The following is a 144179-nucleotide window of genomic DNA, read 5'->3' on the forward strand; positions in this document are numbered from 1 at the left end:
TCAAAGCTAAACAAAAGATAATAGAGTAAAATTCTTTAATCGAATAAATGTTTTATTGAATAAAATTGTGCATTGCATGCTTGAGAGTGGAAGCACGATGAGTATGGGTTTGATGGAGAAAGAATCACACTCTTGCTTTTCTTCGATGTTTATTTACAGAAGAGTAGTTTCCACAGACATCTTGAGAGTCGCTGTGAGAGTTTTGACATTTTCAACACAGTGGAAATATTTCTACAAACCACGAGTTCTACCTGTACCGTGACTAAGCAATGTTATATCGTGAATCATGGCCACAGCCGCAATGACTAACACTGAGTACTCCATCTGTCGGTTTACAGACTAAGAAAATTGCACTTCTATGAATGTAAAGATGACAGCCCACAGTTGCTCACGGCCCAAGAAGAAGTGCTAATCTATTACTTGCTCCTACAGTAGTGTCTGACATGAAGGAGGTGTTGTTTGGCACACAACATTGATTACAAAGGTATCTGAGTAGCTGCAGAGCGCCTGCTGGTGGCACACGACTGCAGAGTCCTATGAGTCTGTGTGTACACATTCTGAGAAGCACAGCTGGGCTGGTAACACACAAAACCAGAGGGAAAGAGACGTACAAAAAAAGCACAACAGTGTGACATCACCGGACAAAGCAGCTCACCACAAAGCACCAGAATGTACAGAGAAGAGCAAGAGAGACAGAAAATACACTGAGCGATTTGTACAAAACAAAAATATCATCTGTGCATAAGAGTTTCCTTGATTTGCTTTTCCAAAAAGGACAAAATGAGGCTTTGTTTGACGACAAATGACATGTATCTGAGTCAGATATGCTGGCATGATGCTCTACAAAGATGGGGCACCTGAGTTGAGAAGAGACAATTATTTCTAAATGGCTGCACTGAGAGGTATGATCTGCTTGGCGAGGACGTCCCTTTAGCCCTTCTCCCTGCTTCGTACTTCAGTCCCTTGGGTTGTGTTAAAGTTGTAAAATGGACTTTAAGCCTGTTACTCAGGTGAATTCTTGTTTCTTTCCTTCCGATTTTTATTTAAAACACGAGTTCCAATTTATTCGAACCAGAATTACAATGTAAAGGTCAGTTTTGATTACTTCCACTGACCCCTCCTCCTACCCTCATTTGTTTTACAACTTCACCACTGGATCCAGACCACTGTAATGAGTAGAGACTCACACTGAGGTAAAACAAGACGCTCTATCCTGTTTTCTATGAAAACACTTGGCAAAAAAAAACTGAAATATGTACCTACTCATTATAAAATGTGCAGAATCAGGAAACCAAACAGAATCAAATCAATTTACCGACATGAGGTATAATGTTTTAATCAAACCCTTACAAAAGAGGATGAAATAAACATAACGATTGAAGTAATTATCATCTCTGTGAAATAAAAGCATGAGGAAAATAAAAAGACAGACAAAAGGAAAAAAGGTATTAAAGAGACAGTGGTTTCAAGAGTTAAAACAGCTCCTATAAGGAGAGCATACATCCTCTGTGCTGGAGGCAGGCTTTATGAGAACTCTCCTCTCAGCTTCGCCCACCATAATAACCCACTACTGCATCAGGACTGATAACACAGGCAAAACGACACGATTTAAATGAATCTGTGGGAAAACTGCAAGAAATCCGTAATTTTAAATTTTGTATTCTACTAAAGAAATTTTAACAGAATAGAATATGTAATATTAGATAATGGCAGCTATAAACCTGCATCACAGATGTGATAGTGTTTTTGTTACAACCAAAAACTGCAACTCGCTGGCACTAATCAACCAATTTCCAAATGTGTTGAACGTCCATTAGAGCAAATGGGTGCACTGGCGTAGAGAATTTACTCATTCAGCTTTTACTGCAGACAGAGGAGAGAATCATCAGCAGAATATGTGCTGTCTAAATCTTCTGAAGTGCCAAATGGCTGTGGTCTGTATGCACCGAATCTTCCATGGTGGAAAAATAAAAAAACAGCTGCTATGTGCAAAGCAATGTTTGCTTTTGGTTGTTTAAAAAAATTAAATACATTAAAAATAAAATCTACAAACTTAATGTATTATTTATTATTAGCAATAATTTGTAATAATAATTTTACAATCTTGGATGTGAGACTTCACAAAAGACAATACTATGTGAAAAGCCTCTAAAGCGTTGCCTCAACTGCCCTCTTCAGTGATTGTTATACAGTGTTTTCCACTTGACAGCAAACACTGACGTTTTGGCTCCACTATCTGCTGATCTTGATGTGAATGGAGGAGCTGAACCGTGTTCCTGAGCGGCAGGAACACGGTCTGGGGCGTTTCGGCACTTCTCTTAAGGTAGCATGGCTAATCAAGGCTGACCCACCTGGACTGAGAGAGAGGTATGTTTAAGATATCAAACTGGAATGTTTTTGAGAATATTATGCTTCCTTCTGGACTCAGGACGTACAAGCGTCTGATGATGATGATGATGATGAGAGATAGATATTGATATAGAACAGCATCAATAAAGAGCCTGGGTCATTAAACAGACATAGTTTCGGTGGTTTGCTCAGAGCAAGTGACAATCAAACCACACCACACTGCTCTGCATCCATTTAAACAGTCACCAGAATCAATGATGCCTCAACAGGTGCTTCACTTTCACAGTGATGGAAACCTGAAGTGACATCACTGATTGGTCCGGGGCCACAAATAAAACATGATGCCACTTCAGATTGGTGACTCGAGTGGTGCAGCAGCAGTTTGCTTCCTCGTGTGAGCCTGCTCTTTACATACCTTTTTAAGTGTGGCTTACCAAATAGAGCAGTGCGCTGACTGCTGTACATATCAAATATCGAATCACAAAACAATGTGATGAACATTTCTGTAAGTGACTCACGTCAGCCTCCTGTCCCTGTATGGCTGCTACTGCAGTGAAAGAACGTAATAACCTTTCCTGTTAAACACTATACATGCAGGGCCAAGAAAACGTCTCTTTGAGGTACCATACATGCATTTTTGTTTGGTAGACCAAGAACAATAAAGGCTGCAAAGCAAACACAATCACGAAGATCTTGAGATGTCATACATGTGACGAGGAAGCGTTTACATTCCTGTTTGCTGATGTGTTGAGTTAAGCTGGTGAGACTTTTGACAGTTGCATGGCCATGGGTAGAAAGTACAGGCAGGATGGAAGGGGTTCGTCCTGCCCTTTGCACTGATGGATGACTAGAAGAGAACCACCTGAGAGATGAGACATCATATACGACAGGGCTTGACTCCATGCTCGAATTAGTTGTGTGTGTATACACTCATAAGAGAAACACTTGTCTTTGCTTTCCATCATAAGTGAAACTAGTTAATAGTATTAGCATCCTTAAAATAGTCTTTGATGTGAACCAGCTTGTAACTAACTGCCAGTTTTAGTGTTGAAGCTGCCGTAATTTGAACACATGTGCCACCTGCAGGTCAAGAGAGTTATGTTTGCTTGTTGACATGAGATAGGTCCGTGACATACGCTGCCTTCAAATGGAACTTGTGAGCTTGTGGTTACAAAGTGGGAAATGTGCTTGACGTTGAAGTGTTAAAGGGGACATAGCATGCCCATTTTACCACAAGTTGATATGGTTCCTTGGGGTCTTAATGAAATGTCTGTAACATACTTTGGTCAAAATACCACAAGGATCATTTAAAACAGCACCCTTTTTACCCTGTATAAAACAGCCCTCCACAGAGCGACCTGTTTTGAGTGCCTGTTCCTTTAAATGCTAATGAGCCAGCTCCCCCCTCCCCATGATTTTAAACGATATAAATTACATATTTTATATGATATAAATTATCAAATATGCATCCCATACTTTGTATTCCCCTTCTGTTGTCCTGGAGTTTTAATTTTCCCAATCACATAATTAAATGTCCCCCTCTGCCCATCCACTACAAGCACACAAGCAGACAGACAGAGAGAGAAAGAGAGGTGGGGGGCTATGAAGACTATCATTTACCCGAACCCCGACATTCAACGGGTACAACAACAAGCGGAGAAAGCAGAATCGCGGGCTGACCTTATATGTACAGTCTATGGGGCTGACCAGCGGAGAAATGCTCGTCCCGTGTGAACAGCCAGGCGGCTGCGCGCTGGAGAACGGCGCTGCGCTGCCTCGCGGCGCTTCGCGTCGGTGTACCCGGCGTAACTACTGTAACCCGGCGTAACTACTGTAACCCGCGTACAGTAGAGCTGAACACTGCGGAAGTCTTCCACACAGCTGGCAGTGTGGAAGACCGCTGCGAGGCAGCGCAGCGCCGTTCTCAAGCGCGCAGCCGCCTGGCTGTTCACACGGGACGAGCATTTCTCCGCGCTGGTCAGCCCCATAGACTGTGTATATATAAGGTCAGCCCGCGATTCTGCTTTCTCCGCTTGTTGTTGTACCCGTTGAATGTCGGGGTTCACATGGCCAAGACCATGTAGGGAGACTTCCAGTTCCTTGTTACGACACAATACCCAGGAAGCGCAATCGAGTCGCTCAAGCATGACGTTTCTGACTTAGAGGAACTATAACAAAACGCGCGAGTGTTTTTTCCCCAGAGTTTTTGGGTTGGTAGACATGCCAGATACCCACATTAACCTGTAGAAGCACTAACAAAGTGGAATTTGCATGCTATGTCCCCTTTAAGTCATGAGAACAGGGATCCGAGGTAACGGATTCCTGGATGCTAATGTTAACAGCACTGTTGGTGTTTAGAAGCCAGAGGCTAATGATAGCTATCCATTATTCATTAAACTTAATGCAGTAAATGCACAGACGGACAGGATGAGGTATTTGGGAATAACAACATTTTCCTCAGATGTATAATCAAATCTTAAAGGAAAACTCTATATACGACAAAAATTTGAATATATTCAATTATTCCAATGACCTTCCGTGGTCCAAAGTCGTGAACGCCACACGAGGGGGGCGTTGATATGGACACATCTGGTGAAATCAGTAGACACAACCCCATTTGAAGGCAGCAACAGTGAATGCCTGCAAGGCTACTTGTTGAACCGATTTAGGAAGATGATGGCATGGTGCGTCTCACGCTGTGTTTGTTTTCCTTGTCCAAGCATGGACAGTCAGAACTGTTGGATCAAATATTATAGCTTGCAATAGTTTTGCCTTTAATCTCACTTTGATGTTTGTGAAGTTGTCGGACTCACACATTCAGCAGGAAAAAACCCTGGAAATAAGAGAGAAGAGCTGGTCCACAAAGACCCTGGGGACACTGTATATATGTAGAAATATTCTGTCTGTGATTTGCTTTCCTTTTTGCATCTCCCATACTGATGGTTGTATAGATCCCTCCTAAAGCCGGGTCTACAGCTGATTCTTAGCATCTTTCTGTCCATGTTATGGAGATTTAAAACAGCCATTTCATTTTGGTATTGCAATATTTCCTGTCACCTTAAGAAAAGCATTGTGTGGGTATAGAGAGCACATTTTAAGCTACCAGGGGTGAAAAATACTCGAACAGTGTTTTTGTGTTATTTCATGGGTGTTTCTTACTGTAGTGAGAGCTCCCTTTGGGGAATCGGACCATAACGCTGTTTTTCTCATTCCCAAGTAGTGTCAGAGCCTGTAAGCCATGAAACCCTGCAGGATAGGACGGCCCCTCCCTGAGTGATGGATATTCTGAGACATGTTTCAACTGACTGGACATTGAAGGAGTCAAATAATGATCTGGCAAGAGTCCATGGACTCTGGACTTTTTAAGACATCTATAAAAAATGTGGCATATCCAGAAATGGCAGGCTGCAGTTTTATAGAGCAGCAATGGAGGGAATCCTAACTTAAGCAATAACTGAGTGGTTTGGCAACATGACAGCCGAGGACAGCAAACAGCTGGACAAAGTTGTGCGTACTGCATCCAGAGCTAGTGGACATGATCTCCAACCCCTAGCAGAAATCAATAGGTTATAAAGCACCCATCACACCCGACTAACAACCTTTTCAATTTCCTCCCTTCTCACAGAAGACTAAAAACCATTAAATTCCAGAGTAGCACAAATCCCTGAGGGCCTCCTTAACACTCTAAACTCTACAGGCCACTCGGCAGGTTTAAATTGTGCAATAAGGCAGATGCTTTAAATGCACTTGACACACTTAATCTAGTGGGGTGTTAGATGCCCCTACAGGTGACAGGCCCAGGTTTCAACTGTAGGATTTTTACCTCTGCCACTGAAGTTATGTTTTTTTATCAGCGTTGTTTAATTGTTAGTTAGCAGGATTACACAAAAATGACTAAAACAATTTCCAGGATTTTTTTTTTTGATAAATAGGTGAATCCAGACTTTTTTTTTTTTACTTTCATCAACATGGCGATATTGGGCGTTTAGCTTGGCGGAGGTATGCACTCTCCAAGGTGCCCTTCTCGTATTGAATTTAGTTTAATATATCTTTTACATAAGTGAGTGGTTGTATTTGTTTCTCTTTCTTTCCTTGTTTAAGCTTACTGTTTATTGGTGCGAGCTGATTGGCCATTCAAGCCAAAGTCAGTTCCCTCAGCTTCTCTCTCTATCTTTTTGTTTAATATTGCACAATACATTGTTCCTTGCGTTGCTAAGGAGACAATAAGGTCACTCAGTTTATTCAAAAGACGTATTTAGACCATAAACTTCAGTTTTATAGCTGTCATCAAACCACTGCTCTGTTTTTTACTCTTGACAGAGGAGGTCAAATAAAAGTTAATGGGGCAAAACAGCTAATAAGTGATAATAGCTTCCTCTCCGTCCTGACAGGCCCACACTGCCGAGAAAGCTTGCCATCAGTCATCTGTGTAAAAGTTCACCCGAGATGAACTCTGTAAAGAACATTTGGGGATGGAATTTACTGCTTTTGCCACCAAAAGGTTTAAATGCTGCTGTGAGCAGAAATTGTATTCTTTGTTGTTGCTCTTTTCTCTGTGGTTTTGCATTTTATGTATATTCCATAAAACATCCATTAATCCATTAGGGCGCACAAGTGGCACATGTGTCGAATGGCAGGAGCTTTTTATTTCCTTGTCTGTTGTTGGCGTCAGTGTTACAGCAAATGCAACTGGATGAAATCGGCTCCAACTAGTTTCACAGGACGTTGCATGTTCTCTGAATGGGTTCGACCATAACATAATACTGAGTGAGACACTCTTTCAATCTGACAAGAGGCTGCGATGCACAAAGCGACATGATATCCTGTTGAACGCAACACGAGAACATTACAGTCAGTGTATAGACGAGTTTTTCTGCGAGGAGGAAAGGCTGTCAAATCAGACAAATTAGGAAAAAAAGATCTTAAAAAGGTGCTAATTACATTAACACTAATAAAACCACACTGGAAAGCATCCTGAAAAGAAATGAGGTAGTGCTGTTGATAAGGAGTAGGGATGCACCAGTTCCCCCTTTTAAACCCAAAAGCATACATCTTCAATTGTATATATTGATCCAATACGTAAGGAGTACTAAAGTATGGGGTCAAAGTAAAACAAAACAAAATGGCAAATTGACTTATTTTTCCTGATCAAACTCTTTTTTATATGTGGGCAGACTAAAGCATTGTGGAAATTTTCCATACACCTGAATCAGGTCAGTAAAATCAAGATTCCCTTCGAAACCCTTAAAAAAAACATTGGATTTCCTTTGAAAAATACATTAAATTCTTATACTGAGCTGACAAAGACAACTGGCTCTAATTAACGGCACAGTATCTCAACAACAGTGTGGACAGTGGCGCATCCCTAACTGGGATCCAAACCAGTAGAGTGGTCTGTAGATTGGTTGTTGTTACATCTTGTCTAGTTCTCCCACCACCATACTTAAACCAACATGGTGACTAACGTGTCAACATGAACATGTAAATATTACTGATTCCAGAATGAGATATCCACCATCTTTAAGACAAAAACATCACTTCACTTTTCAACTGAGGGTCCCTGGTTTACAAATTCACAACACCTGGATACATAGAATTTTGGCCAGGAAAACTTAATGTGTACCAAATCTGTATACTCAATATCTTTTTAGATTTTGTTGTTTGTTTTCTTCCTTAGTGTTGACATGTTTTTTGAACTTGTTCTGAATACAATAATCCATATAAATATACAGAGACTATAAACGCACCAACAATATGTAGGCACCTGAGACCCCCACACTCCAGTCAGGAAATGTGTCTGTAAATGTATGTGACCAACTGAGCTTCTGCGAAATACCGCACAACCAGCCATGCTTTTTTAGCTTTGTGTGTGTTTCCGTGTATGTGTGTGTGTGGACCCTGAGACAGCAGGAGGCTGGAGACAGACACAGGTGTTCTGCACTCTGTGTGTGCGGATATATACTCTTCAAGGCGTATTCCTCAGTGCCACAGTAGAGCAGCATCCACGTGACGAGGCCCAGGGAGACCCACCCGGGCCTCCACTTGTGATCCTCCCATCCACGATTACAGCCTGTTCAAGTGCCCGCTCGCTCGCTCAGGGAACGTTCCAGGCCTTTTCTCATTCCTGAGTGGAACAGAGCCATGTGTGACACAGTGGGAATAGCCTCTTTCATTCCACTCCCATCTGGTTGGTTAAATATTTCTTTTTTCTCTCCTATGGACAGAAAAGAAACCCAGAGGACCGCACGGTTGCAATGCTAGAGAAAGCATATATACAGTACTCTACCACAAAAAATATACTGTATATGTATACTGAATACACACGTATGAAACAATGGATTCAACGTACTTATAAAAACTTTGCAGGGAAGAGAAAGAAATCCAATAATGAGGTGCATAAAAATAATCCTTCAACAATCTTGCTGGGTACATTTGTACTTTTGAAAGGAAATCAGTCTGATGTCTCTGTGTTTGAGGAGGGGCCGCTGCCCCCGATGCAAGCGCTACGGGCACAGATAACTGTGTGCTGCTGAGGTAGAGTGTACGAGGCCGGAGCTGACAAAGGGGGAAGGGGACAGCCCGACAGAGATGACCTTCCCCGGTGCAGGAGGGCGGTGTCTGGAGTCGCCGTTTCCCAAATGCTCTGACCTCAGCACAGACCTCACAGTCTTCGGGGAGTGGAAGCCATTGGTGAGCCCCGTGTCCTGCTGGGGCTGCACGTTCACAATCGGCTGGTCTCCTGTGCCTTCCAGCTCCCCGTTGTGATTACCCACCAACTTGATTGAGGGAAAACTCGAGGGTCTTTGGGCCAGCGATAGTTTTTCTAGACGTTCCTCCTCCCCTGGCAGACTTGGCTCGCTCAAAGGGGAATATCTGTCCTCTGATAATGAGGGTCCCCTGGTGGTGTTAGAGTCCCCCTCCCTCTCGCTGCCCTCCTCCTCTCTCTCCCTCCCGAGATCTGACAGCTCTGAGTGAACAATCACTTCTGCCTCGACCTGGTTACTGCACAGAGACGTACACAGATGACCGTCTGAGCCCTGCAACAAAACAATGTCTCAGTTACTTCAGGCATTTCAGGAATGAACAGTCATCACACAGACTATTCACCAAACCCCCTACCCTGAACAGCAAACATCCAATCATAGAAACTGTAAGTGGCCTGTCAACCTTTGGGTTTTCCCACAAGCTGCAGAGGTGTGCGTGGGGCTGTAGTATGAGTGATATATAAAAAATTACTTATCTAAACATGCTTAAATAGTGCTTTACAAAATACATGGCAATAGAAACAAATGAATAATTTAAATTAATTTAAATTAAATTTTAAGCACCAAATCACAGCATATTAATGTCGAGACCTTAAAAAATAATTTTTGATCATGATGTAAACACCTCTGTCCCTGTTTTCCCACAAATCAGTAACTTTCACAAGGTTACCTGCAAAATGTGTGCCCTCGTATGCCAAACAGAAACAAAGCTTTTGTCTTGTAATATAAAATGTGAAAAGATAATGCGATCATGAACATAAGTATCAGCACTCAAACAGTGTTACGTTGTTCGGATCTTACATATTTCCTATTATACATATCGTGCAAGGACTAACAACGTCTACCCTGCAAAACAAGAGTAATGCTCTTTCTTAATTTACGTGTTTTCTACTTAAAAAGTCCTGCTTGTAAAATAACGTACGAGAATGTCAATGCTAAACATGCCATCATTATCATAGTCAAAGATGTGCTGTGCATAACAAAGAGCTTGACTGGCATAGCGATAGTAACTATAGTGAATGTCAGTATTGTGGGAGTATTGACTAGCAAGCATCAATTCAAAATGTCATTTGGCTCAGTGCGGCTAAAGCTAAAGCTGCTTATTCAGACAGACTGGTACCTAAAATCATTTCAGTACAAAGTCATGGTTTAGTTCATTCTTTTACCATGCCGTTCTCAGTGATCAGCATGTTGACAGCTCCATTAATGAGTGCTGGACAGTCCTCTGCTATGGTGTCTCTGTATCTAGTGATTCTGTTGGCCCAGTTATGACTCACAGAGCCGTTCCAAGCCGCCTGCAAAAGGAACAACACAGCAGATGTATCAGAATTATGACTATTATCCCTCTATCAACACTTGAAATAATAAAAGAGTATCCGAGGCCCATCTGGAAAAAGAGTTTCCCCCCCTTGCAGGTTTTGACCTTGGGCTCAGGTGCAGGGGCATCCTCCCCTTCCACTGGATTAGCACTTGCCATCAGGCTCTGCTCCTCTGGGGCCTCTGCGAGCGGCTGACCAGACTCTTGGCTGCCTGGGGGCATCAGTGTCTCCAGCTCGTGGCTATCGCTGCACTCTGGCAAGTTGGAGGGGATGGGGAAACCTCCTCTCCTGTACTGAGGGGACACAGCTGTGGAGTCCAGCCCCCCAGATATCTCCCTATGTAGAGCAGAGATCGAAGCATGAATTTCATTTGCTTCATACAGTTGCTTCCTGTATGATATGCGCGACTTGTGTAAGTGAAAACAAGTGGGATGGATCTGGAAGGTAGATGAGCGTGTAGGTACTAAACAGGCCCCGACACGGTGGTGTTAACATACCTGGATTTGCCATTACGAAAGCTGAAGCACATGCAGAGGAGGATGCATATCAGTCCCAGACACACGCCTACGATGATGCCTGTCACCGCGTGGATGTCCAGCTCTGTTACAATATGAAAGAACAGAGTTTACACAAAGCAGAAACATGGCCAATCTCAGAAATACGTTGATATTCATATTTGATCGAGTGCCAATAACTTGAAACTTAGAAAATATGAATTATTATGACACATGTGGGTTGAAATGTTACTTGGCTCAGGCATGATGTAAAAAGACTGTGGGAATGTATTGATTTCTTCATTTAAGACAAAGTTACTTGAGCAAAGTGATATTAGGAAACATTCGACTAGGGAGAGCAGAGCTTCATTGGTATTCATTTATGCTGGTATCTTTGGCTGCCTGGACATGGAGAGGAAACAGATGGCTGCAGCTCTCACCACCCACCAGCCACCTCAGTCCCACTCACACTGCATACTGTCAAAACTGTTAATGCCCATGTGCACAAAATAAAACTGTGACTGACTTTTTTTTAAGGGTTTGAGTCAAAATAAAATAGCATTTTTAAATGTTTTTTACATCAAGTATGTTTTACGTTCATATATTTCGGGGAAAAAAAGTCTGGACGTCAATTATCCATTCAGTGTGTCAGACTTTTGGTTCCCTCTGTGTATAATTGTGTGTGTGTGTGTGTGTGTGTGTGTGCGTGTGCGTGTGTGTGTGCGTGTGCGTGTGCGTGTGCGTGTGTGCGTGTGTGTGTGCGTGAATATTATGTATGGATATGTAGGTTGACGGGTAATCGTCTCACAGGGGAATAAATGGCTCTGAATTTATGACCCCCTTTGTTTAAAGAAAAAAAGGTCTCTTAATTATTACAGGTAAAAGCTATACTGCTGACTGATGGAATTATAATGTGAATAACGAGGTAGCATGCTTAAACACAAAATGACATGGGAGTCAAGAAAGTGCTTTTCACAGCAATTCTGCGAGGCACAGAGCAGTAATTCAAAGAGGTCCCCTGAGGGTCAGTGATGATGCCGCCCCTTTGATATCCACATGATCCTTATTGTGCACCAGGACAGAAGAGTGGAAATACCAGTGTCGTGCAAAGCTGCACTTTCAGGACAAATTACCAACATTATAGGAGATACAAGGTGTGTGTATCTGTGCACAAGTACGTGCGTACACGAGGTACGTGTGTCCTTGTTTTGCTATCTTGGTGAGGACCATATTTAGTATTATTATTATTAGAGCGGATTCTTTTGCGATGAAGATACATCAATGTGAGTGTGTGTGCATTTATGTTTTTGTACCTGTGTTTTTGTGTGTGTGTGTGTATACAGTATGTGTACGTGTGTGCGGGCGTTTCTGTGTTTTTACATGTGTGTAGGTGTGTCTGTGTTTGTGTGTGTGTGTAGGTTGCGTGCATGTGTATGTATGTGTGTGTGTGAGTTGGTGCATGTGTGTGTGTGCATGTGTTTTGCTTATGAAAATAAAGAGAGTACAAAATGTTACACATTTTTTGTATGTACTGACAGTCAAACATTATAATTAGCAGTTAATTAACTATCAATAAAGAATTTCTTAATGGAAATGGAGGTTAGATAAAACATTTGCTTTCCCACAATGTAAAAGCTCCTCTCGTACTGTGTTCCTAAACATACTAGTACTTCTTTTCCACGTATATATGTACTTCATGATATGTACCATATTTCTGAAGGGCAGTGTGAACATCCATTACAGGTGAATAAGGCCCTGACCCCACCACAGTAGAGGCTCCCAGCTTGAAAAAGTAGTTGGTGCCGCTGGACAAACCCTGGACCTCCATGCTGGTAATGCTCCCTGAGAAAGACAGTGACACAGAAAAATGTTGTCAAAATCCACCATCAATCATACCGACCGTACTGTGTCCAACACACAAGTCATGTCACGCCTGCCGACACCCACCATCCTGAGAGAGATTGTTCCACAAGTGCTCAGGCTGGCTGAGGTTGCCACTGTACAAGATCACGTAGCTGATGATGACACCGTTAGGCTCCAGTGGAGGGCGCCAGCTCACCAGCACAGAGGAGGAGTCCAGAGCACTCAGCTGCAGCTCCTCCGGAGCTGTGGAGGGCCCTGGAGGAGAGAGGACGGCCGGGTCAGTAATTAGAACCGAGAGATGAGGCCTCGCAGCTGGGGAATGTATATTGCCTTTGTGAAGGATTTGACATGTTGTGCGACAACCATCTGCGTCCTCATGTTCCCACCACCTGGGTACAGGAGAGAGGGGCCGAGCAGGGCAATGGGGGAATGGTCTGGGGCTCAGGTGATAATATGTGGTAGCAGAGAGCATGAAAGGGTGACGGGTGGTAATAATGTCATTTAAAGCTTCCCACTCTACACTCACCAGCCTGACTTGGCTGCCAAACAGAGCTGCCGGGCCAACATGAGAGCACTACTACACCTGGGTGTTTTATTACAGCCAGTTAGAAGTGCTCCATGCCAACCACTAATACTCGTGTTCCCTGGCCACTGGCCAGCCTACACTCTGATCAGCATGAGTGAGCATACATTAACATGCATATAGATGCTCCTGTACACTCACACACTTATATTACAGTATTTGGAGTCAGAAATTGAGCACCTTACTAGCTAGTGAACATGATTTAAAAATGCTTATGTAAAACTGGTATAATGAGCCTTGAGCTCATCCTTAAAAATGTTGTCAAAGAATGAATGTGCACTATAAGAAAAAGATGAAACTAGAAACTGAAGAAATCGTGCTGGGATTGCTGTCTTCTTCACAAGCTAAAGAATAATGGAGTGGCTGGTTGAATTTGTGTTAGGAAGCAGTGAAGTTGTGTGAAGATTTGGTTATAAAATAAGGATGAAGAATGTAAACTGGTGTAAGCAGTGTATGGGGTCAAATATGGGTCCTTAATATTTTATTGTAAAGACTTTACTGAAATCAAATTTGTGAATGTTCAGTAACGTTTTCCAGCTGTACAAATGCTTTGTTAAAAACAAAAACAAAAACAAAAGCCAACTTTATTTTATCCAATCAAAACTAAACTCCTCAAGCACCACCTGTTCACGTAAGCCTCTGGCCTCAGTTAATGCTCTGCCCTGCTTCTTATTTCTATCCTGTTTTGTGCTAATTACTTTATTTTCTTTTCTCTTCTGTTCTGTTCTCACAGACATATGTAAAGCGTCCTTGGGTCTCTTGAAAGGCGCAATATAAATGCAAGCTATTATTCTTATTCTTATTATTACCATAAAATGTCTTTACCCATTAGTTATCCATACTTTAATCAATACGGACTCTTCTATTGTTTGGTAATCGTACAACATGCAGCACATTTTTATATTATACACACTCCTTTTCGGTGTCCAGCAGGTTTTATAGCCTAACTACTGCAACTTAGGGACAAACATTTTCTTTATCCTCCCCTTAAATCATGAGAAACATAAATGTCGTAATATTTTTGTGCAAAGTAACTGCAACAACCTTGTGTATTTGTACTTGTTTACAGGCAAGTCTTCTCTGGTCCAACGCAGCAACTTTAATGTAAAATCCAGCAGCCAGTGTAGTGTCTATGTCTGTATTTATGCCTGAGCTGACTAACCAGTCAACTAAGGACACTGACCATCCAATTAGACAGAGTTGAAATGTCATATCAGGACAGAAGAAAGCCTCAACCTGTCTTTAATTGGACCAGGAGGGCACAGAGGAGAGCAGCTCAGCCCCGGAGCTACAGGAAGTAAGTTAATGTTAACTCCCATTCTTCAAGCAATTGGGTCCTGAAAGTCCCGTCAAGTCAAGTAAAGTCAATTCATGGCAGCTAGCTGCGTCCCGCCAGGAGCTAGTGTGAGGATCGGCACACGGCCAACGGAAGCATCTAGCTTCAGAATGTGATGTCTCTCACTCTTACCGGCTCTAGACCACAATTATGAAGTCAACAACAGTCAAAAAAGCTCTTTAACCATCAAATTATCTCCATGGCAAAAATTAGAAGGACCAAGGAATACTATAACATTTTATTTGTTATGCTTTTTCCTTTGACATTTATTCTAACAGAATAACCTGCATCCTCATTCTCCACTTCCAGAAATGTGTTTGAACACATTTAAATATATAATATTTCAAGTTCCTGTATTTTTTGGCAAAGTGAAGTTTCCTTTCATTAGCTTAAGTGACTTATTCAAGGACACCCTGCAAAGGATGTAATGGAAGTGTTTTAATTCAACCTGAATTCCCATGATTAAAAAAAATAATCTGAATTTACACTGAATGAATTCTCCAACCATGTAATTTCAAGAAAGCTCCCACCTACTGTAGGTAGACTGCTGATTAGTGAACATGTTTTCAAACCTGGAGGGAAACCAGGAGGCTTTTTAAAGGTTGGGTCCATGAACAGGAGCAAAGACTCACGGTCAGACAAGGTGGACTCTTCAACGGTGCCGCTGAAGGGTCCCACCACGTCCACTGCATTAGACTGCACCGCCAGCTCATAACGGGTGAAGGGCCTCAGGGCCCCGAGCAGCATCTCCTGAGCAGAACTGGATCACATGAGGAAGAGAGTGGAAGCATGTTAAACTTTGTAATAATTCCAGAGTTCATATGACCTTTTATATTGTTACCTCTTATCCCACTGCAAGACCGTAAGACTTAGAACAATTATTGAATAAATCTGACACAACACGTACAGAGAAGGGAATGAGGATCTAAAGTTTATCCTTTGAAGTAATAAACCCTGTATAAGTGTACAAGGACACATCAACACAAAGACAAAATGATGTGCTTGTAGTTGTTGCCTCCTAGACTCTTCACATTGACACAATGGCGGTAATCAGCAGTATAGTGATATAGTGTAGAATTCACATGGGAAATTAATGCATTAGTTTGTTCAGAGTTGAACATATAAGGTACTCTTAAAGATGAAAAACAGCAAACGTCTGGCACTGTGAAGCAGAATAAGAGAAAACATTAACTGGAGCAATTTAACGAAACCAACAGATTAGTGTGAGAAAATTAAGGCTGAACTAAACTATGGCCTTAAATCATAGACTCTATATAAAGATGGGGGACATGACAGCTCCCCAAAAGTGAAGCCAAATCATTTTGATCACCCCCTGGTGGCTGTCTGCAGTGTAGGTCATAGACCCGGCTTTGGGCATGGACTAAACCAAACAGTCAAATTACACATCCAATTTAAGCAACTCTTATCCCACTGATGTTTGTCCAAGGGGTAATTTTCTGTTAAGTTTGGTTTTAATTAATTATGTGATGTTATAAAAACAGGGTGCGATGTCATGATTGACAGCTGAGTCTGACTCGCGATTGGTCGAGTGGCTGCATCGGCAAGACCTCAATCCTGCGGCTCCACACCAGGATCACTACTGCACAGAGACTGGCTCCAAATTATGCCAAAAGCACAAAATGGCTGCACCTGCATTCTGGATATTTTGGCTTCATTTTTGAACAGTGGGAGGATGTGGAGAGGTATTGTCCATCTTTATATTCAGTCTATGCATGAATCACACACAAGCTGTGAAACATTTCAATTTGGTGACCGTTTTAGAGGTAAAGTCATAATTTTTAAGTTGTCTATTTCATCAATGTCTGGGTTTGTATTATTAATGAAGATAAGTTTGCTCGAAAACACTGTGGAGCTGAGCCTTGCGATGTTGTCCTTATTCCATGGAGGGTTGTGAGCTCTGACCTGGTGTGATAGGAGACCAGGGAGGCGTTGGTGGTTCCCGCTGGGCTGCACCTCACTGTGTAGTTGATGATTCGTACATTGCTGAAACGAGGTTTCTCCCAGCGCAGCCAGATGGAGGTGGAGCTGTTGGCTTTGGCCTGGATGCTGCTTGGGGGCATCGGAGGGGGGCGCATGGGTGGCGACGATGCTTTGACACACACAGAATGTTATTTGTTATTATCTATTACCAAATTATTGTGGAAGACATCCATTCAGTCACTTATGTATACATTCACACATGCATGGAGATATCTCACTTCTGTCATGGGCCTTGTCTGTTCTTCCGTTCCACATTGCAGCTGCTCCATCGATGTGCTTGTTGAATGCCCAGACCCTCACCTCATACTGCCGGTCAGGGGCTGTCACACACACACACACACACACACACACACACACACACACACACACACACACACACACACACACACACACACACACACACAGACACACACACATTGAGAGAAGAAAACAGAGTGAGAGGAAGAGAGGGTGGATGCTCCATACAGAACATATGAACATGTAAACCCAGGCAATACTTTTACATGGTGACACAAGAACCTCATTAATCTAAATAGTGATCTGAATAAGAGCAATCTGAATACAGTCAATGCAGTTGAGGTCTGTTTAGATTCTGCACCTCCACAACCTGGTTTGGAATTCCAGTCGGCTCATTCATCCTTTCATTCGTTCACTGATTGTGAACACATATTCTAATTCTGCTCTCACTCCTACCTGACATCTCCTTCCTCGAGTCACCTGACCTGCTCCTCATCCCCACTCACCTACTCCCATTTCTGAGTCCCTCATTAGCTCCCCAGTACATATACCTGTCCATTTCCACTGGCTCTCTGTCAGTCTTTGGACCTTGGCCTATGTACTTTTTTTTACTGCTTGTATTTTTGAATCTTATTCACTTGTACATTATACATTATTAATGATAATCTTTCATGAGAGAAGCCCTATTTTGTCCATATACTCAAGGACCAAAGATCAAAGACCATGAATGTCTGTGTTGTTATTGCATTTACCTTGAATTTTTCTACATCTTGAACATTTTTAATTAACTTGAAGGCAAATTACATTCAGATGGGCGTCATGGTAACCACTCACCCAGTCCAGTGAGCAGATGATACCTCGCCTTCTTTCGGAGCCTGATGGTGTGGGTTTGTGTCGCCCTCTTCTCACCAGTGGCCGACTCCTCGGTCTCGACCTCTCGGCAGGACAGCTTGTAGCCAGACACCAGGGTGTGATTGGGTGAGGGATGCCATGTCACATTGAGCGTGTTCACTCTGGCTCTGATTTTCAGCTCAGTGGGGGCAAAGATCACTAAAAAGGATTGGAAAAGAGATAGATAAAAAATTTTAAGTTCAACTTTCACTTACTGTCTAAATATATACTGTACTGCCAGCTGATTACTTGAAATGCAATACCTGAATTTCATAGTAATAGTAGTAGCATATTGTAGCATCTTAACCTTCGCCACACATAAACACACACACATATATGTACTTGACCATCCTTCATTTCTTTATGTTAAAATGTAAATGTGAGTAGCCATCGAGGTAAACATTTATAAACAGATTCTACATGTGAATTTACAGAATCTGTAGATCAGGGACAAGGTTTCGCGGTCCGAAGCCTTCTGGTTTCCATTTCTAGTTTGAGGAGGCTTTAGTTTCCAGCGGGTAAACAGTTATCACACTGTATCAGACTGAAAAGGCGAATGAAAGACAGAGTCCTGGCCCAGATATCCACTGTCAACACCACAAGCTCCAAATGTTTGGCTGTTGCCCCAAGAGACTACTTTGTAGTTAGATGATAACGGATGGGCTCCGAAACTGCAATCGAGGTAACCCCAGTAAACGTACTATTGTACGTTTACCAGGGCTAAACGTACTATTGTTTACAAACTAATACTGTCTAATAAAGTTTCTGTCGAGGCTTTATAGTTACCATAAAATAAACATTCAAAAACATTCAAAAACTATTCTTTAAAATGTCATAATTTGAGTCCAAGATATATATAGACACAGTATTAAATAAAGGTATTTTCATGTCCATTAGTCTAAACTGCATTGGACCATACACAGGACATAAATATTATGGGTCTGACCTGACAAAAATGAACCACAACAAAAGAAAAAACAAAAATTTCAGAACGTGGTTTTGAGTTTCTTACCCATGCTGTGGTCACTGTGGTTGTAGTGAGCTAATGTCTGGTGTTGGGCCCACTCTGATGGGACCCCAAAGCCGACGCCTGTTCCAGCTGCAATCCTCAGTTGGTACGCCTGGTTGGGCTGCAGCTCTCTCAGTGTAAACTGAGTCTCATTACCCCCCACCTCCACTGAGAATACAGTTTCCACTGTGGGAACACACAAGAAACACATTAATATATTCTTTAAGTACACTATCTTTGAGTTTTTCTAATGTGATGATTCAACAGATAATATGTATCACACAGGGGAAAAACTGTGCTCTGTACTGAGGTGTTTTTGCAATAACTCAAATAAATTGTTGTCTCTCAAGGACAACCTGTTATGACGCAGCTCCTCTCACAGTGAGCTGGATCTCTCCATACATTTTAGAGAAATGGGTATTCAGAATAGATGTTTTCTGTTCTGCAAGTGCACGAAGCATAATTAACCCTGTCATACACATCTGCAAAAATATCTGTACTCACAAACCAGTGTAAACCATGTTCAGAAACAGATTATTATATTCATAGTAAAGAATAATATTTCATAGAGTAATGTAGACTGTTAATACATGTCCATTTATACCGATCATTTGTGTCAAGACACAAATTGATCTGAAAGTACTCAGTGTGCGTCACAGAGATGTTTTTCACTGGCAGCTGAAATCAGCTTGTTGTCAGCTGTGTCCAGCAGGGATGACTAACCCTGATCCAGGGAGCTGTACTCGATGCGGTAGCGGGTGACGGCTCCTCGACTGTACTGTGAGGACAGGGGGTGCCACATCAGCCTGATGTCTGTAGGGGAGGTGCTGGCTATGGAGAGCTGGGGGGGTGCACTCGGCACTGCAGGAGGGAATGAAAACAGAGACACTGATCTGGCTGTTGATGCACATTCAAGCCAAATCCTACAGATCTGTGACGTTGCAGGACAGTTGTAAAACACACTGTATCTGTCATTAATCTATCATAGACTGTAAATAAATGTGGACGACATGACAGCTCCCAAAAAAGTAAAACGAAAAAAACATCTTGATCGCCACCTGGTGGCTGGCTGAAGTATGGATCATGAATCCAACCTCCTCCATGTTAATGGATTTGACATGGACCAAACTACAAAGTCATAGTAAACATTAATATAAGTTTGGTGTTTATTCGTTATTTGATGGTATTACAGCAGGATGAAATGCAGAGATTGACAGCTGAGACCGGCGGGACCTCGCTACAACAGCTCCATCCCCTGATCACTACTCCACAAGCACAAGATGGCAGCGTTCATGTGCACAAAATCTTCGGTCTTCATGTCTGGATAGTGGGAGGAGGAGCAGGAAATGGGAGACGTGTCGTCCATCTTCATATACAGTCTATATAATCTATCCATAAAACTTTCAAATGTGCATTACATTAGTGTTTTTCTACAATAAAATGTTGGCCAGCTGAACGTAAATACTCTTGTGTTATGTCTCTACTTAACGACTCCTATTTTTTAAAATTGTGACAAGAAACCCTGAATGGGTGACAGTGGTGATTCATGAGTACTTAAATTCAGTTACAAGGTCATGAAGCTAATAATGAGTGCTTTGTGAGGCAGTGAAGTATCCCAGCCTGGCCTGATTTTACCTGTGTGGCCTGATTTTACCTGTGTTAGTTTGATAACTCACCATCCTCCAGCATCTCTACAGTTATAGGCAGGGATCGTGGACTGGCCCCCAGGGGAGAGTAGGCAACCACAAAGAATCTGTAGGCAGTGTGCGGGAGAAGCTCTTTGACGTGATACTCTGTGGTGTCATTGTTCATCGCAAACTGGTACTCCACATTATCTGAGCCTGGAACGAATAAAAAAGTATTCAAATCAAATACTTGTTTAGAAACTAAAATGCCTGCTATATGATAGAGGCATACCTGCGGCACGCTGGCAATGCACAGAGTAGCCTATGATTTGGTCCGAGTTGTACTCCGGTTTCTCCCAGGTGAGCAGGGCAGATGTGCTGGAGTAGGGTGTGGCAGACAGGTGACGTGGAGGGCTTGGCAGACCTTCCCTCACAATGACAGTGAGCTTGGCAGTGGCACAGGCCGTGCCCAGCCCGTTGTCTGCTATGCACTGGTAGTAGCCTGAATCATCCGGTGCCAGCTGGTTGATGAGCAGGAGTCCAGGGCTTTGGGTCTTCACTTGTCTGAATGGCTTGATGGGTTTGCCATTCTTCAGCCAGTGCAACACAGGGGGAGGCTCCCCTGAGCTGTTGCACACAAACCGGGCTGTGTTCCCCCGGGACAGGGACGCTGTCTCTGGGGGTTGGAGAATCACTGGAGGGGCTAATGAAAAAAGAAAAAGGTTTTAATTATTCAATAAAATAATTAAAGGTCATTTATTGCAGAAGATGAAAAATACACAAAGCTCCTTTTCATAAACTGTGTCTTAACCCTAAAAAGTCGACGATGTCATACACAACAGCAAAGGACATAGTACACTTTTATTTTTTTGCTCAGAAGGATTGTGCCGCTCCAATAAGGCTTCATGACGATCATAGCCCTTTCAGAACATTTTTAATCCAGCCTTGAACTGTACTGTCTTTTTGGAGATATTAATCCATAATGACAAATCCAATACTGGATGTTTTCTGTGACTATTTATCCATTTCTCTCTGTTAAAAGCAGTTATTGTTGTTGTTGTTGTTAGCATGGTTGTTTGCTGCCAACCGGCAATCCCACAATGTCTTGGGTTGTCTGTCAACCAATCAAAGGCTTTATTCCTGACTTGTCGAACAATTAGAGGCTGTGTTTCTAACTGGGCATGTGTGTGGTAGCTCTGATTTCAAACACATGGTACAATGGAATAACATGAGACTTAACCCATCCTGGTATCTATAGATTAGTTGTCGTAGAGGTGGTGTAGCTGTGATGTCTGTGATGTGGCCCTTTGTCTCATTGCTAATAGAAACATGGCATAGCACACCTGTTTGTTATAAATAAAAACAGAAACTCACATCTGGAAAGAATGGGAACAGTTTTTCATGTGTGTTGGTTAGAATGTTTTTTTTTCTCCTGACTACCCAGACTCGGAACAATTTTCAAAAGCCAAAAACCTTGTTCATTATTGTTCTCTGTGTTATTTGAGTAAATGTCTGTGAGATACAATTTCCGTTTTTTTCCTCTGTCTTTATGGTCATATAACTATTAACATATTCTGACAGCCCTGGCTGTCCTGGAAAAATCTCTTGATTAAGTGATTATGCATTACGGGGTTGAGGTTATATAAGCTATATTACACAAGGAGACCAGGAGAACCAAAATGGATTTTGTAACTAGACAGCAGTAGGTTAAAGTAACTCTAAGGCATTTTAAACCTTAAAATTACAGCTTACAAATCATTTTGATGGAACACAAAATGATAATAGCCACAGCACTCCCTTGAGGCCTGGAACTGCTACAACCTGCTTTACAGGTGTCACACACCAACAACCAGAACCAGAGCTAGCAGCTCGCTATAGCAGACAACAAGCTCGCCATTCTCAGTGAGGAAATCATGGCAGAGCCACCGTAGAAACCGAAGTGGACATTGTCAGAGGAAACGAAGAAGAGGAAAAGAGAAAGTAACCAAGTAAAAAAAAGAGTTAATATCTGAGCATATTTCACTCGGTGAGAACTAAAATAGGCCAAAGGATACAAAGGATGCTGGAGAGATGGCGACCTGGCGTTGTTGTTACTGGACAAGTCAGGTCATAACGTTTGCTTGTTTGCTGTGTCTTGTGCTGTTCTGCTTGCTTGACGTTGGAATGTGAAGTCGTCCACTCGCAAGTTTATCATCAGATCCAGGTAAATTCATTTCGATGGAGGCTTAGCAAGTTAGCCAAACAAGCCCATTATATTTGTGTACAATCTCGACCTCGTCAGTCAACATGGTGCACTATGGTGCATAGAGCTCTGTGCATGCAGTACGCAACTCGTATCTACAACACTGAATTACGCATTCCAACATGTAGGGGGATCCCAAGTATGGCCAAGAGCAAATCTATAATGTCATGATGTCACAACTATACTCCGCCTTCAGCCATGTGCCCAGCAAGGCCCACGTGGACTCACCATTTGCAATTAATCATTGCACAGCCTTCCCAAGGATAGTAAACTTAGAGACCAATGACCAAAGTAAATGGAAGGGACTGCCTTTATATGGAACCTTTCTAGTCTTAACGACCACTTTAAGTGCTTTACAGGTCACATTCAGCCACTCACACACACATTCACCAAGCACTTTCCTATCACATAGACACTGACTTTGAGATTCAGTGTCTTGCCCAAGGTCACTTTGACATGCACACACCTTGTTATTGTTGACATGCAGACTGGAGGAGTCAGGGGGATCAAACCACAGACCTTCTGGTTAGTGGGTGACCCACGCAACCTCCCGTGCCACAGCCGCAGTTAATCCTTAGAGCATTTTTATATGTCTTTTCAGCTCATTTCAGCGCTGACTCACCATCCGCCTTTTCAAATACCACTGAAGTTTACCAAGCTATATTAGTAGGCGATAAACTGACAACTGTGATTGGCCTGACTGTGTCTTGCTTCGAAAATGTTCAACCAATCAGAAGAGAGGATCAGCAGAGTTCAAGAGAGAAGCGTGAGGTTAAACTATACTGAGATGGTATTTGTACTAAAACCACAAATATCTTACGGATCAAAAGTTTAATCAAACCACCAGAGAAGTGTAAAATAAAATGTGGCCTTCGCAGAAAGATTTATTATTGCACTTGAATTAATTGTGGAGCTTGTGAGAGAGATTTTAAAAGAAGGTGTCCAAACCGATGTAGTTCAGGAAAAGCCTTGATATATATAAATCTAATATAGAATATATAAGTCTTTATATAAATCTCAGAGTGCCATTTTTTTACTAGTGCATTATACCATCCCATTGACATGAAAAAAGGAGCCACTCCCAGGACCTGACCAGTATTTAGCACATCACAGAGGTTTATCACAGAACCTGGTGAGATCAGAACACGAGAAAAAATACACACAAGGGAGATGCTGTGAAATGATCAATCAAGCTCATTCTACAACGAAAGACAATATCACACACACACACACACACACACACACACACACACACACACACACACACACACACACACACACAGTCATATCCCCAGGACTTTACATTGATTTATATTAATCTCCTGGAGTCTGACTCTTAACAATAGTTACTACTTGCCTAACCCTAACTCCAACCTAACCTAAAATTACCCTAACCTAACCTAACCTGAGATAAACTAAACCTAACCTTCAAACATGTCTTAACCTTAAAATGTAATGATTTATGTTATGTGAACTTGCATTTTGTCCCCACAATGTGACTGTGTGAACAAATGTAAGTCCCGACAACATGAGTAATACCTGGACCACACAGACACACACACAAACACACGCACGCACGCACGCACACACACACACACACACCCAAACTCTCAGATAGCAGACTCATAAATTATGCTGCATACCAACACTGATTTGGAGTCTGGTGTCCTCCTCCTTTTAACACGTGTCTAAAATAACACGAAGAGATCTGTTCAGTAATCCTGCTACTTGACTCTTACCAGGCACGTGCAGCTCAGCGGCAGCAATGACAAACTCTCTGGTCTTAGGCTTGTTGGCCCGGCAGACATAGACGCCGGCATGGTGACGTCTCGTGTCCCTAATCACCAGGTTTGTTGCGAGGACGACCACATCAGTGGAAATGGGCTTTCCATCTGATCAAAGGGCAGAGTGAAAAAAAAAAACAACAGTGCCAGATCATACAGTTAAAAAAAGGAGAGAAAAAAACATTCGCCTTGAGAAAAGTGGAGATCCTTCCTCAGGCTCTCAGCTGCCCGAGAAAAACAGCAAAAAAAGAGAAAAGCATGTCTTTTAGCAGCAGTGGGGTTTGGCTTGTAATTACACAAGCTGACCAACAGGTGGCTCTGTGATTTTTCAGTCTGGGTTCACTGAGCCATCTTCAGCTGTGGGTGAAATCACTCACTGTTCACCCTATATAGTAGATCACTATTTAGCTGATCTGCCAAGTGTTTGTTGTAGGATTTTCTACAGACAATGATCACATCCTGCAAATTGAATTATCTCACCACAGCATGATCACTATAGAAGCACCAATTTCTACTTAGTGATGGGCAGTTTTTGACATCTGACATAATAAAATGCATCCTCTTCTAACGCAGACGAATCACAGTGTGAAGAATAAATTCCAAAAGTTTCCCAAAAGCATTTGCACAAGGACTCTACGAGTGCATGTTTGTGTGTCTATGTGTGTGTTTGGTGAATCGGAGTTGTGGAGGAGGGGATGAGTCCACGTGAGAAATTATTTTCGCGGCTCAATGTACAATAGAAAAACAGAGGACGGGTTAAGAAGAGACAGCGATTATAACTGAGAGAAAAACTTCACAGCCACAGGTAAGCAGCTCTGACTTATCACTGTGTGTTTATTGTGTGTGAAAAGACGGATCAACACACAGATAATGAAAACACAGCAGATGCAGTTAAAAGAGAACAAAAACTAAAAGATTAAACTGGATAAGGATGAAGAATGAGTGAGAGCATTTGAAGTGTTACCTTGTCTGCTCCAGGACACCAGAGGCTTCGGCTGGCCTTGTGCCATGCACTCCATCACTGCGGGGCGGCCCAGCACCACCGTGGCATTTTGAGGTGGTGCAACTATCACAACTCTGTTCAGGGCTTCAGTAGAACCTACGTCAACAACAGAAGTTAATACTTAAAGGTTCAGTGTGTAGAATTTAGTGACATCTAGTGATGAAGTTGCATGTTGCAGCTGAACACCCCTCACCTCACCCTCCCCTTCCAAACATGAAAAAGAACCTGTGGTAGCTTCAGTAGAGAGGACCCACTCCTGATGTAAATGAAGTATTTAAATATAAAAGGCTTATTCTAGGGTAAAGGAAATAACAATTCGGACAATTTAGATGAAACACACTAGTGAAAACATGACTAGGATAAATTTATATTCAATTTCTGCCTCTGCCAAAAGATCCCTTTCAGCTAAATCTTACACACTGGACCTTTAAGAGATACAGACCAGTATACTAGATATATCAGTGACTCATTGTGACAATAACAAGTTGACTTCAATGTTCTCCAATAAAGTTAACAAATTGGAAATTCAGTCTGGAAATCAGGCTCCTGCTGCTGTTCCATCTCTCATCGATTACTACTGACGTTTCTGAGACTTATTACTACTCATTCAAAACCAGCATACCTGTACTACAGTGAGGGCAACAGTGGAGGAAGTACTTAGGTCTTTTACTAAAATACAAGTATCAATACCACAGTGTAAATTACTCTGTTGCAAGTAAGAGTTGTCTTTATTCAAAATATTAAAGTAAAAGTAAAGAATTATATTAGTAATCAAAATATTGTTCATCAAGATCCATGTATCACTTCCTTAAAAATTTGTGAAAATGTTGAAAAACACCACATCAAATCCTGGACCAATATTTAATGAATTCGCCCCTGACCCACACAACATCCTTCCACCCAGTTCTGTGGAAATCCGTTTAGTTGTTTTCATGTTGCTTTCAAACAAACCAACACAAAAAAAGACAGGAATGAAAACATAATCGCAAATGGCAGGGTGATTAAATGTACACCATATATATCAATTTCAGAATATATAATACTCTAAATACACATATATATGCACATACACTACCGTTCAAAAGTTTGGGGTCACTTAGAAATTTCCTTATTTTTCAAAGAAAAGCACTGTTTTTTTCAATGAAGATAACATTAAATTAATCAGAAATACACTCTATACATTGTTAATGTGGTAAATGACTCTTCTAGGTGGAAACGTCTGGTTTTTAATGAAATATCTACATAGGTGTATAGAGGCCCATTTCCAGCAACTATCACTCCAGTGTTCTAATGGCACATTGTGTTTGCTAATCGCCTTAGAAGACTAATGGATGATTAGAAAACCCTTGAAAACCCTTGTGCAATTATGTTAGCACAGCTGAAAACTGTTTTGCTGGTGAGAGAAGTTATAAAACTGGCCTTCCTTTGAGCTAGTTGAGTATCTGGAGCATCACATTTGTGGGTTCGATTATACTCTCTCAAAATGGCAGGAAAAGAGAACTTTCATGTGAAACTCGCCAGTCTATTCTTGTTCTTAGAAATGAAGGCTATTCCACACGAGAAATTGCGAAGAAACTGAAAATTTCCTACAACGGTGTGTACTACTCCCTTCAGAGAACAGCACACACGGACTCTAACCAGAGTAGAAAGAGAAGTGGGAGGCCCGGTGCACAACTCAGCAAGAAGACAAGTATATTAGAGTCTCTAGTTTGAGAAATAGACGCCTCACAGGTCCTCAACTGGCAGCTCCTTTAAATGGTACCCGCAAAACGCCAGTGTCAACGTCTACAGTGAAGAGGCGACTCCGGGATGCTGCCTTCTAGGCAGAGTGGCAATGAAAAAGCCATATCTGAGACTGGCCAATAAAAAGAAAAGATTGATATGGGCAAAAGAACACAGACATTGGACAGAGGAAGATTGGAAAAAGTGTTATGGACAGACGAATCAAAGTTTGAGGTGTTTGGATCACACAGAAGAACATTTGTGAGACGCAGAACAGGTGAAAAGATGCTGGAAGAGTGCCTGACGCCATCTGTCAAGCATGGTGGAGGTAATGTGATGGTCTGGGGCTGCTTTGGTGCTGGTAAAGTGGGAGATTTGTACAAGGTAAAAGGGATTTTAAATAAGGAAGGCTATCACTCCATTTTGCAACGCCATGCCATACCCTGTGGACAGCGCTTGATTGGAGCCAATTTCCTCCTACAACAGGACAATGACCCAAAGCACACCTCCAAATTATGCAAGAACTATTTAGGGAAGAAGCAGGCAGCTGGTATGCTGTCTGTAATGGAGTGGCCAGCGCAGTCACCAGATCTCAACCCCATTGAGCTGTTGTGGGAGCAGCTTGACCGTATGGTACGCAAGAAGTGCCCATCAAGCCAATCCAACTTGTGGGAGGTGCTTCAGGAAGCGTGGGGTGAAATTTCTACAGATTACCTCAACAAATTAACAGCTAGAATGCCAAAGGTCTGCAATGCTGTAACTGCTGCAAATGGAGCATTCTTTGACGAAAGCAAAGTTTGAAGAACAAAATTAATATTTCAAATAAAAATCATTATTTCTAACCTTGTCAATGTCTTGACTATATTTTCTATTCATTTTGCAACTCATTTGATAAATAAAAGTGTGAGTTTTCATGGAAAACACAAAATTGTCTGGGTGACCCCAAACTTTTGAACGGTAGTGTACATAATATATATAATATCAATGTAATTATATTATAGACATAATTGAAATATATCATTTCTATAATATTGCAGCTGGTATACGTGGGATTCATTTTACTGATTTATACACTGCTAGATAGCTTTATGATATATTATAATTTAGATAATTATTGGATTATATTTACCACAGAAGTACCACACAATTGTATTTTCATTAAGTACTTGAGTAAATGTACTTGGTTAAAACGCTTCCAGTTTGCAAACTCAGCAAAACATTGCTGATAAATGATTAGGTTAAAAAGAGAGAGCTAAATAAAGGAGGAGGGTCAGCGTGACGATACCGCTCCACAAATATCCCTCACAGAGTTGTGGTGAGGGTCATGTCCCATTTGAGGATGAGTTGTTAGAACTCATTGCCCACTTGGTGAACACATTTACCATCTATTTTTGTATGCACACTTCAGGTTTAAGTTACACAGCTCCACACCAGACTGAGGATCTGAACACACTCGTGCCCAGTGGGTGTTGGCATACACATCTTGTGATGGCTGACTGCCAACACAGAGTATTCAAGTTGTGTATTTGGTAAGATGGACAAACAAGGCCCTGATATTTCTGTGTGCCTTCATTTTAGCTGATACAAATCCTAGAAAGAATTAAATGCGGATTTCGGTCACTACATACTTCAGATTTTCCGACCAAAAAAAGATCTGTTCATGGAAAACTGTTTATTTGTTGCATTAGCATTTGCAAGGCTTTCCTACATAATTGAGCAGTAGTCAGTATGTCGCTATAATTTATATACCATATCATAAAAATCTGTGTACTGTGTCGTATTTGAAATTCAAGCTGAAGATCGGACAGGATTTAGAGTGCTGACTTCTGAGGATTCTTTAGTGACTGAGATTGACTTAATTTCTAACACAGCGAGTCACTTCATCATCAAAACCGTCTCTGTAGTTGGCTGATTGGTATCTGGTCGAGGTTTCATCAATTCTTATTAGATAGCTGATGTGGCTAGGACCTGAATGTAACAGGAAGCCTTGATTAGAGAGGATTCTCATGTGAGAGGATTTGCCAGGAGGCAATGGAAGCTCTTACATCACAAAATGATTATTTACTGGCAGCGGTGCAGGGTCCTTCACTGACACACACTGTACAAAACATACTGTACAAAACCATCAGCGACAGAATCGACTGAGGTGAGGTGGTGAGACAGAGAGAGGAGGGGATTTTCTATGTAATGAAAAAAAAACACCTGATAGTGCAGAGAGGGCTTTGGGAAATGAGAGCGAGAGGGAGCAGAAGAGAGAATCCTTTTGTGTGAGAAAAGGTATAAAGCATTAATTCAGTTGACAGAATGGCCTCAAATTATGTAAATAAGGTGCATCACTGACTACGGATGTCAAGATCGTAGAGACCAGACATTTATTTCTCGAGGGTGTGTATCAAGGTACTGCTGGTGTGAGAGGTCCTTACTTCTGTGCATTTTCTGCTCAGCCCAGGCAGTCTCAGCAGCACGTAATGCTAACGCTCGCCAGGAAGCAATATGTACATACACGCTTGGCATTCTGTAAACACATTATAAATTAATCATGGAGATTAGATACAGCAGCCCTCGCTGATGCATATGGCTTTAAGTGTGTCTGTCTGCCTCTGCGAGGACTGCACTGCAGGGTGCGTCTTTGTAGGGGTCTTGTTTGTGGACGAGGTGGGTGTGGTGCAGCGTGTGAATACAAAAGGAGAGGGTAAAGAAAATGGAGGACAGTAGATAATGTAAGGTTAAGGCAGGTGGATGTCTCATATTTTCTCCAGCCGTGCGAGTTAAGTACATGAACTCGATGACCCCGATGTCAAACTGTCAATGAGATTCGAGGAAAACAGTGCAAGCGAGTGAAGTGATGGCATTAGAGGTGACAAGTGAATCATGTAGTAGCCATAGACTGAATGGTAATAGCTGATATGACAGAGAGATAGATAGATAGATAGATAGATAGATAGATAGATAGATAGATAGATAGATAGATAGATAGATAGATAGATAGATAGATAGATAGATAGATAGATAGATAGATAGATAGATAGATAGATAGATAGATAGATAGATAGATAGATAGATAGATAGATAGATAGATAGATAGATAGATAGATAGATAGATAGATAGATAGATAGATAGATAGATAGATAGATAGATAGATAGATAGATAGATAGATAGATAGATAGATAGATAGATAGATAGATAGATAAAGACACTGTACCTCATCCAAACATACTGTATATGTTCAACACAGTCCAAATAATAACTATATGAGCGCACAAAAGTAAATATTTATCTATAACTATTTTTTTCAAACTATAAGTTATATTAAATACTTTCAATTCAACCTCAAGATTGTTCCACACATCCACCCCTGTTATTCAGCAATTAACTTTATAAATTGCTCCCCCATCCATCTTTTCTCTGTAGCATTGCACTTATCCTTTGAGGGTTGAGAGGGAAAAATGGAGCTAATTTCAGATGGCGTTGCACAAGAGGCAACGTTCACCCTGGTCAGGTCGCTAGCGTTGCACAGGCCAACCATTCACCTGCATGTCTTTGGATATCAGGAGGAAACCCACACAGACACAAGCAGAACATTGCAAACTCCACACTAAAAGATCCGGGCCGAACCAGGGGCCTTCTTGCATGTGAGGCGTCAGTGCTAACCACCCTGCTGAAATGGCTCCTGTTAAAATAGTGGTGAAGCTGTTGTGGAAAAAAGAGAGGATACTTGTTCCCTCTTTTGCATTTTGGAGCAGCCATGTCATTACACTGAGCTTCAAATTGAGGTGAAATTTTAATCTTGCAAATGTGAAGTTGAGGACTTGAAAAGTGATGGTGTGAAAACAACTGACTCACTCCCTGTCTCCCTCTCCCCTTCCCATTTGTTTTTCTTTTTTGTCTTTCTTTTGAAGGACACAAAAGCTGTGATTCAAAAAGGACACAACAGGTTTCCACAGAGCTGCCAATTAAAGTTGACCGATCTCTCGCGAGCCGGTGGCAGAGGCGCATTATGTGGCATGGCTTTACCGCGGGCAGCCTAATGGTGAAATGTCTGACCTCACAATGCTGATGAAAGATTCAATGTGTCATGTCGATCGCCGCAGCAATATGCACCCTGACAGTGATGACCGTAGTGCTCGAGTATTTCTATGCGGTTCTATTAGTGCGATATTTTGATCACATTAGAGTTACTCTGTTCTCCTGTGTGTGGTTATATTGTGAGAGAATGAAAAGGGAGGTTGGTTTGGATACTGTACAATCGCCATTCAGCTACAGCTGCTGCTGTGCATGTGAAGCATTGTGTATTTGTACAGCTGAAGTGACTACAGTCCAGGAATAATCAGAGTAAACACATCCCTTCTAAACAAATTCTCAACTACAACAGATTCAACATATTCTTTTGTATTCTACCATAATGTATCTCTAATCACCTGTGACCAGAAACCCATGATTAGGTATCTACTATTTCCAGAAATCTCTGTCTGTGTGTACATGGCATGTAGATCTCGAGAACCGCTCATCTAATAAGCTTCACACTGTGCATTAGTATTGTACAGGGCATACGGAAGTGCTGTGTCGAATTTGTGCCATTTGGAAAACGTTCAATATTAATAAACCTTGAATAAAAACCTTGGGACTCAATGGGACAATGTAAGTGAACTGGTTCTCCAGTTCAGAGTTGTGCGTACTGAGTTGAGCTGAACTTTGCAGCTCAATTACTGCGGGTCACTTCTACAGTTTCAGAAATAAAGCTGCATCACAGGACAAGTAAACAGCCCATTCCAAACATATTTTAGGCAAGACTGTTGAACTCTTACTTTTTAAAATAATGATGCTGAATTATTTCTTTGCAACAATACTCTTCAGATTTCAATTAGATGAGTCATGGTAGTTTCAAACCCACAAAGTGCAATACAAACACAGCATGAGGGAGAGACACCTTTTGTTAGCACCAGTTGTTGTTGTCCTAAGACTGAAATTAGATTTTTCAGACTGGTGTGGCAACTCCCAGTGGAGCCCAGCCGCCTATTCAGACGTTACAAAGCACTGCAGCAGACATCACCTGTGGTGACAGTGAGTAGAGCCTCATGACTGATGTCCTTCCGGGCAGAGTTAGAGGCGACACAGCGGTAGGCACCCTCATCTTCCTTGGTCACCTCAAGGATCTGGAGCACCCCGTTAGGAAGGGAAATGAACCTGTTGCACGCAGGGAAAAAACAGAGAGGAAGAGATTGGGAGAGAGAACTGAATAAATGGCTTCGAGTCCTGTAACATGGATCAAAAATATATATCTTTGTCTTTGTTCTATTTGTACTGTTGATATTTATTATGTTGACTTGAATGTTCCAGAGATATGGAAGTCCAGCACACTCTTATTGCCTATACTATATGACATATGACCAATGTTCTGAGAGGAGGAAGGGGAAGGTACTGGAGGGAAAAAGTAGAAGCAGTGTGGATGGGGGAAAAAACAATAAGAAGAGAAAGAGATAATGAAACGCCAGCTGTGAAGAAAACGTGGATCAGAAAAGACACAGAAATAGAGGTGGAAAGGGCATAATGGCGAAGAAAAAGAGCAAGAGACGACTGCAAAGGGGCCGACAGAAAGGAAGAGGCAAATTAGAGTAAGGAGAGAGAACAGAGAAAAAAAAAGCCAGTGATGTATCATCCGTCCTTTATGGTTCATCTTTGTGAGAGGCCATTAACGGCGCCTGAGGTGGGAGAGCCGCATCCCGCCAATGAGACCTTATAAGCAGCGAGCTGTTTGCGGGTCACACAGGGCTACAAAAGCCATTAGCACTTAGTCCTGTGCAATAAGGCTTGAGCTTGAAACAAATTCCAAGGCGACGGGGCCAGTGGAGCCACAGTGAAATGTCAATACTGTTAAGTGGCTGAGTAAATGAGAATAATGACAGCAAAAGAGAGAGAGAGTCAGAGAGACCTGTCGAGGATATGACATTTTGTGATTTTATTTTTTTCATCTATAAAAGCGCAGAAGGTTTTCACTTGTGATCTTGTTTAAAACTCAAGATGATTTTCAAGGGCTCTTCTCACAGCTGCTAAAGTCCTTCATATTTACTTTGAGAATAGTTACAATAATTAGAACATGTGCTCCAACCTCACTGACGGCATTATTAATTGTTACTTGTGTAGTAGTAAGTGTATTATAAGGTCATTGACGGATCATTGTTTTTCGTTATCTCTGCCCTCTGACCCCTTCACTGCAGTGTGTTATTACATGCAGTATATCCTCCGGGGAGAATATACCATGAAATGATGAGGCGAAAGTGAGGCTGCAATTAAAGGACATTGTAAAGATTTGCATCTCCATGTATCTTTCACGTCTTTAACGAATGTCGAAGTGATGTTTAACTGTCAAACTTGAAAACAAAATTAGTTTTCTGATTTTGTAGGTTGAGTTTGTAGCTACAGCGCCGTAACATTCACAAAGTGTGAAAGGCCTCTCTTCATCTAAAGCTCAAAGAGACTCTTATCTTGACGCAAACAGGTATTTCTGAAATCATTAAGTACATCACAGATCGTTAAAGTTTCCAAAAGCTATTGCGACAAGTTCATACGTCCACCAACCTCTGGATTTTATATTTTGTTTTTAGAAATTTATCAATACAGCCTTAGATATTAAACTCAAAAGGGGAGAGCCACAGTCAACTTGCATATGTATGTGCGAGTGTCATTGTCAGAGTAAGTATTTCACTACTTACTTTTAAGATCATTTTCATAGGAAATAAGGAAATCAGACAATCACCAACATGACTTATTGAAATGAATTTTGTTGCAGGAGAAAGTTTGTGTCATGATGTGATGGACAGAACAAGTTTGTTAATAAGGGAACACACAAAGAGAAATGTATGTTACTGTAAAGATTCTATACTCAAAATAGAAGATGTAGAAAAATGTTGAAATCCTGAAATCAACCAGATGTTGTGAACTGGTGGTGGCAAATTATTAATAATTAACAATCATAAATAAATATCGGTGGCCTGCTGCGTGACACCACAGCCACGTCACTGCAGATTCCAGTGAGTCTCTCTGGAGTTTAAATTCAAGTCAAACTTCTCACATTGCTGATGATGGTGGGATTTGGCACAGTTTCACAAATTGGCCTCAAAACATCTACGAACCCTGATTCAGGCTCTACTGGTCTCAGGATATTGCAGGAGAACCACAGAAAAATCACACTGCTAATTCATCAGAAGTAATGAATAGACAAGAGAAGATGGAAAAAGAAGGAGATGAGGGACAACAACACAAAGAGAAGGGTCACCTGGTCTCCTCAGGGACAGCCACTTTGTTCTTTTCCCAGGTTATAACAGGTGTGGGTACACCCTCAATCTGGCACTCGAAGCGGGCAGCGCCCCCAGCAGGGACTGTCTGGGGTGACGGCTCTTGGTGGAACTTAGACAGACCTGGAGGCATAAAGCAGAGATGGAGATATAACAGTGAACAGACAAAGCATAAAATACAGCCCACAATGTGTAGCCCTGTGCAACTGACATATTTAAACGATCTGAAATCTGTGTCATGTCGTCCACCTCTGGTATGATGAATAGGACACACTGTGTGTAATGTGGGTCACACATGATGTGATAGACTGCAATTGTATTGAAGCCATTGTCCACAACTGGTCTACTGCTCTCGTTAGATGACGCCGACAAGGACGGTGTTTGAGCAGTTACGTCCCTGTTAAAGTCCAGGGGATGAAGTGAATAAAAATAAGAAGAAAATCTATCTTCCTGTAAACATAGAAACTTGGCTAAAGTAAAACACAAATCAGGAAACAACAACTACAATAAACACTTTCCCTTCCAAAAAGGGGAGTATTGATCTCGGTACATTATAACTCAGTTGACAACACACAGCCTGAAAGTTGCCAAACGGCCCCCTGGCACTGCCTGCATCTCCTCCCCCTGATTGTGCTCCCGACAGCACACACTCAACCACCCACTGCAGGAAGGGTGAGGGGGGGTGCCTGCAGGAAAACACAACAACAACAAACACGCAGCACTAAGGCTGTAACTTTAACACATATCAGATACACTAAATAACACTGACCACAGCTTTGGTTTAAACAATGAAATTAAAGTGAGTTTATTCAACTAACATCTCGGGGAGAAAGCTCACAATATGTGCATAACACTGCCATAGTCTCGATTTCAGACTTCTAATTACTGTATTCAAACCATTTTGAGGCTTTTAAACGCCCCATTCTAAACTTGTAATTTAATTACAGTCCTACTCAGACCATTTGAATACCCTTGAATGTCCTGATTAAGGGAAATCTGGGGACATAATCAGGCTTGGCTTGGATTATTTCTCTCTCCAGGTTGAGTCTTGGCAGGCCTCCAGACTTCATCACAGCCTCAACACATTTCGCACACAGACAGGAGGGCTTCCGACTGTAGGTAACGCCGAGCACCAGGGGCCAGCACTGAGCACTATCTGAGGGCCTCTAACCTCTGACCCCCTGAGCAGGCTGCAGGAGACGAGAACAAAAGTGGTTGGCTGTCCCAGCCACACATGCCTGCAGCTCCGACTAAAGGAGCAGAGAGCTGGGAGGGGAGGGGAGGAATCAAAGAGACAGAGAGCAGAGAGAGAAGGCAACCAGAGACAGGACGAAAGCGGGAAGGTAGACAGAAAGAAGCATTCAAAATTTAAAGAGCTGGACCAAAAAATATAGTGCATACTGCATGGAGTTAAGCAAGTAAACCAACACTAACCACATTGTAAATTGTAAGTATAGCTTAATGAATCTGAACACAAAATGATTAAGTGATGAGCCCTTCCTCAGCTTTCTGTAACATCCCCATGTACAGATAATTGCAGAACTGAGATCAGCACAGTGTGAAAACGTGTAAAGATTAACATGAAGTGCTTCATATATAATACATCCACCTACCAGCAGAGACAAAGGTGATTCAGAGAGGTGCTTCCCCTATAGATAGATGTCAACATGTACTTTCTTGTTGAAGGAGATCTTTTCAAAGATCCCTGAAGGTAATCCCATCAGTGAGACACTGCTCACCACACGTAATACTATAGTATCAGTAAGATCTGACCACACTCCATGCTTGATATTTAGGACTTACTGTTTCATATTTGAATGACTGCTGTTTTCAAAACTTAACGAACTGTGTTGTATTGTGAATTTGAATGATCAAACTGAGTTTTAAGACAGGACCTATTCTAAGTGCTGATGCCAAAGTACAGCAGAGGCTGCAGTGAATGTCATTGAAATGTAGATATTACCTGATAATGGCACCAGTTGATATTATATGGTACTTCCTACTTGTTCTTAATTTAATTTCAGCAAGACAAACAATAGTTTTAAGAATGAGAGGAAATAATAAAAATGTCAATCCAATTGTGTAGCTATACAGAGAAAGCAGGGGATTTTAATAACATTGGAATAGATCATTGGAGAATCATTAGTGTCTTTACACAACTGGGTTTAGTAGTTAATGGGATATTTCACTGGATAAGTGGAAACTTTGATTGGCTGGTGGCAATGGATGAAAAATCTTGAAATCAATGCATGATTCATCCTCTGGAAACCATGATTGTACCAAATATTTTATGGTTACCAATCCAGCACCTGTTGAGACATTTCACTAAAAAATACAAATGTAAACCTACTGGTGGTAAGGTCACGTAATCACCATGCTTCATCCTCTGGAACAATGCATTTCTGTACATAATAACATAGCGATATGCTCAATCCCACATTTCAGTCACAAAAAGAGTAATAACAATGACAACGTCGTCCACAGAGTGAGAATCACTACTAGCATTAGAGTGGACATGTCATCAGACTTTAAACAAACAGAACTATGGAAAGGAGGACTGACTCTAACTTGTAGACAGTAGCCATTTTCAGATTTGGATGTTTCCAAACTTGCAGCCTATCAAATATCTGTGTAAAGATTTCCAAAGTTGAACACTTCCAAAGTCTCACAATCTCTTCCCTCCAAACCACAGTGAGCTGGAGGAGTCACAGCGACTAACCCCTACCACACCAACTGTTAGTCATGGCAACAAACCGACCATCTGTGTTTTCCTTCTGCACGGAGGGAACAGAGTTTCTCAATGGGTACACAGAGGCTGACACACAAGCCTGGCCATAGTAACAGAAAGCATTTGATTCATTTCAGGAGAAAAAAACAAAAAAAACAGTCTTGGAATGACTTGCACAGGCAGCTTTGCAGGAGGAGTTGATGATTAACCCCTGCCTCTTCCAGCCATTACACACTGTGATGCCCTCATGTAAACACACCACCTGTAACACTGCCAGAGAGTGGAGCGGCTGACTGGGTGCCAGGCCAACTCAGAGTGTGAATGTGAGTTTGAGAGCGCGTGTGCCGAGCTACTTGTACCTCAGTGTTTATACGGTGGGTCTCGATGCCTCCACACAGGCATCTTGTGATTACATTACTGGATCAGCGTGTGAATTTATGTGCACGTCCGTAAATGGGAAGGTGGGAAGGTGGGAAGGTGGGAAGGTGGGAGTATGTGAGTAGCGGACAACAGCTGATCAGCGACGCAGACGTTAATGAAAGGGGGCGGGGGGGGGGGTGCTCAGAGAACACACTTTGCCCATGCTGTGATGGAACAAAGGCAACTGGCCAGGCTTTCACCTCCGCTCTGTCAAAGCATAATCATATTAGTCTTTTCCCAGGAGTCCGGGAGTGTCCCCCTGGCCCGCAATGAAATTCCACGGCAGATCCATCCAGCACCACGCGGAGCACACGCTCAGATTTTTGCAAAAGTTGACACTGTTCTGCCCGGCATTGTGCTGATACACCACTGGCTCTCCCAGGAAAGGTGACATATCCAGCCACAGGTTCACACATATGTCCAATTGTTTCCTAGCAACAAGGTCTTCCCCTGTTTTAAAGGAACATTTTCAGGCGGCTCCTCGGGCACTTCTCCGTGTAAAGAGTGTAACCTTTCCCTTCCCCTTCCTCCATATCTTGTCTTTCTTTGCTATACCTCTCGTTTTTCTTTTCTCATTGCTCTCTCTCTCTCTCCCTCTCTCTCTCCTGCCCTTGACTTTACCCCAACTCTTTCTCTGTGTGTTTGTCCGTCCCTCTATCTATGCCCCACTCTTTGGCCCCAGAGCTATCAGATTGCAGTGTTTTTCCCCTCCCCTTGTGCGAGCAGATAATTTTACCCGTGACCTCTTTGCTACCCAGCTTTCAGGCAGAGTATCAGTGTGAAAAACCCATCAGGCGTGTCCCCCCCCCCCAGCCCCAACACATATTTGTAATAGCTGCTGGATAATAATTGCGCTGCGTTTAATTTTGTCCCTTTTACAGTATTTCACCCCTTCTAACTTTCAATTGTGTCAGCGATCATTGACATAGCAAAAGAAAAGGGCATTTACTTGCACATCCAGATACAATTCCCCTCATCCTGTTCCCACTGCAGATGTGGTGCGTTTAACTGTGTAATTTGAGACCACAGTGATTTTACCTCCAGATAGTCAGAGTAGATAGATAGAGCGGCATAAATAGACTGATATGTTGTAATGAAAGCACCAATTATTTTTAAAAAATCAGTTTTACCTCAAAAATTCATTAAACTGCAATGAAGAGAAAGCAGCTCTGACATCACTTCCTTTATTGAATTGCGTTGCGAAAGCTGCTAGGAATTAGGAAATATTGACATTCACTCCAGCAGTCTCATAATCAGAAAGGTTAATTGGTCTAATTAACACTAAAAGCAGTTTTTTTCCCCGGCATCATCATTTACACATGGATGTATTTGGGTAATGTGATGTGCACGCTCTGTGCCGCTTTGGCATTCTGCCGAGAGAAGAGTGAGTTAGAGGCTGTAAACCTAATTACATTTTATTTTTCTTCGCATTTCAAAAAGGTCCTGTTACTGTCTCTCTCTCTCTCTCTCTCCGGCGCCGACTCTTCCACATGTTTTTAACAAGGCAACGTGCATCATACACCGAGACAAGCCACCTGGACTGGACCAGGTGGCTTGTCTTCACAAATGTGATCTCGCCTGTGTTCTCACTTCTGTCTCATTTCTGGTGGTAAGGACGCGCTCGGAAATAAGAACGCCCGCTCAATGTCAATGTCGAGGCGCTTCGGCTTCGACCTCGTACACACTGGCCACATCTATCTCATAGCCTCTCACTGCTGATTTAATTCAAATCCTGCACACAGCCACAGCGCACAGACACACACAAACTGAAGGTCATTCCTAATGGTCTCTGAAGCCTTTCCTTTCACCATCACCGCAAACTCTCTTCAGCCTTTTCCGCCTTCCCACCATTCATCTAAACTCCCCCCCCTCCCTCCCCTCGATTCCTTATTGTCCCTCAAACAAGAGCTCCTCATAAATAGGCATGTGACAGCTGACAAAAGTGGGGGCATCCAAAGAGGATACTGTCTCATTTTACACAAAGCTAATGACTAAATAAAGACTACCACTTAGGAGTGTGAGAGAAAGAGGGCTCCTCGGAGGGGGCGATTAAAGAGCTGCAGCCGTCCCTCACATCCACGTCTTCCTTTTCGCTCCTTTCATATCCGCCCACTCTTTCTACTTCACTCTAAATAACTCTGAACAGCAGACTGTTGTTTAAGCATGTACCTGTTCCCAGGACACTTGTTAGGGCTCCGCCAGAGGATAAGTCTCTTATCTGCAACAGAGGAGGAACCAAGTTCATCTCCATCCATGCGAGGAAACCCCCCTGACAAATCTGACGATTCACACTGCTCCGTGTGATGAGCACACACACACACGACTGAATGTTTGAAATCATAACAAACAATGTTTTGATCACCCAAACACAAACAGACACAGACCAATTATTGTGATGGAAATGACGTAGAGGTAATTACGCCAGATGCAGAATAATCATAATTGTCAAATCATCACCTTTGAGGCAATGGAACAGTTCGGTGAGCAGATTGATTCCACTCGCAGGCTACATCCATACTCGTTAGAAAATGGCATTTTCAAACTAAAACAATTTCTGTCCACACTAACGTTTTGGCTCCGTATTATGGTACCGTTCACAATCACACACCTGAAAACACATATCAAGGTGCTGGTGTGAACACGGAGGCACGTGCGTCCCACTGGACAATTAATGTATTTCAGATTGCTGAAATAATAGCTCTTCTCATTTCTTCACATTATTTACAACAACAGCTGATAGCAAAGACAACAACAACCCCCTTTAATTGATAATAAATGTTGCATTCTACGCTGGTAGCCAAGTCTAATGTCAGTTAGTCCTAGAAGGAGGTCATGTGATAGGAGCCTGACCAATCAGTGAAGCATAAGTCGTGAACGAAAGATCCAATCAGCAAGTGGTTGTGAGTCAGCGTTTCCAAACATCTGCCTTTCTGCCCAACCAGACATAAGTTTCAAAATTTGGGAGTAGTGAGGAAATCATGCGTATTTGTAGCAGAGTTGAGGCGTTTTCAAACAAACGTATAAATATGGATGTAGCCTCAGTAGCTTAGCTATAGTATAAATCCTGGAAAGCGGGAAGCAGCTAGCCTGTCTCTGTCTAATGGTATAAAAAAAAACATTTTACCATCTTACACATTATATCTTCTAAGGTTGACCCAAATAAAAAATGTAATCTTTGTTAAACCTCCTCATCCATCTATCGGGGAACTTTCTATTCATCCAGTTCACGGTCATGAAGACAGGCATTGGCAGCCCCTCAACTGCATGTGTTATAAGTGTGGTAGAAAACAAAGCAGCCAAAATAAACCAATGTGCTCTGGGTGTTGCTGGACACCTACCTGCCAAGAGCACATTCACAGTCCTGCTGGTGAGGGCTCCAGCGGCACTGGCACTCATGCAGCTGTAGCCCCCCTCCAACCTCTGGGCGGGCTGGCCGTCCTTGGAGGTCGGCAGCAGGAGGAGGGATCCGTTAGCCAGATACTGCAGGTGATGCCCCTCCGGAGGCAGGGTCTGGCCATCCTGGAGCCAGGTGACATTGAAAGGTGTCTCGCTGGCCCCCAGATTGCAGTCCAGCAAGAGGGGCAAACCTGGTTCCAACACTACATGGCTGGGCCCAGCCCCACAGCTCAGCTCCACGGAAACAGGCTTTTCTGTGTGGGAGAAAGGAAGGAGAGTTTGTTAGCTGTGCAACATTGTAGGTTCAGTTAGGGTCATCTTCACTCTTAAACATATGGCCCTCTAGTTTCACTCTCTCTGTGTTTGTCAGTATAATTTGATTATAACAAGAATGCCCCGAGCTCCAAAGTAACACTTTTGTTTTTATTACTCTATAAACACTATCACAGTTCAACTATACATTTAATATTACATGCTTTTTATACATAGCTCTTATTACTGTCACTTCCTTACACCTGTTTCATTTGTCATATTTGGCTTTTTTGCCAACTTTATCCGTTTCTGGCTTTGGCAATTTGTCATTTTGCTGCAGAAATTCCATAGAGTCAATAGCACTGGCAGCACAGATGGACAGGGGTGGTGCATTCCAGGCGCAGGGTGTTTTGGGGACAGCGAGAGGAGGCCAGAGGAGGAGGAGGAGGAGGAGGAGGAGGTGGAGGAGGAGCTCTGCAAATGAAATGAGTGCAGAAGCATGAAGGGATTTGTGTGTCAGCAGCAGGACATTAAAGTCAGAGGGAGAGGGGAAGTCCTGGGGTGAGTGATTGATGAGCTGGTGTGAGATGAGCAACAGCGTGCTACATAAACTGCAGTCCAAGGAGACCACAGCAATTTAACCCTGCACATACTTGAAGGTGGCTTATTTTTTTAATGGTTAACGTTTTTATAAAATCATATTTAATTGAATGCAAAGATAACCTTGAAATAAAGATGCAGATAATTAAATGGAAATAAATGCACTTGCACTGGTATCAGACAACACACGATCCGATTATTATTCCTTCCGCACGGTGCATCCAGATGTTTTAAGACGCTCACGGTTCTCTTGATCTCCTGTCTTTATCTTCACTGTATCTCACCCACACCCTTTCTGTCTTCGCCCTCTATTTTAAAACAGTAAATGCTGGGAAAAGTCCGTTTTAATGTGTTTCTGTGAAGAAAAAGATGGTGAGCTCTTAGGAAAGAGAGGATTAACGAAAAACAAAGAAGGAAAAGATCAAGACAGAACCAGAGATGGGAGATAAAAAGGACTGAACTTCAAATCTTTACTGACATGATGGTAGTTTATCCTTCATGAGGAGGACGGACAGAATTCGAAATATAAGAGGGCATGAACGTGTTAGGGTCCAGTAGACTACACATATTATTCTACACATGGATGATATTGTTAATGTTTTAATGTGCACATATTTCATTACACATGATGCAGTAACATCTGTTTTGTACAGTGGCCACAAAAAATGGAAAAGTTGAATGCTAAAGCCAGCACACAACTTCAAGTAACAACACAACTGCAGGTGCCAAAACAACTGCAAGTGACAAACAAAGGGCAAAAGTGACAACACAACTGCAAAATCCACAACACAACTGCCAGTGACAACAAAACTGCAAAATCCACAACACAACTGCCAGTGACAACAAAACTGCAAAAATCCACAACACAACTGCAAGTGACAACACAACAGCAAAAGCCACGACACAACTGCAAAAAGCCACAACACAACTGCAAAAGCTACAACACAACTGCTTAGAGCCAAAACACAACTGCAAAAGCTACAACACAACTGCTTAGAGCCAAAACACAACTGCAAAACCTACAACACAATTGCTTAGAGCCACAACACAACTGTAAAAGCTATAACACAAGTGCAAAGGTGACAAAAAACTAAAACAACACAAACACAGACGATGAAAGAAGAAGATAACGAGGATCAGGGAGTGAAAGCCCATTGGATCTACACTCAGATGGTAGCGGTGTTGTTGTTTTTTTGTGTGGTGGAAAACCGATTGAAGCGTTTATAATCTGTATTTGATTATCATTTTATTTGACTTTTTGCATTTTAAAGGTTCTTAAGGTTCTCTAGGTAAAAGTGCTCATTAGTGTAATATGTTGCATTACATACCGTGTAATACATGGGCTTACAAATTAGTTGCAGCTGCAGAAATGGCCACTTGTTTATTTCCTCCTGTAAAACCGGATTTGACTCTAGCTGACAAATAGTGTGAATTGAGGTTAATTCAAATGAAATGTCTTTTACATGAAGTCATTACATGATTTCACATGTGCCCGTGTAAGTCATCTCATTTAATCTACCCCCTCTACACTTCATTTGACAAACCGCTTTGTGAATCCAGCTTAGGAAACACTATTTTCTCACAGAGACAGACACACACACACACACACACACACACACACACACACACACACACACACACACACACACACACACACACACACACACACACACACACACACACACACACACACACACACACACACACACACACACAGGTTTCTTTCAGCTTCTCTCTCTCTCTCTCTGGCGTTGGATTAATTAAGTTAATGGGAGATGGAATTTTTCCCTTGATTAAATGAGGCCTGACCCCCCACCATCACTTCCTGATGAAGAGGCTGGGCAATGCTGAAAAAAGCTACTGCACTTTTCTCTGGGCACACACAAAAACACACACACACATACAAATACACACACCTGCCACGGAGACAACATACATATGCACACACAGACCCATGCAAGTAAAGGACTCTCAAATATGCACGCAATCTTGTAGGAGCAGAAACACTTGCACACAAGCGCGCCCAAAAACACACACACTAACACACTTCACCTCCCTGGCTCCTCTCTTCCTCTCTCCTTATTTCAACTAATTAGCTTTCATTAAGTCATTAAACCGTTAGCAGCCATTTCCCAGCCCCCTGTCAATGGTTTCACTTAGCAAGAGGTGGGGATCATTCTGGGTTGGATATGGAAGCCATTATGTTTCTGAAAACTGGAAAAAGATGTGATAAGGTAAAAGCAAAACAGGGGGGAAAACGCAGGAAAGCATTGATTTTCTTTGTATTAAGACAAAGAAACATGTTTAGAAGCAAATGCTAGCACGACTATCCTTTAAAAGAGTTAAGGTCAGCACCCAGTATCACATATTTCAAGTTGTGGTCTTTTCATTTGGGAGTAAAACGCACCATATTCACACACATATGCACCAGGAGCCTCGACGTGCCCTAGATTTGCAGCAGCACACACAGTAAATTACATACAGGCGGATGTGTACCCACACAAACACCCATTTCACAAAGGCAGACACATACACAAGCGCACCGTGACTGCCGGTGTCTCATGAGGACACGGCGTGGTGAAGAGGAGGGGATGTGTGAAGTGGCCATTTTGCCATTTAACTGTACAAGTGGGAGCCGATGGAAGGACAGGGTACACACTCCGGGAGACAGCAGCGGCTGTGCGCTCTCGCTGAGCTGTAGTGAATGGATTGGGATGGCACCACGCCAAGAGGTTCATAGCTTTCTCTGGGTGGAGAGAGGACAGCGGTTTGCAAAAGGCAGAGAGGATGAAATAGAGATTAAAGGACGACAGGAGATGGAATCAAACACGTTCAACAAAATAAACTTGCCGATGATTAAGACACTGGCTCTCTCCCCGATCTGGATTTGTAATAGCTCTCTAATAATGCCAACAGCAGTAATGAGGATGAAGAACAAATATAGCAGTGGTATGATCCCCTTAATTTTATTATAAATCACCATGTTGCTGCTGGATATCAGATGGATAAATGGATGGACTGCAGGGTGATTTTGCAAAACAAACTTTTTTGTTTGGGGGCTTCTCTTTCACACGTGAACAAAATAATTTAACAAACAGCTTCCAGAGAGCCGATTTTCTAAATTGAGGTTTCTCCGTATCCGTGTGTCAATGTGCAACAGAGTGTTTGGGAAATGATGACATCACAGCTTTGTTCACACGTGCCATACAAGACAACAACGATGGCGGCTACAATGTTGACAGGAGAATAAGCTCAATGAACATGCCCACAATGTTAGTTCTGTGGTATGATGGATAGTTGGTGTAGACTTTATCACCCCCGGCCTGGCATGCTTTTTTGACTGTTTGTAGTTGTCTCTTGTCCTTGTCTGGATGGAGACATTTGGAGTCATTTGGAGGAGGTGTTTTTTTTAAAGAAGAGGCAATTAGCAGAACATTTCTTTGAAAAAACCTCTGTATTGAATTGTAGACCTTGCTATCCTGAGCACAACAAAAAACACATAAGAGATACAAATGAAAAGCGCCTAGGCAAAGAAACACTCTCTGTCACTCTTAAAAAAAAATAAAAGACAAAAAAATCCGGGGCAGGTGGAGAAACGAGGACGGCAGACCTCTCTATACCATCTACACTTAGTTCGCAGCTCCATTCCTGTTAATGGATCACCTATTCACAAAAATACATTTGGGGGGAAAAGGAGAAAGAGGAGGAGCAGGCAGGAGAGTGACCCAGCACAGGGACAATTTCTTCACCCGGTCCAGCTCACTGTCATCAGAAAATGGACGCCCCATGACCCTGAGGCCACAGCTCAGGTTTCCACCGCCTCTAACGTGAAGCGATACAATAGCTCATGTCTGTCGGGATGTCGAGATATGCACAAAGAGGCTCTGCTGAAAGGGTCCAAAAACGGGTGCTTCAGGAAATAAGGTGAACTTTGCTCCTAAAGCTGTTACCCAAGGACAACATACAGTGGTGCTTTTTCTTGGGTAGTACAGTGGTGATCATGTCCTGAGGGGCATGATCCTGGTTTTTAACAATCGGGTATATTAAAAGCAAAACGTACGACTGCAATTTCAACATAATACACTAAAAGCAAATGGTTTTTACAGACATCCCGGCTCAGACACTATATTTGCAAATGTCCACATGCTAGGATGCTCACACGTTGCTTGGCAGGTGATAACATCTTAGTTCAGTATTTTAAGAAAATCATCAAAAATATTCATATCCCCGGTGATATATTTGGAACACTTTCAATCAAAGGTTCCAGTTGATTTGTGCCACCTTCTTCAGGAAAAGTAATGACTTCAGTATCATCCAGTGACTCTTATTCATTTGACAAAAGTAGCACGGGAAACCGTTCCCATTTTACAAGGTACAAAAAAAAAGTCGACCTCCTTCCAAAATAGAAATCTCTTTTTTGTTGTGTGTGAAAAATCTTGACACCCCAGTGTACTAAGCCCTTCAAAGTCAAACACCATGCTAATCTAACTGTTTTAGCATGCAATCATTTGTATATTATCACTTAACACAATTAACAGCTGAGTCTGACAAGGATGTCATGAGTTCCATAGGTCTGTGGCTACAAATCACAAAAGTACAACATTTTTGTACAAATTAATTTTGAACAGATGTTGCAGTTTAAAGAAAAGTTCAAGTTAATGTATCCTGAACAGAACAGATATAAGTTCATGGTAATCCATCCAAGAGTTATCAACATGTCTTTAAAGGGAAGTCAGGGGTAATCCTTTGGAAACCATAAACACGTGTACAAGACATCATGACAATCTATCCAATCATTCTTATATTTCAGTCTCGACTAAAGTGACCTGATTTTCAAACCTCCCAACCAGGACCATTGGGACCCATGCATGCACTCATGTGGGCACCTCTGCATGCACCACTGTTCTCATCAGGGTAAGGGACAGTTGAGGGCTTTCTCTTTCACACCCAGTGAAGCTTTGGAAGAAGCCATCCTTCCATGTTCTGTGTTTAAATGGGATTAGGTAATAATGAGTGGGACAGAACATGATAAACATATGTAAGCGCTGAAGTGTAACAGTACAATATAATTATAATTTGGATTGTTGTTTCACCGAGACAGTTTGGCACTAAATGTGGAACAATGACATATACAGAATTTTTAGATATTTTTAAATAAAAAATAACGGACAAACTAGAACATCTGGCTACCACGGTTTAGACCGAGGTGGTGGACAGACCACCACCACACTGATATTGACATTCATAAAGGAACAACTCCAGCTGGACTGGGAGCTATCAAGTGCTAAAGTATTGCATGAACAAAAGCCAAGGTCACACATTTGAAAAAAAAAGGTGGAGAATGTGAGTTAAGAAATGGAAAGAGAGGAGACAAAGAAAGGGACCAAGCAGACTGAGCAGTGCAGATAAGATTGGAGCAGCCTTGAGACGCAATTGAAAGAGAGCAGCGAAATGTGATTACAGACACTTTTGTGAAGAGGGACCACTAAGCACTCAAAAGCTGTGATAACCAGATTGCCTTGTACATCTGCTAAATTGACACGGCGGCAGTAGATAATTGCACAAGTTCCTGCTGCATGATATCCGCAATGTCTTGTATTGTGCATAAAGGTGGTGAGTGTTGGGAAAAATGGGGTTGTAGGACATTACTTAAACCTTGATACAGGCTGAGTGGACAGGGACAGAATGATAGTACTGACCGGTGTGCAGCAGTGTGTGTCTGTGTGTGTGCCTGGAGGCCACCGACCAAAAATCAAACCAGGCTCAACAAGTGTCCAGCTGTTGTTACAGCAGTGTTTTCGTTTGAAAGTTCAATTACCAAACATTGACAAGAAAGTAAAAAAAAAAAAAAGCCCTGTCATTTGCTTGTGGCCCAAAAAAACAACCCGGTGTGTGAATAAATCGATATTGTGAGGCCACAGTTGTGATAATCTGAGAAGAGAGGCAGCTTGCAATAAAAACCCTGCAGGGACATAGAGACTCTTATGTTTCAGTGTTTGAGTGGAAATGCCTGAGCAGCGGCGAGAAACCACTGTTTATATTTAGACATTTATCTCGTGTATAGCTTCGTCTCTGGCTTTAAGGAGCTGTCTGAAACGTGCTGTGCATTTAATCCTATTTATGAGCTTTAATTGCACATGATGCCAAATTAAGAAAAAACGCTCCGTTTTCCAGACAAGCAGAGATTCATACGGAGGGCGAAACATTTCACTGACTCCACAGTGAGGCTGTGAATCACTCAACAATCTGAACAGCTGTGGCGTTGGTTGTTAACCGTTCCAGTTGTGTTTTCTCCCATGATGATAGGCTACTGCAGAGCTCCTCCAACACCCTGTCATCCTAACCACAAACACACAATCACTTTCACTATAAGGGAGCTTCTTTTTTTTCTCTGACTAAGTTTTTTTTTTCTCCTGCAGGGTTCACTGAGTTTACACGTACAGAGCTGCACAATTAATAGAAAAGCACTGCTTTGATGGCTGCAAGTTTTTTCTCTGATGGAAAACTGTTGCAGGCATTTGTTTCAACTCTTTTGTTGCTGCTTTAGATTCCTGACCTCCAGATCATTTTTTTCACTTTTACTTAAAGCCAAACAAATCAAGACCATGACCATCTAATTACCTCCTTAAAGCATATTATTGACGTTTTAAGACGTTATTTCCACTATGGATTCATCTTGTGAATATTGTATTACCTCCACTAAGTACGTTATGTTTGCACCCCAATCCATTTGTTGGTTCGTATGTTTTTTGTTTGTAAGACAGATTACACAAAACAAACACTGACAGATTTTAGATTGGGGGCGGATCCATGCACACTTTTGTTTTTCCACATTGCAGCGTTTTTTCAACATTTTCACCCATTTCCCAGGGAATAGTTCATGGATCTTGGTGAAAAAATCACACATTAAGAGGACTGATGTCTGAGTGTGTGAATGTGTGGTTTAATTAAAGGGAACTGTTGTGCCTCGGCTGAGTGCCATTCAAAGTATCAATTGGTTGTTTTCCCTTATAAAAAGATGGCCATCACCATTTCTCAAAGCACTAGTTGACAAATTCCCCATCTTTTATTTTCGTATCTGTCTTTGAAGACTGATAAAACCGGCAGAAATTCACATTTGAGAAATGGAATCTATACATTTTTGGTGATTTTGCTCAAGTAATGAAACACTCACAAACTGCGACGTCATGCAGGGGCCGTCCTCTTGCAGCCAGAGTAACAGGAAGGGACAGGAAGGAGTTAAATGAAAAACGAGGTGTTGTGGTGAGACATACATGGCTCCTGGGTCAAACTAGACTTGTGTGAAAGAGAAAGGGAGCTGAGGATGAGGAGAGGGGGGGCACCAGTGCAGTCCCTCATGCCTCCTGCTCTACGTACACTGCTCATTCATCCCAGTCCTCCTCATCCAATCACAGAGCAACGTTCCCGCAGGAAGGACCTAACAGCAGCGTGGGGGCCTCCACATGGCCATGTCAAGTGCCAGGCCCACTTTCATGAGTCAACAAAGCGAGCAATAAAAACTAACACGGGAGTAAAACGGGAGATCTGAGTCAGAATCTGTGTATTCACGCAGCAGCACAATGAACAAACAGGAATGTGTGGCTGGGGGGGGGGGCACTGGTGCATGAGACTGGGAACACACTCCCAGTGTGCAGGGCAGAAAGACATACTGGGAGGTATTCTATGGAAAAAATAGACCAAAGATAGGAGACAGAAGAGTCCGAAAAAAAAATTCCTCATCCTTGAATTCTTGTAATGCTTGTATTTTAGGTTCAGGGTTGAGCATCTTACCCAAGGTCAGGATGATAAATGAAATATGTGAAGGTGTCGTGCACTGAGCAAGCAGGCTTTACATATTAGGCTCACACTAGGTTCTCAATGATTACATTTTTACATCATTGATGTTAGCGAGATGTGCTAATCTGTGAGTAATATACTGCATCTACGTAAATGAGAAGGGTGTGTGTACGCTCAAATGATTTTTAAACCTCTGTCGTTTATTGTATGATGGCTGCATGTACGCATTTAAAGAACAGCCCTCCATTGACATCTATGCATGTGAACCTCGTGACCTACCATACTGCTTTCTGTTTCTAGTTTGACCAATCACGTTTGAGCAGGCTTCGGTTGCCCGCTGACGTCAGTGTGGAGAGCAAAAGAGCCGGAACAAATGGACCGAAATGCACTAGGCTATCGATTCTTTAATTTATCTGCATTCATATGTGGATAGCTGTTAATAGAGCATAGCCAAAATGTTGCCTGGACCTAGAACACCTTTAAGAAGTATCGCAAACATTCAACTCATGCGATAAAATAAACTATAGTCAAACTGTAAACAGTGGCAAACAGAAGATAGAGTCTTGGTCTGGATATCCGTTGTCCACACCAGAAGCGCTAAAATATTGGCCATTGTCCCTTGAAACTAATTCCTTGTCTGACAATAGAGATTGTCTCAGATTGCCTGATCCTTGACCTGAACAACAATTCACATCTTACCTGTCACCTGTAGGACCTCAGAAATTAAGTTTTGCCTCATTAGGACCAAGCTTTGGTCCCATTAAGGTCTACTTGTACTCAGTGTTTATGCTGTGTTTAGGTCCTGAAGACGTAACAAAATTAATACACACACATAGATCAAACTACTTTAGCAGAATAAAAGATTGGTTGAACATTTTCAAGAAACAAAATTAATTTGTGGCTTGACATAATGATTCCATCTAAGCTTTACTGTAATGTTCTGTTTACTCATTACACAAAACATTGCTGTACCTTTAACTGATCACTCTTAACGTACAATTTACATTTCGATAATGTTTCAAACTGCCAGCACTGTCAATGAAGTTGGGATGGATGGAGCCTGTGCTAGAATTCAAATGAGGTTATGATTAGATCAGGCGGCTGCTGGATAAGTCTCGGATAATACAGAGTGAACCACCTACGGTGTAACTGTGACCCTGCCTCGAGGATCTGCTCAAAATCCCATCATGTACAGTTATCAGATACACGGTGTGGCAAACCTCAGTGACCTAGTAAGCCAAAAGGAGGGAATCGCACAATCTGTCTGAATTGCATCATTGTCATTTTGTAATATTAGTTTGTGCTCCTGGGATTAAAGAGCTGCTTCACCAAAAAAACCTAACCAAATCAAGAATATGTCATCACACATGAATAAAGGCAGCTCCATTGCCAGTAAAACACATACACAAAATTGAATTGCTGTTTCATAAAGCTTTTTTTTTTTTCACAAGCTATGCAAGCTAGAGTACTAGTTTATCAGATGGCAGAATTATAAAGCTTTTCCCCCATAGAGGAAGGTGGCGTAACAGCATGTTGCAAAATCAATCTTCACTTTATACATGAAACGTAGCTCGACTTGTCAGATGGGCTAAATTCCAAATCACCCACACGCCCATCTGTATAAATCCTGTCATGATAACATGATTTGCCGTGAAGAGTCAAAATGCAACTTTTGTATATCTAACACCCCCATGTGAAATCCAGAAGGCTATTATTATTATTATTTTAGATAGACAAACCCCAAAAAATGTCATTAGAAAACAATATAAGCTAGAACATGAACAACCTCATCTAAAAGATAACACAAATGTAATCATTCTTTTCATACTTGTATAATCTCTGTCGAAGGATTTAGATGGAAAGAAGAAATGTATTTCCTTTACCACAGATCTGACCCTGGCAAGTCATGAATACATACAGGTACTGAAAGGAAACACTCATTAGCTCATGAGGTCTCAGATATTCAGATATTTTGTAGCAGTCACACTATTTAGAACTGACAAAATACTCATCCACATCCCATGAGAGTAAATCATTCGATTTCACTGCAGACAAAATGGAGCGTGAGACTTCTATTGCATTCACACAAACACCCCTGTGCTTAAGATTGCCTCCCTGGCAGCATGAAAAGGCGCACACAGGGCACCATGAAAAATCAACATATTCACTGCACAAATATACCCAGCTGAAACTCAGCCCAAGGCATCTTTAAATAATATGCATCCTAATTTAGCATGGACTCTCTGGGGAGCAGATCAAGATACACTCACAAATCGCAGCTGATGCACCAACACTAACACACAAGCAAGCACACAGGGTGTATGTCCCTCTGCGAACACAAACACACACACACACACACACACACACACGCAGATAATTAATTTATGACTAATATGTAATGAGCTATTCTCCACAGGCGCTGCTGTCCAGCGAGCGCCGGTCTCAAGTCTCAAGAGATGTGAGGATGTATGTTCGCAGAATTACTGAATGAGGAAGTGGGATGAGGGAAGTTTGAACACAGGGAAAGTTCAAATGATGCTAACAACTAGAACATAGTAATTAAAAGCACTGTTTACATCAGTACATTATTTAAAAATCAAATTGCCTTAGGTTATTAAGTTGGTGTGTTCAGTACAAGACATTGAAGAATAGAAGTTACTATGCCAGTTTGAAAACCCCAACCTGGAATGGTTTAATGTACGACGTTAACGTATACCATTTTGGGTGTTGTCTTTGTAATTTTGCAAAAAACTACAACTCCATCCTGTTAACACTCAGATCGTCGTCAAACTGTTGGTAACAATCATATGTCGATGTTGCAAACTGCTGTGAGAACTCCAATAGGGCATTATTATTTGATTAAGATGTATACATGTCTACACAATGCAAATAGGGTCAGAATACTCCAGGTCTTAATAAGATCACGATCCTATTCAATTCAATTGTATTGTATAGTGCCAAATCATAATATACATTATAACATAATGTACATTCTAGTCATCAGAAAATTCTGAAACGGCAGTGTCTTTTTCAGACTATTGGCTTAGGGTAAATATTGTAATAATGTAAACACAGTGAGTGAGATGAAAACAGGCACGGAATCATTTATTTATATCAGAACTGCATCAGGTATTAGCTACATAGAGCAAGAGTAAGGGTCAATGCACTACAGTCAGTGTACATCCCACTGCAAATTCAGTGTTTAATATTCCGTAGCTGCTGCTATACGGGAGGTTGAACAGCTGGCCCTTCGCTGTAGACACAACAACCTGGAGCTGAACCCAGTCTGAACATTCAGAATGACGGTACAGTTCAGGAGGAGACGTACACAACGCTAATCAGGTGAACTAAAGGTGGAAGTAACCATTTGATTCACTCATTAAAAAGGGGATATTCTGTCTGCAGTGGCTGAGGAAGTTCAACCCACAACAAAAGCTCCATTTGTTAGTCTTTATGTTTTTAAGTACACCCACAGCGCCCCAGCATGCTGGGCACGCGCTCATGGCCAATAAACTTAATTCAAATGCTAGTTATACAGATAAAAATGTTTGAGGATGACCTCCAAAAGTACCACTACCACTTGATCAATGGTATACTTCTATTGCCGGATGAAATAATCAGACCAAAGCAGTCAGCTGAGAGATAACCAGCAGAAACTGATACCAAGCAATACAGGGAACTTACTGTATGAAAGCAGCTCCTAGTGCAATCATTCGGTTTACCAACTCAGAATAACATGAGCTGTCAGTTCACTAATGTGATTGATATAAACAGTGTAAGATGCCGGACACCATGTAGATATAAAGTAAATGCCTAACCCAGGAACATAATCCATCATCTACGAAGCCAAATGAGTTTTAATCAGATTATTTGGCAGACTAACCCGAGATCAACAATTAAGAGAATATTGAATTTATATTCAAACGGTTGCATGGAAAGAAAACTCCAAATGCCCATGCTGCTTTGTTCCTGCTGCAAGTGTTACGCAACGTTAGCCATAAATATATATGTCAGATTTGTCAGCTTATTGCTGAGCACAGCCACTTTCTATTTCAAATTTCAAGCTGCAATGATGATGCAAGTGTGTGATCACTCAGGTTTGTTTTGGTATATTGTTGGAACTGTCCGACAATCAATTATTTATTAAGCACATTTCAGCGTTTGGCCTGCTTCACTCCACATTGCCCTAGTGTTTTGACAGCCCTGTAGCTTGAAGGCAACACAGTGTAAGAAAACACAGAAGGAGAGGATTATTCGAAAATAAACCAATTCCTTTTACACGTCAGCTGTGAAACGTTTGTTCCACATCTGGCGAGTTACAGCACAGGTAGGAGTGTCATGCGTCATGAGCGCGTTCCACTTTATCACAGTTAGTGATGCAAGTTTTGTAACGGTGAGAGGACTGTGCTGCAGACTGGTATTTGTGCATTTTGTGCTTAAACTTGCATTTTAAATGTCACGACAAACCACCTTCTTCAGACTTTTTTTGCATTTTAACACGCCAACTTCGCTGTATTTAAAATATCTTCATTTGAGACAGTGCAGAGTCAAAAATGTAACCCCTTGTGCAACTTTTACATCTCCATGATATTTAAGTTGGAGGATGGACTTTGCCCCACAGCACCATGTTGGAGTGTGTGGAACAAATGGTTGACTCAAAAACACAGTTCCCTCCCACCACCATGGCTAACGTTGCACAGGGTCACTCCAGCAGCTGGATTCCTACAGGCTCAATTTCCTCGGGTGTTCCATGGAAATATCAACTTTGTATGAAACAGGCCGCTGAGATGACACTGTCTGACCTCAGAACACTGGAGGAATCACATTGTAACAAACTCAGAGATAACGTGTGGAGTTGTACCGACATTTATCTGTTTTATAATAATACAAAAAAAAGGAATTTAATCCGTCCCAGAACTGATCAAGCAGAGGTAGTCTGAGGGGATTTCAAAGCAAGCTAAAAATAAGACTTCAGCAGCGTGGTGTCGTTGACAGGCAGGTTCAAACTCTTCGCAGGCTCGTCAAGAGCATGTGAGCAAACGCTGCTCATTTAGATATGAGGATATAACTTCGTCTGTCTGTACAATGCTACGTTACAAGTTTATCCAGGGACGACGAGGCTACGATGAAAACATGATCTTATCAATTAGTCCTGGGTGGAGAAGCTGAGAAGAGATGCAGGCGAACGCCAGAAGAAACTGCAAGTTTTATTTCCAAGCTCATTTCCGAGATCAGTTCCTAACTTGTCAAGCTGAAGGGTCCTCATTTATTATTAGACATTAAAGTCACACTCCACTCACGTTCTTCACTTTTACTCAGTTGAATTTCACAAACTAAAATTAAAACAAAATCAACTGTAATCGTTGCTTGAAATCAAATATCATTAAATCCACTGCAACAGCAAAATGCCACTGGGACTCAAAAAACAATGTAGTTGAGGCTCATTAAAGGATAATTCACTCGTAACATTATTATATTACCACTCATTACAGTAGCACATGGAAGTAATAAAACATTTCTGTTGAACTGGTTAAAGAGTAGAAACATTTACCATTACACATATTTTTAAGTCAGCCCATCTCCTCCTGCACACAACATACTGAGGTATCTATCCATCAGCGTGATAAGGTGTCAGAGGACACTGAGAGTGATGAACCAATAGAATTATCAGAGCATTATCGCCTGAATCTGCAGCTCCCCTTGGCTTTACGGAGCTTCACAGTGCCTTTTAACTGGTTGCCAAGGCTAATGCCTGTTGTTTTCCTCTGGAAGGAGCTCGTGTGATAGAAGCCTGATGAGTCAGGGAAGGTTGTGACGTGACCGAAGAGACCCAATCAGCAAGCAGTTGCGAGCGTCTACGTCATTGTTTCCAAACATCTCCATTTCTGCCCGTCTATATTAAAGATGGCCAGTCTATATATTTAATATATTAATATATAATATTAAAGTTTTCAAAACAATGCCTGTAGCTTTTCCAAACTTCTGCATTTTTGCAGCTCTAAAAGTCTGAGTAGTGGAGGCGCCAGATGGATCCATAGCAGAATTGATGCGTTTTCAAACAAAAATGTAGTAGCATGGATTTAGCCTTAGATTCACCACATGGCATAAAATAGTGAATGATAGCTTTGCTGCATAACTCCTGGATCTGTGAATAAGGAACGTTTTGTTGGGTGTGGTTCTTTTTGGCCCTGCTCTCTCTGTGTCTGTGGTTTCCTGTAGGTTATCTGGAGTTTCGCCCATTGACATTCAGAATAAGCAGTTTAGACAATGGATGGTATTGGTACAAGGAAAGATAATGAATTTGAAGTACTCTCCTCCCTTAATCAAGGCATATTACACTGCAGTGGATATCTCACAACTACACAACTGTGTATATAAAGCTGGACAGTCCGGAAATAGCATCATATGAGCTCATTCAACTTTTGCTGGTACAGGAAAAGGGACACAAGACATTACCAGAATGTCACTCAGTAGAGTGCATACTTCCACCAAGGCCCAAAATATCACAGATTTCCTTTCATCAAGATACTTGAGTTATTCTCTGGGCCCTGTCTCATAATGTTAAAGAGGGTGAGGAAAAGGTCCTGGATCCAACCCCTGATCTGGATCCGCACCAATTTGAATGGGTTCTTTCCTGACCCACACCACATCCTTCCACCAAACCCTCTTTGATTCAACAAACAAACAGACAGGGGTGAACACAGAACCTCCTTGGCAGAGGTAAGAATTAGAACTGCACAGTTATTCATGGGGACAATAAAAAGAAAAGCATCTGTACTTCTGCAAAGATTTTGATCACAGAGAATCGAGAATAATGCAGGAAATTTGGTTAATGGACTCATTATTCTCATATCCCCCGCCTCCACTTCATCATGCAACTGTGTTTACAATTTTCATGTGCGTATAAAAAAGAGCAAAGGCGATAATCACATTCATTTGCTCATAAATTCTTGCAGGACTACAGATGTTTTTCTTTTTATTGTCTCCATTAATAACTGTGCAGTGCTTCATGGGATGTGAACACGCAGACACTCACACTCACTCATTTGCCAGAGATGTGTTAAGTGAGGCTGACATATTTTCATTTGATCTTTAGAACGGACAAGACAAGCTCTTTGTTTGTGGATGTAGCAATGGCCCTTGCCCTCGCACTCGCCCCACCAGCACCCGTCCAATTCATCCCTGTCCCAGAATCACCCCCAGCCCCCACTCACTACCAGCTTCAGTTCCCACCACCAGCAACACCCACGACATTCATGCTCCAGTTTCAAAACCTGGCAAAACACACACACACACACACACACACACACACACACACACACACACACACACACACACACACACACACACACACACACACACAAATAGAGCACAAGGAGAGAGACAGCAGACACCACGTCGCCCTCCATGACTGTGTTGTTCCCTAGTCTTGATGAATAATAATAACCAATGCAGAGTAATTATTTGTTAATAATACATACTAATTTGTTCATTTGATCACAAAGCATGATGCTGCTGTCAGCAGAGCTCATGAATACAAATGGGATTTTTTTTTTCCTCTGAAGCAAAACACTTTGATGGCAACTCTTAATTATTGCAGTGGATTTAAATCTGATTTGTTTACATTATTTTAAATAATCTATTCTTATATAAACGCGACATCTCATCAATTCCAAAGCGTTTGGTTTCGCCGAACAGACTGCCACAACTGTTTGGTACCAACTTTTCAGTGATAAATCTCGCAGTGCAAGTAAATCAATTTCCTCTTCGCTCTTATCGCCGGCGAACCTCTATCACAATCGCCATTTACCTGCCAGTGATTTCATCATCTGGATGTGATCGCCCCCAGTGTGGCACTCACTCTCCTGTCAGGAGGATCTCAAGGGGAGTAATTCCTTATTCTGTCTCTGCTGGAGTCTGCGGGCCATCGTAATCTCACTCTATATAAATTGTATCCGCTGACCTTCTACTACCATACAGATGGAAATCAAGGGGGCTTTACCTCTGGTTGCTTCCTTTTTGAGGCCTTTATTTGCATAATTGAACAATGACTAAGGGGACATAAGGGAAAGGATGGCACTTTGTATGTCTGTGAGAGGTGGTGTCTACCTGGACGTACTTTCTCAGAGAATATATCAGACAGATATATCCATTCTGACACATTTGACTTTTCAACAACACCACACCAACCCCTGTGCACAGTATTGCTTCATTTCTCATCACTGTGGGTTGAGACCACTGCAGAGCATGACATACCGGGGCTGAAGCAGCAGCATATCAATGTTGCGAGTGAACCCCATGCAGACACAAGAGGAGGGTAAAATTAGGAATGAAACACTTCGAATAGTGCAACAACTGTATTCACTAAACACAACTACTCAACAGCTTTTCAATAAATATATCACGCAGAGGTTTTTTTAGCCTCCACAATAATGTAGAGCTGCAACCAATTATTATTTTCTTCATCAGTTGACCTGCACATTATTTTTCAACTGAATAATATATGTGTTACTACAAGGAGGTTATGTTTTAATCTACCACTGTCTGTTTGTAAAGCTGCTTTCAGACATACACTGAGATGCTCCGGACTTTGAGTAGTTTCTCCTTGCCCCCAGTAAAAACTCGACAAATTGTCCGAATGGGCCCAAATGAGAACACAGCAGAAGATCCACCCCAGGATTGTAACAACAGATGCAAAAATGAAAAATAACAAATATGTCAGGATGAAAAAAACGGTAGACACCAAGCAGACACCAACAAAGATGTCAAGGGAGTTTTTGGTGCTAAGGGCTGACACCCGTGTCGATGTGCTGTAAACCAAAACACATGATCTCAGCAGCAGAATTAATACTTTACATCCTGCCTCTAACCTATTACTCTTACTATTATAAATTTTCTGCAAATTAATTGCAGATCCAAATAAAAATCTGGATCTAGTGAATGTATATGTGGTTCCATAAGCAGACTGTACATGGCATCCTCAGAATCATGTTTCATGTCAACATGAGAGTAAAACCCTAGTCAAGACAATAGTAGTGATTACAGGGCAAACAATAGCAGCAAATTCAAGAAGCTGTAACCAGATATTCTTTGGTGGTTTTTGCTTGAAAAATCCCCCCACACAAATAATCAACTATCAAAAATAATCATTTCAGCACAAGCTGTAAACCAAACAGCAACGATTTCAAGATATGTCTTCAGCAGTAATCTCATCGATCCAAATGTTTGAGCAGCCCGAGTATGAACGCCAGCTCTTGGAGCGCTCAAACCAAAGAAGATAAATCATAAAGTTTCATCGTGTGCTCTCTCTCTCTCTCTCTCTCTCTCTCTCTCAACACATACACCTGTCAATGCTGGGTTGCTTAAACTGTAACTGCTGCCACACAGTTAAAACTTGACAGCAGAGCACTCCGATATGACAGTTGAGCACAGTTTGCACAGTGCGATGACAGCTGGTTGCTTTTCACCCGTTTCACTCCCTACAGATCTGTGCAAATGTAACTTGGGCAACACGCTGCAGGTAATTGGTCTGATTTGCTTGGCGACATCACTTCTGTTGCTTCTAATCTGCCTCTTCACCTGCAGCCTGGTTCAGTGATTTCTCACTGGCATGCACGACTGTTGTCAGGTGTCATTCCACAGGACAAACAGGAGGCAAACACGATAGCTTAATAAAGTTTTTCAGAAATGGAGAGCATTGGCAGACATTTATTAATATCGCATCTTCTTTGAATCATTTTCTACATTTAACTGAACAGATTCCACTGATATATTCTACATGGGTCTTTGTCATGTAAATCCTCTGGCTAGTCTCTCACCCACTCCTTGTCTCCTGTGTGGGCAGACTTTTCCTCTCTCTCCAATTCGCAGCTCCAGTGCATCATCTCTCCCTGTGTAACTTTATGATTTGTTTATGTCTTTGTTTTCACACACTCTTGACTCTCTGAGCCAGTGGCCCAAAACCAGACGTCCCAAGGAGCAGAGCAGCTCAAGATCATCCCACTAAGAGGAAGAGTTCGGACTATGTTTGTGGGCAAAGCAACACTTTAAAGACTGTTTCTTCCAGGAGGCTCCACACAAACATTACATCCTATAATGAGCCCTGTTCCTGCCGCTTGATCCCATACTTCCCCCCCCCCTGGCCCAGTGCAAACCCCTCTGGCCGCCCTGTGGCAGCATTCAGAGGCTGCTCCCTGAGCAATGTGCTGCGACTTGGTATAAAGCCTCGCAGCGCGTCCTGGGAGAGAGAGAGAGAGAAAGAGAGAGAGAGACACCCATGAAGTGACAGCACACCACTATAGCCCATAAGCCCCGGAGAGGCCACATGAGGTGAGCGCGGTATTATTACACGGGAGATGAGGGGTGGTAGATATCGGACCGTGCAAGGTGCAAATCCACCCAGTGTGGCCCCTCTCCTCTCCTCCCCTGCCCACTTAGTTGTGAGTAACTGCACTTTAGTGGCCCGCTGCCTCACACATGCACTCCACTGTGGAAGAACAAAAAGAAAAAAACCCCACACATGATTGAAAGTGTGCGCTTTTTTACCTTGCTCGGATGGACCAGAAAGCAGCGAAAGAAGACAGAGCAGCCAAATAGTCTCCACCGCCATGTACAGCCTTTGATTTCCACCAGCGGGGCAGCAGCGTGCGTCTATACAACGAGCGGCTATACCGTTACAGCGACATGCATATGTAGGAATCCGCTATTGTGTCCTCCGGTGGTGCGTAAAAGAGAAAAAGAGTCGAATGTGGCGCTCTCTGCTCCACGCGCTCCTCCGGCTCCTCTCCCCACAACACGGCTGCGTTAGTCAGGGGCAGAGCCGTCGTGTCTCTCGGCGCTCCAACGCCATGTTGCGAACGAATGTTAGGAGTGTGTGTGTGTGTGTGTGTTGGCTGCTGGTCCACACACTCACATGCATGCACGCACGCGCGCACGCACGCTCGCCAGACACTGGCTGGCTGCTCGTCGCTGGAGTCCTGAAAAGCTGCTGGTGATCCGAACACACACCCCTCCTGCTTTTTGTTCGGCTCCATGCCTTCCACCAACAACTCAGGAGGGGGATCGACGCAAAGAGCTGCTCACACACTTCATATCAAATTTGTCAAAATGTATATTTTACCCAGGCGCCCCCCTCTCTCGTTCTCTTTCTCTCTCTGTGTCTCTCTCCCTCTCAGTGTGTGTGTGTGTGTGTGTCTGGGACGATGGATTGCTTATAGCGTAATGTGCTTCATTCTGTGCGAGAGCAAAAAAAAACCAAGTGTGGTGAATGGTCTCTATCTGTAATGACTGCTAATATGTTGCCCTGAATGAACCCTGCAGTGCTGGAGACTGCGAGCATCACACATGCACATGCACATGCACATGTTTCATTGAGAACCCTGTCTTCACATCATGCTAAAACTATTTCATTCATATCTTTGTCGATTTATCCTTTGTGAGAGTGTGTGTGTGTGTGTGTGTGTGTGTTTTATTTCCTCTGTGTGAGTGAGCCTGCACCTTTGTTTGTGCACATACATCCATGCATGGCTGCATGGACGCTCCTGTGTGATTAAGCAGTTCTGGGTAAGAAAAGAAAAAAAAAAGCAGGGGAGGCACATGTTCTCCATGAGCAAGAACAAGCAGGAGGAGGAGGAGGAGGAGGAGGAGGAGGAGGGTGTGTGTGTGTGTGGAGGGAGGGGGCGTCCCAATCAATCAACCAGCTCGCCTCCTGCACCAAGTGCTCAGGGACCCACTGACTTTTGCATGAAACCACATAGTATAGGAGCCAGCTGCAGCCCAGCCTCCCCAGACTAGACAAAGACTTGTGCAGCATCACTTATACCAGGAGCAGCACGAGGAAGCAGGGGAGGGAAAGGCAGAGCTGCTACTTGTTACACTGTAGCTGTTCCAAAAGTGCAATATCCAGCTTTTGATGATGTGACCTGTGATCATAAATTGCCTGCTGGGATGAAAAGAACATGTATTACAGATCATCAAGGAGTCATCTCGCACCATTTGAATTTTTAAGTGTGTTTTTGAATACAGGCTCCTTTTGTTTGGTTTTTTTCTTTTTTCATTTCCAAACTGATCTACAGCACTACACGCGTGCATAGAGTGCTTTGCATATCGCCAACAACACACGGCAGAAAGACAGCTCTTCATATTCAGCAGTAATGAAGGAGATACCTTTGATAATAATAGCTTGTCCACCAGATTTCCCATCTCGGTGTGTTCATTTAATACTGATATAAGATTGATTTGAGCCGATGGAATGAAACGGGATGGATGCATTTCCCAGGTGTCTGATTAAAGCAAATGTCTGGGCCATCAGATTATGTGATTGCATCGGAAAACTAATAGCATTGCTGTGTCCTCTGTGATTGTGGTCAAGCTGTAATTTCCCTGCTTCTCATTTTTCCTCCCCAGCTGCTGTAGAATGATGAACACAAACTACCGGCTGCTCGCAAATCACTAGAAGCGCGATGATGTCAACGTGCAAACCATCTAAAAGAAATAGCTTTGGTTCAATTTCGTCATAAAACGTTGACACGTCACTACTTGCAGGAGACGTTTGGCCGCGTGCCCCGTGCCGTCACGTTGTGTGTGGCTATTCGAGAAAGTGTCAACATATAAAAGACGTACAAGTTGTGCAAAGCAGGGTATTATTATACAGTGTAAATCTAAGTTTACATTGCAGCGCCCACAGCCCAGACGGCCAGGAATTAACAACTTGTGTCCCGTCAGAACCTCAAAGGCTGAATCCAGTGGAGCCGTGACCTGCTCCCAGTCATGTTCTTAATTAGAAGTAACCTGATTCCCTTAAACCTGCCCTCGTCAAAGTACAACAACACGTTGAAACCCCATCTGCAAATTGTTCCCCCCAGCAGACATGGCCGACCACTTGCTCCTGTGGATAATTTGAGATTGCTGGTTTTTATGCTTCAACACCAGACTCTCGTTTCCATATTTGAAGCAGTTTTCTACAAATTCAAAAACTAAAATGCTCCAGGAATTTCAGCCACGAGTGGAGTTCCAGCAGCTTTCTTTTCACCGTCAAAGGGAAAAAAAAGCCACGGTAGCCAAACACCAAGCAGGCCAATAGCTGAGAAAATTATTTACACATTTGATACTCTGCCCACTGAGACCAATTAGTACAGTAAACTTGTCTGGCTCGAGTCAAAAAGCGAGAGGTTTTAGTGGTTTCTCTTGGCAGTGAGAGGTAGGCTGCTGTTGCTGTTTTTCCTCTCCGAAAACAAATGAGATTTTTTCGACTACAGACAATAATAAAATTGCTGGGTGAGGAGCTGAGCAACTCTGCAGGACTCCAGGAAATCCCTCAGCCCTGGTAACCATTTGTTTTCATGTTTATATAAAGATTACGTTTTTCTTAAAATAGCTGCATGGGATGAAATTAAACACGTGTGATTCTTTGTGCATCTGTGCTGTTGTAAGAATATTATCCAATCAGCTGACAAACAATCTGCCATCGTCAAATTAATGAGTTTCTCTTTCTATGATTGTCAACGCTAGTGTAGTGGTCGTTATAACTTGTCCTGGTTTAAAGCTCTGGAGCGACTTCAGAATTATTTCTTGTCATTAGTGAGTCCTGCTCAAATAGTTCTCCAACACAGTGTCACTTTTACAGCTTTTTAAAAACAGACTATGGTGCAGAGTGAAGTTAGAAAACGTTGTTTAAATCTTACCTGGTTTATCTGCAATAAAGATTTAATAGTGAATCTCAGAGGTCTGAAACCGACACAATCTTCAGACCCAAGTTCACAACCTTAAAAATTCTGCCAGGTATGAAGCATTACAGCAACAAAACAAACGTTATGCTTTTTACTTTGATGACAAATTACTTAAGAGGAAGTGATACTATGAATATTGCTGCCACTACAGAGATCAGTACCATTGACTCCAGAGAATGTTTCAGTCTGATAAGGTAAAATTAAATAAACAAAGTATTGACATGATCTGGTGACGACTTTGACCTGTGGTTTGACCCAGTCGTTGACCACTGCTGAAAATTATCAGAGGACGTAGAAGACATTCAAGTTCAACTCGGTCTAGAGACTGACTGTTAGCACGCTGCCCCCCCCCCCCAGACTGATATGAGCACATGCAACTGTTTATTCAAGTTTTATGAACAGTGAACCTGCTGTGTGTCCAAATTACACCAAATCCGAAACTGCCCTTCCCCTGGCCATTCACAATACACATGCCAAGTGTGAAGTCGACAAGATGAATGATTTGTGTTAAAAAAATCAAACATTGAAATGAAATTATCACCGATTCTAAAAACTGAATATTTCACAGAAAGTAATTTTGCTTTGCATGACTGCATAGGAGCAGAGTGTATGCATTTCTAACACTAAATTAGAGAAAATTAGAGTTTTAGATTTTTCAAGCAGAACCAAACACACATGACACTATACAAGGAATTGTTCAACTGTAATAACAATGATTTCTGGTGTCTTTCTATGAGGTAACGGCACATTATGAGTCCTGCCTAATGGTGATGACACACTTACTAATCATTACCACCAGTCATAAAGAACACATACGTCATACTCAGTGCTACATTCCAGTCATCGCCACAAGAGATTGTAGGTGATTGAAGCAGTCGTTTAAGTCAATCGTCTGTAGAGAACATGAGATCAGACGAGTGTATTATTCTCACAGGGACCGAGAATTGTGATGATATGTATCTCGATGATTTTATTACAAGGTTCATTAGCCACCCTGTGGTGCATGGATCATAAAGTAGTCATACTGCATGACAGCAAGAATAATATATACCGTAAACCAATACATATCAACCACTGCGTTTTTGTGTAAACTAAGTAAGTAAAGACAGGGTCATTAAATTCCTATAATACATATATGTTTATGGGTTCCTATGATGACTTTTCAAAGAGCATCTAAATGATTCTAAAACACAAATTTTCATTCCTGTCGGCCTCACATCAGTTTGAATCTCTGCTGGATTAAATAGCAATCAGTGTGACTATGCATGGAAGTCAGTCACTGCCACAATTACTGCCCCCGTAAAATATGTTAATGACGATTATCTGCCATTCGCCTTTTTGCTTCCATTGTTATCTGGCCAATTATTTAGTAGCTTTTCAATCATCTAAGTCTTCAAAACAGAAAGAAGTCAAGTCGGCTTTTTCATTGTTTTATGAGCTTTATTTGTATGTGTCAAGATGTAAAAGGTTATTTTAAAACAGAAGCATGCGATTTCAAATTAAACTAAATAATTATTCACCAGTGTAAATCATTTGTTGTCTTTGATGATGTTGTATTTATTTGCTTCTTGTCTGCGATGTTTTGTTTTCTTGTGTATGTTTGTCCTCTTTGTGAAGGACTTTGTATTGTCTTTTTGAAATCAAGTTATTTATTATTATCATTATTATTATTAATATGATTAAAATACAAAAGTCGCTATCTTTATGTAGTAGTCCAGAAATTATAACAGATATGATTTACATTCTTTACATTTTTTTACAGTAATTTATTGGCTCGCTTGCTCCCCTCTTTTGTTTGTGTCCTTGTCTCGAGGTCACGTGCTGCAATGGTGAGTGTGTGAGGTTTGCGTATTTGAATGCTGAGTACAGTAGCCTCCGTGGTGGCTGTCTTTCATCTCCCTCAAGGTCAGAGACACCTAGTTCCATCTGACAACAGTGTGTCCCCTGAATTGGTAAGGAAATACCACACACTCACCGGCATGGACAGATAGAACAGTGCCCCCTGCTGAAGGTGATGAGCAACGACCACACCAGGCCCAGACAGGGGCATGCATCATTCATGTCAACTGTACAAAGGGAGTGACGGTGATCAGAATGCTAAAGGAAACCTGTGTGCCAAGACAGATATTTCTACACTGTGCTATATAGCTTCCTCTTCATCTGAGATAATAAAAAAAAAAATCTGTATTCACGCACAACAGAACCAACCTTTGTGTTGTTAAGAAATAATAATAAAAAATCACAATACTGTATGTGTCCTTCATTTCCAGCTGAGTTGAATCAACTACTGTGATATGTTTAGTGGACAAACACTGCGTGCTGCATGTCCATAGTTCATGTTTGGATATGTAAATGAGCTGGGTGTACGATCGCCCTGCCACAATGTTATTCCACCTCCTTCCGCTGGAGGGGTGCCCTCCACATGCTTGGCCTGGAGGAAAGTGTCTCCATAGAAACTAAGACAACGGCGGCACATGGGCTTAGAGGGTGAGTGGGCAAATGTTTTTTTTCTATCACAGGACAATGACACCGGGGTGCACTGGCACTGGGCCACAACTGAGAGCATCAAGCAGGGATATTGAGTGTCGAACAACAGACACTTATCTTCCCCTAATTCAAAGTGCATTTACTCACCCAGTGATGAGGATTAATAAGTGCATACAATATGAAACAAGTGGACCAACGTGTGCGTGGGTTCTTGTTTCTGTCACCTCTTGTGCAAACACACTGACCTTGTCAGGACCAGTGGAACCCGTGAGGATCAAAGCCTGGTCCTGAGGAGACAAATCTTCATTTCTGGGGTCCTGGTTAGAGTTAGTTGTAAGATATGAATTGTGGTTAGGTGAAGGTTAATGTTAAGTTTGTTGTTTGTTAAGGTTCTGGATAAGGTTTGTGTTTGATTGTCTATAATGAATGGAAGTCAATACAAAGTCCCAATAAGGATAGAAGTGCAAACCTGTGTGTGTGTTGACACACCTCCACATTTTACTGAAAAAAATTGTGTTTTATACATTTAAATTTTTTAGTTGTACAAAGCAAAAACAAAACGGTTGTTTGTTTAAAATTCTTTCAAAAATAAAGATGTACAGTACTTTCAATTATGAATTTGACCCCCAAATTTCTTTTTTGCTTTATTTTATAAATCTAAATTTATTTACATATTTATAGATTATCTGAAGGAAAAACAATGCATAAGATGTTCAATTAATTTTTCTGACGTTCAATAAATGCTCTCTCACCCTTCATTTCCTCTCTTCTTCCCCCTGTTTTCCTTCTTTTTTTCCCTCTACCCGTCTCATTCTCGCTCTGTCTTTCTCAATACTTCATTTCCTGCTTTCTGTCCACACCCCATCCAGCATAATGACAAAGCGCGCAGCAAAGAGGGCCCAGAAAAGACCCATTGTGTCGCATCAATGCCGTGTTGGCAAAGCTCGCGGGAGGGAAATCTGACTTTCCCAAGCACTGTTGGTGAGCCGGAGTGGGGAGGGAGTAGGTGGGCTCAGTTTGTACAGAGCCCGGCCATTACCGACTGAAAGAAGCAGCTCTCGTCCTAATTAGCTTAAAAGTAGCTTCTGAATCAGAATCTCAGCTGAGGATTCCGAGGTGTGAGAGAAAGGAGCAAAGCAATGGTCCCTTCGATGGGCGGCCGCGTTGGCTGTGGAGACGACAGAGGCAGAACGAGCAGAGGGAAGAAGAAAGAGCGATCACTTAGGACCAACTCTTCTCTGTGTGAGGCTTATGACATGGTGGCCTTCAAACATCATGTCAGAAGCTTGTCTAGACTGGAACTACCTCTGATACATATTAATGGAGAGCGGAGAGGGAAAATGAGAGCGTGGCGGGAGTGACAGTGTGAGATAAGGGGAGGGAGAAGAGACAGCTGTAGCAGGCTTTCCATCCCTAGTGGCCTTGATACGACAGACAGTAATATGATGATTGAGAAAAGGTGTATTCTTTTTATTGTCTGTTTCTAGAGAGTTATACAGTAAGACGTAACATTTTTTCTTGTTTGGGCTGCACTGACACACTCTTATTTCTGATACCAGGCAGGTCTCAGTGTGTTCAGACTGTAAACTCAGACATTCTGTGTTCTCCTGTTCGTTGACTTCCACCTCTTGACGCTTCCATTACTGATTTGAATTTGTCTGTCCGTCCTGGGAGAGGGATCCCTCACTCGCGGCTCTGTAAAAAGTTTTTTTCCCCTACTCTTGGAGGATGTTATTTGGGCTGTACAAAAATGAATTGATTGACTGATGGATTTCAGAGCCAGGCCTGATGAATGTGCATCCTCCAGTGAATACCTGCCTCAGTCCGATATGAGCTGGGACACTTACCAAAGGGGTCAGGATAACTGTGTATCTGTTTGGAGAATGGACGTTTGGATGAATGGATGCTCACAGCAGCCTTGTTCATATATGTAGACACATGATATGAGCGATCAGCAGGTTCCACTCGAGGATGTCCATTCTACTTATCAAACAATTATCACCATATTTGCATCTCAGCCTTATTTATTTAGTTATTTATTTTCATTACCTCCCCAAGAGGTTATAGTATCCTGCTGTTTGTCTGACTGTGAGCAGGATTCGCTAAAAACTACTGAACTAAAGATTTGGACGGGATTCAATTAAGGGGCAGATACAGTTTTTTTTTCTTTCACTTCCTTAAACATTGCGAGATCAGGTGGTTTGGTTGTGGATTAAAGTATTTGGTATCACCAAATTTAAATATTCAAGTAAAATACAAGTAACTCAATATGTAAGTAAATGTTTTTTTGGTACCGCACTGCTCTACAGTCTGGATAATTTCTTTATGTTGCGGCTGATGTAATTTATTTATCTAAAAACAGGAAAAGTTCTGATATGCATTAGCATACTAATATGTATTCTATCAAAGGGGCAGATCCCAATTTTTTTTTCCATTTTCTTGAACATTGTGAGAAAGGGTGTTCTTTAAAATGTTTGTGAATTTCTCAAGAAATAATGCACTGATCATGATAAAAAAAATCAATCACACTTAGATGAGTAATATCTATGAGTGTGTGTGAAATTTGGTGCAGCTTGATTGAATGTAAGGGGACTGCTGAGCTCTACTGAGTAACATTCTTGTTTCCACTATTTGACTTCTTCTAGCTTGCAGTTGTTTCGCTGAGGAGCTCAGCATCTTGCACAGCGACTACATTTAAGACGCACATCTAATTGGTACATCAGGCTCCAGCAGACCTTCATCAGAGAGTGTTTCGTTAAAATGACAAGGATCACACTGCTGCATAATTGCCTTGCACTGCTGAAAGGTGTGAAATGAAGTGAAGACACTGGGATTACACGTCTCCACATTTGGTTAATTGTTGATTTCAAAAGAAGTCTTAATGAATACACCCTGCAGGGAGTTGATTGCTGGTGACTACTTTTACTTTGAAACGTTTAAAACCCACTAACATCTTGCTTTTGTGAAAATGAAGAAAGTATTAAGCATTAACTTATATTGCCATTTATCTACAGTGAAATCGAAGTTATTGAATACACTCACAAACAAATTAACACTTCTGCCAATTCTTAGCTGTATGTCTTTAATTTAAATGATAGCCATGAGAGATTTTTTCAGAAAACCTAATAATTGTTATTAACAACACTCATCACCTCCCTGGAGGTTTCTTCACACAGGTTTTGCAGCTCAGTGGCAAATATTTATGTCAGAGAGACAATACCAACCCAAATAGCCTCCTCCTGCTTTGGCTTTAGGAGCACCTTGCAGCTACAGCTGATATTATGGCTCAGGTCAGGTGATACAGTTAAAATTACATTTTTGTTGATAAATAAAAGACTTATCCTTATCCAATAAGCAACTGAAAATAGTACCCACCTAAAACAGAAACAACATCTAAAACACTGGTGGTGTGTTATAGACTTATTTATTGGGACTAAACCAATAAACCTGTGTAGTAGTGTAATCTCATGTACAAAGTACATCCTAAAAGTTGCATTGACCTCTGGAACCTGGGGGAGGGGTTCAATAATAGTGTAAAATGTTGTCAGAGTATGGAAAAAAATCGAGTTGTGGCAATTATAATCTCAGTATCAAATAAATCTGCAATATAAAAACTGTTAGAAACCATTAAACGTTCAGTGTCTGCTATTTATTTTTTGACTTATTCTCTGTCGGTGAACTTGCACTTGATTAATGTCACTGTAACAATATAAATGCTGTAAAACTACCCATGCATTAATCCTTCAGTAATATCATGACTTACAGTTGAGCCACTTGCTGAAAGTGTAACAGTGAAACAGCATCACCAGCTGGAGTCCACGCAGTATCTCATAGTCAAGTTTGCACAGCTATGGGCAGTGACCTGACTGATAGCACTCTTTTATATATGGAATGTGTTTCAGCTGAACTTGCCTCACAGGGAATTGGGATCATAGTGCCAGTTAGGGAAAGAGTATTCAGGTTCTTTACTAAAGAGTAACTACAGTACAAAAGTACTTCATTACATGGATTGGTTCAAGAAAACTACTTTACTTTGTACTTTAAATATAAAACACTCATTATGATATTGATATTATGTAGGATATCCACTGTCAGTGGTATATTATCGGATCATTATTATTGATGCATGTAGTTGTGACCAAACAGAATTATGTAACGTATAACAATGCATTTTGACTCTGTTGCCTGTGTCAGTAGGTGTTCAGTTTAAAAAGGCATAGAGGTAATGATGTCTGATCTACTGAGTGGGCCACATGGCTTTCATAGTGCTGCCATACAAGCCAGGAGCCAGACAGATTTACCTTTGGCCTCAGCGTACCCTCAGGGTCGGCTCGTAACGCTATTGCGATTAAAGGTCCGGGACACCTGCTAACGCTAAGGTACATCTGAAGGTATGTCCCTGACATCCCCTTGTGGTCGCTAACATTCGCTAACATCAACTGTCTGATGGTTAGCATCTTAATTAATGCTGTAGACCATCAACCATATAAGGGATATTCTCCATCTTCGTCCCATGTTATAAAATAAAAAAAAAAGTCAAATTTTGTAAACCAATCATATATTTTTACCTCTTTCTAAATCTTAATGTGAAATGAAGAGGCTGTGGAGAAAGTATAAGGAGTACAATCAGCTCTCTAATGTGGAGAAGTATTTAGTATCATTGAATCAAAACACTCCAAATACAGCCTCCATAAAATAATAATTTTTTACACCACCACCACTGTACAGTCTTGATATTTGTGGCTGTTCGCTCCGATGTACAGTATAATCGAACCACTCGTATGTTATATGTATGCAGATCTTTCTTCATAATTTAAAAAAAGAAATATTAAACTTTCAATCACGACAGAAATGTGTTTGTAGTGTTTGATAGGCTGGTTTCAGCACCATGGACAGAGAGCTGTACAGTGATTGGGTCAACAATACAACGTCAAGGATTAGAATAATCCACCCATTGGTCTGATTCAAAGTGACAGCAGCTTTACGCACGCTGATTGGCCCAGGGTCAGGATACTTAGGATATGTTGCTCGTGCCATAGCGTCAATAAGAAAATATTATTATAGTCTCATGGTTTGCCTGCAGAAATCGTCTGATTGTCTTAGTCATAGTTCGTTCAACACGCAGCTGAAGCTCTGAGAGGAGACCGTGCGCAAAGAGAAGCGGCTGCTCTCTGGAGGAGGTAAGCAGATTATAGGTTTCCCTTCGGAATCCGTAATTCCTGCCTATGATGGCCAGCTCTCTGTCAAACTGTCCGCACATGTACATGAATATCACCGCCTCATTTATCCATCAAATGCAGATTGTGAATGCAGCCGGCGTGCGTTTTTAGAGGTCCGCCGAGGCGCGCGAGCGTCTTCTCCCCTCTCTGTGTGTGTGTGTGTGTGTGTGTGTGTGTGTGTGTGGCGTGTGTTCTTGGTCGTTAAAATGTAATCACCACCATTGAGACGTGCCTGGAGGGCTAGCTTATTAAATCCCCCGACAGAAAGTCTCAGTTTATCGTATAGCTCCCTCTGTTAAATGTTTTATTCTCTGAAATTACTCTCCTCTATTTGGCAACGGGAAAAAAAAAGGTGTACTCACACACATATGTAAAACGAACTGCAAATTAACACATGCATAAAGGAGCTTTGGAAACTAGTCCCAACCTGCAGCGTCTCCTTATGTTACAGGATCAACAGACTGAAGAAGGAGCGAATCTAAGCTGCCAACTTGAGAGTGTATCCACATGGCAGGTCGGTCCTCTTTTCCCTCTCACCCCCATTTTTTCACCCCAACCGGTCGAACCAGATGCCCCCCCCACCTGGTTCTGCTGGAGGTTTTTTCCTCTTAAAAGAGAGCTAAAAGTGTTTGCTCGTATTTACTTGTAATTTTTTAAGTTCTTGGCCTTACTGGGTAAAGCGCCTTGAGAAGTATATGTGTTATAAAGTTAAAATGTTGTCATATAGAATCTGCCATATGTATGCATGTATTAATGTGTATATATATATATATATATATATATATATATATATATATATATATATATGTGTATATACTATACTATACTATACTATTTTTTGCAGAACCCAATTTTCCCCCACTGCCCGGATTCATTCCACTCAAGCCATGTTTCTACCAGGACTTTGACGAGATCCCTGAGCAGCATCGCAGCATGTGCAAGAAAATGTACCACCTGTGGATGTGTGAGTGGGACATTCAGCAAATCAGTTTACAATGTAATGTATGTGATGAATAGATAGTTAACTGCAGGGCTTAGATTACAGCTATGAAACATTAAACTGATTCTTTCCTCAGAACAACAGCAGAAGTCCGTATAAAGGAAAATGAAATTACCATGGGTTCTCCTGGAGGTCCCACAAACCTCTCCTGCGCGTTTAGCTCACGATAAGAACTACGTAACAGAAGGCGGGTGGTTTACAAGGATCCTTTTGGTCCAAAAACATTTTTACTTTTATTGGCGGCGGCTGTAACATCCTGACTGGTTTATTTGCTAATGAGTCATGGCGCTGACCAGATGGCCTTGGTTTGAGCGGAGCAGTTAACTTTAAAATTGTGTTAAATAATTTTCAGCAGAAGCACTTTCATCAAAGTTTATTACACCATAAACAAGCGGCACAATGGTGTTTGTGATAGTGCTCCGCTCTGGAGGCTCCCTGCCCGTCCATGAAGGCAGGTGAGGGAGGAGAGAGCAGGGGAAGAGCGGCAAATAAAAAGCCATGTAGGTAGATGTAGGTGCCATGACGCTAACTTAGCATGTTAGGAAAAGATCAACAACATGAGTAACTGTAAAGGATGGCATGAAAATAGTTTAAACAAAAGTGGGGCTGGGAGACGGATGATGCAAAGGTTGCAGCTAACCACAGCCGATTTGAGTTGTTTGCAGGGTACAGTCAATAACATGTTTTCCATGAGGAATAATCATATCAACACACATGTATTTGTTGCCCTAAACTCTCTATCGTTACCTCTTTTCTTTTTGCAGGCGATAAACATAAACAGGTATTCAAAGTCTCAATCTGCTTCTGGATGTGCTGCTTCTCTTTGCCCCTCTTGTTTCTGTTGGTCATTCTATGATTCTGTGGATCGCCATATGTTACACTGAGCAAATATTGCATGCACATTGCTTTTTACACATCAGTTCGTTTCTGTCTCATGCCATTAACAGCTTGATTTGTTTGGGTTACTGCCGTGCATTGGGGAAATTGAAGTGTTTCTTTAATATCTGTCATGTTGCGGCTGTGTTTAGCTTGATACTGTCCCTACGAGGCACTTTACATTCTCTCTGCAGACCACAGTTTGAAACTTTGCTAGTTTAGAGAGGAAATATGGAAGCAAAGCACGGAGATTCAATTAGCACATAAGTGCAACTTATGTAGGGAGGACAGTCGATTCATAACATTACTGAGAATGACTAGAACAGGAAACACACAGAAAGGCTATTCAGGGAACACAAGCCATCCTGTGTGTCTAATTAGATATTTCACAGTATGTTTAATGCATGCTCCCTGCGTGGGTTTTCTCTGGGTACTCCTGCTTCCGCCCACTGTCCAAAGACCCGGTGCTTAGGTTCATGGGAGAGAATAAATTGCCTGTAAGTGTGCTCCTGGATGGTTGTTTATCTCTGTATGTTGGTCCTGTGATACAACGGCCACCTGTGTACCACGCCTCTCACCCAATATTGGCTGGGATTGGCTGCAGCTCCCCTCTGACCCTTAAAGGATAAGCTGCATGAATAATGGATGGATGGACATTAAGTTAATGCTCTCTGTCTTCATGTCCACTTTTTTGTTTGTTCTTTCCTGCATGTGCATGTCTTTGCATGTATCAAATAGATGATGTGGTGCTTCTTTGCCTAAAATATCTCTGTCGCGTTCCCACAGTGAACAGCGCCACACTCGCAGTGAATCTCGTCGGATGCTTCGTCTGGATGTTCGGTGGAGGGGGAGTCACCAACTTTGGACTGGCTATCATCTGGCTCCTCATGTTCTCTCCCTGCTCTTACGTCTGTTGGTTTAGGCCCATCTACAAGGCCTTCAAGTAAGTCACATAAAAAGTCCTGACATTGTCATTGTAAAGTTGTTTAGCTTGCGTTTTGCTGGTGCGGTTGTTGTATCAAGCAACACAGTAATAACAAGCTAACAGTAAAGAAGGAATAACTTAAAGCCCCTTACTGAATCAGGAGTTGTGCATTGATGTTGGACATATAATTGCCCCCCCTATGTAAATTGGGGCCCCTTTATGGCCCCTGATTTAGAGAAATCCTAGATCACAGTGCATTTTCTTCTAACACCATGTAGAGAACCATGGGTGTGAACATGCAGATTTCTCCTCATACTTTACAGCTGAGAAACTCAAATTTTCCACATCTTCTCTAAAGCACAAACAATGTTTTCTGAAGATTACATGTGTGTATCTTATGCTGTACATTGTACTTTGTGGAGACAATGTGATAAGTACCAGCTCTCCCCTCTCAGAATGTAACTACGGAAAGGCTTCATTACATCTTCCTCTCTCTTTACCTGTAAAAACAAATTTCTACACTTTGTATGGTTGCAACCTTGTGCAGTCCAGAGTTACCATAGGCTACTATATTAGAATATTTACATGAGGACAAGGTGAAGTCCACATTCACTAACTAAAGTTTGGGGCCTGAACTCAATTGACCTCCAGCAAAGATAAATGTTTAAACCAGATCCATCTGGAAACCCTCTTCTGAAATGGATATCACTATCCAGCTCTAACACGTGGCCATTGACTGGGCCACCAACAGAAAGATGTTGTGTTTAAATGCTGTCTTTATCTCTCAGGCCTTAGCACATCTGCTGTGAGTCGGGGGAAGCCTGTGTGTTACGTAGATGATGCCCTGATGCAAAACGCACTGCTAGATATGTGCATTGCCTGACACCACCTGAAACCAAATGAAGATCAAATAATTCAAATGACCCAGAATATAACATGGAAATACAATCTCACATGTGAACTATTAGATTCAACTGTGTTTTTATTTTTTTATTTTCTCAGGAATGACAGCTCCTTCAACTACATGCTGTTCTTTTTTGTGTTCATGGCCCAAGTCGGCATCAGCATCATCCAAAGCATCGGCATCCCTGGGTGGGGAGTGTGGTAAGAGAAGAAAGCATTATCTCTTTCAAATTGTTTTAAGAGCTCACAATGCTCACAATATTAAGAAATTAGAGTATTGAAATCAATTATTTTTGTACGTTTAGAAATTTTCCCATTGAAATCATTTCTTTTATATGTAGTCTTTCAAGTCAAATTGTTTAGAAGGATTTAAATACATTTCTCAAGAACAAAAAGCTTCAGTGTCAGTGTCTTTGGAGCCAGTCAAGCGCAACCCAAGTGCTTTAGTCACAGTAAAAGTTCTTACATATGTCTTCGCGCATTTTTAAGTGAGTCATTTACTTTTCTGCCACAAGCTAACAATAAAAATCTGAAGTGGTTTTCGAAAGAAAGCTAAATCAGACTTTGAGAGAAACACTCTGACTTCAAGGCAGCCAGGTAGACGGTCCTCGTTCAACGGTTTCATTCACATGTCAGTGATGGGTCGTCAGAAATTACCCTCATATAACATTTATGATGGTCCTGTTATTAGATTTTGAGAGGCTGTTAAAGCCATCCTCGAAATGTCACCTGACTCAGGCTGATGATCAGGAACGAATGTTGTGACAGCCTCCATAAGGTTTATAAATGTCACCATGTGCAACCGGACCTCCTCATGTATGAGCCATAAAACTTTTAAACTTTATATCGCAGCAATTAAAGTCCACACAATTATTGGCATTTAACGTCCGGTTGTTCAGTGGAAGTATCCTGATGAGGAATATCAGATAATGCATTCAAGGTCTAAAATTCTGTACTTTTCTGGATGAAAATTGGTAAATGTAATCTCTCTCTTTTTTCAGTGGTTGGCTGGCAACCATCTCCTTCTTCAGCTATAATATTTTTATTGCACTGGTAATGCTGATCCCTACGATCATGTTCACGGCTGTGGCCTCGCTGTCCTTCATTGCCCTCACCAGGGTAAGAATCTGCACTTTTTAAAAAGAGAAATGTAGAGAGGTATTTTGGAGTGATGACTTTTGGGATGTTTTATTCAACAGCTGTGATTACATTTCATCAAAAGCATTTCTGGTGTTTTAATCCTTTTAATATAATTTTCTGCAGATGTTAAAGATTCCTTTATATTTTGATGTGAGGGGAAATAATAAATGGGCCTTTATCAGTCCAGAATTCTAGATTGATTTAGATGGTTTAAACTAACTAGGTCTAATTGAAAATACTCTATAATACTATCAGCTAAAATTCATAGAACCATAATGGTTTTGTTGATAATAACTTGTTGTCTTACCTTGCTGCAGATCCATAATTTCTACCGTGGCAGTGAGGGCAGCATGTCCAAAGCTCAGGAGGAGTGGGCCACAGGAGCCTGGAAGAACCCTCATGTCCAGGCCGCGGCCCAGGAGGCCGCCATTGGGGCCGCTACCGGAGGCGTGCAGGGTCAGTACTCCAGCCCACAGTATAACGACAACCAGATGTAAACGGCTCAAGGCAGGAGGTGTCAAAGAAATGACGTAACAGTTATGCCAAAGATTGAGTGGCAGGGTTAGGAAGGATCTTAGCACGTATGTATTAAGTTAAGAAATGTTACAGAAGAAAATACTGGCATATTTCAACATGTTCAGTTTTTATATCTGATTCAGCAGAAATGATCGTAAAGTATTTCATTATTCGGCAAATAAATATCTCATTGGGATGCTGGTTTTCACCTTCCAGTGTTATGCTGACTATTTGTTATGTTTTATGATTTTTCTCATGTTTTTTTTTTCCTGTTTAAAAAGATGTAATTAGTTTTGAATGTGTGTGATACTTTAGCGGCTCCATTATGAGAGCTGTGTGTTTTGTGTTGACCTGCAGTCTGAGCAGTTTTTACAAAAAGGAGGGAAGGAAAAATATTTTTTTTTCATCAAAAATGCAAAATGATGTGCAACAACCTCGATGTCATTAAGATTAAATTATTTAGTATTTATTGATTAATAAATGTATCTATAACTGTACATGTTAAATTGATAAATGACTTAGGATGTCATATTTTAGAGAGACTCAGGGTAAATGAATTGCGATTTTGTGATTGTATTTAAAACGATGCTACTTTCTGTGACCTCGGCAAGAATTCATCATGTTTCTATGCAGTTTATCAATGAGTGCACTGTGAAATTAAAGAGGGTTGCAATGTGGAAAATGAAACATGTCTCTATTGCAATATGAAACATTGTTATTATAAGACTTTGGCTGGATTTAAATTGAAACAGAAAGTTAAATCTTACTTGAAGCTGCCTCTTTGATGCCTCTTGGAAACATCGGATGGTCATCACACAGGAATTTACTCAGTTTGAATTAGCTCCACGTAAATTTAGAAAACAATAGAGCAAAGAAAACCAATAGGTTTTACTCTGATTGTCAGTTTAACAACTACTTTTTTTAGTAACTGTGCAGTTGTGCAGACTTTTCTGCTGCTGTGTGGCTGATTGACCACCGAGAGGCGCTGAAGGTTTATAGAAAGAAATAAAATGCTGTAATGCTGTAATGTGCACAGATTACCTTCATTCATCCTTCACAGATCATAGTCTGCATTCACGGTAGTTCCTTTTATTTCCAGTTTCTCAATATTTTTCTTTTTTTAATCACTCGTTCCTCCTGGTTCTTCTTCCCCATCACACAAAATGGGAGCTATGGGAATCCATCACTAAACAAACACCCAGAGCAACAGATATGACGTAATGTGTTATCTTATTCTTATATGATGTTATTTTTTCATCCCACGGACACTGTTACATACATATTCATTTGTAGCCCTTGTGTTATGCAATATAACGAATAATTTGATTGCAAATATTTATTTTATTATTATGCACTCATGCGAGGTAATGTCTTTGCATATATCATTCTTGAGTTTTTGTTATACTGGCTCAGTTAAGACACATCACTCAATCATTAAAATGTTATTTCAAAATGTTTCCAATACATTACACATAGAAAATGTTACTGCTGCTACATTTTAAGACTGTTTGAATAGAAAATGTAAGTATGAGATGCATTCTTGTCCTGCAGGTGGCAGTATTGCTCCTCTAAAGCCGTTTGCACACTGTTGTCCCTCCACCAGGGGCACTACATGACATTTTTTCCCCCTCCCATCTGTCTATTTATGAAGCCTCTATAAGAACACAAGAAATCTGAGATAGTTAAGGTGATTGATGCCACTTGCCAAACTAAAAATAGTGTTTTTTTCTATGCAGCAAACATAATTTCTCACTTGACGTGCTGTGAGCAGGTGACCATCATAAATTAGATTCAAAATACACTTTAAAGGGATTTATCGGTGGACGTGCTGCTCCCTTCAGTCTGCCTCTGCCTGCGTCGTGAGAGTGATAGAATTACTCTGAGGAAGGGGGTGGAATTATACAGCGATACAAAAACCCAGAGGACCCTCCAACAGCCACCAACAAACACTGTAATTGCCACACACAGGGAAATCTCCTGTGACAAGCAGTGACAGCAAAGGCACGCGCCTTCAGGTAAACAGGAGTGGCTGTCAGCTACAGAATGCACTCATTGATTCACAACAAATAGAGACTGTAAAAAATGTTTTCTCCTTTTACCATTATATGCTGTCCGTCCGTAAAAAAAAAAATATTATGAGGAAAAACTACAAGCCTCCAGTCATTTCTTTCTGCAGATCTGAATTGGATGCCAACTGTGTGTCGGGATGAGCCCCACTGGGCTACAGTAACTTGGCTAGTGAGGGAATCCAAACTGGCCATGGTACTTGGTAGCAAGCGCCTACAGAGCTGTATTGGGACTGTACTGCACTGGCTTGTTTGTGGTATGCATAATGGTTTATCTTGTTATTCAATAGCATGGAAAAATTCATCTAGCAGAAACAAACTGTAAGTTGGATAGGTCAGATGTGGAGTTGTGTCTTCACCCACCTGATGAATGCAATTACAACTCTCACGTGCCTTCTTACTCTGGTTTTGGACTCCACCACTTAGGCCAGGGGAATACTGTATCTGCTGTCAAATGTTCCACTTTCTTCTCCAACTAGCAGCTAACTTTGGTTACTTTATAGCTGCAATATCTAGGAAGTGAACCAAAACAGTTGTGGGCTGGAAAAACAAAAAACTAAATGTGAGAAAGACCAAGACCCTTACAGGATAAGCCCTTTAGGCAATGTGTGTGCTGTTTCTTGTGGGAATCAAAAAAGTGAATGTGGATATTTTTACTTAATTTAACAACATGAATAATGTTCTGATATGCAACAAGGTTTGGGGAAAGGAAGAAGTGTGTGTGTGTGTGTGGTGGGGGGTCCATCTGAGGGGGACCGTGTGAACTAAAGTTGACAAAGGACAGAAGCTCTCTCTGTTGTATTTATCATGTGATATGTTGCAAGAATGCCACACACATACCATCTGGACAAAGCTGTACACATGTGGAGTTATGAACTCACACACTGAGGTTTGCAGTTATGCTTGTGCATGTATATAGGAAGCTGGGGTCCTAACATGACCTCTGAGGTCACAGACCCACACAGACACCCCGTAGCTTAAATGTAAAAGAATCGAGACGAGCAATTCCATTAAGAAAGAAGTGCACTCTCCTTAACATAGTAATTCACAAAGATTTAAAAAATACAGCAAACTCATTAGCCAGTCTATATAGACAAAGTTGACAAAGACTAATGGTGAGCACATGACAAGAATCAAGAACATGTTGTTTAGACTGAGTTTACCTATAGAAACAGGCTGGGATCAATGTGTGGGTGTGAGTCATTAAACTGTTTGTGAATGTGTATCTGCAGCCTGAGGTTAAGCAAACTGGGCAGTAAATGATCAAGCTGATTTAAAGTAGAATAAAAAGGAAGAAATATAGTTCTGTTCATTATTATTAGAAAAATTGCACACGTATTAAATCCTGCTAATTATCCTGAAATGCATCATTATTACACTGCTAAACTGAAAATGTATGTGTTTATATTAAAGTTATTCTGAAAGATATAATTCAACATTTTAGGAAACAGACCCTCTGCTTTTATTGTTGAGAGTTGAGATAAATACCCCTGTGATATATGTAACAGTAAATGTTGCTCCTGGACTAAGGACTAGTCTGGATTTCCCTATTAAACTGACTGACTGCAGCTTCATATTTACCAGGCAGATAGTTTGTGAGATTGTATTGATCTTCTCTTCCGAATCCCGTGAGAGAGGGTAAGAGAGTGTTTCCCAGAAAGTTAAACTATTCCTCTAACAGCAAAGTGACCTTTGAGGGTGCAGCCCCAGCTGGACTTTGATATTTCACTGTTGACACGGACTCAAACAAACACACAAATCAGCAGCTCCACCAAAGCTATTGGCATCACGCAGTAAACCATCCCACCCTTGATCCTTTTTACATGTGCACCATGATGAGGAGTCACAGCTTCCAGCCAGCTACTAGGGAGGGGTCACCCACTCGTCTGGAGCAGGGCCATGTTAGTCAGCTACAGCGAGGGAGCATCCCTTCCACCAGTCTGTGAAATCACCCATCTGATGATGGGAGTCTTCCCCCCTGATGGCACAGGAAACTGGGACAGTGGAGGCTGGAGACTGAGTCTGGTGAAATATGGGCCTGTCAGAGGGGAGACAGGCTGAGCAAAGTTCCGTGGGGGTCGTCACTCCCCGGGGGTTGACTTCATCATTGACGCTCCCTGCGGAGCCAGTGGAGGGCCAGGTGGTGGAGCAGGGGACTTTGCCGATTAAGGCCGTAAGCCTAAATCTCCCATCTACAAGATCTCCAACAATTTCCTGGAACTTTCCACATAAACATTCAAACTTCAGTTGCTCACTTTCAAGGAAGGAAAGCCTTAATTAGAATTTATTGCCCGGTTCTGGACTCCCAGGGATCGGTTTGCATACCCCTTCAAATTGATGAGCAGGGAAATTGAAAGAAAGTAAGTTGTAAAAAAAAAAGGATTTTTTTTCTTTTATTTTTTGCAGCAGATACCAAAGAACAAGCCAGATGTTTCCTCGATGAGGCAGGTGGGTATTTAAACTGTCAGGCGCTGCTCTCCCCTGTCTGTTGGGGCTGCGACACAAGTTTCCTCTTTGCTTTGTGGAACGGCCATCGCTTTCGAAGTGGAGTGTTAAGGCAAGTGAAATGTTTAACTCAGATATATATGGCGGCAGCAGCTCCGCATAAAGTCTGCAAAGGAAGAGCTATTATCAAAACAAATGAGGCAGCATCTGCAGCTGCATGTAAATCAGAGCACGTTTCCCCCTCCTTCACTATTCAAACGGTTTCAGCCATTCACTATCTCCCAGCCTGTGGTTTCTCATCTGTCTCCTTTCTTCCTCTACAAAGCCAGCCTTTCCTCTTACCTTCCCCGTGCAACAATGTGTTTATCCCTACGGAAATGAAGATTTCTTCACATCTTTATTCATTTAATTAGGTCTCAAAGCAGAGCCGGAGCCAGAAGATGAATTACCTGTGGCCTTGATATTGTGCCATAGAATCTCTACACAGTAGGCTCTGCAGAAATTAGACCTTAAGTCTGGAGGTGGGCTTTTTGGCAATGTCAGCTCACTAGACTAGTCCCTATTTTCTCTTTCCACTAAATTCAATTATCCTCACATAATCCTGCTGCAGTGAAGAATGGAGGTCTTAAGTTATGTCTTTTAGCCCCGTCTCATTGTAAGGCAGCTCGTCAAATTAGGGTGGAGTCGCTCAAGTCTTTGTCAACAGTTAGTCTTTTTATTGGAGGAAAGTCAAAGTCATGTCTCTGAGAACTTTGGAACTCTGCTGGAGCTGAGCACTCTGCTCTAGAAGAATTAAATCTTGCAAATTAGCATAAACAAATAGCAAACTGCCTGAGAGATATTACAAACAATTAAATAAAGATGCATGCATTCGGTAACAGCTTAATTAAGCTCTTGCACATGCTACAGAGACAACAAGCCAGATTAAACACAAACAATAATTATTATAATTTAAACACAAACAGTCCCTAATGATGTGACCTCAGCACGAACTAATACACAAGTTGGGTCCCAATTCAGGGGCCACCTCCTCAAGAGGCCGAGGTCTTTGCTTCACATGAGGGAGGTGGTCTTTGTGGCCACGGAGACCGTGAAGGCTGAAACTAAATTGGATGGTCTGGTCTACAGAGGATTTCCTTGATCACTGTCCCCAGCTTGTTGCATCCTTTTTGCAGTCGTGTAGCAACAGAGCTGAAGTTTGACAAGATAAGCTTTGATGCCCCTTGGTTTTTTCACGTGTGCGCGTTAGGTTGAGTTGCAGCGTCGGACATCCAGTCGCTAACAACAAATCCTCGGATAGGTTGTCAGCCTCATTCGAAGGAAGCTACGGTATGAGACTGTGTAGTTGTGCAGCTGTGATGCATTTGGTCTTCAAATGCAGCCCCTAAAGGATACAGTCTCTGAATTGAGACACAGACTCAATACAGAATAGAAAAAGCTAAAGGAATGTCTTTTCGTGTGTTTTTTTTTCTCGTTATTTGTCCCAGCCAGTTGCTGGAGGCATAACATTTCTTCAAATTGTTAAAAATGTTAATTTAGACTAAGAGATAAACTGAGAAATGTTCAGTGGTCAAAGGTCAAGATCAAGATAGTCTTGTTGGTCTCGTGAATTAAACTTCCCGGATCACCGTCCGGGAATTTCTTCAATATTGGTAAAACATGTTCATTTGGACTCACGAATAAACTGATTTGATTTTGGTGGTTGAAGGTCAATGATCGAGGTCATGATGATCTCACAAACCTCGTTTTTACATTGTGAACACATAATCTTATAAAACGCCTCAAGAGAATCCCTTCAAATTTAGCACAAACGTTCACTTACACTCAAGGATTAACTGAATTAACTAGATTTGGGTGTTCAAGGGTCAGAGGAACAAATCAGTCTCAGTTGGTGTTGACAGGTCATAACACCCTCCACAACCTGTCTATATCCATCACAGATCCCTGAGGTTCAATCTCCTCCACTTTCATGTACAGGCGCATGTACAACTGTAATAGCCCACCGTCATCCTGCAGCCCTCGTTTGGTCATGACTGACAAGTTCAAACCACAGAGCTGGTGTTTCTTCGTGTTTTTCTTCAGCAGCATAACTCCCATGGCTTCCATTCCTGCAGGGGCTTTGTGTATTCAATGACGTCTGGCCACTGAGAATGCTGGAAGATCTAATCAGTCCTGCTCCACTTCACTGGATCTGTTTCCTCAATTAGGTTTGATGCTTCCAGCTGTGAAATGCTTGTTGCTTAACATAGGTTTGCTGCGAAAGTAAATGCAACTTGTTGTCGGGGGGGTATTTGTCTTGAGGGTTTTTATTGGCTCTCCCGACAGATCCTCTCCTTATCGACAATCAGACATAACATTTTGCAGCCCAGAGCAAAGTATTTACATATGCAACGGATTTTTGCTGTTATCGTGCTGCAAGCCGATCTGTGTGCAGTCTCTCATCTTCCCCGTTTCTCAGGATACTAACACACTATCTTGTCACATGTTCTTTTGATCAGGTGCCAAGCTGTTTCGCAGAGCTCACGCACCGAATGAAAGAAGGCCTGCAACATTCAAGGGGAATTACAACACGCCTGCAAGTGCAGAGTGTGTAACCATACAAAGAGTGATCTTACCCTGGTTTGACTCTTGGATCGGGAAGAGCAATGACGCTGCACATCCTGCCAGCTAATCAGCAACATCTGACTCGTACAATCCCCTCGTAATCAAACAAGCATTTATACCAACACTTCCTCCTGCTACGTGCTGCTAGTTGTGTTAATTTGTCCCTCATGCCTCCTCCTGTTCTACTTTCTCAGTACCATGCTTCTGCTGGCACTGCTGGCAACGTGCATCATGTATATTCCATATCGCAGCGATACAGCGTGTGTCTGGCGGGCTTTGTTCCGTACAGCCCCTTAGGGGTGTTTTTATGTGCTCCATTCAGAGTCTCACACTGTTTGAATTCACTCGGGAAACACCCCCTAGCACATTTGTGATAAATACAATTGCATATTCATTTGTTGCAAGAAATGGGCCTAAATCATTTACATGTCTCTAATTCGACCGCTTTGACAGAAATGGCAGACGCTGCTGTTTGGAAATGTAGTACGTCTTTTTCATTACCAACAACAAGGACAGAAAGCCTGCACTTTAAAAAGCGGCTCCTGGTGGACATTGTGCAGTTCTGGGTTGCATCCCACTGAGGAATGAATATCAGACTTAATTTATGCTACTTAACCAGATTGCAGGAAAATATGTGAAAGTAGAACCGGAGGCCCGCTTGTGAAAAATGAAAACCTTTCAACATGACAAGCAAAGTCTATGCAGTGGTTTTTAGGAAAAGTATTACCTCTAAGTAAAAACAATTCAATGTACCATTTGTCTTCTCCCTCATTAGGAGTCGCCCATCTGTTCCCGCTCCTGTCTGTCTCTCTCACACACATACACAAACAAACATATAGAAACACACACATGCAGCCACATTAACATAATAAACACATATGGTCAAAGTCGAGTAAAGCGGGCACGTACCGCATCACTTTCCCAAAGCAACCCAATGTGGCACAGAGAGCTGGAATGGGCCGATTTTGTGTGAACAGCCTGAACAAACAGCCCATAACAAGAGGAAGTCCCTTCACTGGGGTCAGAGTTTTGTTAGGACGGAATATGAGAGTGAGAACTGCGTATCAAAACAACCAGATAATGGATTCTCATTCCTCCGGGCGACAGGAAATACTTCAACAAGGAATGTCTCTGTCTTTTCCAAATAGGATATTTCACAGCAGAATTACCACCTCGCAGCTGTATGCCTCCACCAGCCAGTCACAATCTGCACTGGGTTACCATTTTATTAGGTACAGGGCAGAGTGCAAAGCAATAAAATGGAGTATAAATGTTATCTCTGCTAATATCCAGTTTTTGCCAAGAATTTGTCAGAATGAAGTTGATTCACCCCTTTTTTAGGAATAGTTTCAATTCAATGTTGTGTTGACGTAATACTTTGTTACCACCCCCTCCCACGAGGAGCCCCAAAAGGGTCAGGGAGAGAATGTTTTTGAAGATTACTCTGCTGTCTCCAATATGTTTTGCATTCTCTCATAATACTTTTGTGTTACCTCAAAATATATGTTGCATTACCTTGCAATCATTTTGCATTTCCCCCTCAATACTTTTGTTCTTCTATTGCTTCTGAGCCATCTGCAGAAGAGTACAGCTCAGGTCGCAGTTTTCTGTCTGACCGAGCCCGACCTCAACCCGATGGGCTTTCCGTTTTTTGTGTCCGAACCCAACCTGAGCCCGATTGCTTTAAGATAAGCTGCATTGTTTTATTCTGTCCCTGACACCCATGGTAATTGATTGTTTTCCCCAACTACAGACACGTGCAGTGTAATAAATTGGGTGTGGGCCACTTCAGGCACTTCTGACCTTCTTTGGACCAGACAAAATGGCTGTGAGCTTTAAGTTAGCAAGGTGCAATCTGGATGTGAACCTTAAGTGGCCCATGTGGCAAATGGAGAATACGGCCCAAATAGCACAAAACTAGTTTGGCCCACTTTTGGCACCTTTAGTTGACATGCGGTATTGCTATGGCTTACTTGTGGACCACATCTACCAAACAGGAGTGGACTTCCCAAGTGCCATCACTCCATGCAGTATGTGGGCTGGATGACAGTGTGGGCCAAATCTGGGCTTAAACAATTTTGCTATGTGACTAATTTGGAATCAATTAGTGTACTCAGGACAACTGCATTGTTTTAGCTCACAACAAGTATCGTGAGTTAAAACAAGAGTATTTTAAGTGAATGCAAAATATTGAGAAGGCAACATAAAAGTAATCCTCAAAAAAAAAATCTTGCTGTGATCATAATTGTTCTTCACCTTTATTTCGGAGATGAATCCTCATATTGTTATATCACTAGTGTGTTTCTGTACAGTTTGTGCTTTTGTTTACACTTGGATGAAGTGACTCAATATTATCTTGACTTTTGATCATCAAAGTGTGATTGAAGCTTGTTTGAACTCTACAAGTGCTACTCCTTGGTTCACATTTCCACATGACAGTGGGACACATCATCACCATTACTCTTCAAGTCACTGGTACCATTAGATAATGAAAAGTGTGCAACTGCATTGAAAGACTGTAAACAATGCATTAGTTTCGATAACATCACAAGCTCCTCTCGCATTGTTGCAACACAGCATCCTGCTCCATGTCATGTTCAGAATCAAGATGTCACGGAGAGTAAACCTGCAGAGATGAATGGGTCTGTGGCTGTGTGGTGACAGTGTGTGACAATAATGGAAATATGAACCAGTCAGAATATTTGTCAGCGTCGACACATCTCAACATCAGCCAGAAACTCTTCTACAGCATAAAAACTAGTGGGACTGAATTGTGTATGTACAGCACCGGTTCCACCACTGTTTGGTGTGTGTAGGTATATTACTATATAAGCAGTGTGTGATTTTCTATATTTGAAAAGGTCTTATTTGCATCCATGCCTGAGCCATGCGTAGAAAGAAATCACACACACAGCACCTGGGAAAATGCCTTAATGTATTAAACAAATCACACCTAATCTTCTATGGAGCAGACGATTCCAATAATTTGTCACACTTTTCATTTGCCACTTCTTTTGGATCTACTGACATGCATTCTATGTAAACCTGTCGATGTGGTCTCATACGAAGAATGAACCACCACTGTAAGGAAAGCTGAATAGCATTCATATCCCACTCTGAGCCCAGCAGATGTGTAAATGCATTTATTGTAGGCTATATGACATTTTGACAGGTGTTGAATACAAATTCCATCACTGCGTGTCAAGGATGCTGCTTAACTGTCACCTACGTTTGTGTTGTTGTTCCACTTGATGTCAGAGTCACATGTTGATGCATCTTTCTCAGCAAATGTACAGTTTAATCGTGAGCTACCAGAGTGGATCAAATTAAACAACTGACTTTTTACAGTACAAGATGACAGATGTATGTACTAGGTGCAATAGGCCTATTCTACATTAGAAACAGAACGCAGAAATTGCAGAATGAAAAACCACATTTAATAATGTTGGTGGTTTGTCGTTGTTTGATCCGGATTATTGCTGGGAAATGTTGTAATCACATTCATACACATTCTGAAAGTAATAATCCTTAAGATTGTCATGTTGTCAAATCCCATTTCGCTGTAATTGTTAGTGGCAGGATTCACTATTTCCAAACTCCATTAAAACTGCCCCCATATGCATTACACAACAGTACAGGCAAGTACTCCAGTGCTGCTGTTGGTAAATGTATCTCACTGATATCATCCTTTACTGTTTAACTCAGATTAACAACAATCTTGGACACCATTGGCTATTGTCTGACGACAAATAAGCTTCCGGGGGTAAAGGCAATGGACTCCGTTTTCAGTTTGCCACACACTGTTCAATGTTCGAGTCAAACTTTTCTCCACACAAAACACAAGCAGTGATACTTTCTGTAGGTGTTTTAGGTTCAGCCGACATTTTGGCTAATCTCTATTAACAGCTAGCTGCATATGAATGCAGATTGAGCAGGCTTTGGTTGTCCGCAGTCTGGCTTTTTAATTAATCTGCATTAAACGTTATTGGTCAAACTATACACGGAAACCAGAAGGCTTCCAGCCACAGTATCTTGTCCCTCACCGACAGGTTCTGAATATTCACATGCATTTCCTCAGTTTGAAATATTGCAGAAAGGAATACGTAAGAAAGGACCAGGACAGGGAGGTGTTACATGAAGAGCTGCAGGCAACTGACTACAACTGCAACTCCTCCTGTTACTGTGTCCTTCTGTTGGGTGGAGAACGACTTCTTCCTCTGCCTACTTTGTACCATGTGCAGCATGAAATCACACTGTTGTTCCTCTGCCTGTAGAATTCTGGGAACTGTTGTATTAAACGGAATGTGTCACCTGTGTCATGTGCCATAGCCATATCGGAAATCTTAAGGATTATGACTTTAAGATGTTTGTAATAAAGGTACGTCATTGTCTGCTGTACCAGATCATGTATACTTTGATAGAGGCAGTAGAGTTGAAGGTTGCCTGTGTGCTGTCATAAACAGCCATTGCAGGATTCTCCAATGGAAACTAAACAATTAACAGTAATCAACAGCTCACTCGGTTGGAGAGGTAGGTAGACGACTTTCTGGCACTCTGCATTAATAATAAGTCTGTAGCAGTAGTGTTTTTTCCTTCCAATAACACATACACTTTGTATAATTCAGATTATCAAGAAAATATATAAGATTTCACAAATTACAGTAACAGGTCAGAATGGATAAACAAAGTACAAACAGTTACAACAAAATAATCTCCACCGTTAAAGTCATGCACGTGTGGAATATTTGTATATACATTCTTCAAAAGGTATAGATGACATATGTGCCATCTGACCAGTGTTGGTAGTTGAAGAAGAGACTCCAGGACAGTGTAAACACAGTGTAAACACAGAGTTAACATACTGCCAGTCTTGTTTTCTGGAAAGCACCATTTTCTGCCAGCGGAGCTTCCTGTTCCTGTATTACTGAAATAAGAAAGGACGAATGGGGACACAAAGGTGCAGCACCCAGCATTGACAGTCTGTCTTTATCCGGACTTTACAATTTGATGGGGCTGAAAAATGAAAATAGGACCTGCTGTCCTCTTCTTGCTGATAACATAACATTAAACAGCATGTGCCCAGAGAGTCACAGTATCCCACCCACTGAGGCAGTGAAGACAAAAAACAAAGCTAGCACATTATAGTTCTTCAGAGTCACTGGGTATCTTTGTCTGCCCCCACACTGCACGGGTGAATGCACTTGAGAAGACTTTGTCTCCTAATTTAGTTTTTGGGGGATTTCGTCTGAGCCCTGACCTGTTAAGAGTCACTCCTTTCAGCACTGGCACAATTTTATGCTTTATTTAAAATTCAAGGAGAGCCACTGTGTGGGGGTGTGCGTATAGATTAATGTGTGCAGATACAGTAAAGCTGTCTTTGACAGTCAATAATATGTCCTAATGTGTGTCCAAACCTGATTGATAGGGTTGCAATATAGTTTGTCGATTGCAGGGATCTGAATTGTTGGTTCATTATTGTGATATCGATGTATAATATGTATTGTGTGTCTAATAACCCTCATCCCCTCGACATTCTTCTCAGTGCCGGAGAGCACTTGTTCAACACAGGTGCAGGATACAAAACAGCAAAAAAAAAAGAGTAGAGACAAACAACATCAACAATGAACTAAGAACAAATGGATTCCATTCACATTTCAATGGAATAGCAATCAGGGTCACTCTAGTGTGGCAGCCTCCCAGTGCCTGTTCAAGACCTGTGAAATAAACAACAAAAAACACTCAGAGGAGATGTAAGGCTCCAGATTCACTCAAGGATTTTGACACAATATGAAAGAATGTAACTTACATACAGTGACAGGTAAGCCGAAACAAAATTGTATATATCACATAGATCTTGCTTAACATTGTATTTACACACAATGTGTTTCTGTTGACATTGTTGGTCCCTTTGGACCATTTTAAAGAAGCTTGGTGTTTACACACTGTTATCCCTTTAATGTGCACAATTGTGAATTATCCCCACCATATGGTAAGGGGCTTGGCTTGTCTAAACTGAATGGAATTATCACAAATATGAATGGATACCCAACTCTCTTCTGTTGCCTCAAGCGTTTTATTTTTCTATTTAGCTGTTTATTTTTTATGTGAGTTTGACTTGACAATTTAATTTTGTTCCATAAATGTTTCTTGTTATAATAACTGTAGTTCACTACTTGTAGTTTTTTCATGTGAGCTGAACATAACCTATAAGGCAACAAATGGAGGTACATTAGCCTCCTAAATTAAGTTTGCTCAGTCACTTCCATTAGAAGTAAGTTACTTAGCCAGAAATGCTAATGACTGGAGATTATATCCGTCTGATTACCACACTGTGGTATTTAGATCTTGTGTTTTTTGTAAACCTCAACACCAATATAGGTCATTTGTCTGAACCCTCAGATACAAGACTTTGGATCATGGCAGTAACAGCAATGAGCCTTCATCGACATGGTGGCAATAATAAACACATATTTTAGGTTGTGGAATAGTCAAATTTGGTTTGATTTATGCACAAAGATTGTTATTTAGACTAAAATATTAATATGCGCTTCAGGTTAGAGGATCTTTGGCATGGTTACAATAAGTTCTGGTTGTGGAACAGTGTTTTTTCAAAGTTGTAAAAAAGACACCAGAGTATCACTACAGCCTCATGCAGGCTGTGTTATGTTGAGTAATAGCTCGACATGCCTAGTTACAGACATTTCTACTGTATTTAATTATAGTAATTTCATTTAATGATATAAACAGTAAATTATGTCAATACACTCTTTTGTAATTAGCAATAGTACACAAACACACATTAAGGCAACATCTAATTTCAAATGTAAGCTAAGCTAAGCTAAAGTAAACTAAACTAAACTATATTAAGCTATAATTTTATGTTCATTCTAACGTTTCCATTTTGTTGAAAGTCAAAACAAACTGTACAAATGAAATCATATTAGAATGGATAAATGATGATTTGATTTTTTTTCAGATAAGGAAATTGGTCAAATATAGGACTGATATAATGGTATTAGGCAGGGGCTCCAGTCAAGTGACCTGGGGACCCTCCATCAAACCGGGGGGCCTCGTTAGGCGCTTTCCAATCATAGCGTCTTTGCAGTCTCCTGTACATAGCTGATCATAGAATTTAAGAGGGTTCTCACAACATTGTCCTTGGTGTAGACTGTCATAATCAGCCATTCATGGTGCCCCCTCTAAGCTGGGAGCCCGAGGCAATTGCCTGCTTTGCCTACCCTGTTGCAATACCTCTGGTAGTAGAGCTCTTAGTATCTGCTTGGCATATAATTGCTGTATTGGCAACAGTACTTCAAATCTAACCATTATATCCAGTTTTCTGGAACCCTGCTAATGCTTTGGCAGCCATTATTTGTATTTCACAGTACCATTGACTGAGACCGACTGGAGCACTTGAACCTACTGACGTTCTGCTTGTGTGTACCCACTCTCTATATGAGGTCATATAATAGTAAAAAGGATGTAATAGTAATTGTGAGTGCAATCATGTTCAACAGCCCTTGTCCCTTTGAGGGAAAATATGAGGGTTTCAGAGGCATTACATTTTAACTGGAGACCATAATTCATGACATCAAATATTTCAGCCAAGAACCCATTAAGTCCTCTAAGTAATTCAAAACACTGCGAGGAACTTCATAAAACTGCATTTAGCCTTCGTCTTGTCATGTGGTTCACTGTAACTCATTTGTGGGAAAATGACGCAAACCCTGATTTCAAGTTTGCCTTTTAGTTCTAATTCTGTAAAAGAACAATGTCTATAAATTGCCCAAGAATCAAAAGACAATTACAAATCAATCATTAACGGCAGATTTTGAGAACTTTGCCATTATAATAATCAATGACTAACCATGAGATAAAAAACTGTGCAAACCACGTTACTTACTGTGCTATCTTGCAGTTGGTTGTTCGAACAAACCGTCCTGAATAGTGAATGTTACACCTGACCACGTTGTTGGTGAAGTCGGATTCCTTTACCAAGAATTTGGGATTAACCTGGAGCTGGAGACAAAGGAAGGAAAGCAAATTACAATTCACCATGAATCTCAACAAACAAATAATTGGCCCAACGATGCTTCAGAAAAAGAATGTATTTGGGAGAGCTAACACTGGATGCAATTGTGAATAGATTTTTTGCGTGCTTGCCATACATCTTGCGAGCATATTGACCAAATAAAATATGCATGAAAATAGACAGTGTGATGGATGGGGATGCAGAGCCACTGAGCCACGAAATGCTGCAACTTGAAGAATGCTGAATTACTAGCAACATAACAACTTCTGAACTTTATAACTCTTTTATAACCTGGATCAATTTGTTTTGGTAGCTTAGACCCTCACTGTCTTCCATGAGCCATGACCCTGTGTTGTACACAAACTTGCTTTAATATAAAATATTGTATGTCCACACATAACAGACTCTTACCTTTAGAATGTAGTTTCCAGGTTTGATGTCTGTGATATCGATCCACTGGCAGTCGATATCAGCATTGTATGTATCGTAGCAGCCGGGGCTCAGACCCTGAATTAAATAAGGTGGTGGGGGAAACACTCGTGAGGTATACTGATCTGAGCCAAAAACAGGAGGCATTTTAGGTCAGCAAACACAGGCAGGATATTGAATAAATCCACCTCTAGCTAACCTAACTTTTTCCTTAGTTGCACTAAACTGTTGTAATGTAATGAAAAGTTTTTTCTGGCAAAACCACAGTGGAAGGATATCACCATGTTGTCAATAAAGCATGTAGTGAAAAAATTATATCAATTAACAGATTCAACATGTGAATATGCAGAATACATAGCTGAGGGACAAGATTTCGGGGCAGGAAGCCTTCTGGTTTTTCGTTTGTAGTTCAACCAATCACATTTATTATTAGCCTCCAAATCAATTGATCCAATTTCCTCTCATGTGTCCGTGTGCTGTGTTACCTGAGTGTGAGAGGTGCAGGCGTAGCGCTTCAGGTGACCAAAGTCGCAGGTGGTGTCCTCCAGACAGAAGCTCGCCTTGTGCCCCTCTGCCACTTTACGGCCAGTGCTGGCCTCCAGTAAATCATAATGGCTGAACTCATCCATACTGTGGTAGTGCCTGTCAGAGTGATCAAAGGACACGGGTTCAACAATCAGAAGAGTATAAGCTTACTCTAGTGTTATTCTAATGTGTCAAGTTTGCCTTTTCAACAATAATCAAGAGGAAGTTAATCAATTATTATACATTATATTGTAATGACACGTTAACATGTGAATTTCAAAAGAAAAGTGCATTTGTCTGTGTATTCAACCTGCTGAACTCATTTGTTAACAGGTTTGTAAGTGATGCTGCACCTTGATTGAAAACATCATTAAATATGAAAGGACAATGGATACTAATTAATGGCAACGATAAAGTATAGCTGAAGCACAACATTAACACACTAATGATGTATGAATGTTGTTAATTAGCTCATATCAGAGGTGTGTGTGTGTGTGCGTGTGCAGCCAGGTTTGCCAAAATAAAATCATTACGAGGACCAAAACCTAAAGCCACAAAAACAGTGATTTCCCGACTGCTGCTGGCCTCATGAATAAGGCCCGGGAGCCTATCACTGGACTGCACTGATGACACTTCAACTTCCCGTGGCCAATAACGGACCAACTGTACTATACACAGTCCATTCTCTGTGTTTATTTACCAGGTATTGCACGATTCCTTCCCTGGTGCTTATAAGTTTTTCATATTTTATTGTTTCCTATTTTAATATTTTTTTAGATATATCCTTGCACAAACACACCACAGCACATTCCTTGCATGTGTAAACCTACTTGGCAATAAATCCTGATTCTGATTACTATAGGGAATGTGCACTGTGGATGAGATATTAGCAAGTTGTGCGATGTGGTCAGAAACTGTGTTGGTTAACAGATGGCAGAAATTACCCTGCAGTATGAGCAAACAATGATTTTCTCCAGTATGACACTTCGGGTGAGAGATATGCTATAAAGTGAGTAAATACAGGCACAAATCTCGTGGCCTTGGGTCGGGGGGGCTGTGGAGCAGCACTGAATATGAAGCATGGCTATCAGGTTTCTATCTATGACATAATTTGTCACAGGCGCAACAAAGACAGTACGATAAGACTGAGAATTCCCAGATAGCAAAATCTATTGCAATCTAATTACAGCGGCTCAACAATAAATCCAAGGTTTATGAAGCTCAGAAAGGTGTTTATCTAACTCAATGGCCATTATGGAAAGAGTTTGTATCGGGTTATTAGATTGCATACTGTTGTTGTATTGCACTGTATGTATCATAATGCTCAAGCCATACAGAAAAAAATTCAGGGCACATATAATTGTAAAACAAGTTTATCTAATTAACTGTCAGTCCTTGTTAATAGCGGGATACAGTATCCCAGTGGTATGAACAAGGCATGTCCCCAGCTGTCAGATTTGTGATATGTGAACACACTACGGTGGCACTCTTTTTGAAATCAACACAACCATTAATAAGAAGGTAACATCTCAGCTGCCAATTGGGAATTCCTTGAAGTGTTTACATGTTAGTTTAATGAGGTTTCTACTCTCAAATAATGTATGAAGGCTGCATGTTCCCCTTTCAAACGAAAATACAAACATCATGTCCAATAAAGGGATTTCCCCTCTTGTTACCAAAGTTACTTATGATAAAACAACAAAGAGTTTGCACAATAATGATTTCTTAAGTTCTGACAGCACTTGACAGCTGACAGCATGTTTTTAATTTCATCTGCCAGAGAGGTTATGTTTTCACCCCTGTCTGTTAGTTTTTGGCAGTAGGATTAAATAAAAACTTCTGAGTGGATTTCTAAGAATCTTGGTTGAAGGATAATGCACTGGAAAAGGAAAAAAAATTGGCGCAGACCCAGAGAAAGAAGCAAGTCCTGGAATTATTTCTATAACATTCTTGTATAATGTTCTCTCTCATCTCGTGAGAACCTTTATTTTACCTTTTAATCTTTGTACCTGTCACTCCAGATCTATTGCGATCAATAGTGGCATGAGAGCGACATTCATGCGGGTGCATTTGCAATGGGTTCTTTCCTGACCCATACCATATCTTTCCACTAAGTTTCTTGGTAATCCGTCCAGTAGCTTTTGTATAATCCTGCTAACTAAAAGACGGACAGACAACAAAGTAAAAACAAATGACCCCATTGCTGGAGGTAACGATTAGATTTAAAGCAAATCCTCCATAAAATGTTGATCCAAATAACAACGTTAATATGTTCTTGAGGGGGTCCGCCCAAACGAAATTATACAACACAAGATTTAAAGAAACCTTTTTGGGTTAACTGAAAGGTATACTTCCATTCTTCAGTGACTCTTAAATGGCGCCATACAGTATACTTAAGTGGTGTTGACTTTAGTCGTTGTAGCAGGTGAGGTAAGCACTGGCTCTCTGACAGTCGGACTAACTCACACTATATAAATATTGTCCTTTCGCGTTACCTCATGGCCCATGTTTCAACATAGCAACAGCTTTAACTCGAACAGTCATTAAAGACTGAAAGACGACCTGGATGGAAAAGTGGGTACTTTCCACTGATGAAGTGAAGTGACCATTCAAGGACTCGTTCTTTCCAGTGGAGAGGAAACCAATTAGAAGTCATGCTCAGGTAGAAACCTGGCAGATGTTATCTGGGGCCGAACACATTTTTACTGTGACTGTGGGCATAACTTACTCTCTTGTATTTGTTGACATGATAATGTATGGATCCATGTCCATTCATAGACTTTTATAGACACATTCATATTGAGTGTATACAATCACATATTTGTACAAACCAGGGAGGGAACTGGAGGGCCTTTGTGTTCCTGAACCTGGCATTCATTACACTGGCAATTTTGAGATGATTATCTACAGTATGTGAACGTGTGTGTGAAACAGACAGACGGAGTATAGGAAGCAGAGGAAAAGAGTGGGAATGGGAGGAGCTGGATTACGAGGTGCCTGGAAAAAATTCCCCGGCCTCCTTGGATTCCTGGATTCTCCCTCACTGGCGATGTCAGCTACAGAGAATGTGGTGCTGGAAGAACACACAAAGGACTTAACAAGAAAAGCTTGTAATCGTAATGTACTAAACATTCCAGGTCGTGTTCATAGACGTGAGTCATTTTCTACTTGAGTCGCAACAAACAAGCTCAGATCACAATTCCGGTTGTGAAACTGCAGACTACAGTAGAGAACTACGCAACTTTGCCTGATGTTTTTCTTTCATGAAGTACAATCAGAATATGTATGTCCAAGCAACTGCACAAACAGCAGCCATGATCTTTATTAACAAAAGTCACGTAGCTTAAAGTTAGGGTTAGCGTTCAAAAAACATGAACGCACACTGCCTGACAACTACTAGAAGCTCACTTCTCCGTAACTCACTCGCAAACTTCTGGCTATCGTCCCTGCCTCAGCGGTGTTTGTCTCTACGGCTTGTGAAGACTCTGGTCATACCAAATAAGAGCAAGGGCAGGCAGGTTGGTTAGTAACAGACAGGTACACCATTTAAGTTGGACCAAATTAAAATATTGGTCCAGATTCCTGTAAGGGCCACAGACATTGTTTTTTTCTCTTTTTTCCAGACAGCTTTATTTATTGATGGCTATCGAGACGTGAGGAGAATTTCAACAAAGAAGATAACTATCTACAGATTACTATCTCTACATTTAATGAAGTTGAGTAGTAAATTGGGGTTAAAGATGAAGAACTATTTGAATAACTTTTGATGTGTAGAAAATAAAAGTTCATTTCAATTACGGTCATGCTTCCCACACTAATTGGTATGAAAACAAAGGTCGATGTGGAATTCTGTTTCCTCATATTGGTTAATATTCCATCATCTTCACAGCCTGTGATACACAAGAGGATGCTGTTCCCCTCCCTTCCTCTAATGCTCAAGAGTGAATGTAGTGAGAAGCAAAGCTGTCAACCACACGGCTTATTCGCCAAAAATGTGGGGCAGGGAAGTTTATTGTGAGAATCTGAGCTCGAGATTTTCTTCCCCCTAAAGAGGTTTCTTTGTAACCAAACGCTGCGTCCCAGTAACCCATATACCTTAACAGTTGTGTGATCTGGTGTCACAGCCTGACAGGAGGAATGGATTGATTTGTCATTCTGATCACACAAGCCCGTGGAATGATTATCCTTGGCTTTCTGCCCCCTGGGAACTGCTGTGTAAATGCAGACCGATGTCAGACAGCAACAACACTGCCAATCTCCAAACGGCCAGTCAACATTCCTCCAAGATGAGGACAGTATAGAGCACAGAGCCTGGTACAATAAAGCGTCAGTGCACGGGCGGACTCTCTGGAAGTGTGATAAGAGGCCAGTCCACATGGAATATCATGTCATAAAACAATGACGATAGCCTCTGAATCACCTCATCAGCAGTCCCCACAGAGCTGCTCGATCTGAGCCACTGCCGCTCCGGCTAAACCAACTAAAGTCTGTCCACTGAGGAAGACACAATAAGAGAGGGAGATAACTGCTCTCTGAATTGATCAAAGCCACAACGTTTAATATCGTCGTTTTTCATGTACAGTGGAATTCGAGAGTGTATCGACCCGTTGTTCTATTTCACGCGTGGTTGACTCTCAAATGAACTCCATAGGTTTGACCCCCCCTTTAGAGCCGCATAATGAAACATACTGTGTGCAAACTTTCAAAGTCAACAACCTCACAGTGCTCCACTTCAACAGAGGACTCCCACTGCCCTGCAAACCCGCAGTGAACCCAGGCATTTAAAACGTTAGCGGCGAGGTTACGCCTTTGGGGGTGGGCTATCACCAGAGAAATGACAAGTAAACGCTATAATGTTTTATAAACCAGGGCTTACACCCAAACTCATTTGCTGCTGAAGCGTTTTTTTCTTCTAGTGTCCACTAGATATAATGAGGCCAGCTGGGAATATGAGGGCTGAGTTACAGTCATCTCCCAGTGATGAGAGGGTGAGTACTGCTGATCTTGTATTATACAAGGTCAGTTAGTTTGAACTAGAGGTGATCACTGTATATAAAAACAATTTGTAACCACTGCTGTCATAGACTGAATCAGTAGTTTCGAGCAGTGGATCATTGGAAACTCACCTTATTACCTCCGCTAAAGACGGTTTTCACTCATGTTTTCACTAAAGTCTGGTTCTAAGCAAAATCACACAATAACAACAGAATGGATTTCCACGAAACTTGGCGGAAGGATGAAAAATGAACCAAGGAAGACCCAGTTAAATCTTGGTGTGGATTCACATTCCTTAGCATTGCGAGACAGGGCACATCTGATCTGATATTTATGTCAGTAATAAGTGGCTGCTGAGATATTAACCCTGGGTTCACTGCTTGTATGTGGTAGTTTTGCATTGAATTGAATGTGACAGCTTGGACTACCAACATACTGAATGAACAGAGGTACATATTTAGAGCTAGGGTGGTAAGCGAGAGCAGCCTACAATTTGAAAATATAGAACTGATACATCCCACCCCCTCATCAGCCCTGTCATCTAAGCTGTGCCCTCAAAACACATGAACATGCACTGCCTGACAACTGCTAGAAGCTTATGGCTATCGTCTCTGCTTCAGTGGTGAATGTCTGCAGCTGAAGACTCCGCTCATGTGTGCAGGCAGGTAGGTCGGTTAGTTACAGACAGGTACGCCAGCCAATCATTCCATTTGGTCAGAATGAAATGATTCCTGCAAGGGCCACAGACACTTCTTTTTTTTCCCCTGAAAATTGTATTTAATCAGAGACTACTTACCAACCCTACCATTAAGGACCATAAACTTATTATTTGTTCACTTAAGGTGATGCAACTGATTAGCTCAAGAACAAGACCAGTTCAAACAGTTTCAAACAGCAATGTGCGAAATTGAAGACATAGTTGAAATGCTAAAAAACAACACCCTTCAATGGAAAGTAAATAAAACCTGTATGAAAGTCACATATCCAATTATTTCAATACAGGCAAATTCCCAATGAGGTTTCTCTCATTTACATGTTTTTTTCTGTTGCTGTTGGCAGACAAAAGATGTAAGATTTAAGTATGAAATAGTTACTGAAATGCAGCCCATTAAGACCAGCAGTTGCTTCCAAGCCTGCCAATTTTAATAAGAGGCAGACACAGGTATGCTTACAGAGGGGAAAGCCAACACTTTGGTCGCTAAAAGTATCATAAAGCCCTTCCTGAAGATGTAATGGAAACTGTTCATGTCAAATCATTTCAAAAAAGCAGCGGCAAATGTGGAAACTCAAATATTTGATCAGTTGACAAATGCTCTAGCTTCATCAGTCAGTCAGTTACTCGTTCTGTCGGGGACATTCGCATTTCCAAGGCTGACTTCACCGTTGTGGTCCGGCCAAAAAAAAGTGAACAAACTATGAAGAGTGACTATGGATCTTTGAACTGAAATGAATGGAGTCTTTTAAATCAGCAAAGTAATTCATGAATTCCATTTCCAGTTTGAATCTAAAGCTTACTTCACCTTCCCATCGCGGGCCATGGAATACCGTGTCATGTTGGTGTCCCAGCTGTTTAGACATCTAGCTATTAATGCTGCCTTTATGCCTCTAAAGTTAGTGAGATGACAATACTTGTACAAAAAAACACAGTAGTTACATAATGTACCTTTAATTATATCTGTGCATTCACTTGCTCCTTGGAAGGTCCTGAAAGCTGCTATTTAAAGCTTTATTGGTTTATAGGTGATGATGTTAAAACCCTGCAACTTGTGTACCAACATAGTTTTTCCGACTTGAGATGGCGTTCATGCCAATTTGGAACCAATTTCCTTCCAACACCTCATGAACGCACAATAAGATAATAAGTGTAAGCTGAATTGCTTTTTCACCCTATTATTCTACTTGCTGTTTCCTCGGTGGATGTAGAGTTAAAAAAATAAAATAGTCTTGACTCTTCCTGATTGGACCAAGAAGTGCAAAACACCACTTATCATGACTCAGTAGATTATTTAAATATTATTCATAGAACATTATTGTTCACAAATTCACCATTAACAACAGCTACATCAGGATTTTTACAACTTTTAGAACTTATATAACCAACAACAGCAACCATCTATTTGTTATGTACCTGCCCATATGTACAGACATAAAAAATACAATGTGTAAGAATAAAATCAGACTGACAAAGAAGTGCTTGTTGACTCCCTGGTTACCACAGCAGCTGATATTATTGTGAGTAAAGCCTGACAAGCTGATAGGATAAAATCTGTTTTGTATTAAGCACTTACTGATGACAGCTATGCCACTCCCAGGTGTGACGTGGCCTGTTCGGCATGAAGTCGGCAGTGCCCTTGTTCTTCACCCTCTGTGGGAATCGCAGCAAGACCCTTACATCATAGTCACTGGTCTCAGGGCCATAGGCAGAGCTGAATGGCAGAGACATACAACAAACAAGAAAACGGTGAGGGGAAAGTGCACAAGTGGCTGCAAAAAGAAAGTCAGCATGTCTGTTTCTCATAACTAAGACAAGGAATAGGAAGGAGAAAAAGGATCAGAATTGTAAAAGGCTTGGAAGCAGGAGGATAGCTATTAAATAATTCATTTTACACATAACAGCCATTTCTCGACATCTCTAACATGGACACAGGGAACACTCACTTTTTTTTTGCGAAAAAGGAGGCACAACACTTCAATACCGCCAAGATGTAAGACGTGTGTCTTGTGGCTGTTGACATTCGAGTGTATGTCAAATTACAACAGCCCATCTGTATGTGATTGCTGCAAACTCAGACAGGATATGAAAGGGCTTTGAGGGATGGCTGTGCTTGTGATGGGAAGAGGGCAAATAGAGCAGCCATGGGGACAGCACGCTTCCATCATTTCAATAGTGTCCTTAGTGCGGAGACAGTCAAAGGGCCCAGGGCTGGGGCTCAGGGGATTCTATCCACAGACACAGAGAAATGAAACTAAAGGCAGCCTGGATCCCTGAAGGTGACTAGTATTTTGGTTTACTCTTATGCTGTTGGTGAACAAAATGCATGACCTCTTTCAGATATTATTTCAAAGAATGGATATAATTCTTTGGGCTATTTTAGAATTGTGAATGGTTCATTCACTGGGCAAAGGTACTCAAAGGGTGAAGCAGTTCATAAAACATTTGTAAAGTACTGAAGCAGAGTGCAACCTGAACATTCAACCAGTCTATCAGAGGGCAAGACAGGAAACACAATTTATTGCTTCCAATTTACTTGTCCGACTCACCAGATGTAGACAAGGGGTAAAAACCTGCCATTCAGGACCTATTTCAGGCAGATTAAGCACACCCCTACTGGCCTGTTACAAATTTCTAAATCCCCTTCGCTTCAAAATTTGCTAAAGATCTGGATCATGCAACCACTAAGTCAACATATGTCTTTAACTGTTTTAATGAGAATTTCATTTGCAGAGAATTAGCCAATGTAATAACATGCATCCTGGGTTTAATGTCCCCCAAGACAGTTGTGATTGGTCAAATAAATACAAACAATACTGAGCACTTATATCCCCTGTAAAGGAATGATGATTGGTGCAGCCACACCATTCTCCTGCACTACGACAGTTTTGGGGAGATAGGTCTGGTTATGTGAAGCTATTTTGACCTAAATTTGATATTTTTGGATGGATCTAACCACTGAGCCACAACTCTGCCCTCAAGATGCAGGAAAAACCATTACAATGAAAACAGTTGTTGACAACGTAACCTGTAGGGCCAAGAACATTCTAGATGCTGCGACATGAGAATGAACCCACTGAAAAAGTAAAGAAATGTATAAATAAATAAATGCGTGGCAGTAAAGGGCGACCAGAATTGAGTTTACCTTGACAGACATTTTTCCTCCGCAGCACAGCGGAGAGAATACATGTGCGCTCTCTGGATGTATGTGGAGGCCTGCACATAATTGGGATCAGGAACCAGGTCAGGAAAACCTGAAAAGATAGAAAGACTGTTCAGCCTATACTGTCATTGACCATCACAACTTTTACTTATTTTTTACAAAGGAGAACAGCAGTTCGTTCACACACATTTGTGAGATTTCTTTGAAAAAACAAAAAACAAGTGTAATTACTTAAACACCTCAATTGAAGTAAATAAGCTCATAAAATGTATTTATAGCACAGTTTTTATGATTTCCTTTACAATTAGACTGGCTCTCAACAGACTGCACCTCCACCAAGTCCCAACAGTCCTCTTAAGATACCACATTTAAATCTGCTGGATCTGGATTTCTATTTGGATGATGATCCATGAATTATGCTCTGGGAAATCGGGGAGAATGTCAAGAAACACATCATTGCATCTGCCCCATTGTCTGGATCCACCCAGTTATTTAATGGATTCTTTCTTGGTCAATGTCCCATTCTCCCACCAGTTTTGTGAAAATCAGCTCAGTAGTTTTTGTGTAATCCTGTTTACAAGAAATTAACCAATAGACAGGGGTGAAAATATAACCTCCATGGCGAAGTGACCTAAAATAATCCAACTGTCTTTTTGTCACGGCATGTCAACTTTTAATTTCTGCATTCCAGCCTGAAACCGCACATTTGCTATCAATTTTTTATAACCTATGAAATATATATGGTGGTGCTGATGGAGGATTCGATGGGTGATGATGCAGTGACAGGGCCTGCAGTTCAAGACTGGGTCAGAGAACGCCATTGGCCACTAATCACTTTGCATTCCAGATTATTATCATGTTTTTTTAATAAGATTCTTTTTGCAAATGTGCCTCTCAGACAGGGGTGATCAGGGTTAGAGAACATCATAGTAAACCTGGACCTCCCAATAGTTAAAGACTACATTCATACTACTACATTTTAGTTTGAAAACACATCAACTCAACAATATGTTTGTTTGACCTCCAAATATATTTTATCATATACGACTCAACTTTAACATGTATGTGCTATTTCAGAATAAACTTTAGCATACTAAACATAGCATGATAAGTCGTAACCACAGGGGCCGGTCCTGTTGGGAATAAGGCAAAACTTTGAAATATCAAAGCTAAATCTCCAAGTTATCACAGGAGGGCTTGATGTAATGCAGCCAGTGTTTTTCATACTTTGCTTTCTGCGATCAAGTGACGGAGATGCAGAGATGGAGAGAGGCAGAGGTGATTCAGCAAGTGAGCCAGACAGAGACACAGACCCGGAGAACGTGCGTGCCAGGGTAAAACAACAGTGATCTCACACTACTCCAGTTTTTAAAGTGGGCCGCTGACCAAGTCTGTCGGAAAACCTGAGGAACAAGTAAAAAAAAAAAAAAAAGCAGGACTGACTTGTCAACTTGAATGTCTTTCTATCTCATTCCCAATAAAGGCCTTGCCAGCAGGGGTCTCTGGCATGGCTTATCGCCCCTCTCTGTTCAGCTCATAAAGGCCAGACATGTTTTAATGTGCGATTGTTCAAGCAACTCAAACTCGAACCATCTGACCTCTAAGCCTGGAAGCATTAACATAATCATGAAAATGATGTTCATCCTTTAGTTTCTAGCCTCTGCCCTGAACAATATTATCTTTGATTTTAGGAAACATGAAGGGCTTTATTCATGATGTGTTTATGGAACCCAGATAGGAAGTATCCCTTTTTTTTTCATTCCCGGCTTTTGACAACCAGGTGATTCTTGCCTCCCCAGCTGCAAGTTTAAATAAGGGCCCTGCTTTTTGCGGGCGTAGATTAAACATCACATCTGACAGCTGTCTCTCTGAGGCCGACATATAGGACAGCGTGAAGCTTCCTGGGCCAGACCGTGTAAACACTGTAAGACCAGTGTGAGACGCTGAGGTTTTCCAACAGAACCCTCAATTCCACCGCCGCTCTCCCTGAGAAGGCTTTGTTCTCTGCCCTCTAATCTTTTGAAATGTGAAATTGGGTCTCTTTCAGAGAGATAAAATGTATTGAGAAGCCAAAGCTGATCAGCTCTCGACAGCATGTGACAAAGCCACACATTACACTCTAAGTGGGGCACAGAGGGAAGGAAGTGGATCTTGCCAGTCTTTTTAAACTACATAATATAGCGTCGTAAAAGACACGAGGGCTCCCTCTCTTGATGCTCCTGCTTTAAGCTCTGAGCTATGAGGACTGACAGATTGGAATTTATCGAGGTTATCTCACAATGAAAAAACAGAAATCACATCATCAATACTTTCACAACTTCCCTTGTCAGACAGTTCATACTCTACCTTTTGTAATTACAATAAACACTAGTGCATCTATTTTCATGCTTATCAACCAAATGATTTTTGGTGGTCAATTGACATATTATGGATCAATATAATTAAGTGTAAGGAATTTTAATCTATTCTTTGTTATTGTATTTTTTCCTGTAAAGCTGTCTTGGATACCTTGAAAGGTGATCTATAAATGCAATTTATTTTTTATTATTATCATTGTCATTATCAATATCCAAAATTGTTTCACACTAAAATGTTTTTTCATTTGAAGATATGAAACTGCTCAGTGAAATAACCGGTGCTGCCTCGCTGCTGCCTTGATGAATTACTCAGTGCCACTTACAGTCTGATCACTCAGACCTATGCTGCTGAATTTGTCAGGGAGTGTGAGATTAACAAAGAGTGACATGAAATGACGATGTGCTGCAAGATGCATAGCTTGGCCATTATGCAGACGTTTTAAACCAATCTTTGCCAGGTCACTTCATTAAAGCCATTTAATTACTCACAAAACCACCGCATCACTGTAGCTTTCCAAACTAAAACCCACTCAGAGAACACACCATCACCAAAGCTGCTCAGTCCGGTTCCACTCTGCAGCATCTTGGACGTGCCTCTCACCCAATGTGTTAGCAAATCAGACTGATGATGATCTTTGTTGGTTTGACTGTCAAAAGGTGTTTAGAGAGAATCAAAATGAAGCATGGCTGCAGGAGCACCTGTTCCACTTCTTTGATCTTTGCATTACAACTGTTGTTTCATGCTCAACTACCTTGCAACATGAAATATATTTAGAGGAGAAATGTATTGCTACTCAGATTACATTTTCTATTACATAATAAGGAAATGTTACAGAAATTTCAACACTAAAAAATTGATTTGGTTCCTCGAGGTCTGCATTAATACAGACAACATCTGCAGGGACTTGAGTCACAATGTGACAATCAACATTTACTGAAAACCACATCTTTCTTTAACCTTCATGAAAGTGCGTTTGATGCTTAAAGCAGACCCTGACCTTTGAACACACACCATCCATATGAATTGAGGTCATTGTCCCCATTGGTCATTGGCTGTTGTGCTTGGCTGATGCCAAATCCAGAAGATGCTATTTTTACATATTGTCTAAATGTGTATCTGCTTTGAACACACATTACATGTTGTATCCTATGAAGGTTACAGAAGGAATAGGATGGAACTATGCGATGAATCTTGTTTTTTGGTCGTAAACTTAATTACTGCAGTTATCTGCATTGTTGCCATGCTTGCCCACAAATGCTAAGTCCATACCCTAATTCTATGTACTCAGTAGCAACAACGATGAAACTGGCAGATTATTTCATTAGCAGTCTGGACACGGAAATTGATTTTTATTTTGATATTTGCCTCCTGAACCTTACTGCCTCTGATACCACACAACAATATATTTAAGATAGTATTATACAACCTCTGTTATTAGTCAGTTTAAAACTTGTAGATCACCGTGGTTATTACAATACTGGCATAGCTTCTGTGCCATGAGGCAGTGCAATAAAAATGTCAACTCTTCAACAGCTCCCAACGGCTGAATCCTTATCACAATGATTACAGGGAGCACCAAGGCATCTGCACATATGTTGGCTTTCTGTGCTGTATAAATGGCTCCCAGCTCTATAGAGTCTAATAAATGGTGTTTGCAAGGCACAACAGAGATCACAACAGAAAATCTAAATTTGCATAATTAAGAGTTTCATTAGAGGTCCTCGTCTCCTGATAAATGGCTAATAGCTTTACAGAAGCTGTCTGCTTTGTTACAGAAAGATTTTATGTGACTACTTGATTCAACACTTTCATTCACACACCCCCACCTCCAAATAACTCTGCCTAAATATTTCTTCGATTTCCTGTAGCTGAAGCAATGGACCCCACGTGTTACTGGGACTTTCCATGTTCTCCCTCAGGGTATGGTGAAGAGCTGTACCCCCCCCTTCTTTCCTCTCCCCTGTCCTCAAACCCGAGAGGCAACCACTGCCCACCCCCACCACCCCGTCACAAGCCCCACTATGAGGTCACCACTATTGCAAAACTCCACACGCCTTAGAACCTCTTTCTTACAGAACAGAACCTCCCTCACAAAAACACAGGGGTTTGTGTGTGTGCGCTCTCTCTCTACACTGGCAGGGCTCTCCCAACACCTGGTTCTAATAACCATGCATGTGGGAAAAGATGAACCTTGCGTCCACTTCACGTTGTTTGTAAACTGAATACACGGCAGACTTTTGAGCGTCTGTTTCATTCTGATTACTTCATATATCTGACATGAAAGAGGTATAGTGAGAAACATGCAGCTGTGTATTTGAGGAGGGTTGTGAGCTCTCCAGACTCCTGGGTTTCGACATATTTTGAATTCATATGCTCAGCATTAACAGAGATCACATAGTGGTCCCTTGATAATCTGCCTCAAAGATAAGACATACCTTTGGTGAATGCCTACAAATAAACTCACTCCATTTTCCCCCCTGGCAATTTAAAATATTTCAAGTGCTTCATAACACATTCCTCAAAATCAGCATCAACTGTCACTCCTCTCATGTGTCACAGGCTTTCAAGATTTGGTTAAACTTCCCGAACAAAATAAGAAATAGAGGATACATTGTGTTAGTTCACCAATATCCAAGCGTACTGTACCTATCTGTTCCTGCCGGTACACACTTCCAACACTCATATTGGGGTTCTCAACGGCAGAGTTTGGAGAACTTCTTCCTGCAGGAATGGGTTGCAGGAAAGGAGGTTGGGGTCTTCCAAATGGAGGAAACTGCTCATATTGAGGGCTCCTGATTTGTGGTTGCACTGCCGGTCCAGTCCTGTCCACTAACATCGGTGTGGCCTGGTTGGGAATGGGGGCAGGGACAGCAGGAGCCGTGTCCTCATTGAAGAGACTGTGGGTGTATCTGCGGTCCAGACCATCTGCGAATGGTGGTTGTGCAGCACGTGCAGGAACGGCAGGAACGGCAGGAACGGCAGGAACGGCAGGAACCGCAGGAACGGACCCGTAGCTGTAAGACTGGAAGTAACGGTAGCCATCATCAGTAAAATCGGATGGGGAGCCAGGGAGCACTGGGGCTGCACCACCTGCATACCCTCCTCCAGGATAAGCCTGGCCAACACCGTATCCTCCAACGGGATATCCTCCACCACCAACAGGTTGAAAGGGAGGCTCATAGCTCCTGACTGGTGCCTCCAAATAACTAGGGTCATAAGGCACTGGTTGATAGGGAGTCTGTTGAGGAAACTGGTATTGTGGGTAGGATGGTAAATTATAAGAGGATGAAGAGAAAGACGAGGATGATGATGAGGAGGATGAAGAGCCTGTGGATGGCCTGAAGCGACTGGCAGATGATCCCTGGAACTGGCTCCCACCTGTGTTGCCTGCAGTTAATCTCCAATTATCAGGTACTTGCCCAAAGCCAAAAGGATGTCTTGCCTGCCCACGGACAGTCTCAGAGGACCCTCTTGAAGGGGCCTGTCGGCGGACATTACCTCCCTGAGGCCTGCCTGGTGAGCGTGGATGAGAATCTGCCACAACCACCCTGGGAGCTCTGTCCTGGGCCCCTGCTCGAGCAGGGACATATTCAGCTCCACTGTTAAGCAGGCTAAACACCCGGCCATTGTTCTCCCACTGAATCACCTGCCTCCATGGGGTGGCAGAGCCGTCCTGCCCCTGGCCCTGGCCCTGACTCTGGCCCTGACTCTGGCTCTGTGCAGCAACTTGAGCCTGCCCTGAGCCCAGCAGGGTGAATACCAAACATCCCACAACAGTAGACAACATACTGGTTCCAAAGACACCGCAACTCACCACACTGGAAAAAAAACCCTCCCAGTCCACCAGAGGCTAAAACTCAAACCACCTGTAGCTGTGTCAATAAAACATGCGGGTCGTCTTCCCACAGCTTGAGAGCGAGTGTTGAGACAGATGCAGGGTTGAGAAGCAGGCCTGCGGTTGAGTGCATCTGCAGGGTTTCACTGCCAGCAACAGACGAGGATGAATGTGCAGTCAGGAGCAATCACACCCAGGAGAGTCAAAGTGGGCTTCAGGAGACCCACTGGTGGTGTTACCGTCTGTTAGTGCTATGAGAATATGTCCTGAATTCTTGTCGGTCTGCTGGCTCGCCTGTCAGTAGACTGAGCATTGCTCTCTGCCTTCTAAAAAGAAGTGCCTGTGCACTACAAGACTGCAAGCTTCTATTTGCCTGATTGCTTACAATGGGCTGTGAAAAAATCTCAAACTTTCTTCTTTTTTTTTTTAACAGTGGTCTCACATGGCCCTAGTGCTAGTGATGTTTCCTGGCCTGCAGCAGCCAGAGCTCCAGAGTCAACATTACCATCTGTGAAGGCATTCAGTCATACTGTACAAAACATCTCACGTTCAACGGCTGGAATTCTTTGCTCATCTTGTTACAAGCACAAACACCATGAACCTGATTTTTCCACTTTGTTCAAACGCTTGTTATCTCGTTGCTTTTCCTTTAAACCTTTAGCAGTTACAATAAACATGTGCAGATGGAAAATTACCTAATTGGTAACAGGGGCATCCTGTCCCAGAGATCCACTGATGCAATTCACACAATACACAACACTTTTCTTTTCAACGGCATCCTATGGTAAAATATAACATAAGGCGTTGTTGAGATAAGTCATGTGTGTGGTATTTGCAAACAATAAGTAAAGAAACAGAATATAGTCTCTGTTGATATGAACTCATGTCAATGAAATAATGTCAGCCCTTCAAAACAATTCTCTGTTTGTGTGGTAGATATGTTGAGAAATGTGTTCGGCACACCCCACCCTAAGAAATATCAAACTGTGGTCAATTAGGTAAGTGTTCAAAGCCCTCCTCCCACACACAGGCACGTGCGCGCACACACACACACGCACACACACACACACCTCTCCACCCCTCGTTCCCCTCGCTGCCTGTAGTGCACTGAATGCACAAAAGACATGCATACATGCCTGGCTCCCCGGCAAGACAACACTGTGTGTGCTGTTGTCTGTGAACACTATCAAAGCCCTGTTGCTCCATGAGACCCTCATTTACACACATGTTCTGAGAGACAAGTCATTAGTTAGCACAATCCCGGTGGGATTTGAAACAGCTCGGTTACTGTTCCCCTTGATTGTGCATGCAGACAGAACCAGATCTCACCGTTGTTATCAAAGTGAGCCGTTTGCGAGGTAGTTTCCTTGGACTGCTTTACATGGGCAACAATCACATACCAGAGAAAGGACAACAGACCCACGGGGCTGTAGCAGTCAGTGTTTCACTTTGTCCCTCTGAAACAGTACCCTGAAAAAGATCTCGCTCCACAAACTACAAAGGGAAGATTCAACATCAGTGGAGCGCATGAATATGGATATGGTATCAATATGTATATTTACAGTATACATTACATCTGGCTCTACTGACAGGAGCTGTTCCCTCACACTACGACGACTAAACTCACTTTTAAAAGACACATTCTTGAGTGAAGATAATTTTTTTTTACAACTTTACATAATTTTTTTTAATCTTTATTTAATTTTGACAGTGAACGATATGCTGAAAATGTACTTTGAAGTAATAATGGTATCATCTGTGTAAAATGTATATAAGATCTTGCATCTTCCTCTTACAAAATTCATCCAACCATTATCTATACCACTTGACAGATGAGGAGGGAGCTGGAGCCAATCCTTGCTGACATTGGGCGAGAGGCGGGATACTACACAGTGACAAACAACCATTCACACTCACATAGATTTTACAAAATATCTGATACTACTTACTGTGAAGGATAATTATTAGATTCATTGATTTAATTTGTTATGTTGTTAAGTAACTTGAGAGGTCAGCAAATATCACTTTCAAGCTTGTACTGCATATTTAACATTAACCGTTCATTTACACAAGCAAATATCCTATTGCCAGGTGATTTACTGGATCTTCCTTTTTATTTTACTGAATTATTTTCGGTACCATCTTGCAGTAGATGTTTTTGTAATACCTTATGTTGAGAAATTACTTCAAAGTGCCACAAAATGGAGAAACGGTGTCAAACTCTGAGCTTACACTGTCCCACTTTGTTTAGTTCTTTTCAAAGCCTGGATTCTTCCTTCCTTTCTTTTTCCTTTTTTTTTTTGACGAGTCCTGTTTTCATTTCATACTCTTTGCATTTGTCTTACATGCCCTTAGACATTTCAGTGGTTAAATTGGGCTTGAGGCGTTTCTGCTTTAATTACAGATTGATCCCAGGAGATTTTCCTCTGAGATAGAAGTTGCTGCTTTCAAGAGGCAGACCGACAGAGAGCCCCAGAATTCCTTGAAACGCTGTCACTGAAACATTCCACAGAGATTAGACTAAGTTGTGAGGCAAGGTTGGTTGTTTTTGTGTGACTGCTGTGTGCGTCTCCTGTCTGCAAGAAACACCATGTACCCTGTGAAGTGCGGTGAAAGAACGCATTGATCTCAGTGACTATGCAGCACAGGAGGAAAGCCCAGGGAGTGGGCATCCTGCTGCGTGCAACCTTTAGCTGCAGAGCTAGAGATGCTCGTTCCATACTGAGACCTACATTCAACCTCAGTCAGTCAGAGTCAACACAGTATACAAGCTCTCACATGTGATCATAAAACTAACTTAACACTGTTTAGTTAGAAGTCCAGACTTCTATTGAATTTTATATTTTGAATTATACATAGTTTGATTAAGAAATATATATTTAAACTAATATTGTGGCCTCATTCTGCATCCATAGAGTATTCTATTAATTCATCTTTAACTGAAACCAGGGAATGGGCATAATCAAGTGATCATAGCTTTTAGATTGATTAATATCAGGCAGATAGCACATTTGTGTCAAGAGATTCCTGGTTTCCAAGGAAACATGGTTTTGCACAGTGCAGATGCTAATTTCAACAGCTGACTACACATTATCTCATAAAGAGAAGAGAGCTGAAGATTATGGAAAATAAATCTATTTAAAATTTGTAGCTATCAGATGTTGCAAAAGTTGTGTTCTGCAATGTATATATATATATCTGATCCCTCCGTATTTCAAAAATAAAATGATCTGATGAGAAAAGTTATATTTAGAACATCTCCTCTCCTGCACATTCTTAATATACCCTGCATTTGTAATCGAGGATTTAAAATGGAACAAAGTAGATACTGTTCAGGAAAAAACAATTGAGACTGCTGTGATGCATAACTTTGTGTATTCAATGTCAGACATGACGATAAACCACTTCCTGAAGTCGGATAAAGAATTTGACGCATTCGGCGTTTTGTTGTCCTGCAGCTTCCCTCCCGTCTGTAATCTGGTGGAAAAACATTAAAAAGATTGCTGTGGCTGCATTTTGTGTGGAACATTTCCAGCTATTTTGCAAAGATTTTTTGGGGTAATGGCAAGAATCCTTTATTATTATTATTATTATTATTACATCCAAACATTAAGGAATGTCACGCTTAGGAGCATTGATTAAAAACAGCGTGGAGGTAAAGTAGGTCGGATAAAAGAATCCTTGTTCAAAAAACACAAGGATACAAAAAAGACACAATAAGAAGAAAATTAGGTATTTATGCAAAAAAGCCCAGACTCATATAAACATATATATTATTTCAGCCCATGCTAATGAGCACTTTCTGTACCAGATATGAAAATACTAAGGCAGAAGCACAATCATTATCTATTTATTCTTTATCTTAGAGATACAGAGATACAGCACAGCAGCTGAGGTTGGACCTTGCGAGTACATGTGGTCATACCGCTGGAGCCGTCCGCCTTTGAAGTACCCACCTGCTTTCCATTAATTTCATTTTCGTTCAAGGTGAGTCATCAGGCACCTGCACTCTCTGCTTGGCTCAGAATCCAGGATCCAGATACCAGGAGACAGAAACAATTTAAACGCCTTCAATCATTTAAGCAATTTTAATCATTTTTTCATGGCACAACATTAAAATGAAGCAGCGATCCTCTTATTTATAAAATTAAATTAAATCGATGGACTAATCAACCTCACGTGTATTTTTTCTAGGGAAAACATCCTTTTTTATGAATTTGGATCATATTTGTAAAGTGCAATTACACAACATCAGGACTCTTTTACTTGGCCCTGAATGCCTGATGTGAATATGTGTAATGTGTAAAGTTCAATATTATAAGGTACAATAAAAGCTTACAGGCCTGCAGCAAGGGAGTTTAAGATCTTGTTAGACATTACCACCTGTTTCATACTGCACAAGTGCACATTATAGCGAAATACATAATTTTGAATGTGCCAGGACTGAAAAGCCCCAGTGTTTTATATAATATGCTCATGTCTGAGTCAATTAAAGTAGGTTTCTAACTCCCTTCTCATGAAGATGTAAATGCCAAAATGGTCTTGATTGTTCCCAGTGGGATCTTTTTGGACATAACAGTGCTGGTTATGTCATTCACTTTGTTCTGATATACACAACTGGATCATCAAGGAGGAGCAAGAGAATGAGCAACAATAAATGGGGTAATTATATCTAATTAACACTTTTTCATTGGCCAAACATCATGCAAAAATGTTCATCTGTTTTTAATAGTGTCCTCAAATATGCGGACCTTTGTTTGAAGAAAGACACGTTTCCTACCTCCTTCCATGATGATGGCACTGACTTCACAGAACCTTCATTATAGATTTTACCAAGGGGGTGAGATTATTCCATCCCTGGATGCCTTTGACCTAATGAGGTGTAAATCAGAGGATACGGATGGAGGAGGGAGGACACAGAGAGATAATTCTCCAACAGGTACTGTACATCGCCATGACAATGGCCCCCGTCCCCACAGTCTGGGGACATTAGTGAGGGAGAGTGATGTAATTGATGTTAATATGTGGTTTGGTTTAGCCGAGGGTACCGAGAGCTGTGGGGAGAAATGTGTGCTTGTTTGGTGCTGATGAGAATGTTACACCGATGGAGAATCCACCAGTGTGTAACAGGCTCATGAGGAAAGAACATGTGATTAAGCAAAACAGACACACATAAACATGCACCCGATAATAGAGTTGATAATATGCACTTGTGGATCCCAAGACTTTATCATGCTCCTTCCATAAGTAAGTCGGATATGATGAGAAACAAGCACTTTCATGTCTGTCGTTACTGTACAAATATCCAGATGGACCTTTAGATGTTGGCCTTCGCTCCTCACACATTGTGACAGAGGCAGAGGGGCTGGATATGTATCTGCTCATCTGATCGGTCTGTTTAAGTGCGAGCTCACTACTCGTAACCCTTATCTCAGATGCAAACTTCAGAGGCACGGGCTAATTCCAGCTCGGATCCCGCACGCCGGTGGCCTTTTGCACACGCAGCTCAACCTCGAGGGAAGGACACGGAGGCAACACACAATCTAAATCAGAGATTATAATGCAAACAGCCCTGTGGGGCTCACTAATGACTAAGGTGAGCCTGAGATGCAGCTCCAACTCGGCTTTGGAATATCAATTAGGTCTCTCAGGGACACGGAGATGGAAGGAAGTGACTGGCATAGTAAGCGCCTACCGCTCGGCTGTGGGCACCACTAGCACACACCACGACGGTGACTGCCGGGAGATATTGAGCAAAAAGGGAAAGGAGGGAAAACAAAGTATAAATGGGTAAAGTGGTGTGGCTGGGGGCAAGTGATGCAAGAGGGAGAATTCCATTATCATGTGTTTCCCAAAGAAACGGGAGCCTGTAAATTTGTCGGAGCAGCCTTTTCAATTAGCTCCAGAAATCCACAGCTGGTCCCCAGAGAGTCATCTCGACAGATGTGCCATGCACTGTTGTCGTCGCACCCCCGAGAACTATACCCTTCCTCTGTTCCCTCTCTCTCCCTCTCTCCCCTTCTCTCAACTCTCACCTCCCCTCTTTGTTGCATTCTCCAGACAACACAACAAGGTCCTGGTAATCAGATGCTGGCTGAGCCGGGGAAACACGGCGCAGAGACAGACAACAGGCTGAATCTGAAATCATCTCACACCTCCGCTTGATATTGTTCAAGGAGAAAGAGTCATCCAAGGCGCTGCTCTGTACAGACACAAAGGCAGGCGCGCCCACATTCAGAATAATGTGCAAAAATAATGGAGACAGCCGGCGTTCGCTGGATTCATGGCTCAGGGAGTGAATTATGTCTGAGAGGGCTGGGTAGAGATACGATGCCTCTCGTGTGATGCTCAACCTGCGCTGATATGAGTTGAACCCCTGGAAAACATATTTTATTTCGAATCTATTTCCGACAGACTCAGCTGCAGCTGTTGGTTTTTCTCCAGTCTGCTTTATAATGTTTCCAGCTGACATATCGTATTCTGACGTAGTCCTGTTGTCACGTTGAACAGAACCAGAACGGTACTGTTATATTCCCATGTGTTTGGTAAACGCAGCGCTATCTGAGAGTAGAACGTTTCATGAGTTACATCCAATTACATCTCAACAAAGCGGCTAATGTTACCCCACAAACAAATGCTATGAATGAATGGGATGCTAACTCTCATCAGGGATCATTTGAATCGCTGCATCGTGCTGTATGAAAAGTCCACGTGGAGAAGAAAAGGGTCAGTCTTGTTTCTCTTTTTTTCTACGACCTCGCTTCTCTCCCTCTCTGCAGCCTCACTCAGACAGAGTGATTGATCTGATACGCCATTGAGTCCGATTACATTATGCAGTTCTCACTGATAAGAGAATAGCGAAACAACTATTTTCTTTCCCCTTATCTGCTCCAAGAGGCTGTGTTTCTAAAAGGAGAACTAGCCTCCCCGGGCCAGATATCATTATTCATTTTGATCCGAGGCCTTCAGTACTGATTACATTTTACAGGCTCAGAAATTTCACACCGACTGTCAGCACTAACACTTTCGCTCTCTCTCTTTTTTCCCCCTTAACCAAAAAATATCACATGAAACCGAACTACACCAGGTCAGGTGTTGAATGTGGAGCTTCTTCCATAAATTCCACCTTTAAAAGCTTGTCCTGTTTAAAGTCAGGGGTTAGGACGGTGAGTGTGGGAAATGACGCCTGACCACACCCTCTCACTCTTTGAGGAAGTACCCATGGTTTTCATCTGCTGTCTTGTTGAAGGCATCCTGGGTTTGTTGTTATCATAACAGTAAAGAATGGCACTCAGAGAGCACATAACTCTGCCAAGGCCCAACAGTTCCCTTATAAAACCACATTTAAGTTCACTAGATCCAGATTTCTTATTTGGATCTACACAAAATTACACACACTCAATTGTTTTTATTCTCTGGGAAATCAGCACCAACATTTATTGGGTTCTTCCCGGACCCAAACCACATCCACTTTTGTTGTAATCCGCCCGGAAGTTTTGGTTTAAAACAAACCGTTGCCACTCAGTAGAGCACAAACAGCCTTACCTATGAAACCACATGTTAATTAATTAGATTTCGTATTTTTATTTGTACCTTCAACAAATTCCACATCTAGATCCACAGTTAATCCACAGTTAAAAACTAACAAAAATTAATTTTGCAAAGTTAACGAAAGTGCCCAAAAAATCCTGGATCCTCCCCTTAATGCCGACCTGTACCCAAATTTAAAGACCAAAACTTGCCACAAAGTTTCCTGGTAATCCATCCAGTAGTTTTTGTGTGATCTTGCTAACAAGCAAACCAACCAACAAGGGTGAATACATAACCTCCTTGGCCGAGGCACAGTAATAAACATCACCACAGCTGAGAATGAGATCGACTGCATGGAGCTAAATTACTACATGGTACAAAAATCAAATTCCACATTGATTTAAGACCAAAATAAGAGCATGTGGAATCAATCATAAACTAATAGATGCTGGAGAGTCCCAACAGGATGACAGAATATCTCTGTTACATGTTCTGCAGTCAGAGGCCAATGCTTAAGTGTGTTTTCTAGACCTTTATTTATCCTGGGAGGGTTGTGCTGAGAACATGTGCTCTTTCGCAATAACGCCCCGCTGCACAGTCACATGCAGTCATACCTAAAAGTCTGCCCAGTCCAAACACAGCCCATCCACTGTGCAGCTTCACTAAAGGGTCTGGTGCCTTGCTCAGGAGCACTGGAGTTGCAGTCAGGGGCGTGTTCCTCACTGTAGAGTGTAATGTATGTAATAAATATTTCACAAACACATGCTGCTTTGGCCCAGTGGAGAGGCAGAGTATTTCTGTAATGTATGCTGCTATGCGGGGTCAATGCCAAAGTGCTCCAGAGAGAAGAAAGGGAGAGAGAGAGAGAGAGCTGTGCAAACTCCAGCAGCTGAGGCCGGGCCAAAAAATGACTGGAATATTTGCTCTGCGCCGGCCTGATTTAGTGTTGTGGCATTTTGGATTAAGATGGGCAGGTTAAAACACTTCCCAGGCATTTCCTCATGATTACACTGTTGACGTATACATGTTGGCTGCCAGAGAGACCTCTGCACACAACCTAACAGAGATGAAGCCGTGAGGTCATGCTCTCGGACCTCATCTATTTATTTTATGTAGCTGTAGTTAAATTATATTAAGGTCATTTCAGTTGTTGCACATAAAAGTGTGAGATAAGTGGAGAATTACAGTCAAGTTTAAAATTGACTCGCGCTACATGTGACAGGACAAATGGAAACAGCTCTTTTCGATAAGTTGCCAAAAACTCCTCTACGAAACAGAGGTTTAGAGAAAAGCTTAGTTGTGGAGAAAGTAGCTGTCAATACTACGCTTGGCCTGATGCTGAGAGTGTTTAATAGTCTTGTGTGGTTTCGTGTCTCCACCCATTACTGGTGCAAAGGAATGCACCTCAGCATTAACTTTCCCTCACAGCCACATCTAAACTGACATGGACATCAACAAATTACTGCCCTCTTGTGGGTCTCTTTATGGGTAAATGCACAGCAAAGCACAGAAGCACAGACACTTATCCTCCCCACATTTACAAATGCTAAGCAAGGTAAAGGCGCCTGTATAATATTGATTTCTAGCAGTTTTGAGTAGCATAATGGTTCTTGGTTCCTGCTATTTTCACCTTACCCCTGTCAAAGCATACGATCTTAATCCTTGCAAACATTAATTTATTTAGTTTGTGTTAACTGTAGATATGGACAGATAATATATATTTGATATCATAGATAATCTCAAAAAAGTTATAGAACAACGAGAATGTTTCTCATTTTGGATTCCTGGTAATGCAAAACTCTATTCTGTGAAATTGCACTTTTGCATTTGTTTGTTTGGAGGCAATCATTTCATATTTTGCTTTTGTTAGTGAAAGAAAAGCAAGATAAGAAAGATAAAATGGTTCCCTGTGCTGCTCTGTTTTAGGTGATGGTGACTGCACACACTGAGGATCTTCAGTATCACACAACCCTGTGTTTTATGCGATAGCTATTAAATGTAGTTTATCGTATATATGTTACTGTTTGTAAACACCTCAGCCTGGAGATGACTGACTGCTTTAGCACTTTTTAACACTTTTAAGGTTTATTGCATGTATATGGGTTTCTCTTGACAGGCATAATAGACCTGGAATGCTGACTTAGGATCTGCTTTGCCAAGCCTTTGTACGGTGGCCCTGAGAGCTCAATGTACTGCAACTTAAGAAAACACGTGCAAATAGACAGAACACATGCAAATGTAGTAAACATCTTCATCAATCTGACAAGACATGCGCTGCAAATACTGACAACACTGTTAAATACTCACAACCCAACCAAATACTCACAACACAACCAAATACTCACAACACAACCAAATACTCACAACACAACTAAATACTCACACCCCAACCAAATACTCACACCACAACCAAATACTCACACCACAACCAAATACTCACAACACAAGCAAATACTCACAACACAACCAAATATTCACAACAATGTTAAATACTCACAACCTAACCAAATACTCACTGGTTACCCTGTAAATACCATCAGGGTATTTTTTTTATTTCAATTGGTGTTTTTGTTTTTGCAACTTTTATAAAAACAGAAAATAGACTAGTATGACTAGTAGACATGACCTGACCTGTTGAACAGTGGATTTGATGATCCATGACTTCAGTTTCTAAAAGTTAGAAAGATGTTGAAACTTCTGTTTGGAATTTTCAAGTGCGTTGGACCAACTGCCAGCGTTTGATGCAATAAAAGGATTCGTTGTGCAATTTCAGCGTGCCCTTTGCAGCAGGTGGGATCCTCAAGCAAATAATAAATATACATACAAAGGAATCAATAACAGGAGCGACTTATTATTCCTGCCATGGTTCACTTCTCGAGTCTTTATCAGGCTGCAACCTCCCACCCCTATTTTCCAATACTGTATCTCTGCTCCTTTTCAGCCCTAGTGGCTGGATTCTCCTCTTTTTGTGAGATAAGCAGACTGCCCTTTCTTCACTGGGGAAATGCAGGAATAAGAATGCAGGATTTGTCCTCTGCGTCAAAAAAAAAAAGGACTCTGGCTCCTTGTCCCAGAGCTGAAAATGTCATCCCTGCAATAAATCGCACGGGGCTGTGATGTGTTTACTTATTACAGTGAGGTGCCTCACTGTCATCCACGCACGTCTTTACTCCCCTGGCCCTCTACACCCCCGCCCACAAACCACTCCATTGCTGCTCTTCTACCCCACCTTCCCTCACTGTCCCTCTCATTTACTGTGGGTTCATGTGACTTTATTGTTAACCCAGAAGGGTTGATTTGGCTTGCAGTAGATGAGGTATGCATCTTGACGTACACTTTACAGACAACACAAAAAATAGACAAACATAATAAAAGTTCTAAAGATTCTCAATTATCACTACACCACAAAAAAACAACAACATAAAAATTATTAATAAACACTGCATCCATTGCATCTTGCTTATGTGGCTATAGGAGCCAGATTTATCAGTTGAAAAACTAGCCAATTTAGGCTAAACAACAGAAATATCAGTATCTGCATTTATGTTTGCAGATATGAAACGTTTTAATTTACATAATAATCAATGCAAAAAAGATGTTCTCTTTTTTGCATTGCATTATTTTCTTAATTTAAGCTCAATATGTTTGGCTGTATTTGTGTTGTGTTTTTATTTATAGTTATTTATAAAAAGTTCATGGTTAAACTGTAAACTATCAAGCCTTAATTATATTTATTTAATAATGATTTAATAACAACATCTTAGGAATGCCAATTATTGTTTTTTCAATATATACTTTATATTGGCAGATATATCTGTATAGAATTTTTTTTACTCGCTAATATTGGTATCTGCCCCCAAAAATCCATATCGGTCGGGCTCTAGTTGCTACGACTGCTGCTGGAACAAAAATCTTTTCACACCACTTGGTTCTGCACTTTGTGATGGCAAAGGAAGTAACTTTCATGCATATGATCCCAAGCATTGGTTTCAAATCAAACATGTGCACCTCATATTCTGACCTAAAAAGTCTAATCTAGGAAACACCAGACACTAAAGCTTTAGCTATAATGTCCCAATGAGAATGTGCTGCTGTTAAGAACGGAGCAGCCTCAGTGTAAGTATCCTAATAAATTGGCACCAAAACCACTTCATTGTTGAGGGAATCAGGCAGACTCTGTTTATTTGATGGAAGAAGCTCTTGTCTGGCAAAGAAAATACAACATTTACTGCAATAAGCACAAAGCCACATTTCCGAAGAAGATACTATGATTGAAACTTCACTGTTTCACAGATCATTATTGGTTAGAGGTGATGTCACCGGATGAGAAAGACATTAGATCATTGGTATGGAACACAGTCCTCTGATCAGTCTCATTAGTCGAACTGCACTAGTTAACAAACACTGCATCATGAGAACAGAAAATACAAACTACAATAACTAATGCTCTCTCCTGTTGAGCTGCCTTTAAATGAGGGACCTACTGTCCTCTTGCATGTCAGTGGTAAACCCTTATACAACCACATTTTCACCAAACTGCAGGACATGCTGGTGCTCTGCAAACTCTTCCCCAGGGTAGGAAGAGACAAAAAGACTGCATCGTTCATGTCATTACTGTTTCCTCCGAAGAGGTTCTCAGGGGATGGAGTAGGGCAGGAAAAGGAAGCTCGACATGAAAGTGGCAGGAGTTTGATAAGAGCAACAGCAGGCAATTACACTTCAGTTGCTCAACCGAGAGTTGGAGGCTGTAACCTGTTGTTGGGACAGAGCAATCACTTCATCTGTGGCAACAGACGACGTTGCCTCTTCTATGATTTGCCGTTTAAGTTCAAATTTTTTCGCCAGCCTCTCCGAGCACCACTCAAGTTCAGCGAGGACATACTTTCAGTCTTATCCAGAGTCCCAGCTTTGTACTTTACCTGCAATTTATTTAATCAGAAAATATGTATAGAATAATCTGGGAGTGCAATCAGCACTTCTTTTTTTTACTGTAACAGCAGGTAATTTAATGAAATTTAATCTCCATCACTCTGAGCCTCATCGTAGCATTTCTGTGTGTGTGTGTGTGTGTGTGTGTGTGTATGTTTGAGTACCAGTGAGCACTATCTTCTCTTTCCATTTGAAGCTACTATAACCCTCGTGCCCTCCCTCCAGCTCATTTCATCTTGGATTAGTCATGGCTGCTGTTGCTGAAACATGCTGCAATACTGAGAAAAATGTGTTTTTTTTTTCTATAGCCTTTCATTTTTGTGTGTTTATATTGAAAGCAGTACAGTATTTCACATACTCCATCTATTCATCCATCCATCCATCCTGCTTGGAGCCAATCCCAGCTGACATTGGGCGAGATGCGAGGTACACCCTGGACAGGTCGCTAGCGTATCACAGGGCATACAGAGACAAACAATGATTCACACTCACATTCACAATCACAATTTAAAGTCTCCAATAATAACCCCGGTCTGCATATCTTTGAACTGTGGGAGTGACAGAAAACGTCTGTTGCAAAAAAAAAAAATGAGGCAGATAGGGGCAGATTATGCAAACTCCTCAGGAACCCTCTTGCTGTGAGGCTACAGTGCTAATCACAGCACCACTGTGTCGCCCTATTATACATACTGTTAATTGCAAGTAGGCCAGTATGTTCTGCTCCAATCTGCAGAAAACCCTGTGACAAAAGCTCACATCCACTTGTCTTCCTTCATACACATGTGATATAACCCTTTCTAAATGGTGACATGGCCATCCGTAAAAAAACTCTATTGGTGTCATATAGAAAGAGAAGTAGGGTGAACCAAATCTGAGATCATCTTCTGCAAACATGTGCATCTTCAGCACTGGTCACAGCAATGGACTGTGTGACCCCTGGGAGCAGTTGATGACTCCTTGGGGTTTGAGGAGCAGCGACAGCCCCGTGGGTTCCTGCTCAATAACCTGCATTGGTATCGGGTCTCTTAGGATGTAGGATCCTCTGGAGGGTGAGGTGAGAGTGAAAGGATAGGAGAACATAAGGGGGAGGATGCTCTGCTCTCTAATTACTGAGAGTTTCCTTTTGGGAGTTTAGTTGTGTCTGAAAAGAGTGAAGTTAGGCAATAGTTGCAGCTCTGTAAGAATGTAAATTAAACCACTAGTTTATAGAAGGATATATGCATTTCATGGTATTGCAGTACAGCCTGAATATAAACCCCTTGATGATAAACCATGAGAAAAACTCAAACGTTAACTATATGTGATGTGGGTGCAACTGATTTACTTCTTTTCTAGATGAAGGTGAATACTGCAGTGGTATTTACCTCATGAATGGATTACTGAATGGGTACTGGCTCAGGGGCCCCCCACGCCTTTTGGGCCCCTAAGCCTAAGCCTCTGTTTGAAGTGAAGCGTTAACATTTCTTTCCGTGAAGTCAATCAAACAACTACAAAGAGACATAAAACAACCACAAGGAGACCGTGAATCTGTGGCTCTTGAACGAATACGGTCCTTTTACATGTCTGTGCCCAGGGGCCAGTTATCTCATAATGTGTCCATACCCTTAATGTATGGGGGCTATGTTTGCCACCATGAGCCATATGAATAAATATGTGGTTACTTTAGTCATTTACTGATTGTTTGCCGTACATGTTGTAGAGAGTGAGTGAACTCGCAGAATAATAGGATATATTTAACTCACTGAAGCGCAAACACTTCAATATGTGCAATTAAAGCAAGGCAACACTCATTTTTCAGTGCAGCCAAGCTTATCAAATTGATCACGCCTTTTTCAATTTTGTAGCCTATATATTTCAGATTTCTTTTTTCCCCCCCTTTTTACACAGAAATAGAACTGCTGAGTCAGCAGTTTCTATTTGCGTGGCGCTCCTGTCTGGTGCCTGGTGTTTCCAGATGATGATGTAGTGCTGCTGGCAGATGAGAGATTGGAGAAGTGGAGCAGGGATTTCAGTGCAGTGCGATTGTTACATTGTGTGTGTCAGCAAGACACCGCGGGCCCTCGGAGGAACACACAAACCTGTCTTTCGGAAGACGCCTTGTCAAGGAGAAGGTCAGATGAATGTGGAAGGTAGGACAAATTACACATCACCACTCACAAAGAAGCAGGCGAGCAGGGGAACAGCACTGCGCGTCCCAGAGCCGGGGTCTGTCTCACATGACTAATGGTACCGGCCGATGGCGGATCATACATGTCGTCTGTGTTCAAAGGCCTCAAATCCAGTCCCTGAATGGGCTGTTAGTTTTCCTTTGCCCCTGGCCTTCTCCCCTGGGTGGCCATTAGTGGTGGTTAAAGTCCATCCATCTATCCACCAGTAGATGGCATGGGTGATCTGACTATTCTGCAAAAGATGGAGGCCCTCTGCCTCCTCTCACTGCCTTCATAATGATGTTGCTGCATTACATAAGAGTGCAGTATCTCTCAGCAGGCTCTCCATAAGAAATTATGCCTCAGATCTCAACCCAAAACTCCGTGCTTTTATTTCTTTTTGTCACTGCGCAGAGCAGAGTAGCAGAGAGTCACCAAGATGTATTTCTTCCTCTTCCTCCCGAGTGATAGAGGAATCCTGCTTTGATCACTGACCTAATTAATGAAGCAATTGATGAATGTAAATACCAGATTAGTTATGCAAATGATCACACCACAAAAAAAAGGGGGAAAAAAATACATTACCCCCATTAGGAAGTTCTGAGGGCGTAGAAATTATGAATGCATGAGACAAGATCTTGTTCGTGATAAAATTAAAAGCATTCAGATAAACAAAAATAAAGCTGTGGATTAGAGACTGTGATGGAGGGGGTTTTAGGGTGAGAGGGATCTGACTGAGGTTGCCGAACGAGGGGGTTACCCTTGTTCTCCCCCAGTTGCGTAATGACTCCACTTTGCTCAGACAATCTCTGACATTTTCAGCTTTCTACTGTAGATCAGCACTCATGATAGCCAGGACATAACTATTAAGTGTTGCTGATGTATGAATCCAACTATATGTGAAGATTGTTGCACCCACTAAACATTGGTTTATGCACATATGTGTCATTAAATTAATTAAAAGAATCTGTTTGAGTACTGTACACAGGAGACATCATGTTGTCAATCAGAGTAAGACAAGAACATCCTGAGGTCATGTTGGGTGTTCTGTTTGTGCTGATATGTGCTGTGGAAGTGTCTGTATTTATGTGGAGATATAAGGGGCTTGTGACAGGTCACAAAGAAGACACACTTACAATTATACCTTAAAAATAAGGGTTGGGGCATAGAGAGCATAGCGCCACCTTAGTTACGACACTAATGTTGCTATAGCTACGTGTCGGAGACTCAAACAATGTCCGTATAACAAACCCTTTTAGGTGCATCCACATTAAAATAAATAAATAAATAAAAATTAACTGCTGCCCGAGAGCTAAGTGGAAAAAAAATTGTATTTTCGTTGGTGTGTGTTAAGAGGAGTGAGTGCACCGCAGTCAAGATAGGACTAAAAGCATTCAAATGTTCCTCCAGATGAGTTGTAATTTCTCCATGCACTATAAACACACAACAAACACACAAGTATATTGTGTGTTAGAAATATACAGTCATGTCTTTCTTTTGCCTGTCATGAAAACTTGCTTGTAATGTTTATTTTCACTTTTCAACGCAGAAAAATATTTTGGCAAAAAAGAAAAGAAAAATTGTTGCTTGCCTTGCAAGGTTTCTCCCTTCACTAATGTGGCAATGCTTTACATTTTGTAACCAAAAAGATGAAACACAATTTATTTAGATGGTATGATAACCATGGCGACACCATTATGAAATTATAATATAAAAAAGTTAAAGCACTGGGACAAATGTTATTAGCTTGATATGTGAAGCTGCCAGGACCTGAAAAGATAAAGAGATAGGTGGTATTTGGGCGGCTGCGTCCCATTCACTCAGACGCAGACAAGAGGAAGGATTTATTCCAGGTGATGGAGTAATTTATGATTTGGGAGAATAACTCGCTAAAGCTCTTGTTTCAATTTTTTTTACAGCTACATAATTATGTGCCTGAGGAAGTCCAATCGTGCACCAAACAGAAAAAGGATAGAAGCAAATTTGTGACTGGAAGGTTGCTGGGTCAGAAATCTGTCCCAGCTCTAAAATCTTGGCTTTGGAAGTGAATGAATAATCCCCTCTTCCTAACCCCAACAGCTTAAGTGGAGCTATTTAGAGACCTGCAGTCGAAGACTGTGGTCTTAGTGGGCAACTCTAACACATGAATGAGCAGGGTGAGTAAAGTGGAGCATTTCAGGAGAGGAGAACACATGACCACAAACATTCTCAGACCAAATACAAGTTGAAATGTCACATCTTCATTCTTAATTTAATTCAATATTGTGGAAATTGTAAGATAATTCATGTCCAATATAACCCTTGTATAGGAAGGGAAGCTTCACACTTCTGTTGATGGGCCATGATGTGAGGAAAAATAATGACGGAACCAGAAAGGCTGAAAAGAAGTCAAGCTTTGAAAAATTACCTGAGTTTTGCCAGCTGTCTGAGCCATGCACTCAGGATCCGAAGCCGTCCATATGCTCCTCATGTGCCTTTCTACACTGAAGACTCCAGGGATTAAGAGGCTTGTGCTGCAAATGAAGCCAAGATGGCCGCAGCATTACCGGGACATATAGTCAGTGGGAGAGTGAGAGAGCAAGACAGAGGCACAATGATGTTCACTCATTGCTTCCTTCACCAAATACACGTGTTTGTCACATGACCTTCATGTACTGAAAACACCACAGTAAACGTACATCAAGGTTATACAGTGATGGCTTCTTCTTGTGGCATGGCTGTTGATTAAGTAGACGTAATCCTTCAAACCTCTGAATAAGCATGTTTATCTTTAAGCGTCTACAAGCGATTTCCTCATGCCTCACCCATATGATGGTGTACAGAGTTTTCAGGATTATAAAGGTGGCAGAGGAACTGTTGTGCCTGTAGGTACAGACATTAATGCCGTTATGTGGGATGATCTGCATGGGTAAGTGGTGGCTTTCTCGTGAAGCTGAGGTGTTGAGCAGGAGGATCTGGCCCCAGGCCGAGATACACAAGTCACACATATGGTCTAAGTAGCCTGCTAACACAGCGCCCACAGGCTTCCTCCAGTAAATGACTGCGCACTAGCTGCACAGCAACAGCAGACAAATTCAATTAGCAACTAGGTGGCAGACCTAGTGGATTATTTATCAGCTAACGATACAGTATTTACCTGGAGACCAAAACAGAGATACAAGAGAGTGAGTATTAGAGTGACTATCACCAGGTGATCATTTCTCTACAGGCAGATTGGGTTGGGAATTCTCTGCCGTCATTGCCAAAAGGTTGTTGATGAATTACTTGTGTGTTTCAGCTTGACCTACATTTCATTTTCAATCAATGAATGTGATGTGTCACTCCTGTCCATCATGCAGTGCATTCGGTGCAGCGGCTCAGGCTAGTGACAGCTCAAGAGAAAAACAGCCACAATCGTACTACTTTTTTTCCCCCACAGTTGAATGTGTTTTTTGTTTTTTTTATGATTCCATTATATGATTAAGTTTAGAATATTAGCTGGTATCAGTTGTTAGATCCAGCCTCAAGTAATCCAACCGATTTATTCAATCTTTTCATTGCTTTTTGTTGTTTCTGGATGAGGTGGAATTGGCTGTACCCTTTTCTTTAACTTCTCCAGGGTCCTGATCCTTTAGTGACTAAAAACAATCAAGGCAACTGCACAAATGTGCTTCACTCAGCCATTCCAGAGTCAACAGGGGCTCATGACTTAAACTATTTCCATCAAGAGTTAATGTATGTTAATTAAACCTCACAAACAATGTCACGGACCACAGGGGCTGGCAATGCTGCCTTGCCAGAACCCGAAATGTGAGGGAAATGCTATTACCTCAAGTTGCCTTACAAAAGTATTTTGCTGGAAGGAACTCACACTGCTTCAGGCGATGATCCTTCAGCAGAAATTTTTCAGTATTTATTGGCCACTAATTAGCTACTTTATATTCGTTTAGTGTCCTATACTTTTAAAAATGCAATGCAATACAGATCAAACTCATTTAAACGTATTTCCCTTCTGTATCATTGCAGCAGCCATGTATGGTTAATCGACTTTGTCATTATATATTTTCAAACAATAAAAATTGGCATTAGAACTTGGATTAAACCTGTTGACTGCAGGCTTCACCACCTCAGGACTTAGTTATATGGTTATAGGCCATTATCAACTGATCATTAGAACCAGTTCAGCAACGTGGAAAATGGGATGTTCAGCGTTTCTAGTTACAGGTTTGTGGAGCAGATTGCATTAGCACTCGCTGAGAAGTAACAAAACTCAGAGGTTGCTTAATTAAAAGAAGCCAGCATCTGTTCAGCGAGCGATTAAATATGAGAGGCACCGACGTGTGGTATTTAAACAGAACTTTTGCAATATAGTTTCTCTAAGAAATGATTTAGCAAACAGCTGTTGGTTTGTGTGAAACTGGCAAGAGTTTCCAATACTCTGCCCAGCCACTTTGTTAAGATTTCCTACACTTCAGGTGATTGTAGCCCATAGGTGTTTGCCAAGCTGTGATGGGGGGTTCGGGACTCGCCTGTCTGGTCAGGTTGGCTGACCTGAGAAGCAATTGTCAGGCTCTGGACTGTAACATAACTTCAAAAATCCATCTCTGTCTCTTAGTGCTGTGCCAAGTTAGTTTCAAACTTTCGCACACAAAACTATAAACAGCCCACATACATTTAAAACCCCACACCCTGAGTAGTGCAAAAACTTAATTTCACGTTTCTATTCAATCTAATTACTGAAAGGCTGCATAATGACTAGGGCAGCAATGAATAACCATTTACTACACATCCTTAATCAGACAAAAAAGCCACAATCTATTAATGCACACACCCTCAAAAGACAGTCAAAAACTTATTCAAGTGACCAATGTTGAACAAGATGGACGGACTCATAAAATAAAAGGGGGGCGGTCACAGATCAAGAAAAAGAAAGTATTGAGTCAGTAGACAATTTGGAGGGTGGACGGAAAGCCATTCTCCTTGATCAGGGTTTCTGCGGGTTTCAACAAGTTCAATTTAAGACCTTTTTAAGACCACTATGAATTAAATTTAAGACCTATTTCAAGTTAAACAGATATGAAGATATATCAGAATCCCCAAATTCACAAAATGCACTTCCCCATAATTGAAGATAAGGTGAAGTAGCTGAGTAGTGAATAACCCTTTAAAGTGCAACGTTATTTCGCTACTACAGGCAGCGAACGGTAAGTGTCCATGGTCTCACAGCCAAGCCAGGTGTAATGGGATGAATTCTGACTGGGATGTTAGGTAGCTATCAGTTAATGGTTCCACATTTGTCTTTTGAGTTTAGTTTTATTACAGTGTACTACCATTTAAAAATGAAAACAACACATGTAGACATTACAAACCATGCATGCCACCAAAAATGTATACAAATAAATTATGCAAAATGGAAGTAAAGAACGTTGACACAATCAACACCGACCTAAATGTATATAAGACCTTGTACATAATATTTAACATTTTAAAGACCTAAAATTTCGATGATTGAATTACATTTTTCTTTAGACTTTTTACGACCTTGCAGAAACCTTGCTTGTTAGCAAAAAAGACCAAAATGCAACCCCCTTGTCAATAGTGTTTCTAATGTCACCAAATCAGAGAGGCACTTGAATTGACATGAAAAGATGGGTGAATCCTCAAGGTCTTAGGCAGTTTAAGTTTAACAGTGGTTGGGTTAATGATCCTTTCAATCTCAAACGGGCCAATGTAACCGGGTGAAAGTTTCTGAGACTCTGTCTTAAGTGGAATTCTTTGGAGGATAGCCAAACTTTCTGCTCTAGGATGTAGTTGGGGGCTGGGGTCCGATGGCGATCAGCCCTGCGTCTGTTATGGGCCGCGGTTCTGAGAAGGGAGGCTCGGGTCTACCTTCAAATTCTGTGACAGCTTCGGAGATGGGACTGGACAGAAGGTATTACAATCTCTCCCTCCTGAGTGGGAAATAGTAGTGGTTTGTAGCCCAGGGAGCTCTCAAATGGGGACTTACCAGTAGCTGAGGAAGTGAGAGAGTTGTGAGTGTACTCAGAGGGGATGCCATGGAGACATAAAACATGATGAAGCAGGAGGTCTGCAGTCTCCCGAGCAGGGGGAAGTTTAGACAGGGGGACAAAAAGGGAGAACCGATCCACAATGGTTAGGATGACTGTGTTACATTCTCAGAGAGGGAACCCAGTAACAAAGTCCACAGCAATGTGTGACCAAGGTCGTCCAGGGATTGGAAGAGCAACCCCGCAGGAGGGCGGAGAGAGACCTTGATTTGGGCACATACACTACAGGCATGGACAAAAGTTTGGGTGTCAGTCTCCATAGTGGGCCACCAAATATGTCGTTTGAGGAGAGAGAGAGTATGACCAATTCCAGGATGGCAGGATAACCGTGAGGAATGGCCCCATTGGAGGACTTGAAAACAGGCAGAGTTGGGGACAAAGAGACAGGTCGGGGGACCAGTACCAGAATCAGGTTCACTGAGTTGGGCCTCTCTGACCTTGGCCTCTACGTCCTAGGTGAGTGCGCCAACCACGCAGGGCTTGGGCGTGGGCTGGTGTCAGAGCTGGTAGGACACTCCTCAGAGGCTAGCTGATGAGGTTCAATATTCTTGGAACCTGGGCGGTAAGTGAGGGTGAAAGCAAAGCGTCCAAAAACCAGAGCATAGCTGGCTTGACAGGAGTTCAGGCGCTTAGCCATCTGAATGTATGCCATAATCTTGTGGTCAGTCCACATGACAAGAGGAAACTCTTGAGATGTAGCTTGTGGTTGAGAAAACTGATTAGCGAGGGACTCGACTAGATTTCCAATCTGGGTTACCTGGGCTCCAAGGACTTTCTGGGTCTCCATCAAGCCCTGCAGAAGCTGGTGGTTTTGTCCCAGCAGGTTGTCTTGACTGGATATAGCCTGCTGGAGGGAGACCGTCTCTGCTGGGTCCAAAGTGTGGCCAGTGGAGGGTGGGAACACAAGGAAAGGTTGGAGAAGAGGTGGAGACCATGACACTTTCAGCTGAAGGTGAAATGCTTTTCTCAATTTGGTTTGTGCGAAGGGTTGAAATGCATGTTAAAATTGGGTAACTGGTATATTTCAAATTTCATTGCAAAATGATTCCAGCAGAGGCCAGTAACATTTGCATTTAAATATCAGCTGACCCTGAGTTTACATTCTTCACTGACACAGACAAAAATGAAAAGACTGCATCAATCAAAGCTCAGCTTTTGGAAAGAGAGAAAAGATAAAGAGATAAAAAGACAGAGTGAAGGTGATGGAGATGAAAGAGGGAGATCAGGTACACCGCGAAAGGTGAAATCTAAGTGAGATTAAATATATTAAATCAAGGGAATATATGCTTTTTATTGTCTGACAATATATTTCTTATCAGGAAGTTTTTAATATTAAAGCATTTCACTCGACAGGCTTGTTACACCCTTGTTATGTGGCAGTAGATGGGTGTTTTGTATTGTATGTGGTGTCTGTCTGTCTGTTCCAGTGATAACTTAGGCAGTTTTAATTCAATTTGAATTAATTTGAGCAGGTTGATTGAAAGTAGGGTCAAGACCACCACTATGGATTTATTTGTCAAGGTCGCAGCATCAGATCAAAGTTATAGCCTGTTGACCAAAACTGGTGTGCAACATTGGCGGATTGAAATATACTTTTCTATCATAAATGAACAACCAAAATATCTTTGCAAAGGGCGGGGCTTCGCAAATCTTTGCTATATGTCTTTGAGAATGTTTCCAATCATCATTGATTACGGTAGGTATCCTCAGGCCATGGTTGGGAATAGTGCTTCCAATGCCTTTTCTGCCTGACCATTAGGGGATGCCACAAATAGCAAAAATGTGTACCTCAAAACTCATTGAGTCGTAAACTCACATAATTAGCTGTGTATGATCTGCAGTATTGCCATATTTATTAGTGCAAATGGGTGTGGTCTATCACATCATCGCTAATAACTCAAGATGCTTTAAAGCAACCCTTAGTAAACTCACTGGCAACACTGTGCTGTCCCCTTCGCATCTGCTGAAGGGAGATAAATGATGGAACTTTAAGTGCACAAAGGGTTATATGAGGTATCTGATTTAATCATATACAGTAAAGTGAGATATAAGCCATTTAATTTTACGTTTAATTTTAAATTTACTTCTACAGTCTCCAAGTAGCCTAAATGATGAAACACGGACCCAAATTACTACAACACTCAAACAACGGAACCTTAATTACTACAGAGAGACAGGTATATGTTGTTTGGCAAATACAGTAGAACTAAATAGGCTCAATTTAGTTCCAACAATTAAAATGATTTTCATGCATTAGTGCTTGACAGATTTATGCTATGCTAATTTATGTTACTGCTCCCTAATTTGGTTTTAAAACTGTTGTTAGATAATATTTGCCCTTATTGCAGTCCCGTTGGATTACACTTCCTATTAAAAGGAGGGAGGCTGTGGCTCAGAAGGTAGAGAAGGTTGTCCTCTAAACAGGGTGGTGGTTCGATTCCAAGCTCCCCCGGTTCTGTGTGCCGAAGTTTCCTTGGGCAAGATACCGAACCCTGACGGCTTTGTTGGTAGGTGAGTGATTGATGTGTGATGGAGAAAGGGCTGCACTGACTTTGGGTATTGGTGGGAGAGAAGAGAGTGTGTGTTGGATTAGACAAGCACTATTCTCCTAATGCTGTACAGATGTAATGCGTGAAAATGGTCAAAAATTTCTCAGCAACTTGATTTATGGTCTTTTGAAAAACCGGCCAACAAATTGATTGGTGGAATTCAGCCAAAAAGACTCACTTACTTGATGCACAATAATGAGTCAAATATTTAACAGATCATCAAATTATATAACTGTTTGGGCAACCTGCATGAGTGCTCTTTTGCACATTTGCATCACGATGCAGGAATAAATACAAAAGTCAAACCAACTACAAAAGTTTATTGTCCAGTAAGTGTATGTAAATGGCATTTGGCAAATTTTACTCTCAAAGAGGCCCCAGGGTGTGAGCCTGTGGAGCAGAGTGGCTCATCCTGTTCTGATGTTCCATGCTTTTCTTATAACCACAGTAAAGGACGATCCTCACAGCTGGCTGGATTTCAAAAATGCCAAGAAGAACAGAGAAGAGGATGAATAGGCAGGCTGCTGTGGCAGGTGGGGACTGGGGGTCAGAAGCAGGACAGCAGTGGTGTGCTTCAGTCCCACAGATATCATACACCACTTCATAAAACCACACAAGGAGAAAGCAAGTGTTGTGTTATGACAAGGAAATGAATTATTGAATTGATTCATTTTAACATCACAACAGAGGTGCGCTGTGAATGTTTTCATTAAATCAACAAGACGGGCAAAATAACTCAAGACAAATACATTTAAATGAATGTAGATTTTTAAAGGCCAGGTTGTATCTGCATGAGAAAAGTTACCAATTTGTATCATGCATGAACTGTGGTTTGAGTCTTACAGTATTTTCTTCTCATAATCACATTATTTTTTGTGTTTTGTGATGGTTCCTACTATGGCTGGGGGATGAAATAATAACAATATTGACTGCAATGTAATTTTCACCAAAAGCAGTATATAACAACAAAAGTTCAATATATATTGATATATTACTTATAGCACCACGAGGATGTAAAACACATAATCGATTAGCAAGTGTTTGTGATCAAAACGAGTTTGAACCCAAAACCTTCACTCTGGAGCAAAAGTCTGTATTTAAACTTGAAAGAAATGATTAATATGACATTATTATTATCAAGAGTGACTGATTTTTCATTTTGATCAAATGTTTGGCCATATTGCCCAGCATGAGTTCAACCCTCCTCACCTGGTTAGTCTCCAGTGTCTGACCCAAGACTTTGTAGTGTTTCGTCAAAGATTGGTTACAGCAAAATGTCTGAGCTACACAAGCATAACAATGACCTAATATTGGGAATGCATAGATATGTCATACAATATACTGACAGATGTACGTATTTCAGGTTAAGGAGGATTAAAGTGGGAGTGGAAAGTAAAAGACAACACTTGTGTGAGTGCTGTGATGAAGCGTCCACCTGCATTAAAGCCCCTGTCAGTAAGAGACATCCAGTCCCCTGCTACGAGTGATTTTAATTAACTCTCTTTGTCCGTCTGCATGATTCCTGCTTCACATCCAAACACAAGTCAACACAGAGAAGGATCTTGTCATACGCCCCTTGTGAGGGACTAAGCCGTCTGTCACTTACACAAGATTCCCCTTGAGTGCGTCAACGGCGAAGCAGTCCTGATTACTTAAAAACAATTTACACAAGATTCTAATTTTTTTATGAAGACAGATTCATTTTACATCCTAACACTGTTCCATCAACCTCTACCTACCAAGACAAAATGTATTTGAATGTGAGCTGGCAATTGGGTGTCCTTTTGTATTCCACCACATCATATGAGTCCTTTTACAAAAACACTTAACTTAGCAGCAACTTCTAAATTCCAAGCTTTTTAATAAGGTAGGTTTATGTTTAGGGTTAAAGAGGGTATTTATTCAAACTAGAAATAACGCAAAACGTTTGTATGCCTCCGCCAACCAGTGCAGTTCCGTCTACATACATTTTTTTCTCCGATTATTATAAGGTCACTGTGACCTTTGACCACCTAAATCTAAGTCCAACTAAAAATGTCTGGAAAATTTTAAATAATTCCCTTGAGGTGTTCATTAGATATCAAATTCACAAGACAAAACATGTGTTTTAAGAGGTCATAGTGACCTCGACCTTTGACGACCAAATTCTAATCAGGCGTCAGGGTGAATATTTGTGCCACATGTGATGACATTCCCTTTGGGCATTCCTGATATATCGTGTTCACAACCACCTGAAGTCACATGACCTTGACCTTTTGACCAGTTAGTCCTTAACTCCAAGTGAATGTTTGTGTCACATGTGAAAGGATTCTCTCAAGGTGTTCCAGATGTCTCTGGAACACCTTGAGGGCAAACAAAGTGCTTTGTGACCACCAACATCTGATAATTCTTGAGTCTTAGAGAAGTTTTGTACCAACTTTGAAGAAATTCCCTCAAGGCGTTCTTGAGATATCATGTTCACAACGATGGGATGGATGGACCGACAACCTAGAAACACAATGCCTCCGGCCATTGGCTGTTGCAGAGGTATACAAATCTAGATGTATTCATATAAACTATGAATAGTAAAATCATACTGTCTACTATCTGTTTATTTCCAGTCAAATATTGTTAAAGGGATGGTGACTGACTGTATCAAACTGTGAGTCAGAAATATAAACTTACAGTATTTGTACACCCCTATAGAAGCTGAACATTATTATTTCAGGTTAAAGACACCAAGTGCAGATGTTCATAATCATAGTCGAAATATAAGCTCAGCTGACTCAAAAATATCTTCTCAAATAGATGCTAATAAATGGACAATATTCTCAAGGTGAAGGGAAACACTATAGCACAAGTAGGGAGGATTATTAATAAGTATTTTACATAATGCATCTATAAACAACATTTACATATCACTCTGAACATGAAATATATTTGCCTTCATTGCATAAAGCTAATCACCTGCTAAAGCTGTGAAACATTGAACAACCACTGACACCCACACGTTGCGATGATAAAGTTTTCCCTGAAGGATGTGTCCACTTTCATTCGTGCAGACTCATCCTGTTCGTCTGTGAGCTTGATTCTGTGTGTTTTCATGAGTGGAGGTGTTTGCTTGTGTCTGTGTTTCTTGCTGTATCGAGCAGCAAACACTGTTTCCGCGTGGTGAAGCTAATGCATAAGTGCCTAGAGGTGTTTTCAGAGTGAACTCAAAGCGAAGTTTTGCATGAAATAATTCATGCAAGTTGGCTGCTGTTTTTATAAGGCAACCAACATGTAAATACACTGTGAACTTCTTACACATTTTATTTATTTGTACCCTCAAAGCCCCAGCCAGATGCATAACTGTCGACATTTGATATACACTTCTAGTATGAGCCTGTGTCAGGTTGCATCAATTTGCATATTTCTGTTGCTTGACAGGTTTCTTGCGACCAGCCCAGTCGTCTGGGGTGGTTTCAGTTTATTCATCCTACCCTCCACCATCCTCTGCTTTGACTGATATCAGAGTCTCTTGATGCAAGATGGCAGCAAATGCCAAAACCAAACTTTTAAACACCTTCAGTATCAAGCCTCAAGAAACTGCTCTGATAAAAGAGCAGCAGAGGGATCCACCTTTAGAGGTTAATGCGATGCAACAAAAAGGCTCCGGCGAGCAGATATATATTCTCACACTGTGCTTTATGAGCAATCAGTCTGTGTTACCTTCAACATACATCAACTTGTCATCACCATCCCCCCTGAAACCTACAGGCTGTGCTCCAACAGTGAGTCATTGGAGATTCACATAGTGATCATCCTGCGTCAGTTGCTATGGGGGGTCAACAGGCCATCAGCCCCCACGGCCTGGATACAGCAATTAGTGTGATATAATAAAAAGCAAACAGATTAAGTACACTATTTACCTTTTCTAATATGACTTGAGGTCTCATTTGGAGATGCGGCTAATCTTTACACAGCTCTCCATCTCCATCATGGGGACTCTTCTGAAGCCCAGTGAGACGGTTGCTCTCCTCCTCCAATGACATCCCCATTAGAGCGATCCTGTTGATAAATGCCAGGCAGATTACAAAAAGTGTGGTTTCGTTTCAACATGCTCCTTGGGCAGCACTCCAACACAGGCCAAGCCTCTATTCCCCGCCCTTTAAATTATACCCTGTTTCTTCACACAGTCAACCAAGACCCACTGACTATGAATAATGCATCAGGGTAATCAGGGCCTCAATGGATGCGCAGAGCATGGAGAGGGGTTGATAAATGAAGTACAGCTTTGGCTGCCACATACATTACGCTTAAAACAGGACAGAAATTTGTTAAACACCATTGTTAACTATCAAATGATTCACCAAATGTATTAAATGTTTTTTAACTACATAGAAACCTGGTTAATAAGAGCAATTTAAATGCAGCACAGGTCACGGGTATTGACTTACAGACTTCCCTCTAATCAATAGCACATATCTACTACCTTGGACGGTGCAGACTGTCAAGAAGATGGCTGCGATTTTAATGTACCCTTGGTGTAGTGTTTGAGAGTATTGAGGTTGATCAACCAGGAGCATTGTTAGCAATGGATGCTAAAGTCACATCACGTCAAAGGTCTTCATACTGGTAAGATCAGTAGGAGACAAAGCCCATCCTCACCAGGACCTTTTTCGTTGACCTGAGGATCCTTGGCCCACGGTAAACCATCAACTTGATCAGTGATCATCTAACAAGCAGTGTCTCGCTCAACTGCTGCTGCTCAAAGGCCATGTGTTTGTCTACTGCTAGTATTATAACCTACAAAACTAGCCCGCTGTTTACGTATGGATGATCCATGATGGAGTAAATTCCCAACCTGAATTATTGTTTTAATCCACCCCCGGTCACCATATCTGTACACTCACTCTAAAGTGCACCTCTTAAACTAGTGAGAGGAGAGTTTGTTTTGCTTAGTAAGAACCTCAAGTCAAGGGGGGGGGGGGGTCATCTTTCCCACTGGTAAAATCAACCACTTAAGTTTAAAATATTTCCTTCTAGAAGAGGTTGCAAAACTTTGAAAACTTCATACTTCATACTATGTTTACAAGTCATTTAAGGCTCATAGATTACTTATGAAAGAAAGGGTACTATCAGAGTATATAATATCAGACTTTATATATATTTCTATAAAAAGTTACAGGTGTGAGAATTGAAATTTATGTAAATTGATTAACCGTTCAACTTTAGTGAGTGTTTTACTTACATTACATACTAATAGCTTTTACACTTAATGTGAATATAAGCCAATTTTATTTTCATTTCTGAATTTGTCTATTGTGTATTGTCTTTATAACTAATTTAAGTTGTGTTGTTTGTGTTCGGGTACCGTAAAGAGTTCTTTTCAGGTAGGTCCCTCATACTGAACTTTTGTCTTTAGAGAGTCAGAGAAATTATAAATTTCTTTGGAAAGTCTCCTGCATGTTAAACAAAGTGGAAAAGGACTACCTGAGTGTAAACTGTATATGCTGATTATAAAGCAACTTTGGGTTGTATTACAATGTCATGATAGGCTATATTTGCGAATCACTTTTCTTCAAAAGTTACTTAAAAGTGCTTCCCAAGAGGTGAAAACAACAATTAAATTCAACAAATATCCAAATAGAAAATTTAATAAAAGTAAAAAATATTAATTTAAATTCACCCAGAGAAGCATTTCTGATCTCAGCTGGCAAGTGATTCCAGAGTTTGGGGGCGGGTACTGAGAAACCACGGTGGCCTTTAGTCACCAATCAGGTTCTTGAAACAACCGGAACATCACTATCAGCTGATCAAAAACGCCATGCAGGTTCTTAGGGAGTAAAATAATTATGCAAGGAGGTTTTTTTTGTAAAATCAGTCAGCTACTTAAATTTATGAGTGAATTGTCTTCTTTTTACACGTTACTTTTTCATATTATTGTCAGTGTTATCATTCATTGCCCCATACTTTGGTAGAACAATGCATCAATCTCCTGCCAAATAGTGCACCCTCAGTGGGTGCAGTGAGCTCACATTACACATCTTGTTTACAAACCATGACAGTCTCCATGGCTGCAGACATTACTTCCTCATTGGTAGTGAGGGCCTGTGTCAGAAATTGACAGACCACAGCAACAGGCCGTTATCCCTCACAAAATAACAATGTAAGACTGATGTAACAACCGACCAATTGATCCTACTCCAAAAAATGTATAAGGTACTGGAAATCTCAGTAAGAAAAACAGTATGTTCTGTGAAAAACAGCAAATTATTTTGTATCAGAGTTATATTGATTTTGTTTGGTGTAAATGTACAAAAACAACAGGTTTTCCTTAAGATAGAGATGGAAAAACACTACAGGTTGCATATCTTATCGTTTCTTCAATATTTAAAGTTTCCTTTATAAACTACAAAAAGAGTAAATTATGATTGAGTTGGTAGTTATGCTGTCCTCTGTCTGCTTCTATAATGTTAGTACACACAAAAAGCCAAATCATATCTGTGTAACAATGTACTATAAACAATAATCACCTATAATTATATTAAAATACTAATGGCTTTTGCTTATAAACCTTAAATGTTGAGAGTTAGTGTTAGTAAGTCAATTTTGATGAGTTCTCCCATACGGGTTTAGTCAGTTGGACAGTAAGAGGACACAATATAGTGGTCTTTGTGTGAATATACAAACTGAAACAGTAGAGCTGGGTCAAAGACAGGCTTCTCAAAGGTGAGAAGCCTGTCTTTGATTAACTGGTTACAATAAGGTCACAGCACTTACTGCCTGACCCTGTCAATGTGATTATTATTATTTAAAAAGCCTATTTCGTAACAAACCACTTCAACACATGAGGTGTCACCTCAAGATCATTCTGAGGCGTTGTGTCTAGCGAGTGGAGCAGCTTTTACACAGTTCACAGCGTATGAGTGGGCGTGCTGATGATGTTTCTAACACGTGATAGACGCAAAGCTAAAGAAAACCCCAAAAGAATACAAAAATCTCAGGATTAAAAAAAGATGTGTAATAATAGAATACATTTTCAAAAGTTTCAGTTCACTTTTCTGACATTTTCAAAACATCTGCAGGATTTTCATATTAAATGTAAAAACCAAACTGCACAAGCTCCTTCAGAATCAAGTTTCAAGAATCTGCATTGAACAGAAGAGATCCACCTTCAGATGTCAGTGCAAAGCAATAAGTGTGTGTTGTAGTTGGACCACTAATGCATCAACGTGTCATCATCATCACCCTGAAACCAGCTGTCATCCAACAGTGAGTCACTGGACATTCACATAATGAGGTCAACAGGCCATTAGTCTCTGTGGCCTGGATACTGCAACGAGTGTAATATGATAAATAACAAGCAGTTTAAGGAACACTGTTTCCCCTTTGTAATATGACTCAAGGTCTCATTTAGAGAAATGGCGAGAGGTGTCTGCTGGCAGACCTCCACTGTGGGGGCGCTTCCGGTGCAGGCTCCGCTCTCAGGACAACTCCACTGTCAGGACAGGAAATTAGCATGGACTGATTTATGGTGCAGTCAACACTTTCGTGACAGCGGTAACTGACAATTTTCAAGTTTGAATGCATGGGTCTTGCATGTTGTCACCATCAAAATAGCTACAGCTATCAATAAGTGTACGATGAAATCATACAAATTACCAAATGCTACACACACACATGTTTAAAGGTAGTTAGCTTAACAACAATGGTGGCCAGCGTTAGCGCCTGAAGTTTTATGCTAGGCTTAGCTTTTATTTTTGTGGATAAGATAAGTGTATAAACTGCGTGTTTGGCTTTGTGAGTTTAGGCGATGGCGTAGGTCTGCTTTTGAGATGTTGACTACATCGCACAGACGAGACAAGTTTATGTATTTAATATTAGTATATTTCAGGCACAAATGCACAGAGCAGCATGTCTCCAAACGACTCATTGCTTTCTAAGTCACTAGTGTAGCCGAGGGTTTAATTCACCCACCCTGAGAGGAATAGTATAATAAAGGGACTAAAACAGACAACTTCTCACAATAAAAGTCCCATACAGATGCACTGCTTCTCACAGGAAACACAAATTCACTGACCAAACTTCCAAAATAAGGCAACTAAATTAAAAAGCTTACACAAGTAATATTCTGTAATCAATTCTTTGATTCATAGGAAACCAGTGCAAAACTCTGAGAACTAATAACGTGGCAGGTAACAATAACGAGCCAGTTTGCGTTGCCTCGTAACACTGAGGCATAAGTCCTTAAAGTCTACCTGCATTTTAAATGTTATTTGAACATATTTTAATTGAATTTAATGTACTATGACCACAATATGTATAACATATAAATATTAGCCATTTTTGAGCTGGTTAACATCAGTCAGTGTGGATTAGTTCAACAACTGCCCCTGATGGGGTCATTGCTTGTATTCATTATTATTATTATCATTATTTTAATAGTACAAGTGATTATGTTCTTATTTTTTTTTAGAAAAAGGAGCAGATGATTTCTACGATAGAAAGACAACCCCTTTTCTCTCTCTCTTTTCTATTGGACAGAGTGGAGCCCAGGATAGTGCATGACTGCAGGGAGGCAGCAGAATGGGCCCAAGAAAACCAACATGTGTTTTTCAACATGGTGGATCTGCCTGATGCACTGAAGATGGGGGAGGCATTGGCAGACGCTGCACAGCTTTTGGGAAATCCTTTGGTGGCAAGAACAAGTGAGGGCGTCTTATAGCCCTTCAAATGAGATCTTTACTGCATAGAAGATATGTGGAAGTTCCTCGAGGAAATTACAGATCACAGAAGATATCTGGCATACTGTGAATGCAGAATTGTGAAACACTTGATGCAGGATTAACATAGTAAAATGTCCTGGAAAATGTTGTGTTCCCCTTGAAAACTATTTCAGAATTTGTCCAGGAGCTCATTCTCCACTAAATTAAATTTGTTCAGAGCTCCCATCAATCGATAAAACCGCCTTGTGGAATTCTTGTGATATGCTGTATATTCAATCTTGTCTTTTTCATAAAGCCCTTATTATTATTTTTGATTAAAGCATGAAGAATACAGAGCTACTTTAGTATTATATATTTTAAGAATAACCATTTATTGACTCTTCACCGTGGGAAAATGTAGGTGTTCATGCAGCACAAGGTAAGAAATAGCACAGACGGAACCAAATTTGAAATCGATGATGGGAAAGAACAAGTGTATAAAATCAAAATGTACAAGGGAAGCCATATGATAAACAATCACAGGTCGAGCAATATACATAAACTTAAGTCAACAATGTACATTCTAAAAGTTAAATGGCAGAGTAAATCACAGCAAAGTATAGTAGATGGTAAATTTAGGTGAAACTTTCTACTGTCATGGCACAGCAGAGTAGACTACTGTATATACAATGATAAATAGGCCAATACATAACAATGTTGAGACTGATAACATCAATAAGCGATTCATTATTTGAAGGAAATAATATGGTTTAAACTAACCATCCCTGCTGGTTACGTGTGCTGACTTGTTGCATCGTTAAAATATACATTCGACTGTACCTTTAAAAATCCTCAGCTTTAGTGTGCCATGTGATGTTGTCTGTTTTTCATATTGAATTAAGCTGATTGCGATAAAATCCTATGATATTTTATTCTTCAAAGGTTGAAAAGTGTTTTTGAGAAAGACAGACCTAAGCTCCAATTGTTTCAGTGAGCTTTATGTTTTTTGCATATTGATGTTGCTGGACGGAGTTTAGGTCGTATTGTGACGAAGTTAATAAATAGCCAAATAGCCCATGTAAATAAGATACTGGTTCTAGTAAAATCGATACGTTGCTACACTGGCATAGATTCCCACGTTACGTGCTACTAGCCAGAGTAGGCAAAATCAATATGCTACATTTCAGTAATAAATAGTTTTCCTCTTACAATATTTACTGATTAGGCTAAGTAATTATTAATCTAAGACCAAATCACGCAGACCGGTAGGGTTACTTTTTTTATTATGTATTTTTTGCGTGCATTTCTTGTCTTGACAGTGGAGGTGGTCTGCAGGCACATGGCTGATCTTTACACAGCTCTCCATCGCCACAACTGCTGGGTACAAAAGAACGTGGCTCTCCAGTCAGCACCAGATGCTGATGAGCCGACCGATCTTCCCACCAGCGTTTGTTTCTAACCCTGAGAAAATCACAGAGACTGAGCGTTGTTTGCTGTGCGAGACGTTATGAGGTTTGACTGGACTTTTTTTGGTCAACGAGGGAACTCAGCTGGGCAGGTACTGCAACCAACAGGATCTATTTTTCTTGCTTTGTTTACGAAACCATGTCGATGAAGCTCTGTTTGTGTTAGTTTGTTTTTTATACAGCCAATGAAACCGAATGATACATTTCGGATAAATGAGCAGTTGAAAAAAAAGAGAACAACTGAGAAATATCATGAACTACTGGAGGTGATTGCTTCTTTCTTCACTGTATTTTACTTAACATATTTTGAACAAATCTTCTATTTGTATTATACTTCTCTTACAGTAACCCATTTCTGAAATCGTATATAAAATGACAGGATATTAAGACTATGCAAACTCTGTTTTCTTCTGCAAATGACCTCATTTGGTCATTCATTACTCGGGCGTGTTTTTACAAGCTGGTGTACTTGGTAAAACTTGAGTGGTCCATGTGAAAAAGGGCAGATCACATCCAGATCCTGGTTCTTGATTCTGTTCAGCACTGAGATTACAAAGGTGATAATAGACCACCACCCCCATCCCTCATACCCGCCAAATACACACACACATGCATACTCAGACAGAAGAGCATGGGACCAAAATGCAATTTCCATGCAAATTTTTAGCATACTTACAAAAAGATTTCCATATTCAGCGTGATAGTGACTCAAACCCTCTGTTTTCTCTGCTTAACCTTTTGATTTATTTATACATTTATACTTATTTCATTTCGCCCTCGCTCAGACTCCCTGTGTCTTTCTCATGTGTTGGCCTAATGCAGGTTTTGTGCAATGACCAGAATATACGGGCACGGGGCCGTTTTACCCTCCTGTTCTTGTCGCTTTATTTATTCATGTGACATCTTGTCCTTTTGCCTCATCCAGCTCAGTGCTTCGCAGGGATACAGATGCTTTAGATAGCAGACACATTTGGGTTGCTCAAGCACTGATCGTATGCCAGCTTCTCCGACAACACCATTAATCTCTCTTATCAGCATCTCAGTGGGTGCTCTGCCCCCAGAATGGTATGTTCTGCATTGGGCTACTATTACTCAACGGATGCTAAATAAACCACATTGCTCTCTCTGATTTACCCTCAGCACTGAGTTACAGCCCTGAGCTGAAGAGACGAAAAGGACCATCGCTCTCCCAGTGGCACTGACCACTTTGTTATTGTTAGTTCCTTCAAACTGTTCCTGGCCTCCTACACCGAGTGCTTGACAATTTTGTAATTGCATTGTGTGATAAAAAGCTAATTAAGTTATGGAAGATCTCTTATCTGTTTTATTTTTCCTCAGTGCTTTTCAGGGGATGACCTTGATAAGATCAGTTGGAGGCTGCTGGCTTTTTTTCACTGGTGCTCTGTGTTAATAGGGACAGTGATAACTACTGTGGATGGAGATGAGAAAGGGCTCCTTGATGACAGTAAGCTTAACACAAGATACAGAGATACAGGCCCTGATAAAAGGCAAGGGTGCCTGAGGGAATCACCCGCCAATAAAGTTCTGGTTCTTGTGATCCCATAAACAACTGATAAGACTTGGAAGCCTAATGAGTTGAATTATTTTACTGACACATGGAAAATGCGAGTTGACTGGTGTCTCAGGAATCGAGACAATGTGCTCACGCTTTTGTACCATAAGTGACGGAAAATGACTTTGTGAAGCCCCTGGTGTTTTGGAGATGTGCTTACACTGGGAGTGAACATTAAGCAGAGGCAACAATGTGCAAACACTGGGATGTGCTGCACTACCAAAAAAAAACATAAAGCAAATTCTTCTCTGTTAGGCAACGGTGCCCCCTGTCACTCAAAAACCAGCAGGCAACACTCATGCAGACCTGAACACATCTTAAGCTGCATAGACCAAATGCATCACAGCAGCGTGACTGCACTGTCCCATTTCCAAGGCTCCGACACATGTGACCAACAAATTTGTCCATCCATCCCTGCAAGACAAGGGCCAACTTCTCAGGCCAACCTATCCCAGAATCCATTGCACTACAGTGACGAACCGTTTTTTTCAAGGAGGTAATGGCGTCGGCAAGCGTTTCCACAGTCATGATTTACAGTAAAACCAACAGCGTTATTTGTGCCTGCGCGACATAGCTGTTCCATTAGACCCTTCAACTGAAAAAGATATAAAACAACTTACAGCAAATTACGTTTAGATACCATTAAACAGCGGAGTTACAGAGCCGAGTCATTAATAGTTTTTAATAATATCTTCTAACACCGCGTGTATCATCAAGGACGAGTGTGTGTAAAATCGCCGCAGTGAACATGACTGTGCCATCAGGCTCCGTTCTTTCTATCGTACTCACTCTCACTCGCTGTATTGACAGCAGCAGCAGCAGCAGTTTATCAGTGTATTTCCCTTATTAGTGACATCACTGCTGTCCCATAAAATTCGCTCTTCCCCTCCACCTCACTAACAAACACTGAAGACGGGTGGATGAGTGTCGGACCTCTGTAAACTGAGAAGCTGGTCATGATTCAAACTCATATGTACAAATCTTTTCAGCTCAATAAAAACAGAAAATATTAACATTTCTGGCAAGAATATATGGAAATGTTAGTAATGTAGGTTTGCAGCATCAAACCTCAGGAATTAAGAAATAGATAAACATGTTTTGATATGAACTCTTTTAATAAAGAAAACAACATGGAGGCCTCAGAAAAGGAATACACAAATAAATAAAATACAAAATCGGCCAAGTTATATCTCTTTGGTGCCTTCCAACTGAAAATCTCAATAAACATGTTTTACTTCCTTATTTCCTGAGTATCTTTATGTCCACACTTGAAGTTATTCTTCAAGGACCCCTCTTGCCTTCTACTTTCTTCCTTCTTTGCCTTTCCTTTTCTTTGAGGGCTCTTCCTGGATCTCTGCTTCTGCCATTTCTCCTTCTTTGCCTTCTGGATTCTTTTAGGGCTCTTCGTGGATCTTTGCTCCTTCCACATCTTCATCACTACTGATACAAATAAGGGCTCAAAATTATATTGTAGTTCAGATTTGTTAAACTGGAGTGCTCTCGCACCAGAAGGGACTTTCACGGGAACATTGACCTCTTCCCACAGAAGGTTGAGGGTTGTTTAAGCATTCTCGAGATCAATTGCTTTGACAGAAGGACACTT

The 144179-nt window shown here is 41.4% G+C and overlaps 3 protein-coding genes across 3 annotated transcripts; 1 reads left to right on the forward strand and 2 right to left on the reverse strand.

The window, feature by feature from the left end:
• Positions 1 to 7487: 7487 nt before the first annotated feature.
• igdcc4 (immunoglobulin superfamily, DCC subclass, member 4) lies at positions 7488 to 60724 on the reverse strand. The gene is made up of 20 exons (XM_035151875.2): positions 60255 to 60724; positions 41003 to 41314; positions 34498 to 34639; positions 32275 to 32408; positions 25462 to 25596; positions 24453 to 24605; positions 20764 to 21174; positions 20523 to 20687; positions 19570 to 19707; positions 18850 to 19032; positions 17781 to 17996; positions 16928 to 17029; positions 16632 to 16818; positions 15341 to 15468; positions 12874 to 13044; positions 12634 to 12768; positions 10930 to 11032; positions 10537 to 10768; positions 10280 to 10408; positions 7488 to 9386 (listed from the first exon to the last, which is right to left on the reverse strand). Exons 1-20 carry the CDS (start codon positions 60316 to 60318, stop codon positions 8853 to 8855), a joined length of 3774 nt encoding a protein of 1257 aa, XP_035007766.2. The 5' UTR covers positions 60319 to 60724; the 3' UTR covers positions 7488 to 8852.
• Positions 60725 to 70893: 10169 nt separating this feature from the next.
• On the forward strand, positions 70894 to 77189 carry LOC118105391 (secretory carrier-associated membrane protein 5). Its single transcript, XM_035153139.2, has 7 exons — positions 70894 to 71103; positions 71594 to 71656; positions 71987 to 72106; positions 73805 to 73961; positions 74946 to 75047; positions 75848 to 75965; positions 76304 to 77189. The coding sequence occupies exons 2-7, from the start codon at positions 71650 to 71652 to the stop codon at positions 76481 to 76483; spliced, it is 684 nt and encodes a 227-aa protein (XP_035009030.1). The 5' UTR covers positions 70894 to 71103; positions 71594 to 71649; the 3' UTR covers positions 76484 to 77189.
• A 9350-nt stretch (positions 77190 to 86539) lies between these two features.
• loxl1 (lysyl oxidase-like 1) lies at positions 86540 to 108070 on the reverse strand. Its single transcript, XM_035157379.2, has 7 exons — positions 106478 to 108070; positions 101456 to 101564; positions 99887 to 100024; positions 92564 to 92720; positions 92061 to 92156; positions 91521 to 91636; positions 86540 to 89331 (listed from the first exon to the last, which is right to left on the reverse strand). The coding sequence occupies exons 1-7, from the start codon at positions 107616 to 107618 to the stop codon at positions 89325 to 89327; spliced, it is 1764 nt and encodes a 587-aa protein (XP_035013270.2). The 5' UTR covers positions 107619 to 108070; the 3' UTR covers positions 86540 to 89324.
• Positions 108071 to 144179: the final 36109 nt, after the last annotated feature.

Source organism: Hippoglossus stenolepis, chromosome 1 (assembly GCF_022539355.2).
Source record: "Hippoglossus stenolepis isolate QCI-W04-F060 chromosome 1, HSTE1.2, whole genome shotgun sequence".
NCBI lineage: Eukaryota > Metazoa > Chordata > Actinopteri > Pleuronectiformes > Pleuronectidae > Hippoglossus > Hippoglossus stenolepis.

Bases quoted from the DNA above. Each gene is read 5' to 3' on its own strand.
- igdcc4 (XM_035151875.2), bottom strand. From the start codon at position 60,318: ATGGCGGTGGAGACTATTTGGCTGCTCTGTCTTCTTTCGCTGCTTTCT. The intron at 21,175-24,452 runs GTAAGAGTCAAG...TTTTTTCATTAG, and splicing joins CGCTGAGCTGCACGTGCCTG to CCCCTCCAGTGATTCTCCAA. The intron at 19,033-19,569 runs GTTAGTCATCCC...GTGTTCCCACAG, and splicing joins GTACAGCTCCCTGGATCAGG to TGGAAACTGTATTCTCAGTG.
- LOC118105391 (XM_035153139.2), top strand. The intron at 73,962-74,945 runs GTAAGTCACATA...TTATTTTCTCAG, and splicing joins CCCATCTACAAGGCCTTCAA to GAATGACAGCTCCTTCAACT. The intron at 75,966-76,303 runs GTAAGAATCTGC...ACCTTGCTGCAG, and splicing joins CCTTCATTGCCCTCACCAGG to ATCCATAATTTCTACCGTGG.
- loxl1 (XM_035157379.2), bottom strand. From the start codon at position 107,618: ATGTTGTCTACTGTTGTGGGATGTTTGGTATTCACCCTGCTGGGCTCA. The intron at 100,025-101,455 runs GTAAACTCAATT...TCTGCCATTCAG, and splicing joins GAGGAAAAATGTCTGTCAAG to CTCTGCCTATGGCCCTGAGA. The intron at 92,157-92,563 runs GTAACACAGCAC...TATTTAATTCAG, and splicing joins CCTGCACCTCTCACACTCAG to GGTCTGAGCCCCGGCTGCTA.